Below are 144,179 nucleotides of genomic sequence, written 5' to 3'. Positions count from 1 at the left end.
ATTTCACTGTTTATTTCATTTATTTCACTAATTATTTCAAAGTCATTCAGTTCACCAGTATTATAAATGAAAATAAATCTATCACTTGATTTGTGAGCATTTTTAGCAGCTTCTTGCACCCCTTTCCGCCATCTTTAAGTCTCTTTATTAACTCTTATGACCAGTTTACAGTTCATTAATAAATAAAATATGAATCATATTAAAACACAATCATATAAATCAAAAATGTTCTATTCGACATATTATATATAGCAGTGTATTCATTGTTCCACTGTCTAAACATACTTTTTTTCTAAGTACATTGGCTTGCTTGGGATTATGGGATTTATGTGAGCCATAAATAAAAGTATAATTTTTTATTTTAGGTGCCCCAAGAAGTCCTAACGGTCTTGTCACAGAGCATGGCGGAAGTGCATTTAACCAGGAAGTTCACGCCTCTTTCCTTATCGTGACGCGAAAATTTGTCCAGAGCTCGTTTCGAACCTGGATCTCCTGCTTATAAAGCAAGCGCTCTAACCACTGCGCCACGGCCGCCAAATAATTCCGAAAAATTCAGATAACTTTGCAAAATCGCTATAGAGTTTTCGACTACTTTTTTTTCTAAAATATTTAAAAGATTTAATTGTTTGACAAAACCCTTATTAATGTCTCAATTTTTAAGTTTTCAAGTCAATTTTTCACAGAAAACTTTTCACCAAAACAGGGCGTATTACATATACACACAGAGTGTGTGTTTTATGTGTTTTACAGCTTTTTATACCAATCGAGATTTGTATAGCAGATCAGTGAGAGAAAATTTGTTAAAAGTTTGATTGGCTTTTTATAACTCATTTGAGGAAACAAAAACTGAGGTGGGAAGTTCAACTTGTATTGAAGAAATCTCAATTAAATTAATTTAAACAATAGCTTTGAAGTTCAAGGGCTTAACTACTTCAGCTTTAATTTTTAATTTGAAATCTGAATCAAATTTTTCTAGATAACAATGCCAACAACCCTCCTTTTTCATCCCCTCCCACACTCACACACATACTTTTTTGTAAAGGACTTTTATTCTTTAGTTTGAAAATTTCTAGATAGAGAGGACTTTTTTTTGAAATTAACGATTGTGCCTCTTTATTTTGTAACCCGTGTCGTCGGCCTTGGATAACCTAACCACCAAGATTTGATTGAGACCACAACTACCTGTTTCAACTTTTCTTTCTCGTTTAAACAAAGTTTAAACAAGACTGCAGCAGTTTTACCCTCAATATTTTTCTCGTTAGCAGCAGCAGGTTGTATTCTCAATATTTTTTTCGTTAGCAGCAGCAGGTTGTATTCTTAATATTATTCTCGTTAGCAGCAGCAGGTTGTATTCTCAATATTATTCTCGTTAGCAGCAGCAGGTTGTATTCTCAATATTATTCTCGTTAGCAGCAGCAGGTGGTTTTCTCAATATTTTTCCTAAATTCTGTTATCCTGTTTCTTGACTAACTATATTGTTTTGCGGAGAAGCCTTTGTACATCTTTGTAATCCCGTGAACGTTTTAGAGTAAACAATCTAAAAGAGGAAACTTGAATTATTCATTTAATGATGCAGTTTAATTTATATGCGCTATATATATATTTTGCATAAATCATCATAATTCTTAAAGCAAGAGTAAGCAAACGTGCATGGCAGACTAGGTCAGGTTTTTTTTAGCATACTTGATAGAAATGGTCTATACTAAGATACTTTGTACTCAGATGTTGAAATTCCAATAGAATTATTTCTCGGAAACTATAGAAACAAACAAAATAAAAGGTTTTTCACGTATAAATATGTCAGAAGCTTGTTCACCAATAAGATCTTTATACTTTTAGGGCAATTAATTTTTCCAATAATTTCAGATATAAAAAAAGGAAGAAGTAGCTTCCCTATTGAAGCAAACAAACCACTAAACTTTCTTTTTTCAACATCTTCGCTTCCAACAAGGCTGCAAGCAACCACTATTAGAGTTGGAATTACTGGAAGAGAAAAGATGAAGTTTATAGAGCAAGATAACCATACACAGACAACTTAAAAGATTGCAAGTTATATGAATCAAGAAAACAAGATGAAGGAAGCAAATTCCAAAGAACTAATGTTCGAGAAATAAAACTAAAAAAATAAGAATTTTTGGAGCACTTAGAAATAGTCATTGTAAAAGAATGACACTTAAATGAATAACGAGTAACATGAAAATGAATTTTAGTAGATGGCACAAGAGATGCTAGCTCATTAGAGCAGTGCCCATTATAGTATTTATAGAAAAGAGAAAGAGAAGCAACATTACAACAATGCGATAATGGTTGGAGGTTGGCATTTGTACATTGCAAAATGCGTTTTTGAACCTTGTCCAAAAGAGAAAGGGCATCATTCGAAGATCCGCTCCAGATATGGCAACAGAATTCTATACAAGACCAGATTTGAGATTTATAAAGATAAAGAATAGAATCCTGAGAAAGAAAGTGTCGAGCACGATAAAGAGATGCAACTTTAGCCGATGCTAATTTTGCAATGGATTTGATATATGGTTTCCAAGAAAGATCAGAAGTAAGAGTTAGTCCTATAAGATTAAGGGTAGATGGTTCGTCGAGTACATCACCATTCATAAATATAGGAAGATCTAAATTATTGCGATAACGATTGGCTAAAAAATATAGGGTTTTATTTAAGTTCACCAGCCACTGTGAGTCCTATGCTGTAGCAGAAGTGAGATTCTTTTCAAGTTCGAATGCCTCCTCCAAGCTATCAGAGAGTGTTGGCTTCTTATCAATACAAGAATAAATGGTAGTATCATCAACGAACAATGCCATCTTAGATGTGAGAATATCTGGAAGATCATTAATGTAAATTAAAAAGAGCATATAATCTTAAAGATGTTACCAGATACACCGTAAGAAGAAAGCTTAAAAAGCTTTAGAAATGTCAAGAGCGATAGCCATAACCTCTCCACCTCTATCTAATGTACGATAAAACCTATCGGGTATTACTGTTAGCAAATAGGCTGTAGAACGAGAAGATTGAAATCCATATTGATGATCAGAAAGTAAGTTATTAGATTTAAGATAAGAGGTTAAATGTTTTTTAATTAAAGATTCAAAAACCTTGCTTATGATAGGAAGAAGACTAATGCGAAGGTATTTAGACAAGTCAGATCGCTCTCCAGAATTTTTGAAAATAGGGATAACAGATGCCGCTTTCCAGCATGCCGTAAAACAAGACTCCGATAAGCACTTGTTAAATAGTTTTGAAAGTAAAAATGATAGCTCGGGAGAACATTTTTGCAAGACTACAACAGGTGTGATGTCTGGACCACAAGCTGTAGAAGAGTGTAAGAAGGAAATCGCTTTAGATACAGAAGCTGGAGTAATACGAATGTCAAGCAATAGATTAATCTGTTTGTCGGCAATATCAGGTAGATCGCAACTAGTGGAATTAAGAGATAATATTGATGAAAAGTTCTATGCAAATAGTTCAGCTTAAGGTGAGGTGAAAAAATCTAAACCATACAAGAGAGGGGGAATAACAAACTTGCCCTTACTATTGATACTGTTAAAGATTCTCCAGAAGTCACGAGAGCCTAATTTTTGAGATAAAATACGAGATTTCATAACCTGAGCATAGCGGGCTTTGGCGTTAGACAAAACCTTTTACAATGGTCTCTAGCAATAGTAAACAGATGTCTGTTTTCTGGAGAATTGTATTGTTGGTAGGTATGGAAGTAATGGTTTCGATTGGAAACTGCAGCAGCTCAATACGAGGTAAACCAAGGAGAAGAGTAAGGCTTGACTTGGAATCGTTGAAAGGGATTAAAAGATTCCAAGCCATCCTTAAGCCAGAAGTTATGTAAAAATTACATTTATCAGCAGGAAGACGATAGATTTCTACCCAAGGGCCGTCATGAAGAAAATCACGGAGAGGGTCCTAGTCAGTTTTAAGGTAGTTGTAAGAGGTACAATGAAAGGGGGATTCAAATGATAAAGAAGAATGAAATAATAGTTTTAGAGAGATCGAACCGCGATTGAAGCACCTAAAGGTGAATGTGGAGAAACTGAGTACTGACTAGAATCAGAAACAAGACATACGCTGAGTAGAGAAGGTAAATGATTCGGGTTGTCTGGAAAGGTAGTTAAAAAGTTGACTATATAAGTTAGAGATTGAGAAAGACAAAAGTTGTGGACCTTAACGCCTGCAGAGTCAATGATACTAGAGCCAAGCCATTCAGTGTGGTGAGCATTAAAGTCATCAACAACAACGATTTTGGCTGATGGATAAAGAAAGAGAGCTTGGTCAATTTGATCAGAAATAAAATCGAAAAGAGTGAGATGAAGGAGAGCAATATTGAACAAAAAGAAAGACGATAGAGTGAAGTGGTGCTAAACGAAAGCACATGAAAAAATAGTTTGTGGGTTCAAATCTAGTTTCATGACAAATGGGTGAATTCTTACGAATGTAAATGCCCAGGCCAAGCATGTGACTATTGGAGTCTTTATGAATTAATGGAAGATAACCATCAACACTAAGATCACAAGATGAGACAGCTGAACTCAAATTAGTCTCACAAAGAGCAAGTAGGTCTGGTGAACTTTGCAAGAGATAAGACTCAACAGAAGAAAAGTTATTTTGAAGACCACGAATATTAGTGAATGATAGTTTTAGAGAACTTGGTGATGACGATGGTTTTTTGTCTTTTATAGTTTTTGGTACTTTAGTCATTTGTTAAAGAACTTGACTCAAAGCATAGATTGTACTCTGTACACTTTTTAATAGTTAAGCAATTGCCTCATTACAATTAATAAACCCTAAGCTGTAACAAAGGGCTCCAAATGTGGCCTTGATAATGCACCTTAAAAGTAAAAACAGGGACACCATCCATGCGCAACATGGCACTGTTAATACTTTGATATTTTTCAGCTGTTGATGGAATCAGCCTCTTTAAGAGCTCCACAGAGTTCGGGAAACCTGACTACAAGGCCAAACTATGGCCAAACCATATTCTATCATAACATGTGTCAGACAATTTCAAGAAAAAGAATTATTTTCACAAGTAAAAGAAGATGATATTCGTCTTTGGTGGTTTGATGCAGGACGGAGTCCCCATTACTTTTGTACTTTATCACATGAACTAATGAGTTTTTATCTTTCTTTCCATCCACACCAGTTACTTAGCAACTCCTGTCTTCACAAAATACTTTAGTTGTTATCTAAGAAACTTTATTCTTAATTGCCATAATTACTATTCTATAGTCAATTAATGCAGCTGCCCTTATTGCAGCTGTAGTAGCATCAATAGCCACATATCTTATTACAGCCTTGACTAAATTAGTTAAATATGTGTATTAATAATATATACCAACACATTCAGCTGTATAAAAACCATAGTTTTTCATTTACCCTTATAAAATCCCTATTACTTAACATTTAAAAAATTGTAAAAAAAATCTTTGTCAAGTATAAATTATCAGTAAATGGCAGATCGCACAGATCATACTACGTATCAAGTTTTTTTCCTAGCCAGCCTATTGTTGGCTAATTGTTTTTAGAACAACACCTTTTGAAATATTCTGTATATTTTATTTTTCAATAGTTTTTCTTTTATCAGAAGAAGACTTGAGACTATACCAAAGATTTTGCGAGTCATTATTGACTTGAAACAGAGTCACTTTTCTGTTCATCAAATAATTTTTGTAACCGCATTGAATAACCTGTTTGTAAGTTGGTAGATCGCTCGTGGGCAAATTAAAAAGTTTCCTCTATTAACACGAGTTTCGTTCAAAGTCTTCGCAGGTCTTCCAAGAGCTTTTGAGCTCATGTTGATATTACGATATGAATTTATTATATAATTAAAAAATAAAGCGAGAAGATCTTCTTCGATTTGAATTACTGACGTAAAATATGATTAGGAGGTTTTAACATGATTTAAACATGGTATAAACAATTAATGTTATGAGTCCACATGAAAACACGTTATAATCAGCTGATAAAGTTATCAATCCAAATAGAAGTACAAACATGTCATGTTTAAATAAACATTTAACAATGTGTCCAATTAAAAATATGTTACAAACTATTAATTCTACCCAACAACCAAGAGCCGTATGTTTGACAAAAGAACACAGTGAATGTATAATATGCAACAAATTATAAGCTAATTTGTTTTTGAGTTTTTCTATCCACTTAAGGTGGTTTTTATAAAATTTAAGAAGTTACTTTTTTATTCATCAAGTTTTAGTTTAAAAAAGGGTAGTTTTTTGGAAGTTTTTTACACAGAACGCGAAAAAAACTTCCAAAATTCATCGATGATCAAGTAGAGTCCTATATTTTGTATAATTACCCCCGAAAATGGGATTTACTAGAAACGCAACCACTCGTACTTTTTTTACAATTTACTGAGTAAAAGGCCAATTTACTATCCAATTTCGAACAAATGCACTCGCCTAGATACGGGTATCTAGTACATAAGCTCTTTTTTTTCTCTTTAAACAAAACCCCGTTTCTACCAAAAGTAATGCTTCACAACAACTCTATTTTAAAAGTTCAGGCACTTGGAACACACTTTATAAATAAAAGCCTGAAAATTTCAAGCAGTTATCATTATAAATTAAAAAATCATGGTGTTTTTTGTGCTGTAATTTTCTTGAAAAACAACACTCTGGAAGATCAAAAAATAAAAATAAAAATTATTTTTAAAACCATGGTTTTCCTTTGAAATAACTTTTTTCTCCCTTTTTATGCAAATCTTTATTCAATAAACTCTCCTTCAAGTCTTTAGATTTTCTCTTATCTAACTTTATCTAGCTTTTGTCTTGTCTAACTTTAACTAAGTTTTGGACGCTGCGCCTGGTTATTTTTGCAGAAATAACGCTTGAGCAGTCACCATTTTGCATTCCAAGTTTTTAAATTGTTTTTTCAGCAAGTCGAAAGTGAATCCTTTGAATAGAAAAGTAACACTGCTTACATAACTATAGAACTGACATTTCATATTTGACTAATTCTACAAAGGCTTGTTTGCAACATTTCAGTCAGTTAATATTACTCAAGTGCATAGAAACACAGAATACTAATGAGCCAAATCAAATTTTTACACATTTCAGTCAGCAGATTTTTAGTTTTAAGGACCATAGGTAAATTAATCCTTTCTTTTTGTCTGTTAAGTTTACTTTTTTATATTATTATTTTATTCTTAGACAAACGTGCCTTCGCTACAAATGATATGACCGCTTGATGGAATGAAGCTCCATTCCCAATGTTGCTTTCAAATTAAAAACTTAAAAAATTTTTAATGCTGTTAATTTTTGCCAATTTTACCAGTGCCTACCAAACAAAACGTTCCATTACAAGAGAAACATTGAGATGGAAAAATAGTAAAATCAAAGTAACCTATATTGCAGCAGAGAAAACAAGCATAGCAACCGTAGAATAATTATTTATGTTTTTCATCAGCAAATTTAAAACCTTATGTTGTTTATAACATACCAAACAACTCTCTTTTACAATCGAAATCAGCTAAAAAAATGGAAGACCGGAAACCGTTGGTAATGAAGCTGGAATATTTTTTTCATGCTCATGACCAAAAAGTAGCACTCTCGGTAAATAACTATCTATTCCATCTCACATTTAAGGACTAAGCATCAGCAACCTGATATTTTTTTCCCATAACACCACATCTGTCCTTCAGCCCATGCATCAAGACGAAATGAGTTCTTACAGCTCATTATCGTTGCAAAGTTTTTGTTATAGGAACTAAGTTGATATAGGAACTAAATTGGCAAATAAGATTCCTACTACGGAAAAAACTTTTAATGATTTCATAGAGCCTATAAATAATTCACTTTTTATAGATAATTTATATTCTGACATATCTTTTGATGAGTTTGAGAGAGCTTACAAATCTCTCAAAAGAAACAAAGCTACGGGTGCAAACGAAATAAATGGCAACATAGTCATAGATTGCTTTGAAAATTTAAAATGTATTGTTTATAAAGTCTTCAAAGCATCTATACACCAACCTGTATTCCCCGTCCAATTAAAAATAGCTAAAGTTACTCCAATTTACAAAGACGAAAAAAAATCAAATATTAGTAATTATCGCCCATCTCAGTATTTCAACCTTCTCGAAAATTTCAGAAAGAATTATATACAATAGAACATACAATTACCTTAACCTAAATAAACTTCTATATAAAAATTAATTCGGTTTTAAAAAAAGTTGTTTAACCAAACAAGCCATTACACAGTTCATTCGTGAAATCTCCAATTCATTCGGTAGATCACAATATACACTAGGTATTTTCATTGACCTATCAAAAGCATTCGACTGAAAATTGTTCATTTTCAAAGATCTTTTAACCCATAAGGCTATAAACAAATATACGAAATAATATTTTATTTATTGTGCCCTTTTGTCAAACAAAGTTTAAACAATTTTGCATATGAGCACTATCGAGCATCGTATTTATGGGACAAAATTGTTGTTCCAAATTTTTATTTGTCAATTTTGTTTTACTGTTTTTAAAACTAAATTAAAAAGTTATATTATTTCTACTGGCAGTATGTATAAATATTTTTGAAAAATAAAATTATTTTCACTCTGGATAACTTGTAAAATTATTTCAGTTTTTGTTTATTCTACATTGTTAATAGTTATTATTTCAATTGTATTTTTATTTTATTATATATACACATTTGATATATTTTATATGGTTCTGGCGACAAGATTTTTTGGATCTTCTTTCAGATACGAAGTTTATATACTGCTATACTGCTATATTACGATTAATAGTTGTAAACTAAAAAAAAATAAAAAAGTTGTATGTATGTGTATCAAGACCATTGGTATTAACGATTCTCTGCAAAAAGTTTATCATTCAAGCAATGAATAATCTTATTTATTCTTGGAATTCAGTATAAAAAAAAAACTATTATCAATTGTTTAAAAAAATCTGGTATCAGTATAACAATCCATTTTGTTTTGTTCAAATATTTGACAGAAAAGCTTGAACGTTTACGCGACTTAAATCCTAGTGCCGTTTAAGGAGAACTGCTAGCAGAATCTTACATTGGTTTATATTACGATATAGTAACCACCTGTTTGCCAGCTACTGATACTGAATGATTAAAAAAGATAGTATTACTCATTCAGAAGTCTGGTCAAAAAAGTGACGCCATTTATTAAATATAATAGGACTAATAAATGTGGTAGTGGTGTGGTGGAAGATCCCCACCGTGTCCCTGGTAGCAACGCACTTAACTTGTTTCTCCACGCAGCAGCCTTGTTTGTCAAGGTTCATGTTTCGGAGTTAAGAGTGGGTTGTAGCCTCCTCGACTGTAGTGGCCTTCATGACCTTGGGAAGGTGAATTGAAAATTAAAAAAATAAATAACAAGCAAATAAACATTTATAACAACATGAAAAAGTGAATTTATAAAAGTCGTATTATCCAGGTATCAAAATGGTAATTACATATAACAAAATAGGCAATGATTTTAATAATAACTGTAATTTTTTATATTAAAAAAATCAAACTTTTTTAAGGAAAAAATTTTTTTATTTAAATGAAAATCAGTAAACTTAACCACTAGGCTAAATATGAACTTTAGACTTAAATATTTTATACAGTTTTTTCAGTTAAAAAAATGTTATTACTAAACGATTATGCCTCTTTTTTAATCATTTTTTAATGAAGAACCAGCTCAGTTTTAGATTGCGAGGGCCTTATAGTTGTTTTGTTTTGTTCACTGTTTCAACAGAAACTAGTGTTTAATAAAATTTAATAAAACCCGAATTGAGATATGATAAGCACTTTTTAAGCTATACTCTAAAACTTTAATACGAATCATATGTCAAAACAACGCTGTTGTGATTGGCTGAATCATTGAGCAAAACATTTCCTCTAATAACGATTATAATAAAAAACAAGTTAACTTTGATACCCCAAAGTACTTATATAGAAGGCTACAGTGCGAAAGAAAATGGTTTTAGAATCTACTATAGTATGGTAATTACAAGCTTTTTTGTTAGGATCTCTTATCGACTCGTTTATTTTAATTTTAATTTTACATTATTTTAAGTACAGAAGTTTATAGTGCAAAAAAAGGTCTTTTTTTTTATCCATTTATTCAACCAAAAATTGAAAAATTACAAAAATTGCTTTTATAATTTTACAAAGTTAGGTTAGGTGCCACTCATATAGTTAAAAAATAGACATTGGAGTGAAAATCTTAGAATTTACTATGGTATGGTAATAAATAGCATTTTAATAAGGATCAATTTTTTTATTTTAATTAACGTTGCATAAAGATAATGTTCTAAAAATTATTTACTTTGATTGCCTGACGGGAAAGTTTTATATATATATATATATATATATATATATATATATATATATATATATATATATAATATATATATATATATATATATATATATATATATATATATATATATATATATATATATATATATATATATATATATATATATATATATATATATATATATATATATATTAGTAGAAAATCACTTAACAAAAATTTTTTTCATTTTACACTGTGTTTCATCAACAAAGATTCATCAGAAATTTTTTTCATCAACTAATTGCTCTGTTCTTTTAAGAGCATTGAGCACTCTATTTTGTAGAATACATTTTAAAGTTGTTTAAATATATATATATATATATATATATATATATATATATATATATATATATATATATATATATATATATATTGATCTACTATAGTATGGTAATTATGGATATTGATCATATTTTAACATTCTTGAAAATTATTGAAAACTAACAGCCTTCAAACCAACTCAAAAAAATTTGGTGTTATTTTAGGTAAAGTATTTAAAGATTTTCAAATAAAGTTATCTTCCACATCTAACAACTTGAACCTAAAGTGGTCAAATACTGCATCGAAAACAAAAACATCTTTACTAACAGAGTTGCTAAGCTATGGAATACTCTTTCCTATTTAGTAATATCAGTCACTATGTTAAATAAATTCAAGAAAAAGTAAAAAGGAACAATCTATCGCAAATACTACAGCAGAGATCAGCCTCAAAAGACATGGCATATTCTTTTTGAAGAGAAAAGCTTAACATTTTTCTAAGTTTTAAAAATTATTCTAGTAATTATTTTGCTTGTTATTTTTAGCTGGATTATATCTAATAAAAACTTATATATTTGTTTATTATTAACATAAAATATAAAATGTATAAAATGAGACTTGATTGAATGAGCAGCACCCATTATAATATTTATAGAAAAGAGAAAGAGAAGCAATATTACCACAATGTGACAATGGTTGAAGGTTGGCTTTAAGTGTACCTTGCCTAAAAGAAAAAAGGCATCATTCAAAAATCGATACCAGAAATGGCAACAGTATTCCATACAATATATACATACTTTGTTAAAAGGAATCTATTCCATAAAGACAAGTTATGTTCATATCTTAGATAAACCTTAGAAAATAAGTTTGATTTTTTTGAACTGCTAATACCATTAACCCACCTAAACAAATTATTTTTCAAGATATTAAGTTAAACGTTTTTTTTAATGCCACTTTTTTTTTTGGAATGCAATCTTTGACTTTCACAGATTGCTACTACTACTACTACTACTACTACTACTACTACTACTACTACTACTACTACTACTACTACTACTACTACTACTATTACTATTACTATTACTATTACTCATATTGTTACATATTGTTACATAGGCAAAAAATATTTGATATATTTTAGTATGCTTGTTGTATTGTTATTCAGTTCGTGCTGATTTAATGCAGTTCAAACATTAGGCATTAGGTATTCAGTTATATGTTTCCTTTAGCCAAAAGTTTCAAAAGAAGTTATAAAGAGTTATAAAATTATTGTTTATAATTTTATAATAAATTTATAATGAGCTTACAAATTTACAACTAAGTTTATAATAAACTGATTATTTAAAAATAGAATAAAATCAGATAATATTAAAAAAATCAAGTTAACCTTTTTAATCATAATTATCTAGCTACATAAGACAAATCTCTTCATTCTTTTAATAAAGCATTAATAAACAAAGCGTGAAAAATCAAATTGAAAAAATAAAAAAACAATAATATAATTTGTCATGTAGCAAACATAAATAGTCATTTAATTTAGACTTTCATAGATTTATTTGATACATTTTGTTCAGGTAAAAAAACTACAGCAACAATTAGTAATTTGATGTAGCTCTATGTTTGCTCTAAATTTTCGCTGACCAATTTAAAAAAGTATGTTTATTTCTTTTAATATAAAAAAATAAAAAGTTAATTGACAAATGTGATAACAACAACAAAAATTGCAGTTTGTATTTAGCTAAACAATAGGGCATGTTAACTTTTCTTTAAACTTTTTTATAATAATTTGATGATGTCACAAATCACATTAGGCTTATTAATTGTAGTTAATTTGATGATGTCACAAATCATATTAGGCTTATTAATTGTAGTTAATTTAATGATGTCACAAATCACATTAGGCTTATTAATTCATTGCTAGGGCTTAGAATATAATAAAAAAAATATACAACATTTTTGTAATAATAATATCAAATGAGAGTTCCATGCTTTTACTATTTCACACTTAAAAAGTTAGTGCTGGTAATAACTTGTCAATAGGGCAAATACAAATCATGAAAAGTTAATTTTTCAGTAATATTATTGCTAATATAATAAAGTATAATTAAGTAAATACTTTTTCACAGCACTCTGTGATAAGTTAGGTCTTTTTGAAGCACCTTGATTACTAAAATATAAAAAACTAAAAGAATTTTATTTTAATATATTTGTTAGTATTGTTAGTATTTAATTTAACAACTTAATTTTTTTTTTCTAAGTAAGTTAGGAATTAAGTTGCTAATTTTATTTTAATATATTTGTTAGTATTGTTAGTATTTAATTTAACAACTTAAATTTTTTTTCTAAGTAAGTTAGGAATTAAGTTGCTAAATCAATAAATAAATATATATATATATATATATATATATATATATATATATATATATATATATATATATATATATATATATATATATACATATATATATATATATATATACATATATACACATACACATACATACATATACATACATACATACATACATACAGGTAGGTGTCGTAATACTGGTTGTCGGTTTACGAGTTTAACAGCAATTAGCTAAATTTGGATCAAATTTCTTACCAGTAAATTTTTGTAATTTACTGGTAATTCAGGTTTTTTTGATGTGTAAAGATTGCTTAAATTTGTAATAGCTGGTTGCTTTTATATAATAAAGAACATGCTATTATAGAAGTTATATAAATTATTTATATACACTTTCTTGTTATAATATTAAGCTTACAACCTGTTAAGTTTGCTGTTGAAGCACTCTGCACTGAAAAGATTAATTTTTATGTAGCCGATCTAACATTAAAATTTATGCTAGATGAATTAAGTTACCAAAACACTTTTTTAAGCATTGCACTAAAAAAAGAATTAATAAGATAAAAGAGTGATGTTTTCTGACGTTTTACGCTATATAACAGACCTTAACATGGCTCTTTCTGTTAAAGAAAATTACACGACAATGGTATTTTAATATTTACTATATCAGGGCTTGTGATTAAGAAAATCGTCAAGCGTGTTATATCGCCCTCGTAAAATTAGAATAAGTTTTCATCGAGCGTGATTATGTGCGCTCGAGATAATGTCGGCGAGCGCGATCATGAAAATTGCTGAAGGCAATGCTCATAAAAAGCTTTTTATTTTTTATATCTTTTTTTTATTTGTTACATAATTCTTTCGTCAAAAAATGTTTGAATTAGTATCACACTCATGAAACTACTTCAATGAAGTAGATTTTTATACTTTCAAACTTCTTGAATATTGTAAGATCGCGATTTTATTTTTAACTATTTATGTTATAAAAAAATATCAAACAAAATCAAACAAAATATAAAACAAAAACACAACTTCTTATTGATTTAGTATTGAAGTATAATTTAGTGACTTAGTTTTGCTTCGTTGTTTTGATATATGTATTTTTAAATGTTACGCTGTAAACTTAAGCGTTATTTTATACACTCATTATAAGCTGAACGAACGTTGTTTATCGCGCCTAGAACGTTTGAAAATACTGTTTACAGGCGCGTTTTACGAGCGCGCTTGCTTCATCACAAGCCCTGCTATATAATAAAGCTGCTGTTGTTAAAAGTATTGCTGCCATAGTAGAAAGCATCTTATACACTAATGCAGAATCTAGAGATATAACTCCGAGACACTTAAATGATAAATCGGGTTCAGATTTGAATAACAACCTCATTACTGTTAAACAAAATGCTGGTTTTTCTATGATAGGAAAAACTTTATCTTATTAAAAAATAAACAAACAAGAATCAAGAAATACTGTCTTAGAAGAAAGTAGTAATAAAGATCTGAAAGAAGTTATAAAAAAGGAGTTTGAGTAGTTTCTACAAGAAAATATATGTGGGAAGTTTATTCAAATAGTTTTTGATTATTTAATGACCATTCGTCCAACAAGTGTTGGACTTAAAAGAGTATTCTCGGGTGCTGAACTAATTTGTATGAAAATTAGATCTTGGTTAGGATACAAGACATTGGATAATTTAGGCTTTTTACAAAGTTTCTTTTTGAAAAATGCTATTTAATAAAAATGTTATTACATTGTTATATTTGTATTAATCTATAGATATTATTATATTTACTGGTATTTTACTGATATACAGGTATAAAGTCGGTAAATTTACAAATCCTATTTACAGGAGTATTTTTGTACTTTCAGAGAAAGCACATGCCAATAAATACTCCATTAGTTTTTTCACTTGAATTGAGCTCTTGATTTAAAAAAATAGGTGTTTTTTTACAACAAAGTATTGACAAAATAAAAGAATAGTTTACAAATAGTTAAAAAAAACCTTTTGTTTTTAAGATGTTGTAATTATTAAGATCTTATCTGTTACAGGAGCCTGAAAACTAATAATATTTTGAAAATATTTCAAAGTACTGTGTTGTAATTAAATTTACTTCTTAACTGCATTAAAAATCATTTAAACTGATATAACAAAAGTTATTGATAAAATCTAAAATTTGTTATTTGAAAAGGATTATAATTCCTTATAATTTATTTCTTAAAGCAATCTTATAGTTAACATAATCTTTTGTGTGTTTATCACAGTTTATTTATTTTAATTTTTATGTATTTAATGTAGTAGTTTTAATTAAGGGTATAAACAATTTATAGATCAGTTTTCAATAAGATATTTGTAAACGTAATTTATGTTTATAAATGTTTTTTATTAAAAGAACTTTACATAATATTGAATTTATATGAAACACATTTTAAATACATTTATGAAAATATTCTCTTAAACAAAAACACTTTTCCTTTTTATAAAAAACATTTAAAAAAAAAGTTTTTAACTTGCTTTCGCATTTTATAATCTACTTATATTCTAACTAACTTTAAAAATATAGTTTATTATTTAAGGCTTTTCTTTTTATAGCATTTTTGAATTTAAAAAAATAATAATAATAAAACTAGGACTGCTGATAAAAATCAGTAGTTGCCCTTTCGGGCAGCTTTATTGCATTAACAGAATATTTTTAATTACCCTTCACAAAAAAATGAGTGAACACCTCTGATATATATATATATATATATATATATATATATATATATATATATATATATATATATATATACGCACAGTGTGTTAAGAAAACCAGAAATTTTGCACAAGATAAAAATTAGTGTAACTTGCCCAATTTAAATTGGATATTCTTTTTTCTTCTTTTTTTTTTTTTAACAAAAAGCAGTATAAGACCAAGAATAAATATCAAGTGTTCATGCTATTGGTCAATATATTTGTCATGATCCTTTCATGTCCATAAGAAATATAACAATGAAATTACTCTTGAGTCCTACATATACATATATGTATGTATGTATGTATATATATGTATTTATTTATGTATGTATATATGTGTATATATATGTATTTATATATATATATATACACTGCCGCTCACGGAAGTTAGGACAAAAAATATTTTTTCAAAAGAACAATTTAAAATGTAATTATGTTATAAAATTATTTACTTATATTAGTAAAATTTATGTTTATATAAAAATAAATCAAGTTAAATAAAATTTGTATCAAAAAATTTTTAAATTAAGTTATTTTAATGTAAATATATTAAAATAACTAACATTTAAAATAACATAAATTGTACTCACAAGTAAAAGTCTTATCATTTTAAATAAATAAACAGAGAACACAGAAACATATTAAAGGTCACATATGAACCTGTATTTTACATTATCAACTCAAATCTTTTAAGTTTGTCATTTAACAAGTATTTCTATTGTTTACTGTGTTTTTGCAGATATTTTGTGTTAGTGTTTTAAAAATTTCAAGTGCAGAAGTTCAAAGGTAAAATTAAAAATTATTTTTTTAGTGTAAATTCAAAATATTGAAAAAAATATGCCTAAAGGTAAGCCAATAAGTGTTGAAAAAAGGACAGCAATACTCACTTTGCTTCAAGAAGGCTATACAGTTAGAAAAATAGCTGAAAAATTAAATCTGAGTAAATCAACAGTTAGCTATACGATTCGTCGATATCGAGAATCTGGAAGTTTGGAAGACAGAAATCGTCCAGGTCCTTCTCGCATAACAACAAAAACTGATGACTGACGTATAAAAATCATCAGTAAGCGTAATCGAATGTTAACTGCTCCACAAATAAAAGCTATTTTCAACTGTGATAGAGAAAAAAAGTTTCTGTCAGTACAATCAAACGAAGATTGCAAAAAGCTAATTTGCATGGTCGTGTTGCTATCCGAAAACCATATCTACGAAAAGTTAATCGACACAAGAGATTCTGTTGGGCACAGCTCCACATTAATTGGACGATGGATGAATGGAAACAAGTACTCTGGACCGATGAGTCAAAATTTGAAGTTTTCGGAAATAAGCGAAGAGTTTACGTTAGAAGATCTGCTGAAGAAAAAAAACTCAATGTCTGGTTCCAACAGTAAAACATGGTGAAGGCTCTGTGATAGTTTGGGGTTGTTTCTCTCTGGATGGAGTGGGATATTTGCATAAAATCGATGGTATAATGAGAGCAGAACATTATAGAGATATCCTGGAAACAAGTGCAATCCCTTCGGGACTTCGATTAATCAGAGATAATTTTATTCTGATGCATGATAATGACCCTAAACATACTGCATTATTATGTAGAAATTATTTAGAATCAAAAAAAGCTGAAAATGTATTACGTGTAATGACCTGGCCTCCCCAAAGCCCAGACCTCAACCCCATTGAGTTACTATGGGATGAACTGGATAGAAAAATTAGAACTGTATGTCCAACATCAAAATCTCATTTATGGAACATTATAGAACAGGAATATAATAATATTTAAAAAGAAACAATTAGAAAATTAATTGAAAGAATGCTGAGAACAGTTAAAGCAGTTATTAAATCAAAGGGTGGTTTTTTTGACAAAAAAAAAATTTAATTATTATAATGGTTTTTGTACATTTTTATTACATAAAACTGACTAATAATATATTTTATATTGAAAATGTATAAAGAATATATATTATAATAAAAAATATAATATTTTTATTAATATAAATTAAAAATTCTATAATGTAATTATATATTAATTTTGAAAAAATCTCCACTGTCCTAACTTCTGTGAACGGCAGTGTATATATATACATATATATGTATGTATATATATATATATATATATATATATATATATATATATATATATATATATATATATATATATATATATATATATATATATATATATATGCACTTCACTTTGCCTGCCTAAACCCATATGGTTTAGGTGGGGGGAAAAAAAAATACTAATAATGAAAAAAACTTATCGTTGCTTTAACATAAATCCTTAGTTGATATAGCAGCAATTCTCCCTATATCAGCCTGTTCTCCTTATATCAGTCAATGTATGTACTGAAGCCCTCAGCAGCTCTGTATTTCAGTATGTTGTCAGAGTGTCAACCTAAGTATAGTCTTATAAAATATTTCCCAAAATAAACACAATATTTAAATGTTAAATAGAACTGTTACTATAAAACTGTTTTTAGTCTTTAGAATGATATTTTTTTGTAAAATTGTTAAGTACATAGGATTGAGTTATCACATATACACTCTTGTGAAAATTTTAGATGCCTATTTTGCATAAGTGTTTTGTTAAAACAGCATTTAATTTCCTGCTGCAATGCACAGTTAGTGGTGAGGTTGTTGACCTTAACCTATGACTTCAAATAACTTTATAAAAAGAAATCTAATAATATTAAATCACTCAATATAGGGGGCCAATTCTAATCATCAAAACAAGTGCATGTCAAAGAAATTTCCCATGCAATATTTAAATCATTTCAGGAGCTCTGTGACAATTAGCACCGTTTTATTAAAGCTACAAATTGCCACATCAATATCATCCAGTTTTGACAGGAAGAACTGTATTATTTATGTTGCAAGCGCCAGCAATTGTCACTCCTTGACTATCCTCATTGTAGGAACCCTAAACACAATATTTTTGGCGGTTAATGAAGCCATTAGTTTAAAAATATGCTTTATCCCATAGGATGATTTTGCTCTATAAATCGGGATCCGCTTGATTAGGTTGGTTTGACAAGGTTCTAACTGTGTTTTTTTAGTAGAATAGCAAATAAATCTTTTTTTATTTATTTTTTTATTGTCTAGATAAAAATATTTATATGATTATTTTTTATTTATGTATTTTATATATAACAAATACATAAACAATACATAAGACATAAACAAATAAAATAACAATAGTATAAATAATTTTAATTGAACAAACTTTTTTTCTAAATTCTCCTAATATAAAAAATTTCAGTTAGAACCTTGTCAAACCAATGCGGCAACTTGTTAATGTTCAACAGTCCATTTAACAAACTTTTTTTGTTGTGCATGGTCATTAGACTAGTTATTGCATCAATTAAATTTTGTAAGCCTGGAGACAAATCTTTTGTGAAAATATACTATAGATCATTTATAGATCATTTTTATATGCAATTCTTGTCCATGGCACTAAGTTAATAATGTAGGATTTTCACCAACACTCCTTTCACAAGCTCTGCTCCGTTGCGTTAAAGACAAAGTTGATAGTCCTTGGCCTTGCCTTAAAGCCAAAAATAAAGGCCTTGGCCTTAAAACTGTTGACTTTGGTCTTGAGCATTTTGGCCTTGAGCGTTTTGGCCTTGGCCTTCTGCCTTTTCTTATTAATTTCAGAACTTTCGCGTTTGCATTTAAAAAATTTAAATGCAGTTAATTTTGTTTACCAGAGTTATTTTCGTTTACTTGAAAGCTTTAGAACCTATAATAGTGTTTTATGTCATGGTTTAACTTGCCGTTTTTGACTAGCCATTTTAAAACAACAGTCATTTCAGAATTTAAAAAAGATTTAAACACATGAATTTTTCTTAAAATTAAAAACAGAATTTTAAAGGTTTTTTGAAAATAGTTTTTATTATATTTAAATTATAATTTATTTATACTGTTTTTATTCAACTTATCTAAGTTATCTGTTTAAAACAGTTGTTAGTAATGTATTTTTTAAAGTTTTTTTTTAATAATTTTATTTATAAAATCCAACTTTGTATTGATAAGCAATAGTTTAATTATCCTTCTTTGATAGTTAGGTCACTGAACTATCAATCATTTGCTCAAGGACAATTACAGAAACCACTTTAACATCAACTAAAAATAGTGTTACACCTCAGATTTAAAAGTTCTTTACCAAAAAAAAAGCCTTTTTGCAAATTATTAAAAAAATCTTGTTTTACAAACAAAATAGTTTTGTCTAACTATCTTGAATGAATAAATCACTAGAATTTAATCAGAAAGTTTTTGTTAAAAAAAAATGTACACAATGAAACAATATTCAAAAATTAGAAATATATATTTGACAAGTATTTCTTTGTCCCTGCAACTTCAGCTCCTGTCAAGCATATCTTTTTTCAGAGTGGGTTGATAATGCACCCTCATAGAGCTTGTATGTCTAATTCATTGCTTGAAACTTTGATGTTTTTTAAATGTAAGTAAAACTTATAGGCTATATAGTGATAGTTAGTGCTTTTGACATATAGGCAATTCCATTTTTAACTTATGTTACCTGCGCAACAACTTTATTAAATATTTGCCTATTTAAACTGTATATTAAACTTTTAGCCATTTTGAATGAAAGCTGTTAGTCTAAAAAGTTTTGAGTCTGGCTAAAAGAGGGCGAACTTATTACTGAAAATGCCATTTAACTTACGTTACACAGAAAACAAGGTAAAAAAATTGCTTTAAGTTTTAGGTCAGATTTCTGCGAATCAGTAAAACAGAATGTATTAGAAACTTTCACAAGATGTTGAGAATTTTATACCAATTTGAAAAATATATAAAAATTTATCAGAGGTGACTGGCTAAGGAAAATAAACTGGTTTTTTTGATACTATGTATTTAACTTATATTACCGAGCCATTTTTTATATCTATTATTAAGAATTAGTGTTATGTAACAAAAGAATTGCAAAATTAATGAACTCATTCATTACAAATAATTAACAAAGGAAATTTTAAAAAACTGGAGGCACCCTTCCTAAGTGATTTTTCATAACATTTATAAAAGTTATCAAATCGAAAACAACTTTTCCGCAAGACCAAGAGCAACATATAAAATTATTTTAGTATTACAACTTTATTAATACTTATTTGAGACATTTGAATAAGAAAATCTTTGATTTGTCGAAGTTTTTACTTACACATCTTTCATTTATGCGTATCGCCTTATTTTCATTAGGTTGAGTTTTTAAAATGCTGCAAAGTATTTACATTTAAATAATTTAAAATTTTTTTGATCTAAAAACTGCTATCACCGTTTAGGAGGGAGATTCAGGTATATGATCGTTTAGAAGGGGGTTTAGGTATATGTGATCGTTTGTGACAGGAGGGAAAGGGTTAGGAATTGACAAATATAAGGTGACATGCTTTATGGATGACCCCCCTTAATTGCATTTACAATTTACATTTTAAACAAATCGTAAATGCAATTTTGCATTTACAATTTGTTTTACGAAAACAAAAATAAAAAAGGTTTTAACTGATTTTTTTTATATTAGGAGAATAGCAAATAAATCTTTTTTATTTTTTTTTTAATGTCTGAATAAAAATATTTATATAGTTCTTATTTTTTTTTAATTTATGTATATTTATATGTCAACCAAAATAAGAATACATAAACATGTAAAAAAACAATAATATAAATAATTTAATTAACATTAAAAAAAAAAAAAGAAGATTTTTTTCTAAATTCTCCTAGTATTAAAAGTTATATCAAAATATCAAAATTATTTAACAAGTGCTTACCAGAGTCTGTTTTTCTTCCTGTCGGAAAGCGGCATCTGTTATTTCTATTTTCAATAATTCTGGAGAGTGATCTGACTTGTCTAACTACCATCCCATTAGTCTTCTTACTATCATAAGCAAGGTTTTTGAGCCTTTATTTAACTAACACCTAATATTTCAGCTTGAATTTAATAACTTCCTTTCTGATCATCAATATTGTTTTCAATCTTCTTGTTCTACTGCTGATTTGTTAACAATAATAACCAATAGGTTTTAGCATACATTAGATCGATGTGGTTTAAGGCTATCACACTCAATATTTCTAAAGCCTTTGATAAAGTTTGGTATGCTGGTCTTCTCCACAAGCTCTCTTCTTGTGGTGTATCAGGTAACATCTTTAACATTATTGATTTCTTCCTTACTAATTGTAGTATAAAAATGTCTTTAATGGACAGCATTCTTCTACATTTTCTGTGACTTACATTAACTGTAACTTCATGGGTTCCTCAAGGTTCTATCCTTGGCCCTATACTTTTATTAATTTACATTATTGATCTCCCAGAAATTATAGTATCATATGAACAATGCCACATATAAAGTGGCATTGTTCATATGATACTACCTTTTTTTCCTATCTTGATAAGGAGCCGACACTCTCTGATTGCTTGAAGAAAATTTATAGAGATAAAGAGTTCTATTTTCTATATATCTTTAATCCATCCTTGTATATAATGTTGTTATTAAATCTGGAGTGGATCTTTGAATGATGCCCTTTTTCTTTTACACAAGGTACAAAAACGCATTGTAAACATAGTAGGACATAATTTTGCAGCCAACCTTTAACCATTGTCACATTGTCGAAATGTTGCTACTCTTTCTCTTTTCTATAAATACTATAATGGGTATTAAAAAAAAGACAACATATAATAGTCTAAAGGCTATAAAGTTTTTAAAGTGCAAACCAAAATTTTTTCCTTTTTGTTTTTCAATTAAAAAATGAGTCTTTAAAAATATACTTGGAGTTTGCATTCAATATTTATCAAGAATTACACTGAACACCTAATACGTATTGTTAGAACAGATTTAAATGTTTTAAATAAATTAAATGATTAAAGATGTTGTTTGAAGACTTAAAAATGTTATTTTAGTTAATCTAATTTTATTGGTACATTTATACATGTTAAAATTCATCATTAAAGTTTAATTTATCATTAAAGTGTGCTTTGATATCTTGAAGGAAGTTAGCTATATCTAGGCAAATTAAGTTGTTCTGAATTTTGTAACATGTAACTTAGTCTTATTGGATAATGAATTTGAGGTAGTTTCAAATCATATAATCTAGGCTTTTTAAAATACAAAAAATTGTATAGATTTACAATTTTTTGTGTAAAATGTCTTGGCACTTTTTCCAACTTTATTAAATAATTCAATAGGATATGGTAACAAATAAAGAGCAAATAACATCTATTAGTTTCAATTGACCTATTAAAAATAATTTACTCAGAAATAAAAATTGACTTGTTAGTTGGTTATTAAAACTTATTTTAATTTTTTTTTAAATTTTTTATGCAACAGTTCTGCCATATGTTATATAAATAATACATGCCAGTTATTTTTTTAAATTAATTCCTTGCGTTAATTAATTTAATTGTTTTATTTTATTATAGTGTTGATAACAGTGAATATATGAGAAATGGTGATTTTATGCCTACACGTATTCAAGCTCAACAAGATGCTGTTAGTTTAGTATGCCATGCTAAAACGAGGCAAAATCCTGAAAATAATGTTGCACTTATGACTTCTGCTAGGTATACATATTTTCCATGCATTTATAACATAGGAAATCATTATCAATTCCTTAGTTCCCATTTATTTTAACATTTTTACCTAAAAAAATTATTAAAAGTAACTTTTTTTACCTAATGCAAAAAATTATTTTGAGGTATTTTTTTAAGCTGCTTTTTTCATTTTATTGCAATTAGTTCAAAACTCACAAAAATACTAATCTATATACCAATAGAAAATAATCAAGTTAAATAATCTGTAAGGTTATTTGTATTTCAACAAGTTTAAATAAAATTTTTATTGAACGTAATCTCTTTGATACTTACATTATTATTTGTAATGGTGAATTTTCCACTTACTTACTAAGTATAATGACTTCCTAAGAGCCGATGTTAAATAGCTAAGTTGCAAATAGAAAAAAACCTTATAACCTTTTTTCTAATTGTTAACAAGTGTCTCTTTTTGTAGAGCTATTTCCAAAAATTCTCTTTAAAAAATATTTATAACATAAGTTCATAAAATTTTATTTTTTATAAGCTTGTATTTTGTTTGCGTTATAAAAGTAAAGTTAAAACCTTGAAAAAATACAAAAATGTTTCACTTATTTTTTGTTTAGTAAATAATAATTTATGTAAACAAACTATCTATTGTTTGGTCAATAAAATCAATAAAAAAAATTACCACAGGATGGTGGCAGGTGAAGCTAGAAATTACCAGGAATAATCAAGAGATACTCTAAAACCCCAAATTAATTGTGGGTAAGATATTCTTGTTAATCTTGGGTGTTAGTCTTTTTAGTATAAGTATCACAATAAAGATAACGAGTCCTGATCAGCAAAACAGTTTGACACCAGAAAGGGTATCCAGTTGTAAAAAATTGTTTAACTTATTTCATATTTAAATGAGTAAAAAGGGCATTATGGAAAACTGTCCAAATCACATAAGAAATGCATCAATATTATTTATTACACTTACAATTATTAGTGGTGTACTGAGTATAGATAATTATTAAGGGTAACAATTTTTTACTGTTACTCTTAACAATTATCTATACTTAGATAATTGTTAATAGTAAGTATAGATAGCATAATTTAATTGCTGCATTTTTATATTTTTAATTTTTGTTTTTAGCACAAATAGTTGTTGGTTTTTATAAGTGCATTTACAAATAACTTTCAATCTTTGAACTTTTTAATAACAGTAAAAAAAAAAGTTACTTTTTTTGACTTGTTTTTTGTCATCTTTCAAAAATATGATCAATTATAACTGGCTATTTTAAAAATTTGATTTTAGTTTAAAAAAGTTGGACAGGAGATTCCTTTTTTTAAAAGGATCTATTTTTATTATTAACTTCTTTTTTTTTCCTTTCTGTTTCACTGTTTAATTTTATCAAATTTGTATCAATGTACAAAGTTTTTTAACTTAAATATATATTTTTAAAGTTTGGAAGTTCTTGTGACATTAACAACTGACGTAAACAGGGTCTTATCAAAACTCCATCAAGTAAATCCATCTGGTAAAGCACAGTTTTCAACAGGGATCAAAATTGCACATGTATGAGATTTCAATAAAATAATAATAATATTAAGATATAATAATAATATGTAATATAAATAATAATAATATTTTATCTGACATGTTACCTACAAAGAAATTTCTTTTTAATATTATGTTGTTGTTCTTGCTGTTTACAACTTTATCATGAAATTTTAGCTTGCATTAAAACATCGACAAGGCAAAAATCATAGAATGAGAATAATCGCATTTGTTGGGAGTCCAATTGATAGTTCAGATAAAGATGTAAGTTTTTATATTGTTACAATTTGATTTTTTAATTTACTTTTTATTTGTATTTCTTAACTGTTTTTTGTTTTTGTTTTGTTTTTATTTGGTGGAGGTTTTTAAGTTTTGTTATTTATTTTTTGCTGATTGTTTTAAAAAATTCTACAATTCCAATGTTTCAGCTAGTTCGTCTCGCAAAGAAACTTAAAAAGGAAAAAGTAAATGTTGATGTGATTGCGTTGGGAGAAGATGTATGTTCTTTGTTTGGAAAATCCTCAGTTTTTTAATAATTTTTTACTCTTTTATTTTTTTAATTGCTAAACTCACGTTGATCTGTTGCAAAGTTAATAGTGTATAGTTACAAGAAGCTATTTGTTATAATAAATGCAAAAAATTACAAATTATGATATTTAAAGATTATTGGTCAGTTTTATTAAAAATGAATAATCTTTCTCACACATAGCTGTACATAAGGGCAATTCCACCAAGCAAAATTTTTTGAAAGCAAAAATTGGCATTGGTGTAGAAGATTTTATGTAAACCAAGTGCAATTTAACAAAATATAAAACTTATGCATTAGCATTAAAATTTGGTAGCGGTATAGCGATAGAGGGCTTGCTTCATAAACAAAAAAATTTGAATTTGGTCTCCACTACTTGGTAGTACTGTGCTTATTTCTGTATAGCAATTTTATACGTCCGTTTGTTGTACGGTTCTTGTTTTTGAGTTAAAGAGTTAAGAGAGGTAACCACAATAAAACTTCAACTGTAATAGCCCTCTCGGCTCTCGGCTAAACTCTTCAACTGTAATAGCCCTCTCGGCCTTGGTGAAGTAAATAGCATTAAGAGCAGAGAAAAAAATTAAAACATAAATATTATATATTTAAAATATTATGCATAATATTAGTTTATAAAGCATGTTGCCAAAATTAATTATTTTCCAGGTAATGATGCTATTATTATACAATGTATTGCATTGCAGTTTTCTAGATTTTTAAAAGTTGATCATTATTATCTTTTTGGTTTATTTATTTTTAATTGAAATAGTTTTCTTTAGTGGGTAAGGAGGATTATTGTGCAGTTATTGGTTGTAACAACAAACTTGGATATAAAGAAAAGTTTTTTTTTTGAAAAATCATGCATAGAAGACCTTTTGGGTAATCCCAAAAAAATTAGGAAAGATACAAAGCATCTTTCCTTATTCTTTCAAACTGGGAAAGTAACATATCTAAAAATAAACTTTAAAAAGTATTTAACTTGTTTTCTCTTAAAAAAAAAAAAAAATCTTCATAAGATCTAAACCACTAAAAACTCAGTCTTCTCTTTTTCCTAGGGCCAAGATTAAACTTTAATCTGACATATTTGTGTACTAAATTTAATTGTGTACATAATCAAATTTAATCTTTGTGATTGGTTTGGTTTTTATCTTTTTTGATTCAAAATAATTTTTTTTATTTTCTCATTTAGCTTCCTAATTTTTTAAATATCTACTAAAGTAATTTGCCTGAAGCTTTGTCTCTTTTCTTTTTCTCATAATCACGAAAGTTTCTAGAAAATTTTCCTGTTAATTATAGACAATAAGTAATTTTAATATTATTTTAAAATGTGGCAATTATTACCAATTATAATTATAATATAAAAATTGCACATTTTAGAATATATTTTTTATTTTAAAACTACACATCATGAAGTATTTTTATTAAAACAAACTTGTGTTTCTTTTGTAAAAAGTTTGGTAAAATTGTTTGGTAAATTTGAAAACTGTTGGTGAAATTGAACTTAATTTTTGTTAAAAAAAAGTTTTTAGTTTGGTTACTCAGTTATTTCAACTTGCTTGTCCACATTTTAGTTATACTGTGCATGATTTATAGAGAATATTGTTTATTATAGTTTATGTTTATTTGAATTGGTTTTTAGTCGGCTTCATTTGATAAACTTTCTCAGTTTGTTGATACATTAAATGGAAAAGAAGGAACATCGTATGTTATATTTTTATATTTCTTTGTTGTAAACTTGGCTAATTTTTTGTTTTGTTTATGTTATTTATTTTTTACAGAAGTCATTTAGTTGTGATTCCTCCTGGACCAAGTCTATCTGATGCTTTGAGAACTTCAGCAGTTTTGCAAGGAGAAGATGGTTATATGCCATCTGGAGATTTCTCTTCAGGAGGATTTGATGTTGATGCAAATCTTGATCCAGAGTTGGCTTTAGTAACAATTTTTTTTATTTTTTATTTTTTCATACACTTAACAGTTAACAGTAAAAAACACTTAACAGTAAAAATAACAACTTTATAGTAACAGTAATATAAGAAATATTTTACCAAACAATGTTATTAGAAACAATTTACCGAACAGTTTTGTTTGAAACATTTTAATTAAAAATCTGGCAAAAATCTGATTAAAGCATATATTATTATTTGAATTTTTTTTTGTTTCTCAAATTTTTTTAAGTCATGGCTATGAAAATCTTTGTCTAATTTTTCGGCTCTTTTTCTTTTCTTTTTTTTTTTAGTTAAACCTTTATTTATTTTAAACTTTAGGTCTTTTTTAAATCTTTAATAGGAAATGGTATCAACAATACTGTTTTTTTGTGCTTGTTTTGAGGAAGAAGGAAATACACTAAAATATTAAGTATTGTAATAAGTATTGTGAATAAACTTATAAAATTGTATAAAACATAAGGTAATCAGGTGATAACATAAGGTAATCAGGTGATAAAATAAGGTGAAAACATAAGGTAATCAGGTGAAAACATAAGGTAATCAGGTGAAAATATAAGGTAATCAGGTGAAAACTTAAGGTGATCAGATGGTGTATAGTATTTATGTAAAGTATGTGGACAAAATAGTTGGCATATCTTTTTAGAGATAATCTAACTAGTTTCTAATCCATTTCGTTTTTCTAGAATGATTATTTTGTTATCAAGTTTAATTTATCCTGACAACCATAATTTGTTGATAGGCCCTTCGTGTCTCAATGGAAGAGCAAAGAGCACGTCAAGAGGAAGAAAGTAAATCATCATCTAATGAAGTGGCAACCGGTGCATCTTCTTCCAAGGAAGATTCATTATTAATGAATGCTATGTTTTCCAGGGGGGTAGGTTAATTTTTTTAGCTTTTTGTAAATGCGATGTAATAAGTATTGATAAGTTGTATATAATATTTTTTAATTTATTTTGCAAGAGCGATCAACCAGTTGACTTTAATGCTATGACAGAAGAAGAGCAAATAGCTATGGCTATACAAATGTCAATGAGTGATGCTAATTCTTCAGTCGAACCATCTGAGACACCAATATTAATGGATGTTGAGGTAGTTCAGGGTTTTTTTGTTATCCTGTGTATATGTATATATATATATATATATATATATATATATATATATATATATATATATATATATATATATATATATATATATATATATATATATATATATACATATCGTGTGTGTGTGTATAGTTAGTGGATATTTAGCTAAGCCAATGATGTCATACTGAAGTAGTATGAACATACATCAACTGACTATCTAGGTAGAACTTGCAAGGGAAACAGGTTGTTGTCAAGGTTAAAATAGTTTAAAAAGTTAACGTTGAGGGGTAATATACAGTATGTGACAAAATTGTTACCATGCTTGAACAAAGAAACATTTAATTTTTTTTTTTAAATAGGAAAGCTGCAAAGAAAAATGAAATTTTATTTTTATTATTTAAGACCTAGCTAACTGAAAATATTGCCTTTTAAATTTAGAGGATATTCATGCGTAATGGTGATAATTTTGTTGCAAATGAAAGCAATTGACGAAAATTGTCCACAATTAATTATGCATACAACATAAATTAATAACCTATTATTAATATGATTGAGTCAACTTTCCAAAGATTTTTAATGATTAAACAAAGTTTTAAGGTTTTAGAAAATTTTTACACACTGAAACCAAAGAACAATCGCTCATGTAATTGGTTCTGGAGAATCTAAAACTGCAAAATAAAGCGTGTATATGAAATAAATGTGAAAGTAGAAAAACAACTAAAAAAATGTACTCCTCTATTTTTATTTTAAACCAAGTAATAATTTTAATACAATAATATAAGAAGATCAAACATTAAAAAAAAAATTAATAATTCCTATGGGAATCTAATCAAATTTCGAGCTTTTGCCTTAGTGTTTTTTGTTTTTTTCATTTTTCTTTTAATAATAGCCCAGTACTTATCAATAACTTTCAATTCTGGGCAGTTTGGAGGATTTTCTGTTTTAGGCACAAATTTCACATTATTCTTTTTATACTTTTCCATAGCTAGTTTACAATAATGAATTGAAGCTAAATCAGGCCAGAACACAGGTCTGTTATTGTGTGACTTAATGATAGGTAAAAGGCGTTTTTGTAAACATTCTTTAACATATATTTGACCAGAAAGTGTGGACTGAGATATATAAGGTGCTGATTTTTTGCCACAACTGCATTTAGCTTGCCAAATCAAAGCTTTTTTAGCGAACTTGTCATGTTTTGTGTATTTAAATTTCTTATCTGCTTATCTTCTATATTTGGCAATATAATAAACAGCACCAGGAATTTGTTGATGATCTTACTTAACATAAGTTTCATCGTCTTCAATAATACAGAAATTTTTAGAAATAAAATTGTCATACAACTTGACACATGCCACAACATTTTAAGCTTATTTAGTAACTGTCTGCCACATGTTCTAGCACTTTTTTTGTTGAGTTTCAGAACGGTTGGGCACTTTTTGTGCTTTGAAAGAATGAAAACCATTTGTTTCTAACTTTTGCAACAAAACTATGAGAAAATCCATATATTTTTGCGGGTTTCCTTAGTGAAAGGCTTGGGTTATTCTTAAAACTCTTAACCAGTTTTCTAACTAGTTTTATATCTTTAAAACCTTCCTTTCTTCCACCACCAGATTTGCGTTTGATCGATTTTGTTTGAGAAAAACGGTGAATAACACGACTAACGGTGCATGGATGTATTTGCAATGATTTTGCTATCGAATTGTAGCTACTATTAGGATTTTGTAAATATTTGTGCATAATTTTTTCTCTTATGTCTTCTTCTTTTGTCATTTTTAAAACTAATTTTAAGTTAAATCCAAAAACTAACATATTTTTTTGAAACCGCAACACGTTGTAAACAAAATACAAAACAATTAAAAAGATTTTAATACAACCACTGAAAAAAAATGACGTGCTTATTCCTTCATATTTATTTGTACACGCTTTATGTTACAAATTTAATGAATAGCTGCTATGGGACTTATGTTTCAGTTCAGATAGTCAATCGGTTGCTCAAAAAAATTGGTTTTTGATCCAGAAAGAAGATCAAGAAGCCATTGTTGGTTTATTGTCACTGCCAATCTCATTTAAATTATGCTAAACTTCATGCAAACAAGACTTTTGATGACTTTTGTGACTCTGGATTTGGACAGATAAAAGTAAAATTAACATGTTTGGGTCAGATGGTATAAGATATACTTGGAGAAAGCCTAATTCACCATTAAGTGCTTAAAATTTTATTCCAACCGTTAAATATAGTGAAGGAAAACTCTTGTTTTAGGGATGTTTCTGTGCTTGTGGAGTTGATGAATTAATGAAAATTAATGAAATGAATGCTGGTGACTAAATCAACACATCCTTAAGGTCGGATATTACAAGTGGTAAAAAACTACTGCATCTGTCTAATAACTTCTTTGGAGTAGTTCAAGATCATCTGTACACTTTTGTCCGAGATCATCTGTATTTTTCTTTTACTCTAATAACATCTGTCCAATATCATTTGAAAATTCAACAACCCCTAACAATATCTTTAGAAAGATGTAACTACATCTGGTAATTTTACTCCAAGTCCAATAGCATCTGGAGGAATTTTCTCCAGATGTAGTTACATCTGAAAAAATTTCTATATGTAATAACATCTGGTTAAAATAATACATTCTTAGTTAATATTTTTTTCCATAGTTATATCTGAAAAAGTTTCTATATGTTATAACATCTGGTTAAAATAATGTACTATTAGTTAATTTATCTTAAAAATAACTTTATCTTAAAATCTACAGATATAGTTGCACAAATGTTATTGCACTTTGATGATTTAAAAGATGTAACTACATCTGTAATATTCATTTAATTTTTGCACAGCTGTCATTAAACATCAATGAAATTTCAGATGTTGGACAGATGTTATTATACCTCATTATATTTACAGATGTTGTTACCCTGACCCTTTCAAGTCACTTCAAAAATAAGGCAGAACTGTACGCAACATGATGTTCATGCAAGATTATCACTCCAACCATAAGGTGATAAGATCATGATAAGATCATTAAATTCCTTCATGAGAAAAAAATGAAAGTCGTTAACTAGCCAGCACAAAGCCCTGATCCTAACCCACTCTAAAATTTTTGGGCAATAGTTAAACAATGGGTCTACATTTTCCTCACTCCACCTAAGAATAAGGATGAACTTAGAACTCATGTACAAGAGGTTTGGTACTCAATAACACCCAAGGAATGCTGAAAATTGGTTGCAAGTATTCCTAAAAAAATTCAATCTGTATTTAAATCTAAGGGAGGACTCACTTGATATTAATTTACTACAATAACTTATTTGTTTTCATTCGTGACAAAATTATCACCATTAGCTTTTCACAAAAAAGTTCAATATCCTCTAAATTTAATGAAAATATTTTCAGTTAGCAAGGTCTTAAATATAATTAATAAAACTAAAATTTCATTTTTCTTCGCAGCTTTTCTATTTAAAAAATATAATGCTTCTTTGTTCAAACATGGTGACAATTTTGTCTTTTGGCACCTGTCTTTTTAATCTTTATGGTTGGTTTTCAAACTCCAGGGGAATCTTTTTTAAGGCTGGGCAACAGATATATAAAATTCTTTAATAAATCATAAATTGTTTTTTAAAGTGTTTTTCATATTTTTCCTAAGGATTCAGTTTTTAAAATATTTTTAAAATCAGTTTTAAAAAATTTCTATTTTCTTTAGTGATTTTTTATACAGGTTTATCCTGTTATCCTTATAAATTTAAATTTATATTTTTTCCAGGCGATGTAAAATGAATCTAAATAATTATATATTGCTCATATTGTTTTTGCGGTCTAGGCTGTATGTCTGTGTGTATTATTTTTGCAGTCTAGACTAGTCTCTCCAGTCCAGACTGTATGCGAAACTTTAGTGCAGGCTGATAAACATAGCTTAAAAATTTTTTTGAGTTTTTCTAAATATGTTTAACATCTAGACTGACAACCCAGATTCTATGGAGCAAGACTACAGCGCAGTAATGAACGATCCTGCCTTTCTTCAACATCTCGTTGGCAGCCTTCCGGGTGTTGATCCAAATAGTGAAGCTATTCAAAACGCTCTCCACGCTCTTACTAGTGGTTCAGAGGCTAAAAAAGATAACGAATCGAAAGACGAAAAGAAAAAAGAAAAGTAACGATTTCAAATATTCACTTTGTAAATTTAAACAAAGTTTTTTAAAAGCATTTTACTTATGTTTCAGAGTATGCTTGTATTAATTTAACATATACATTTTTTTTCTAATATTGTAATGTAAATACATTACCCATCTTGGTTTTTTTCTCCTAAGAATTATATTATCTAACATTGTTCACCTAAATACATGTTTTGACTTTTTCTTTTGAAAATTATATCTTTTTTTAAAAAAATAATAATAAGCGTCACCGAAAAAAAAAAAGTTTTCTTACTCAAAAAATACTTTTAGGGGTCTAATACTACAGGGTAAAGGATGGTATTGATATAATTTTAAAAATCATTTATTTTTGTTACTGGAAAAAATCAACTTTCTCATATTGTTAATTACAGTAGGCTCCCTCTTTTTTTTTCTTCACGCATTTTTTTTAATTGCAAGTCAGTTTAAATCCTCCGTAGATGTACGTATCGTTCCTGAAGCTAAATAAATAAATTAGTACTAACTGCTCTATGCTCTGCAGCCTTAAGGGTTTGCTTTCTTAAGCAAAGGCTAGGAGAAACAAACTCCGATTTAAAAATCCCTTGCCTTGGAGCTGTTTGTTGAGTAAAGGCTAGAGATGATGTCGCGATAAAAATACTCTTAGACGGATATTAACGGCATCCATCTACTTGTAAACAAATAATTGTGTTAACCAGTCTCGAATCCCTTCCTCATCTATTAGGCCAGCGTAGACTAACCTGTATTACATCGTTTCCTGCCAAGAATGATGAATGCTGAATCTTCTTGACTCTATTCATAGATTTTTACTTGTGCCTACTTTTTATACAAATGGTTCTGAGACCGGCTGGTAGTAAGTTTTTTGGAACTCTTTGTTAGCTCTCAGAGAGACTAATTCTTCAAAAGCTGAAAAATATCAGAGTTTTGACAGTGTCATGTTGCGCGTGAATGGTAACCCTGTTCAAGCCTTTGGTGTGGGTTATCGAGACCATATAAGGAGTCCTAAGTTACGATTTTGTGTTAATAAACGGGACTGAGACAACTGCATAACTCATTGCTTGGTATGACAAGCTCTATCTTTGAAAAAGTCAAGTTTTCTTTAAACTTAAATGATTCTTAAAGTTAACAGAAACAATAAACTTAAAAATCATCCCCACTGCCTGTCTGTTTCAATATATCTTTGACTAATATTCATCTGCGAAGTGACTATCCATCAGTTGAATCTTATTTCTTGCAAAGTGCACCAGACTTGTTTGCTGTTAATGAGACTTAAATTCAGCTGTTCTCTTTTTTAGCCACAGTATTAAATGGTACTATCATTTAATTTGCATAGACTCTAACTGCCACATGCTTGGCTCGGGCGTATACTTACGCGTCAATTCACCAATTTGTCGAGAAATCAAGTTTGAATTCCTTAATCATTCTTTTATATGCTTCCGCATAGTACCGCTTTACTCTATCAACTTTCGCTTAGTTTTTTATTGTTTTCCTTTTTCCCTGTACTTTTTGTCTTTCAAATTTGTTGTTATTGGTGACCTGGATGTTCATCACACTGAATGGCTTGGCTCTAACACCACTGACCCTGCTGGAACTAAAATCAATAACTTTTGCATTTCTCAATCTCTTACTCAGATACTTAACCAAAAACCACGTGACTTGGGTTTAAATCCAAAATATTACATCTACTTTTTCTAGTATTCAAATTACAGAAATAAAACTACAGAACGTTATACAGTTTATATATCATTATATTGTTACGTATTAAATAAGAATGTTCTGCAAAAAATTGTAATGATTGGGGTAGGGAGTTTAGTCACGTGACCATGGAAGTATGAAGAGGAATGTCATTTAATTGAGATTCTCGAAAACTTGCTCGAGAATTTGCATTAAAAAGTAAAACCATTGGTAAAGCAGAATTTTTGAGCATGTTCTATCATGTTTTTTGAATAGCTTTATTACAAATTATCTTGAAAAAAATATTGCTCTTTTGCAAGATACAGTTGGAATATAAAATTTGTGTGAGCCAGAAAGTGCAGAAAATGTTTTGAAAGTATATAAAACAAGAATACTTTTTTATGAAATGAGAAAAAAAAGAAGGTACTGTATTGAAATAAAAATAATATTCATTAAATTTATTCGTAATTAAAATTAATACATAAAATTTGCTTTTAAATTTTGTACAGAATAGGAGGATAAAGTTTAATAAAGAGGATGAAGTTTTTGTAATTAAAATTGACTTACTTTTAAATTTTATGAATTGATTTGACTTATTTTGAAATTTTGAAATTTATTTATAGAATCAAACATTGCTTGAATTACGCAATGCGATTCCTAAGCAAGTTATAGACCCTGAATTTATAGATACTGGTGTTAACTTACTATCAATTGAACTAAGCAAGAAATTTAAAAAGTCTTCGATCCTATCGCGCTGCATTAAAACCACGACTCCGAAAAATATTCGTGACCGTTTCAAATTTTGTAAAGCACATAAAAATTGGACCGTGGCAATGTGGCGACGTGTCATTTTCTTAGACGAATCACAGGTGAAACAATTTGCCCTGCAATTATGATTTGGGGAACAATTACTGTCTGAGGTCAAGCGGGAATCCATCTCATGCCGCCAGGTGAAACTATCAAAGCTGTTAATTAATAGCAAATAATAAAGGAAAATGTTTCTCTCAAGCTCAAGAAATCGCAACTGTGACATCTTTATGCATGACGGCGCGCCATGTCATCAGACAAAGATCGTCAAGACATGGTTTTAAGAAAATTCCATCAATGTTCTTGCTCCGTGGCCTGGCTCGTCACCGGATTTAAACCCGATTGAAAATTGCTGGGTAAAATTGAAAGCAGATGTGGCAAAAGCAAACTCGACGTCGGCGACAACTATGAAGGAAGCTATACTGGAGGCGTGGTCCCAAAAAATAACGCCTAATTACTGTGACTCTCTTGTTGCCTCTATGCCTCGAAGAATAGAAGCTGTCCTCAAAGCCGGAGAAAAACATTCGAGGTACTAGAAACTCTTTTCTGATGTGAACTACTTTTTGGTTTCTTCGAAAGTGTGTCATTCGCTTAAGTTAATGTTGTTTGTTGCGTTTAATTCAATCATATTATCATTAAATTGAAGTGATATTACGTTTCTGTCTAAAAACCTTAGTGGTCGGATCTTTTTGTCCAGCACTGTATTAGGAGTATGACCTTTTAATTCAAAATCAAAATTTAATTTTATATGATGCAGATTGTCATTGCTAGAATTTAGATTGCTATTTTTATGTTTTGTTTGGTATTTTAAATTTTAAACTGTTACTAAATAAGCTTAAAATGTTGCGAAAGCTAAAAGTTGAAAAAAAAAAGAATTGGGCTTTATTATAAAATACCTCCGCCCTGCTCTAAACTATATATTATTGAATTGGTAACTACTTCTATATTCAAAATTAAACAAAAAATATTTTGAATCACACAATAAGTATCCTGAAACTATTTGGCAACATTTGTGATAAGCTGGCTTATTTATTAGCAATATTCTAATGTAGAGCAAACTTAAAAATGCCATATTATCAATAGCTTTTCTAGGTCTAAGTTTTTTTACTCACATCTAAAGCTGCATTTCATCTCATTTTGGATCTTTCTTATATAATTTTTCACCATCTTTGTTTACATTAAACATTAATAATCAAATTAAATTATAAAAATAAAAATTTCTTTGGATTTATTACTAATATTGCTTTTCTAAATAAGGAAAATATTACTTTAGATTAATAATAAAATCATCTACTTGTAAACAGCATCACGAAATGGTAGTAATATAGTCAATTATATAAATAACTTGTTGTCCACCACTCTGTTTGTCCACCACTGTTGTCACCAATCGGTACAATTATGCCTGAAGTCTTGTATCTCAGCTAAAAAAAAAATTTTTCAAAAATTTTTTTTAATAAAATATTTTAAATTATTTTTATTTATTATTATAAAAAAAATTATTTTTAGAAATACCAAAATACATTAAAATTACTTAAACGCACCAATAAGTTAGCGAAAAATAAAATTTGCGTATTTTCTTAAGCGATACATCAATAAAAGATTCATCTTGAGCTATTGCTAAATTGCCGCATTTATAAAAAGTTTATATTATTCAGAGCGTATTTTTTATCCTCTTTTTGAATCTGGTTTTAGAAAATATCTGGAATTAAACTTTTTGAATAGTATTAATTTAATTAAAATGACTTTTGTGGTCCACTGCTCTGATATGCCCCGCTCTACCCTATTTCGATTTAAAAAAATGACAGGTAAAAATGAATAACAATAATGTTTTCTTACAATATCTAGAGTAAGAATATATTTTGCTTTTTATCCAAACTATTTTTATTCGCAAAATATTCTTGAAATAATTGAGGTGATGCTGTACTTTAGTTTACCTAAAAACCTAATTATTTCAAACAAAAAGTTTTCTTTCTTTAGGACTTTTTTATTTTTATTTTATGAAGAGCTTATCAATTATATAATTTAAAACTTTTTTTCTTTTTTTGATTGCGAACATTATCTACATATTTAAAAAGGAAATCAACCGCTAAAGTTTTTAGTTTTTACGGAAAATTACTTCGCCATTTTTTTAAAAAGCTAATTTAATGCGCATGCTCACAATAAAATCATATGCGTGAATCACCGTGATTAGTAAACGCAGTCAAAACTATGTGCCGATTTCTGCGTTAAACTATTTTTTTATGTGGAAAAAATTTGTGCACGTAAATGGTTTTTATTTGTATAAAAATATAGATATAGAATAACTAGGCTGATGTATCTAGCTTTAGTTGTTGTATAGGTTTTTTTATTAACTACATTTAAAAGAAGGTTTACTGAAAAAAAATTTTTTAAGTTTTATAGTAACACAATAACAATAAATTTTCCAGTAAAATTATTACAATAAATGAGCCACATAAAAGAAAGTAATATTTACACTGGATGGTTCACTCTCATATAGTATTGCTAAAACAAGGAGAGCGACCATGAAAATCAAAAAACATATACATAACAAAAAATAAAAATTACACTTTCAAGATTAAATATTAAAACCAAGATAAAATATTAAATAATTTCAAGATTACATATCTGAAAAACAAAAACATCGGATAATCAAAATAAAAAGAAAAAAGAAAGAAAATAAATAAAAAATAATAAAAAAGATATACTTCAACATAACAACCAATAAAATTGTTGACTCATAAAAATTCTTGATTTATAAAATAGGATTTGAGTTTGCTTTTTAATTCGGGTTTTTTAACTCGTAAAAAGGACAATCACTAAACTTAGTTTGAAGGTAATTCCAGTCATTTATTGCTGAGTGCATAAAGAAAGGTTTGCAATAGAATTTAGTATTATACGATGGAACGAATAATCCACCTCTGTGTAAGATCCTTGTCAATTTAGTATATTACTTACTGATAAGTAATTACTATTTACTTAATGATAAGTAATTATTATTGTTATTATTATTATTATTATTATTATGATTAGCCTGTTTACAGCTATTTAAAATCAGTGTAAACAATAGTACATAACACTTCATGTATTTATTACATTATTCATGTAAAAAAATCCTTTTTCTTTTAAAAGCTTCACGATTTGATTCTTGAATCCCTTCATGTCAAGATTTAAATTAATTTGGCAATTTGTTGTACAATTTTATTCCATTGCATTGCAATAGACTTTAGTCCGCTTTTCTTGTTCTGGTTTTTTAAGTGATAATTATTTGCATTTCTTGTAAAAAAATATTGTACTTTATTGTTTTTATACAAAATCCTTAAAAGACATTCATTTTCTATAGTTAAATAGTATTGTGTGCAAATGTAAATACTTTTATATTAAATTCAATTAAATCATCGGGAAATTTATCAGTAAGTTTTATCATTTTTAAAGTTACACTGTAAATTGCATATATAACATTGTGTATATTATTTAAAAAGAATTTGTATTTTTTGATAAACAAACAACTAAACTGTTATTAAATATTGAAAATTAGAATGTAATTGATTTTAATAATTTTAGGGTACTTAAACTTATTATATTTAGGGTACTTAAATTTGTATATTTATATATTTATGCAAACTTGCTATTTTTGCATTGCTTTTTTATCTTTCTGATACTATCAACTAGTTGAGTTAACTTTGTGGCATTAATGGTTTTTTACAGCAAAGCAGTTGAACATTATAATGTTCATTATAATGTTCAACTGCTTGATAACATCAAGTGATGACCCAAATATCTTGAAACAATCTTTAAGTAATTTGAGTAATAATTTTAAACCTTGTGTATTACATTATGAGGCTATTGAAAGCAAAAAAATAATCAAATATTTTTAACAATCCATCTGATTTTGTAGGTGTTTCTATTCAATGTTGTGTTAGAGAAAAAGTTCTCGTGAAGTATCTTTGAAACGTGCACAAGTAGTACAAATAGATCAAATAAGTGGAAAGCGAACCACATTCTATGTTAAGTATAATAATGAACCTGATGATTTATGATCATTTCTTTTATTAATTGATTTTGAAAAAGGTAATCATATTCTTTGTTGCAAGGATTTTTTTTTATTAAATATAATTTTAGGTTAAGTTTAAACTTAACTTATTTCCTTTTTTGTAAAATCAATAAAATGTGTTCTAATAATCTGTTTTTACTGCATTTAAGTACAGTAATTTTTATCTTTTTCAATGGTATTAATTATATTATATGTGTTTATATGTACCCATTTTGTTTAATTAAAGGGTATTTTTATATTATTTATCAATATTTTTTATCTTTATGGGTTATGCTAACTACATGTTATTATAGATATAAAAAAGATTTAAAATTAAAATATAAAAAGGAAAGAGTCCAGAAATGCAGGACTATCGTTAGGCTAAGTTACTATTACTTTTTCATTAACTGCCTATAAAGTAAAGTAAAGAATCCAGAAATAGGTTAACCTTAGGCAACACGACAGCTTACAGATGGAGTGCAAAGTCCTATGGCTTACCTTCTTGTTGGTGAACTTCGTTAAGTTAGACAAGTGTTAACATCTAACTTATGAAAGAAATAGTCAAAGCATACTTTGTTTAAAGATTTTTGAAGACAAGAAAATTTAGATTACGAAATGAATTGAAATGTCGATTACGAAATGAAATTATGAAATGTATGTCAGTTAGAATTACATTTTTGTATCTTAATGAAGACTTCAGGGAAAAAAAGAGACATGTCACACATTTCCACTTTTGAGATGAATGAAATTTTGTTTTTGAAAATCGTTTGTTCGTTTGTGTGCTTTGGAAGTTGGTTTGTATGTTTTTTTTTGGGTGTTTCTGTAGCATTACATAGGCCTTTTTTGGTTTAGATTTTACTATTTTGCTAACCTTCAGTCTTATGTTTATATAGTAGGGGACATAACTCAATATATATATATATATATATATATATATATATATATATATATATATATATATATATATATATATATATATATATATATATGTATATATATATATATATATATATATATATATATATATATATATATATATATATATATATATATATATATATATACAGTGGTGGGATTCAGCCGATTCTTAAAATTTTTTGAGTTCGGCGAACCGGTTACTAACAAGTTAAAATTTAAAAATAACCGATAAACTTCACTTATTGTAAACAAAAAATTATGCATTTTTTTAAAACAAATTAATGTACTGAACTATTTTAGTAATGTAACGAAAAGGTCTGATCTGATATTATTGTTATTTGTTACGTAAGTTTATGATAATCCGCTTTATTTAAATACAGTCTACATTATATTTAATAAATTCAATCAGTTTCGTGTATTTTTAGCTGATATTAGTAACAAACCATTATTTTTGTTAGACAATATATGTGTTTTTGCATTGAAAAGGAAGTTATAAAACAAAAGTTGAAGAGTTAATTGTTTCTGAAGCATTTAAAAATACTCTTTTTGTTAATAATCAAAAATTTTTTGCAATTCCTCGGCAAAAGCTTTTAGAGAACATTGTGGTTCACATGGAGAAAAGATTAATGGATTGTGATCATTTAAAAACGAGCTATCACGGTCAAAATAATTTGGAGTTTATTAAAGTTTTTGAACTGAGTTATTGGGATCTTTCTGAAGGTCTTGTTCTTTGGCCAGCAGGCGAAGAACAATTGCATTCATTTTATAAAATATTTAAATATGCAGTTGATAAAAATTATTAGTAATTATTACTAATTGTCTATAATAATATTTATAATATTATTATAGACAATTAGTCTAACTGGTCTACCTCTGAAGGACTGGAATTCCGTTCCCGTTGTGAAGAAATGATTGCAAACGAACCACTCTGCTGATGATCCTCGCGTGAAGACAATTAAAACTACTAAAGATAATGAAAATCTACAGGCGTTATTTAAAATATACTGGCGTTTATTTTTGTTAATGTGCAATGTTCAATAGTTAATTATTATTAAATTTCTCTTAATGCAAAATGTCTTTCACTTGAATAAAACTGTCTTTGATTTTTTTAGTCATCATACCTAACCGCTCCTTAAGTTTTTTGAATTCCACCACTTTATATATATATATATATATATATATATATATATATATATATATATATATATATATATATATATATATATATATATCTATATATATATATAAATATAAATATATAAATATATAAATATATATATATATATATATATATATATATATATATATATATATATATATATATATATATATATAAAAAGATATATTAACGAAGAAAAAAAAACTTTTTCTATGGTACTTTAAGTTTATTTAGTTCATTTTTTTTTTTTTTTGAATAATTTTGTTTCAAATAACATTTTAAATATTGAAACATTTAATAACTCATTGTTTAAAACGTTAAAAATCTTCAAAAATTTTAAAAACATACTTTACTGCTAATTGATTAGTTAATGGTGCGTGTTTGCAAAACACCAAAAAAATTATAATGGTAAATTGCTAAAATAATATAGATTCATAATCTTATTTTATAATAACTATTATTATTTTATAATCTTATCTGTGAACGAATTTTGGAAAAAATTTGTTATTGCAGATTAATTTTACGCACAAAAAAAAAAAAAATAATAATAATAATTTTCGTGCAAAAAAATTACCCCAATAGTTTAAGAAAATATTTCTTCAAAGGTCCAAGTATTGAAAATATTAAAACATCCATATCTTTGGAACTAAATAAGCTAAAGATGTGGTTGAAGCCATTTTGAAAATTAATTATCTTAGGGAACGCAATTTATTTAAAATAAACAAAACTTATGTTGGCTATAAAAGTAGCCTAAATACCCTGATTGGAGCCTAGGAACAAAAATACTCCATAAGGTTCATTACCAAGCCCGAATGCGATGGCAATCAGTTAATAAAATATTTAAATTTACTACCTAAATAATTTACCGACGAGTTTCAAGTCTCATTTATTTATCTTTTAGTGTTCGAAAGAAATGAACAAGGGAAGTTTTCACCCTCATCAAAATTAGGGGTTGTAAATTTTACATTTTAAAGATAGATGAAATTTAAAACGTTTGTGTAAATTGGAATTTACTAGAATACAGTAAATTAAATTATTTTATTAACTTGTTGTTCGCACATTTGAGCTAGGGGCGATAAAACTGTTGAAGTATTTTTGTTCCTAGACTCCAATCACCTAATTTTTTGCAAAAAATTCTTATTTCACATAAGCATGAACATGCTTAAATTTGGAGTTTTTACTGTGTGGAATTGTCATCTAAAACGTCAAAGATCCTGAAGATACAAATTAAAGATGCAGAAATGACATTTTATCATCTTGCATAACTAGAAAACAATTATTTCAGTGACAAAAGGTGCGGCTACATCTTTTACTTAATCTTTTCAGCAATAAATACTTAGACTACTTTGTAAAAAACAACTATCCAGCTCCAATAATTTTTATATTTTGACCCTACTTCCACAACTAAACTCGATTTTCTTTTTAAAACAATCTAAAAAAAATTAAACTAGTAAAAAATCTAAAACTAGTCTCATAAACCTTTCCATAAATGTCGCGGAAAATATTAAAAGTAATTCAATATAAATTGGTCGGAACATTACTCATAAAATTTTTCTTGAATCCTCACTTTTGGCCATAAATTTCAACTTTTTACTAGGCATCCCAATTAGAGATTTAAATTTGAGTTTTTTTTACGCAACAAAAGCAATTTATAAATGTTTTCAGAATCATTCAGAAAAGATTCATTTAATGAAAACCTTGATAACTAAACTTCTATAAGAATGAACAAAATATTCATTTTACGATAGTTTCGTCAATAAAGAATGAATTAAAAACGAATGAAATATATATTTTTTTATAACAGACATTAGTTTTGTGTATCACTAAGCCAAAATATTCATTTTATGATAGTTTCGTCAATAAAGCTATCACGAAATTTCTAATAAAAACTAGCCTTTAGTTTCTTTTTTGGGTAGCGTTTTAATGTTTAATTTTAATGACATAATATAAATATCAACATTACATTGTTTTTACGTTAACCGGCATCAACTTAAATCTCATGAGACCGAGAAATCTTTGATATTTCAAAAAGCAATGTTTTAGCGATCTCTCGACTCTAAAAATTAAAAAAAGACTTTTACTATTTTAAAAAAATACTTAAAACCAAAAAAATAGTACAAATTCTTACTTCTGGATAGTCAACAGCTTTTCTTGCATATGTACTAGCATCTTCATATCTTCCAGCGCGAAGGTGATATCGAGCAACAAAAATACATGCGTGGGATGCATCTGCAGTGGTAGCATTCTAAACCAATATATCCAAATACGTTTACTTTTTTAAGATTTTTTAAACTAACAAGTGTTTGCAAATTTTAAGTTAATTAAAAAAACATTCATCGATTTAGCTGAAGCCAACTCCACAGTTCACAAAAAGTAGAAATAGGCCTTACTACAAATTACCCCCTGAAATTTCAACACAGATAATCACTATAAGGCTTGAGGAGATGCCTAGAAGTTTTTGGAAAAGTGAAAACTCATCACATTTTAAGATATTTATCTTTTTAAAAATGTTCATGTACATAAACTGGGCCTAAAAGTAAAAAAAATACTGAAAGACTATGTATGTGTATAAAAATTTCAAATTGTTTAAATATTAGATTGTTTTTATCATTGGAAAGAGGATAAGTATACCAGTATATAACACAGTATTTCAAAGGTGAAAAATTATCAAAAACGAACAATTCCTTAAAAAGTTATGACGTTTGTTGAAAACTGTCATAACTTTTTAAATTCTTATCGAAATGCGAATAACTTGGTATCAAAAGAAAGGTGTAAGTGTGGACTACATATTTATATTATACTCTAACTACTGAAGGTATCCGGGGGGATTGAAGGGACACCAAACCACTAGCTTAACCGTAAAAAACACTTTTTTTAAAAAAGTGTTTTTTTGAAAAAATTAGTAACTTTTGTAAATATATAATAAACTTTGTTGCAGACCATTAACGTATACGAGAGTGTTATGTTAGAGTAGGAGGTGGCTTAACACACCCTAATACCAAAAATTGCTTGTTTTTATATATGAGAGAATGGGAGTATATATACATATATATATATTTTGGACTAGAGTGGAGGCTTATAAGGTGCACAAACCCTTCTTTTGTATACAAGATCTTTTTTAAGTTTAAGGGTGGCACACGGCCCCAAAACACTTCTTTTTTTTTTTTATTACCCATTTTTGACATTTTTCGACCCCGTGTGTGTCACCCTTAAACAATATTGAATAAAATTTTTTTTTCTATAATAACTCCCACAATGACTAATATAAAAATAAAATTAAGCACTATAACTGTATTTTTTTTTCTCAACGCTGCAAAACTTATAGAAAAGTCAAAAAGCAGACAAAAAAAAAAAAAGATTTTCCCTATTTCATGGTTTTAGGCAACTTTTTTTGGTGATTGAGATAGATAAATTGCAGACACGGAGCAAACTTCAAACTTAGGTATGTTTATACTTATATCAAATTAGTAAAATGGTAAAACGCTAAAATATTATTAAATGAAATTTGAAATCTGTCGATGAATATAAATTTAGTTTAGAATAAAAATAGCATTTAACTCAGTAACTTATTGCCCTAACATTTGGGGCTGGGGGCACAAATTTTGGGGTTTTGGTAGTTCCCAGGCTCCGATCACATAGATTTTCTCAATCACCAAATAAAGCTTTGATACGACTGCTTCCATCATTGGAAAGCTAAGGAGTTGTAACGAGAATGGTGTATAAGCTGGGGCGACCACTACTGCTCCTTGCCTGTTGATGTCATATTTTGGAAAGACATATTACCCACTTTGATATGATATATCCAGTTAGTAAAATATCTGGTCCAGAGAACCAGCTCTTAAAACAACTAAAATCTGTCTGGAATGATCTTGAAAAGATGCAATTCCATTAATGAGGATTCAAACTCAAACAGAAACTTGGATAAATAACATCTTGAAGCTGAACAATTCTACAGAGATGTAATAGATAATAGGTTCCTGGTCTATTGCATTATGCAAGATGCATGACAAAAGCATTGTATTGCCTTAAAATGTATTTACTATTGGAAACAATTCCAAATTTATCAGAAGAAAATATATAGAAGAGATTCATGATACCACTATGTTTGTCGGCATCTTTTACACTCAGTGGTTTCTTAGAGCAGTATCGCCAACTGCTGCCCCACAAGTTAAAAATAATAATTATAAATAAGAAAACAGTGTAAAAAATAATTAGTTAATTGTTTGACTGATGACCTAATCTAATATTGTTAAAATATTGCATAGGATATGAAAGCTCTGTTGCAGATGATGAAGTTCATGGATACAAATCTTCTTGGATCTACTTCAGTATTAAAATCATTTGACAGACACAGCTGGTACCTTGATCCTGCATTAGTTGTGCTTTGCAGATAAATGTTCTCAAAACAGAGAATGCCAAAGCATTTAACAATATACTTCTTGCCAAACCAAATGTGTGTCCACTTAAACGTGTTATGGTCGATAAAGAGCTTTTTCACTTTCTAAACTTTGCACAAGATCAGCATCCATTCTTTAGTTCTCCAGTAATTTAGCAATCATGGGTCATCTTTGATAAGATGTCCAATCTTATCAAAGATGAGCCAAGATTGCTAAACTACGGAATGGAAAGGGGTGATTTGCAGTGGCTTAAGTTCCCTTCACAGTTCTGGAAGTTCAACAATTTTTATCTTGAGTTTGAATCTGCTATTAAATCCTATGATGTGGTCAATGACTTGTCCGAGAGGGCCATTAAACTAGTTAAAAAACTGATTGGAAAATTAAACAAAGAAAAAAAGAGACAGGATTTGCACTTGCTTAACTATGTTTACAAAAGAAATAAACAAGAGGCAAAGAAAAAAGATTTAACATCGAATGTATTAGGTCTAGGAATTAATTCATGCGCTTTTTAATTGAAAATTGAAGGTTTATTTCAAAAACTAAATGAATGAATACATTAATGAAAATAGTGTCCATCGCTAGTCACTACTTTTGCCCATCTTTCCGGCAATTTATGAATTCCGTGTCGAAAAAATGATATTTTCTGAAGAAGTGAAGCGCTGTCCAATCAAATCGTTATTTATGCAATCGAACAAGTAGTAGTCAGAAGGAGCAATGTCCGGAGAATACGGCGGGTGGAGTAACACTTCCCATGCGACATTTTCCAAATAGTTTTGACAGGTTTTGCGACATGTGGTCGAGCATTATCATGCTGAAAAATGAGTTTATCATATCTGTTACCCCAATCTGGTCATTTTATGACCAGAGCTTGCTTCAAATGCATTAATTGTCGTCGACAACATTCTCCATTAATAGTTTCACCAGGTGTCAGAAGCTCATGGTACACCACACCTTTCATATCCCACCATATACACAGCATAACCTTTGCACAGTGAATATTCCGTTTGGGTTGTGATGGACCTGGTTCACCTGGCTTTACCCAGGTTTTTTTTCGTTTAGGATTCTTGTAATAAATCCATTTCTCATCACCAGTAACGATTCGATGCAAAAATCCCTTTCTTTTCTGTCTTTCAAGCAGCAACTCACAAATGGTCTTTCTTCTTTCCACGTCTCTGTCTTTCAATTCATGTGGAACCCAATGAGACATTTTTTGAATCATACCCATGGCTTTGAGGCGTCTGGAAACTGTTGATTGTTCAACTCCTAACAATTTTGCAAGGTCCTCTTGCGTTTGACAAGAATCCTGATCGAGCAATGCTGCCAATTCTGCATCTTCAAATTTTTTCGGCTGTCCTGGTCGCTCTTGGTCTTCCAAACAAAAATCACCACTTTTAAACCGTGCAAACCACTTCTGACACGTTCGCTCAGCTAGAGCATGGTCACCATAAACTTCAACCAAACTACGATGATTTTCGGTAGCACTTTCTTCATGTTAAAGTAATGAAGAAGAATCCCCCGCAAAAACACTTTATCAGGAACAAAAATCGACATTATCAGTTAAATTAAAAATAGTGTTGTTTACGCTTAAATCAAATGATTTATAATGAAAATGTTGCGCAACAACAGTGATCTTCGCACGTGGCTAAACGAAACGCTGAGACAATAAGCTAGCTTCGTAATCCCTTGTCAAACCGCACAAACTAATTCCTAGACCAAAGAACAAAAAATATTTTAAAATGTTGAGTGTTAATAATTTAAAGTCTAATATGATGTTGATTTTATTTTTATTTCTTCCCCTTCCTCCTCCCGCAGCTCGAAAGAAAGGTATATAAATAGAGAAGAGCTAATCCACCTTCCTCTAGATTCAACTCTAAGTTTAACATCGAAAATAATATAATATATTATAATAGCTTATTTATAATTCCATTTAACTGGCTAGATTTTGTAATGAAAAATACCATAGAAATACAGGGGTTGCGGCAGCTTTTTTTGGTGATTAAGATAGATAGCTTTCAGATATAGAGCAATCTTTAATTTTGGGTATGTTTATACTTATTTTAAATGAGAATACTTTGTAAAAAATCGCAGTGAGTGGAGCCTGGGAACTACCAAAACTCCAAAACTTGTGCCACCAGCTCCAAATGAGGGCAATAAGTTACTAAATTTTATACAATTGTTATTTCAAACTAAATTTATATTATCGAGAGATTTCAAATTTCATCTAATAATATTTTAGTGTTCAAAATTATGACAATGTAAAGTCTTTAACCCCCTCATTTTAGGGAGGGTGGAAACTTTACATAGTTATAATTTTCGAATTGATGAAATTTGAAATCTGTTGATGAATATAAATTTAGTTTAGAATAGCAATAGTATAAATCTCGGTAACTTATTTCCCTCATATTTGGGGCTGGGGGCACAAGTTTTGGGGTTTTTGTAGTTCCCAGGCTCCAAACACTGCAATTTTTTTTGAAGCATCCTAATTTGATATAAGTATTAACATACCCAAGTTTGAAGTTTGCTCTATGTCTTCAAGTTATCTTAATCACCAAAAATAGTTGCCACAATCCATGAAATAGGGAAAATCATTTTTTTTTTGTCTACTTCTTGACTTTTCTATAAGTTTTGCAGCGTTGAGAAAAAAAAAATCTCTCACAATGACCAATATAAAAAATTTTTTTTTATATTAGTCATTGTGAGAGTTTATATAGAAAAAAAATTAAATTCAATATTGTTTAAGGGTGGCACACATGGGGTCAAAAAATATCAAAAAATGGTAAAAAAAAAAAAAGAAGTACTTGGGGCCGTGTGCCAACCTTAAACTTTTTTTAAAATTAAAAAAAAAAATCTTATATATAAAACAAAGGTTTGCGCACCTTATAAGCTTCCACTCTAGTCCAAAAAAAATTTTGACCTAAATCTGAACCACCCTAATATATATATATAAATATATATATATATATATATATATATATATATATATATATATATATATATATATATATATATATATATATATATATATATATATATATATATTCTACCCTAATGGACTAATGTCCAAACTGCAAGGTATATATTTTCAAGAAAAAAGCATGGTAAATAAATGATAAATATACCAAAAATTGTTCAGGAAAAGTAGACCACAGTTAGTTTAGGCCCAATTGTAATCAATAGAAACTGCAATAATTGTACAATTCGTGAAAAAGGCGAGGATAAATACTTTCACAAAATCAAAAGCCCAGCTGATTCAAAGAACTTAAAAGTTTGCTCCAAATGTTTTATGCAGATAAGTAATAGAAAGTTCACGCAATCACTGCTCATGTTACTGAAATGATTTCAGTACAGCAAAAGAAAAAATACAGCAAAAGAATTGTTTCCAGTTTTATTGCCAATATAATATTTCAACAACCTTTCTGAGATGTTAACATTTTTTTAACTGTATGTGCCAATCAGTTTAAAAATAGATTTTGTTGGTATTTGATTTAATAAAATACATATTTTGATTTACATTTATGAATTATATAAAATAAAAAATAAAAAAGCAAGATTTTGGTTTACAAAAGCGAATAATATAAATGATTGGATTTTATGTATTTAATATAATATAGGATTGACCAAAATTGCCAAATTATGATCACACTAAATATTCTATGAAGATTCTAAGACCACTTTTTTTATTTCAGTTTTAAATTTTGTAAGAGTAAAAGCATGCCTAGAATTTTGATAGGGAAACTATTTTGTGCCTCAAAACCCATCAAATCAACTGTACTGTTCACATAGGGAATACATCATTTTAAGTACTCTAAAAAAGATAAATATCTCAAAATGTGAAAACTTCTAGGCAACTCCCAGGGCCTTACACTGACAATCCGTGGTGAAACTTCAGGGCTATTTTGTAGTAGGCCAATTTCTACTTTTTGTGAACTGTGACCCTCTTTGCCTTTAGCTAAAAAATTTTTTTTTTTTTTTTGTTGATTTTTTTTTCAAAAAATTCAAGTAAAAATTATTAATTTTTATTTTACTGTTGTATTCCTTGAAATTTGCTTCATTTTTAACCTTCAAGTGGGCGTGCTGACATAAAATTTGCGGCAAAATTTTTGTTTTTTTAATAAAATGTTTGTACACGTGCATTTTTAAAAATAATTAGTACCTATTCCTAGAACAATGTTGCATAGGTACGCATATGCAACAAGTTGCATAGTTACGCATTATTTGCTTTTGTAAAACATCATTTGCTCTACACCAAGTCATATGTGAATGGATGTGCTAGGAATAAAGTTTACGGCGTGGGACTACTAGTGTAATTTTATTTATATTTACCAGTTTTTTATTTACCTTTTCATATTGTGAATCAAAAAGGTATGTATATATATAATGTATTAAATATTAATTAGTTAATTAATAAATTTATCGATGGATATTATTTTGAAATTTTTCTTGCAGATAAGTCAAAATGTAACATAATAAAACGCATCTTACAAAAGCAGAACTTGAAAATATTGTTCGGCGTATGTTTGAAGAAGATGAAAGTGATGATGAAAATGTGGAAAATGATACTGAGTTTAGTGAATAAAATACAGATATGAATGATTTTGACAGTTTTCGGAACAAAGAATTTCAGATAACATAAGTGAACAAAATGAAGAAAACACTCTTTGTGAGAACTTTTATGTTGCAAAAAATAAGACAACCAAATGGTATAAATTTGAAAATAAAAATGTTTCAAAAATAAAAAAAAATAAACATAGTAAAAGAAGCCATTGGCCTACAGCAATGTACCATAGATATCAGTAATGAATAAGATGCTTTTTTGAAAATTATTGATATCAATTTGATGGATGAAATTATAACATTTACTAATATATACATTGCTCAACTAAGAACTAACCATACATATTATAGACAATGAGACTGTAAAGAAACAACAAGAAGCAAATTTTTGGCTTATTTGGGTCTTCTGTACATGATTGGTATCAAAAAGTCTCATCATGCAAATGTGAAAGAAATTTGGGCAACAGACAGAACTGGAATAGAAATTTGTAGAGCAGTAATGAGTTACAAGATTTTTTTTATTTTTGACACGCTCTCTGAGGTTTGACGATAAAACCACAAGAGGAGAAAGGCGAAAAGTAGATAAATTGGCTGCCATTCATACATTTCTTGATGCATTTGTACACAATAGTAAGACATGCTTCAAATTAGGTGAATCTTAACCATTGATGAAATGTTCCATCCAATTAAAGGTCGCTGCAGTTAGATTCAATATAATTCCTAGCAAACCAGCAAAATATGGGATTAAAATGTATGTACTATGTGATGCTAAAATATTTTATACTTTTAATTTGGAAACTTATTGTGGAAAACAGCCAGATGGTCCATATGCTTTGTCAAATGCTCCTTTTGATATAGTGAAACGATTAATTGAACCAATTGAAAATTCTGATAGAAATTTGACCACAGACAATTATTATACAAGTATTCCTCTTGCTGACTATTTACTAAAGAAAAAAATTACACTGATTAGAACCTTGAAGTAGAATAAATGTGAAATTCCACCAGAATTTCTTCCTCATAAAAGTAAAGAAGTTCAGACCAGTTTGGTTTCCAAAAAGACAAATTGATCACTTCATACGTGCCTTGAAAAAAATGCTGCGGTTATATTATTGTCAAAATTACATAAAAAAGATTTACAACTAAAAAACACTAGTTATTATAGATTATAATGCTGCGAAAGGTGGTGTTGACAAAATGTGCTTGACATTTTCTGTTTCCAGAATAACTAGGCAATGACCTTGTGTAGTTTTTATTAAATAAATTCACCAATTTTATATGCATTTGATAACCAATCAGATAAAAAAATACACAGAAGGTTATTTTTGAAAAATTTGGCAAATCTGACATTTCGAGCGAGCCTTCTGAACTTACCATTAGATGTGCAGATATTTTTGAAAACAAATTATGGAGTGTCTACAGAGAGTTCGAGAAGAACAACAGCCTCACACGAAACATGTCGTTCTTGCACACGAGACAGGAAAAAGACTTCAGCATCAATGAAATGAAAATGCCATAATTGTCAGACATTTACATGTAAGCATCATTTCCAAAAGAAAAATGTATGTGTTGATTGTGCGAATATAAATAGTGATTTCAATTCTGACTAAAAAAAACATTGTTTTTTCTTGTGTTTTCTTTTTATAAATAGTTTTTTTTATTTATTTATAGTTTTGCAAATAAAATACTTTACTAAACTCATTGAAGTATTGCTTTTTCTTTAATTACTAATAGTTATGCAATTTTATGTCAGTGTAAAATAGTGAAAATTTGCTGTAAGCTGTATGACATTTATGTATAAAATTTATGGGGCGCGCCCATTCATGTTAAAATAAAATGGGCGCCTGCTCGAAGGTTAAAAACTGTTTTATATCATTGATTTACTACACATACACAATATGTTAAAATTAAGGTATTTTTAAAACAAAACAAAAGCACAATAAAAATTGTTATTTTAACTAATTAAATATTAATAAAACTAGAGAATTGATATAAGGTAAACTAATAGTATTATGTAAATAGAAACACTTAGAAATTGTAACTTGAGAAAAAAAAAATTTTTATTTGTTTTTTAATGTGCCATCTAGATTAGAAATTGATTGGTCTGGACTAGAGATTGATTTAATATCTTTGTAACTTGAAATGAGTGGAGTTGGTCATATATTTTTAAGATCAGTATCCTGTTCAACAATATTCTAGAGCTTTTTTTTTTAATAATAATTCACAATAAATCTTATCTGAAAGGATAAAAAAAAATGTCTTTGGAATTATATAGATTACAATTAGAAAAAATGTAAAAAATTAAATAAATAAAAGAAATTCAATTCAATCCGAAATAAAGCCAAAAGTTACAAAATCTATAGAATGTCTGTTATGCATGAGTAAAGGTAACATTTATGGAACTTTTGTTTAATCTGTTCACATTTTATTATTGTTATTATTAAATTTAAGTTTAAAAAATGATAACAATCAGCACTATCTGATTTTATTCTTTACCAAAATTTGCAAAAAAGAAATTACCAAGTTATATACTTACAGCGCAAATGTTGTTAAATGTGCAGTTAAATGTGTTGTTAAACACGAAACTGTCTAAAACGAGACTGAGAAAATATGATTTAATTCTCAACAAAGCAACTAGAATGGTTAAAGTAGGAAAAAGTTCTGGAAGTAAACTTTTTACTTGTAAAAATTGTAAGAAGTTTATGCATTTAATTGAATTAAAAATATCATTCAACTACATGTGATATTTTACATTTCATGTGATCTAAAAATGGCTAGAATCATTTGTGGAATAAAGTCCCATTCAAGCTACTGTTATTGCTGTTGATGCAACTTTGATTGCAACACTCTATCAGAGTGTGGAACTCTAAGATCTTTTAGCACATTCGATAAAAGATTGGTAACATTTGTATCTAATGACTTAAATTTAAACTTTGGTAAATATTTTGCAAATGCAATGCATTCATTGTTTATCAATATGGAGTGGTCAGTATTCTTTTTGAACATTATTTTACCAATGGAACTCCATCTTCTTCTAGGAATTGATAATCATCTTTTTAATAAACTTTCAGACTTTTCCCTTTTCAGAACATCTTCCCTATTTTTTATAATACTGGTCATGCCAAAGGTCTATGGTCACACCAAAGGTCTGTGGTCAAACCAAAGGTATATGCTGTTTTCTATATAAAGTATTTTATCATTTATTACTTAAAGCATCAATCTGCATTAGGAATTTTTAGTGAAAAAGCAATGAAAGATTGCATCTCATCTCATCACTTCATTCATCACATCTCAATTCATCAATTCGTTCGTTAGGTATGGTAAAAGTGATTCACTGACCGTTCAGAAAATAGAAAAACGACTTTTTATTTGGGTGGTTGGTATGGTACAACAGCTAGCAAATGTAACAAATAAAATAGTAGTTATTGAATGAAAGTATATGCTGGAATAACAATCTAAAATTATTGATCTGAATCTCTAAAAATACTTTTTATATTTTGTTTCTAATAACCCTTTCCTAAGAATCTGTTTATTTATGGCTATATAGTTTGAATATGAATATATTAATAATAATTTAAAAATACTTGCAAGGTACTAGAAAAATAATAATATGTAAACATCGAACAGACACTGGTAGACACCAAATAGACATTGATAGTCATCAAATAAACATAGTTGAGTATGTGATTGTTTGAGTGCTTTTAGTATTTTATATATTTATTTTGAGTTTTGAAATATTTTGACTTTGACTATCGGGTCGATACGGAAAATTCCGGTCAACTTTAAATTGAGATTTCTCTAAAACCATAAATGCTTTTTATTTCTTTTATTTTTTTAAATTAAATGTTACTTCTATATCTTTAATTGCGTTGATAAAATTTTGTTTACAAATCAATGATTTGCAAAATGTTTCAGAAACAAATTGAGGTGCGTAAAAAAGTTGTGAATTTTTTTTTGCAAAAATCCACCAACTTCATATCGCTTGATTCCTAAACATACAAATGTCCCAAAATCTATAGTCATAGATATTATAAATAAGTTTAAGACTAACCAAAGCTTTGAAAGAAAACCTGAAAATGGAAGAAAGAAAACTTTCCATAAATCCAAAAAGGTAAAGTCGATTCTCAGTTCAATAGCAAGAAATTTGAACCAGTCAGAGCAAGATCTAGCAAGAAAATTCAAGACTTCGTGCTCTTATATCAAAATGGTACTTAAAAATACTAGAGTTAGCATGGAAGCATTTAATAAGAAAAATACATCTAAGAGAAGCTTAAATGGTGAAATTAAAGGAATTTGACGTCGAAAAAATTTGGTTAAAATTATGGGGGATATGAGCATAATTGTATGAGCATAATTGAAGTATGAGCATAATTGAAGACGACAAGTATGAGCATAATTGAAGACGACAAAACATATTGCAAGGCAGATTTTTCACACTTTCCTGGTCAACAATTTTACTATGAGAATAAAGATAAACCTGTCAATAATCAATTTAAATATTCAACGAGAAAAATTTGCATCCAAGTTCCTTGTGTGGCAAACAATTTGTAACTGTGGTATGCAGCCCTCTGGTTTTGTCACTTAGAAGACCTTGTCTGCCGATCTCTACATTAAAGTATGCCTCCAAAAAAAACTTTTGCTATTTATGAAAAAACACAAATACTGATGTCCCTTTTGGCCAGATCTTGCCGCTTCTCACTATTATAAAAAAGTTCTACAGTGGTAGAAAGATAAAAATGTGAAAATTTTATTAAAGATGTGAATCCTTTAAATCATCCTAAAGGGTGCAAGATTGAAGATTTTTGGACAATAGTGTAATACTCCATTTATGCTCTGTCAATAATGAATAAAAAAATAACTTTTAATGTGTTTATTTCCATATTTCTAATTCCTGATTTGCAATAGATCTATTCTTCATTTTAATAGTTTCCTTAAGTAGATTAATTTTCTTCTTTTTAAGTAGATTAATTTTCTTCTTCTTAAGTAGATTAACTTTCTTTTTTTGTGCAACTAATAGTTGCACAAAAAAATAAACTTAATCTATAAAAAATAATAACTTTTTGTGTGCAACAGATCTTACTGTTTTTGTTACTTTTTTTTCCAGTGATTGCAATAGCGACCAATATTATTTAAAAATAAATCCAGTCAAATATGGCTTCCTTAAAAAAAATTTCAGGAGGTAAATATTCTATAACTTATTATTATTTTTTTAATACTCTTGAAATAAATAAATTTTTTTTATAACTATTGAAAAAAATCTTCTTTGAAAACACATGCTTCCTATAAAAAATAAATTAAACCTTCTGAACTTGATCAAAATTCAGAAAAACCTACTCCAAATAGAAAGAAATTATATAAATTATATATTGCATAATTTATATGATATCTAAACTTCTACAAAAATACTTTTTTAGGTTGTTTTACTTTTAAAAAATGTAATGAACTTATCACAGAGCACTACAGTATAGTGTTCAATGAGACTTGACTTCCTCACTGTTGCTTTTCGGCTAGAGAATCAAATCACAGACCTTTCAATTCTGAAGTCAGCACTATAACAACAGGGTTGCTACTATAATTCTAGAATAAAATTCCCTGATTTTTTCAATACAATTTTGCTTATTTTCCCCTGGTATTTGTATCATTTAGACTCGAAAACTTAGCATTAAAACTTCAACATTAACCCCCAGACATGCTATTTTTACCCCACAGCAATATGATTTATACTTTAAACTTGACATGCTTTGCACTTGGTTGACTTTTTATCTGTGCTATTTACCAGCCATTTTTTTTAACAATGGATCACTCAACCATTCTTTATTGAAATAAGTTGCCATTTAAAAATTTTAAATTCTTATTTATTCTAAAAAAAGAGAATGAAAATACTATATGGTTTTAAGAAAACTCTTTACATGTTGCAGCTAAATTTCACATTTTTACATTAAAATCTATCTTGCAGCTAGTTCTACATAAAAAAATCTGAAAAATCATTTACTTATCTTACCCTTGTATATTACTACTGCAAGCAGCTAATATAAAGCTACTTACCACATGATTATCCATTTTATCGATATAAAGAGAGTATAGCTTAGCTGCTTCTATGTTTTGTCCACTACTTTCATGTAACCTAGAAAAAATTTGAACAAAACTTCTATGACAGAACACAAAACCTAATATTTAATAAAAAAAAAAAAAAAAAAGTTTTATTCTTAAAATTCAAATAAAAATTTTGTGCACAGTAAGTTAACAAATATTTCAAATGTTGATTTGATAAATTTGACTTACTTTGCAAGTTTAATAGTAGCTTGACCTTCAGAATCGCCGAGTCGAACAGCTTTTAAATAACACTTAATAATAATAATAATAACATCAATAATAACAATAGCAACAATAATAAAAACAGTAATAATAAATAACACAATATTATTATTTATAACAATTATAATAATAGTAGCAAAAAAAAAATTATAATAATGATAATAATATGTGTTTGAAATAAATAAAAAGTATCAAATCATGAAAAAGATCAAAAAAATTATCCAAAAATAATTTAAAAAAAAATTATAGTAAGTTTTGTAAACAGGAAGTTCCATTAATATGTAAAATTGATTTTCAAAAGAATTCTTTAGATAAAAAAAATTTGAAAATTTAGTAAAATTTAAACTTTTTAAATGTAAATATAACTTGGCCAAATGATTTTAATAAATTCTAAACATTTATTTTTAATATATTTTAGATAATTTGCATTTTAGATGATTTTTTTATTTTTTTTCCTTTTGTTTATTTGATTTTGATTTTTTTAATTTTATTGAGAAATAAAAAAAGCCTATAAGAATGTGTATATAACTTTTTTAGGCCTTTTTCATTTCTCAATAATATATATATATATATATATATATATATATATATATATATATATATATATATATATATATATATATATATATATATATATATATATATATATAGGGCTCAAAATTAGCACCGGAAATTGTCCAGCAGACTGGTTATTTTATAAAATTTTAATGTAATAGTTATTTTAATGCTTATAGAAACCAGTACTTTTATTACACTTCAAAATTTGAGTTGTTATGTCATGCTTGTTTTCGCGCTAAAAATTCTCACTATCAAAAGTGTTTCTAAAGTTGATCCTAGAAAAAGTTTGTAAAGATTTATAAAAAAATACTAATTTTATATAAATGTAATTACGTAAAATATTCTTTGATAATTGAAATAAAATGGGTTTATTGTAAACATAATTAATTTGTTACTTTATTTAATAAAGTAATAAGTAAACTTAATAATTTATGTATTTAATATATTTACATTGTAATTTATGTATTTAAAAATTTTATATTTTTATTATACATTTTTATTATATATTTAATTATGTATTTAATAATTACACAACTCATGCATTTAAAATATTTACACATCAATTCATATATTTAATAATTTACAAAGCATTTCGCATTGTATAGTAATTTTTAAAAAATGTAATATAAATATTTTCCTTTTGAAATTTTAGGTGTTTGAGCTTATTGTTAGATAATTTATCTTACAAATTGTGTGGTCAAGTTTTAAAAACAAAACATTTTATGCATCAGGATGGCGTTCGACCCACTTCTTTAATTTTTATTGGACAGGTCTGGCAAACTTGAGTCTTTATCGGACAAATTGTCTGGTAAAAAAAAGTTTGCTATTTCGAGTCCTGTATATATATATATATATATATATATATATATATATATATATATATATATATATATATATATATATATACAGTGTCTCAAAAAATTATCCGACCAAACACTTTTTTAAATATTTTTCCTAAAAAAAGTGCTGTATTTTCGTAAATTTAGACTTTTTTGGTAAACTCAAGATTAATAAAAATAAAAGAACATGTTTTTAAATAGATTTTCTTTATTTCAATGTAAAATATGAATCACAAAGTTTTCAGTCTTTAAATAAATGAACTTAGGTCGTTTTTTTATTGTCAAAAAAATATTAGACCAAACGCATTATTTTTTCCATAATAAATTATTATATAACAAAACAATTATTTTAATACTTTGTTGGGCCTCCCTTTGCTTGGATTACAGCTTCTAGACGTCTAGGCATTGATTCGACTAAAGATTTTGTTTCTTCTGATTGAATCTTTTCCCAGGCTTCTTCAATTGCCACTTTGAGGTTTTCTTTTTTAAAAAATGACCGATCTCCAATTTTTCGGTCTACAATTTCCCACAAATGTTCAATGGGATTAAGGTCCGGTGATTGTGCAGGCCATTCCAAGACCTCAACATTATTTTCAGCAAACCACTCCTTTATTTTAGTGGCACAATGCTTGGGATCGTTATCTTGCTGAAATGTAAAATCAGATCCTAGCCGAAGTTTTCGAGCAGATGACTTCAAATTTTGCTTTAATATGTTTCTGTATTGCACCTGATCCATTATAGTATCAATAAATTGGAGTTTTCCAACACCCTTCCAAGCCATTGAACCCCATACAATCACGTTACCGCCACCATACTTGACAGTTCCTCTCACGCAGCTTAATTTGTAGGCTTCTCCGGCTTTTCTCCAAACTTTTTGGGCTCCATCAGATGACTTTAAGTTGAATTTCGATTCGTCGCTCCACAGCTTCTTTTTCCAGAAACTTAACGGCATGTTTTTGAACTTCTTAGCAAACTCCAATCTTCTTTTCATGTGTTTCTTATTCAAATATGGTTTATTACGCACAAGTCGTCCTTGAAATCCCTGGTCTCGGATACGATTTCTGATTGTCTAATGGGATAATTTGATTCCATAATTCACTTCAGCTTGCTCAGCCAGTTTTCGAGCAGAAATGAAGCGATTTTTCTTGACTTGTATAATTAAGTTTCTACCAAAACTCATATTAAAGCAAAATCTGAAGTCATCTGCTCGAAAACTTCGGCTAGGATCTGATTTTACATTTCAGCAAGATAACGATCCCAAGCATTGTGCCACTAAAATAAAGGAGTGGTTTGCTGAAAATAATGTTGAGGTCTTGGAATGGCCTGCACAATCACCGGACCTTAATCCCATTGAACATTTGTGGGAAATTGTAGACCGAAAAATTGGAGATCGGTCATTTTCCAAAAAAGAAAACCTCAAAGTGGCAATTGAAGAAGCCTGGGAAAAGATTCAATCAGAAGAAACAAAATCTTTAGTCGAATCAATGCCTAGACGTCTAGAAGCTGTAATCCAAGCAAAGGGAGGCCCAACAAAGTATTAAAATAATTGTTTTGTTATATAATAATTTATTATGGAACAAATAATGCGTTTGGTCGATTATTTTTTTGACAATAAAAAAACGACCTAAGTTCATTTATTTAAAGACTGAAAACTTTGTGATTCATATTTTACATTGAAATAAAGAAAATCTATTTAAAAACATGTTCTTTTATTTTTATTAATCTTGAGTTTACCAAAAAAGTCTAAATTTACGAAAATACAGCACTTTTTTTAGGAAAAATATTTAAAAAAGTGTTTGGTCGGATAATTTTTTGAGACACTGTATATATATATATATATATATATTTATATATATATATATATATACACATATCAACCTTCAGAATTAAGGAAAATGACCTCAAGCTGTTAGAGGTTGGGAAAAAAACTTAACACAAAGGGATTACCATAAAACATTGAAATGAGGTCGGCGATTTTTTGCTGATCTTAAACACTTTTAGGTTGGCAGTTAGTATGTATGTATTTATGTATGTATGTATGTATGTATGTATGTATGTATGTATGTATCTTTATATATATATATATATATATATATATATATATATATATATATATATATATATATATATATATATATATATATATATATATATTATATATATATGTATGTATGTATGTATGTATGTATGTATGTATGTATGTATGTATGTATGAATGTATGTATGTATGTATGTATGTATGTATGTATGTATGTATGTATGTATGTATGTATGTATGTATGTATGTATGTATGGATGCATGTATGTATGTATATATATATATATATATATAATTAGTAAAAAACACTTATCTAACTTTTATCTTCGACTTGGAGTTTCACCATTGTGAAATTTTCGACATTGGAGTTTCACAATGGTGAAACTCCAAGTCGAAGATAAAAGTTAGATAAGTGTTTTTTACTAATTAATTATTGCTCTGTTCTTTAAGAACATTGAGCACTCTATTTGTAAAATACACTAACATAATTTACATATATATATATATATATATATATATATATATATATATATATATATATATATATATATATATATATATATATATATATATATATATATATATATATATATATATACATATATATATAAAATATAATACAATTAAAAATACACATAAACTGTAAAATAGTCAATAAAATAAACTAGTAGAATAAAACAATAGTAAAAATTATTGATTAAGAAATGATAATTTAAATGCAGAGTCCTAAAAGTACTCTGGTTTCCAGGAGCTTAAAAAGTGCACAGCCTGAAAATTTGGGGTCATAATACCAACAAAGCATTCCATTAAAATCTTTTTGACTCATGATTCTTGATATGTTTAGTTGCAAAAATACGGTGAAATCAAAATCCAAAGAAGATATTAGAGTTTAATGGCTACAACTAATTTTGCGGTCCCGTGGGGACCATTATTTTTTAATTTTTCTAAAAAATATTATATTTTCTCTCTTTAAATGATTGTAAAAAGGAAGCTAAATATATAGAATGTTTTAAAGATTAAAATTCACTCTTAATTTATAGAGCTCATCTCTTGGCTCAACACATCTCTAGCGCTTATTCGTCCATAAACCATAAACAAAAATTGGAAACAGTAAAACGGAGAACAAAATTTCAAAAATTCCCACGTTTGCAAAAGGTCACAATGAGTGCAGGAAATCTGTCTGCTTTATTTGTATGAAAAAAGCTGACCATTTATTTGTATGAAAAAAGCTGACCGAAATGATAGAGTCCTACAAGAAAAAGATTTTAAAAGGTTTTTTTAAAAAATGACAACTTTAACGATGACAGAGTTCCAATAGGAATTTGCATGGCTTGTCGTTTCAAGATAAATCAATTAGGTGACAAAAAACCAGTGAAAAACCTGCCAAAACTTTTCAATTTTGAATCAATTTAAGTTACAACTTTGACTCAACAGACAAGTACTTGAAACTGCCTAATTTGCCAAATTGGCAAATTAAGCAGTTTAAGAAAATATTGCAAAAGCAAAAACAAGAAGAAGCAAGCAATCATCAAGCGCAAACAAGAGAGCAACCTTGTACAAGTTGCCTTTCAGTAGTTGCCCGCGGTCTAACTCATCATTATACTCAAGGAACTCGTCATCAAAACCGCAGAGCATTAGCAATGGCAGATCTTAATGGAGCTAAGCAGATAGCGTCATCAGTGATTTTCTCTTAAGATTTAATACCAAGAGAAACAATTCGAATTAGTCAACTCGATGGCTCAAGATTGGCTGTGAGATTAGCTAAAACACAAAAACAATTTTGAGAATAATTGTAAAATCACATTAGTTAATGGTTAATAATTTCTAGGTTCCTCATCAGCATCTCAGCAACTCTTTCAAACACCTTTAAGCACTCAAAAAACAAATTGCCATTCAACAAAATACAGGACTTTCAAACACAGGCATGAGGAAACTTGGATCTGCTCTCAACCAAATCAGCCCTACTCGACTGGTTGAGGCAAATTTTCAACAATAGCTTGCAGACTATGGAAAAACTTTACAAGAAAATTTTACAGTGAGCACCATAAAGTTACACAAAATACTCCAGAAACATATGAAAATGTTAAAATTTTCTTTGATCTTATCCAAGTAGAAAAAGGCCAAAGACAATTGATTGGCTTGCTTCACTTCATATTCCTCTTTAGCTTTACCATGGAGGTGGCACTAAAATGGCAAGGACTCCATAAAGTGGTTGAGGAAAGTAGACGGATTGAAAAACTTAGCTGAGTCTAAGAATGCAAAACAAGCATTGGATTTTTGCAACTGTTTGGCATTGTTCAAGGATGTTGTTTCTGCTCGCTTTGGCTGTGTCTTAGATCTGGAATATGACATTAAAAATTCAAGACAAGTTACTTAAAGTTGCAAATTTCACTTACACCAAAAGCTCATGCAATCTTTTTCCATGTGCTACAATTCATCAAAAAGAACCATATGACACATGGGCTCTTCAGTAAACAGGCAACTGAGACAATGCACTTTTACTTCAAAGAGAGATATAAGCGTGAAAGTTCTTGCCCAGATTACCCCAACAAATTTTTGAACTGTATTTTGGAATACAACAGGAAAAAAGTTTAAAGAAAAAAAAGTTTGTAAATAAGCAAAAAAAGTTTGTAAATCAATACGAATATTAAAAATTCTTTTGAATTTTGAATATGAAGTTAAGAATATTAAAATTTTATTTTATGTTTAAAGAATTTTTTAATCTGTTCTTATTTTGTTAGAAATAAATTTTTGTAATTTGGAGCATTTTTTTATATAAAATACTTATTTAAAAAAAAACCTTTTCCTAGGACTTATAATGTTGTTTTTAAAAAGTGAATATCTCTTTAAGATTTTAATTCTAGATTTTAAAATTAAGCATTTTGAGATTGGCTTAACATGTGCTTTCTACGGTTCAAAAGGTTTTGATGGAAAGTGTTTTTGGTATTATGACCCAAAATTTACAGGGTGTGAGTGTTGAATTATTTGCAATAACTTCATGAGATTTAATGACAAGAAACTTATAGCTTTTTGGCCCAGAGTCCTGGAGTCCTTGCCGCCATTATACATAAAGGATTCAGCTTTAAAATTTGGTTGTTTCTCTAACCTAAAATTCTTAATTTTTTTTCACAAATGTAGTCCATAAGCCTTTACATTTTTGGAGCTTCTGGATATCAAAAACCAGGAAGAAATTATAATTTAATGACTTTCAAATTTGGAGTTATTTTTAGGACTTCGCATCCCTGGTAAAATTAAACCCATTATTAGGTGAAGAGTTAGGTATATCAGGAAGCCATCAAAAGTTCAGATGTATCTAGATAATGCCTAAAAAAATCAGTAAAAAGGTGCATCTTTAAAAATTAAAAGAAAACTGAGATAAAGAGATAGACCCTTTCACACCTGCTTGATCATCTTTTTATCTAAAGATAAAGAGATGATCAAGCAGGTGTGAAAAAAATAGTGCAATCAAACAAGTGTATGTTATGAAACAAGTGTCATTATTCTGAATCTTTACATAAAAACTCAATCTTTGCTTACCAAAGTAAGCAAAGATTGAGTTTTTAATACAGCATATATAAAAATGATATGCTGCATTATAAAAAAATAAAAGATTAACAATATGAAGTACAAGGTGAGCACCATTATGTAAAGTCATGAAGGTGTAAAGGCACATGTAAAATTGGGTATTTAACAAAACAAACAAAAAAGCTTCAGTAAAGAAAAGCAAGTGTACTATATTACAACGTAAATCTATGTGATGTCTTGGTTAGGAGGATGTGCTATTGCAGGCTACTATATGACCACGCTAATAATATTTTGTTTTGACTTTCAAAAATGCGCTGAATGAAAAAGATTTTTAATTATACATTAAATGATATAAAAAGTTTAATCTTTATTAATGTTTTTATATTAGCAAAACATTTTAAAAAAAAAGGAAAATTTTTTCAATAAACAGTAAAAAAACAATTCATTAAAAAATTGCTCATAAAGCAAAAGAAATTAATATGCACACTTTTTTTTGCATACTTAGAGATAATTAGAACCATCACCCTTTTAATTTATTTTGATAGAAAAAACTGGTTTTGATATCTTCCTACTTTAAGAAAGAAAATTGTCTCTTTACTGTGTTAGATGTGCAGATTTACCTAATTGACTACTTAAACACATAAAATTGTAGTGTTAGCATTTGTAGCTTGGTTGTTAGATGAAATGTTCTCTGAGCGGTAAGGTAATAGATGTCAAAAGTTCTAGTTTTTTACTTGGATAAAAAAACAGTTGTTTTTATCTAGCTGATTTTTCAAAATACTATAACATAATAACAAAAATTCAAAGCAAAACCGTTTAAACAAGACTTTTAATTGTTAAAAAAGTTTTCAAATTGTTACTATATTATACATACAAAATCCTTAAATAAAGGATCCACAAAGGAATAAAGGATCCTCAAGAGGAAACTCAATTTACCTACTGTTAGTAGTACAGATATTTAGTACAGATGTTTGTTCATAATGATATATGTGGTGTTTTTACATTTGATTATTTCATATTACTTTTTATATTTGCTAACAGCAAATTAATAATAAAATTATATTTAATTGTAGTTTTTTTAAATGTAATTTTTATATTTGCGTTATTTCTTTGAGAAAATATTGAGGTTTTCAAATACATTTCCTTTATAAACTTTTGTGCATTATAGTTGCGCTTATTTAGAGTACCCGCTAAAAAAGTATTGGTCATTACAATCGGTATAAAAAGTTTATAAATACGTTTATTTTTCTGCAAAACAAATATTATAAGTAGCTCAATGGTTAAGTACACTGCCCTCAGTGTCAACATTTTTAAATTTTCGTGGTTTAAATCCACCAAGATTAGTTTACGCAAAATACAGAACAAAATAATTTTAGCAAAAAAAAGACTTAATTTTTAGAAACTTTTAAAAATATATTTTTATTATAGATATTATCTTTAATTAACTATCTTTATTATACATATATTGTACACAATTGTTTCATGTACGACCCAAAAATTAAACTTAACTAACTGACGATTACACCTATAGAAGTTTGTACGTAATGCAATACAAATGGAATTTTTACCATAAATGTAAATGACATATTGTCATCAATTTACAGTAATTACAATATGTCATCAATTTATAGTAATTACAATAAAATAATAAAATAAATTAAAATTTTACAGTTACAAATATTGTCATCAATTTACAGTTAAAATAAAATCGTAAAATAACAAAATAAATTAAAATTTTACAAATTAAAACAAACTTCTTATACTTCCTAATATAAAAGTGCAGAGTTAATGGCTACCACGAGTTTTTGTGTCAAACACGCATGAATGAGTACTAGCAGCATTAGGTTTAATATTAAAATATTCTAAGATAAAATCTAAAGATCACTAATTTTTTATAAAAAAATATTAATAATATGTATACATTTTTTATACATATAATCATGTATTTGTTATGATGAATATTAATCTTAAAAAAACCCGCTTGTCTCTGTAACAAATTTTGAATAAGAATTTGAAGTTTATTATTGCAAACATAATTAAAAACATTATTTAAATCTTAGCGTTTTAGTTTTTTAAGTTTTGCTTTATTTGAGCCATATTATTATTTTGTATTTTTATTAAAGTTTTTTTATTTACTCTTTTATTACGATTTATAATTTTTACTCTTTTCACTCGCTTTTTTTTTTTTTTAAATACATAATTTTTTTTAAGCATTTTTTAAAAGCTTTTTAAGCGCATTTTTAAAATGTTGAAATTTTCAAAACAGTTAATATGTTTTGAAAATTTCAACATTTTAAAAACGCGCTAAAAAAACTTGAAAAAAAAAAACAAAAACTTAAAAAAATTCTATAAAAAAAGCTGTGGCCAATTCCTCAAAACAAACTATTATTAGCATGGTCATATAGTGACAAGTGATCGCACGCCTACCTGATTAAGACTATATGTGATACCTTAATGATAATAAAATTATAATACAAATATTTGTCATAAACAAAAATTTTATTTCTAAGACCTTTCTTGCATTGCTTTGCTTTTCAATATTTTGATAAGTATCACCCAAAGCTATTAACATGCGAGTGTCATTTGGTCTAAATAAAATAAAATTTATTTGTATTTAACTGTATCCCAGAACTTTTATAAATATAGAACAAATACGTATAAACCATTCCTTAAAAATTATAACAAATAAGTAAACATTTAAAACCTATTATTTTAAACTTTTGGAAGAATTTTATAAACAACACCTTCCACTGTCAATAACATTTTTTGTAGTTTAAACTTCAAACAACAAATAAACTTTAGGCCGAGTGAATAAAAAAATGGCAATTGCTTTTACTCAGTAATTGGTCAGCTTTACATGAAAATAAAATAGCAAATTTGGTTAAATTTTAATTCACTTAAAGCTGAGCAATTACTCAGCATTTTTTGAGTAAATTGTTTAACTTTAAATTAACGTTAAATTGTTTACGTGAATAAAATTTGGTGGATTTTGCACACATTTTTATTTACGTAGAGCTGAACAATTACACTAAAAATGCTGAGTAAAAAATACATCCTATAGTTTATTACTAAATAAACAGGTTTCTTCTAAACAATAGCTATAATAAAATATGCATAAAAATAGAACCTGTCACTTACAAAAGTCAGAACTCTCTTCAATCCTCTCTTAACTATTCAACATATATTCAAATAAAACTTGATTTCTTGCCTGCTGAAAAATGACAATGTGGTTCCAGTTTAAAAAAACTTTAGAGATCATTCTAACCAATCTAACTATTGTGCTATTGGTTTTCCTACTTTTATTTGCTAGGTTTTTGACTTATTAATTAAGAAACTTCTAATATCTAAACTAATTTTAAACAATTTACTCTCTGACAATCAATAAAGATTTTGATTGGTTCTTTTTACCTCCTGAACCATAAGATAAAAAAAAAAGTGAGGTTAGGACTATTACTCTAAGACTTTTAATGTCTAACATGCTTTTAATAATGTCTAACATGCTTTTAATAAAGTCTGACATGCTGGTCGCTTCTATAAGCTCATGCATATAGCATATCTGAGAAATTTTATAAAAATAGTAGAATCATTCTAGCCTAATAACAGTATTCAAGTTATACTAAATGGTCACCATTAACAACAACCTTTAGGGTATCTTAAGATTCCTCTCTTAATCTTCTACTGTTTCCTGATAATCTTCTTAATAATCTCATCTCTTTTTGATGATAACAAAACTAGTCTTGATAGTTGTTTTTTTTCAATCAAGTTAAAATCATTTTTTTTTTATTGCTTAGGGACCATGATGCAGTCTCTCTTCTGTGACAGATTGGGGCTTGCAGTGACTGGTAAATTTAAACACAAAACTTATTAATTTACTGTATTTATTCATACCATGAATACATAACTGTAAAGACTCATGTCATTCCATATTTATAGCGATGTTTCTCTTTATTTTTTTGGACCAATTAGTTAAAATTATTTTTATAGTAAAGAAGTAATCTTTAGTTAGAATTATATATAACATAATATGCGTATTTTAAAACATTGAAAACAATATAGACCTTAGTCTTTGCGCTTCACGAAAGTAGTATAATGAGTGTTTTGATAATTTGAGTAACTCGTATGCTTGTCCCAAGCCATACCAAGCACGATAGTCACGACAATTTACATCTAAGATATAATTTATGGCAATTTTCAGTTAAACAAAGATTTTTAATTAATAAAACAATTAAAAAAAAAACATTTATAGTAATTTTATTAAAAACACAATGGTTTTTTAGTGTAGTTTTTCCTTCATTATTAACAAGTTTTTTTAATAAAAATATATTAAATAAAAATAGATTACATTAGTCTAATGCAATCTAATAAAAATAGTATAAAATACAAATAAAAACAATAATAAATAAATCATTATATCTAGTGATAGAATGAAATAAGAAATTTTGAAACTAAAATAAACTGAAATTTCAGGTATACTAGTTCAATACTGAAATGAAACTGACATTTATCAAAACTAAAACCAAAATTTTGGCAAAAAAACAAAATCTAAAAATGCAATTTTATATGTTGTTTATTTAGATTTGTTTTTTTTTTGTTTTTTTGACAACTTCCTTCCATCTTATATAATAATAAAATAATAGTCATAAATAAATGATAAGAAAAACAAAATTACTCATAGAAAAATCTATAAAAATAACTAAAAGGTTTCATCTACAAAATATTATTCTTGTTCACTTTCTATTTAAACTATTTAAACCAAAGTTGTTTTCTCAAAACAAAACGTTATCAGTGCAAGATGAAAATATACATACAAAAGGGTGGCCAAAATAATTTTTTTAATACCTACGCAAAATTATTATTATTTTGAAAAATTCATATAGTAAAGTATGTATGTTCAAAATTTCACATAATTTTGATCAACAGTTTCATAGAAACTTTAGATGCTCGTAATATTTTTTCCACGAGGGAGAGGGTTTAGTTACAACTCCAAAATATTGCCTCAAATTAGGGATGCTATACCAAAACTTAATCTAAAATAATCTAAAATTAGAAATACTCACAGCTAAAATAAAATAAACAGGTCACAATAAGTATTATTTTATTATTTTAAAAACAATACAAAAACACACCAAAAAATTCACCCCCTTGCCCAAATGCGAGAATAATAAGTTACTAAAAATTTTAATTTCCTATTCAATTCTAAATTCAAATTTACCATCATGTTCCAAATTTCATTTAATGATCTTTTAGGGCTTGAACGTTTTTGAACACATAAAAGTTTTTATTCTCATCAAAATAAGGCAGCCGTAACTTTTACATGGTAATGTTAAAATGCTTTAAGATATTAAAAAGAAATTTAAAACCTGTTGTTAAATTGGAATTTAGTAGAACATAGTGAATTAAAATATTTTACTAACTGTCCTTGCATTTGGGAAAGCAGAGGTAAATCTGTTGGAGTATTTTTGTTCCCAGGCTCCAATCACTTTATTTTTTTGCAAAATATTCTCATTTTACAAAAGCATGAATATACTTAAACTTGGAATTTTGACAATTTCCAAAATTGTCATATCTAAAACTTCAAAAAGCCTGAAACTGTCAGTTATTAAAGATGACAAAAAGTCATTTTACAAAGACCTTGTATCACTTTAAAAAATATTATTTCAAAAAAGTGCCAAAAGCTGCGACTACATCTTTCATTAAATTTTTGTAGAGCTTTTTTAGCATCATCATTTAACATTAATAAATGCTGGAACCACACTGTAAACAATTGTATATCAGTTTTTCCACTAAATTTAAAATAGTATATTATTTTTCAATATTTTTTATACTTTTCAATATTTTTTATACTTTTCACAACTACAATCAAATTTTATTAAAAACCTGAAATATCTAAATATAGTATCATAGAACTTTCTATAAATAAATATATATCAGGCTTGGCCAGGCTTTCTATAAATGTATATATGCCATTCAAGAGAAATGTTATATATAATAAAATTTCTTTTGAATGACACTTTTGTCCGTAGGTTTTAACTTTGTACGAAAATATCTCATTATTGAAACTTGGAAAATCTTTTATATTTTAACATTTTTTATTGAATGCTTTTGAATCCACCATATAAAAAATCAAATAAAAAAATAAATAAATAAAAAACTTCAATTTTGGCCACCCTATATCTCACTGTGCAATAGCTTGATTTTTTGCGGTTTTGATATTTTTAAGAAGCATTTTTAAGAAGAAGATGGACACGCACTATTTACTAACGAAAAAATTAACAATGGGTCTAAAATTTCATTTATAAATGGTAAACTATTTCATAGAAATTTCAAATAAAAATAAAACTATTTCATAGAAATTTAAAATAAAAATAAAAGTATTTCATAGAAATTTAAAATAAAAATAAAAATATTTCATTGAAATTTAAAATAAAAATAAAAATAATTCATAGAAATTGTCAAAAATAAAACTGGTAATAATAAAATCATAAATTTTTTTTGCTTTTCAGTATGTTTTAAAACCATCAAAATTTTGCTTTTTACCAAGTTTATAAAAAGTACCAAAACCAAAATTTTGGTATTTAACTGATTGGAGGTGCTGATATTATACATAAATTATTAAAAATTTCTTTGGTAAACATTACTTTCACTAAGTTTATTTAATTTCTTGTTTATTAACAATACTTAATAATTAAAATTTCATTTGTTTTGCTTTGTTTTTTATCATTATGTGTTACATTTTTTCTGTTATACTGCAAAATCTTTTAACAAATCAAATTTAAAAAACAAACAGTTATATACCTGTTGCATGTCTGTATGCTTCAATAGCAGCTGATGTATTTTTTAACTCAATATACTCATGGCCAAGAAGTGTCCATGCGGCAACATACTCTGGATTCAAACGCAATGATTGTTTAAAATAGAGAACTGCTTTATCATGATCGCCTCGCAAACTGTAGTAATTACCTGCAATAACAATTAAAAATAAAAAATAATAAAATTGACCAAAGGTAACAAAAAAAAATAAAAGTAAAAAAAAAAAAAAAAATGAAAAAGTAACAAACAAAAAAAAAAAAAACATTAAATAAGCCTACTGTTTAAAACTCACCAACGACACCACATGTTTCTGCTCGATATTTATCCACTTCACAAGCACGATGGGCCAGATAACTAAGTTCCACTCGATCATCCTAACGCAGTAAGTTTTTTTAAATAAATTTATGCAATATTTTTCATAACATATCAAGGAGTTATTTAAATAAATTAAACATAAGAAAAAAGTAATAATCAAATACAATAAATCAAACAGTATATAAAATAAAAGTACTTAAAATACAATTGAAAATAGTAAGAAAACTTACATCTATTCTAATCTATTTTCTAATATTCTAATCTATTTCAAATCACAATGGTTGTGATTTGAAATAGATAAGAATATTTTTATTTCAATGTGATTAATTTTATCGAATGACAAAAAAAAAAGAAAAGAAAAAAAAAAGAATTATGTCTGCTATAAATACGAATGGCTGGAAATAAATCTTACATTACCATGCTGTATGCTTGTAAATCGCTATATAAAATGTCATTAATGACATTTTACGTAGGGTATGTTGGCAAGTATTTTACGCAGAGTATGTTGGCAAGTATTTTACGTAGGGCATGTTGGCAAGTATTTTATGTAGGGTATGTTGGCAAGTATTTTACGTAGGGTATGTTGGAAAGTATAGGTTTCAAGTAAAGGTTGCAAAAATAAAATTAGAACATTAATATAATTTCCCATTAAAACAAATCAAATTATTTATAAGTGCAAGTTGCAATCACTGTTTTTTTATTAAAACAATATGCAGTAATAACAAAGAAAGTTTAACTCACATGGATGTAAAGAATGTTGGAATAAGTATCAATATGATCTAACATATAAGGATCCATTGTTTGCAAACATTTAAAATGTTCTACAGATGCTTCAAAGTCTAAAGAAAAAATTTAGTCAAAAAATTTGTGTAAATACTAACAAACAGAAAAAAACTATATTTGATACAAGCTGAACTTTAAAATCATTTAATACTAAAAACTTAGTTTTTATACCTTTTTTTAAAAGGTATAAAAAGTAAATAAAAAAGCAAATAAATTTCTTAGTGAATAAATACATTCTTTTTAAAAAAATTTCATCAGCAATTTTTAATAAAATTTAAAATGATTGTAGTTTTTATTATACTCTCTTAAATTTCTTGAAATCATAATTTTCATTAAACTTACTGCAACCCCTTTTTCTTTTTAAATTATGGTTTAGTTATATAGGCAACTTTTCCTAGCAGAAAAGAGTTACATTCACTTACTGGAGTTATTATTGTAATAAAGAGATTTTTTCATAAAACATCGATTTTCTTTGAATACTTTGAAACCATTTTCTAACTACTAGTGATAATTTAAACAGTTTTTATTTATAACTTTTAATACGCTATCCTTAACATTCATCTGCACCACCTTTTTTTACATATCAGCATTATTTATTTTATTTTATTAAAAATATTTCTGCATCACTTTTTATTTAATTAATTAATTAAACACATTTTTATTTGCAGAAATAAAAATGAAGTAGAAAATAAAAAATGATCATAAAGAGGAGAGTGAGGCACCATGACACATAAGGCACCATAAAACAAAGCAATAATACAGCGATATAAAAGTATTGTGACAAATCTTTTTGAGTCGTAATTAGTTACTACTAGACATATTGTTTAATGTATAATTCAAACCAGAACATGTCAATAATATTGCGCAAGGTTCAAATTTGTGTTTTTTCTGTTGCAAAGCAATTTATTAATTTTTAGAGTTGTTGCGTTTTACAATGTTTTATTCACTGTATTCTTCGGAAAGTGCATCTATTGTGTAAACTATATTTCATGAGCTCCAGTGTGGCAAAGCTATTTAATAAAATAATTTTTTCAAAAACAAAAATTGTTTGTATTTTAAACGATTAATGTATCGTTTTGTAAATTACTCGATAGTCAAGCATACTATAATTAATTACGGGGAGGAAATATTGACCTTTATACTATAATGTTTCACCTAACTTGGTGCCATATTCGGTTGACCATTTAATAAAGTTTATGTAATAAAAGTAAATATTATGTTATTCAGTATTTATGCATGCAGTATGATGATGTACTTATATGTGATATCAAATCATATGACCATGGATTGAATTTTTATACATTGTAAAGCCTCTTAGATACTTATTAAATATTATTAGATTAGAATAAGGCTATGAAAGAGAAACTAGTAAAGGAACCTTTTCGAGTAATTCAATGGAGGTAGCTGTTGATTTAGTTTTAACAGGAGGGTGTTCATTAAGAAATGCTGCAGAAAAAATGAATCTTAATCACAACACCTTTTGCAGGTAATTTATGCTAATGTATTCTGCACCAATAAATTTATGCTAATGTATTTTGCACCAATAAGTATTTGTCCTACTTAGTAAATGAAACTTGTATAAGTTTGTGACTAAAAGCGAATTCTGTGTATATGTTAAAAGAAAAAAAGGAATAAAAGAAAGAGAAATCATTACTATGAAACCCAATTTTTCTACAAGAATTTGAAGAACTGAAGAGCAAGAAAATCTTTTGAAGCAGTATATATTACCTGCTCTCAAACGTGATATGGACAGTCTGTTGTAAATTTAAGATCTATTACTTTTAATATGGCTATAATAAATAATATAAAAGTTCCTAGTAATTGGATTAAAGAGAAGAAAGCTGAAATATCATGAATGCGCTTATTTTTAAAGCGGCTTATCTTTAAGCATTGGAATGCCAGTAGGATGCTCTTTATCAAGAATGACATCTTCCAATAATTACAATATACAAAAGCTTTATATTAATTTGGGTACATTTTAATTAATAGAATTAAAATTTGGAAATGGATTTTGCATTTTAAATCTTGATGAAACAGCCACCACCACTCTACAAAAATGTAATTTTATATTAAAAACATTCTCATCAAAGGAACATCCATCTTTACTTTTATTTGATAATGACGAGAGCCACTTATCTAACTTCTTGTGTTAACATCGAATATGAAAAAAGTTTTACACAAACATTCCAAGTGGATTTAGGAACATTCCAAGTGGATTTAGGAAAAGTGGAATATTTCCTAAATCCACTTTGATATTTTTCTTTTGACAAGAGTGTATTTTCAGAAGCAGATTTTTTATGTAATGTTGTTACTGATAGAAACACTTCAAATACATGTCAAACAAACACTGGAAAAACACTGAATACCAAAAATTTATTATTCTCACCAGAAAACCTTTTTGTCAGTTCTGATCCAAGTACAAGTCAAGCCAATGATTCTGAAATTATTAACTTTGTAAGCCTTTCTCAGTTTAATGGATTTCCAAAGGCCCCTGAAAGAAAAAGAAAAGAAAACCTCGTGGGAAAACTAGTATTATAATAGCAACAGATACTCCAACAAAAACTGTGAAGTAAAAGAAAAGAAAAGGAAGATTTAGAAACAACTGTTAAAAAAAAATTAAGCTCTTGTCTCTGAAAGTGATTTATTAAGTGATAAACATGATTCCTATTTTTAATTCTAAAAAATTATTGAGTCTTAAGAAAAAATTGTTTCTTAAAACTCTAAGTTTTTTATATAAATTTTTTGTGTTGTTTTCCGACATTAAAAAAATTTTTTATTATCCTGTTTCATGGTGCCCCATAGACTGTTTCAAGGTGCCCCATTGGTGAGGCACCTTGATACAAAATTCGAATTTTACTTAATAAGTTTTTACAAGTTTGACCTCTTATATTTTGTTAATTTAAGAACTTAATTTTGAAGGTATAATGTTATAATAGTAGTATGTTAAAAAACTAATATATTATGTGTATAAACAGTAAGTCAAACACAATTTTTCTAGGTGTAGTTATGCGTGTGTGTATATGCATTAGTGTTTGTGTGTGTCTATATATATATATATATATATATATATATATATATATATATATATATATATATATATATATATATAATATATATATATATATACATATATATATATATATATATATATATATATATATATATATATATGTATATATATATATATATATACACATATGTATATATATATATATATATATATATATATATATATATATATATATATATATATATATATATATATATATATATATATATACACATTTATATGTGTATATATACATGTGTGTGTGTCTGTGAGTGTAAACTTTTTTTTGCAACAGACTAATAAATTTTCAATCTTATATAAAAAAGTTATATAATACCTGTGTTTGTAATTACATTCAATATTGTGTTAATTAAATTTGTTGAAAGTATTGATATTCATCTTTAAACTTGTATTTTGTTTTTTAGCATTTCATAGCTTTACTATAGCACATTTATAAAAAAATAATTTGATACAAGACACTATGCAAATTATATTGAGTGCCAATTTTCAAATGTTATGGTAGTTACAATAGTGGTTTAACATACAAAAAACTATCAGATATTTACTAGGTGCAAGTTGCCACTTTATATAACAAGGTTAAAAAACTTAATCTGAAAACACATGGAAAATCCATAGTTTTTACAAATATGCAAAAAATTAAAAGTTATACAACATGTTTTGCTACGCCAATCATGTCTAATCTCTGGTCAAATGGTTATGTTCATAAGGATACCTATGGATAAAAATAACCGGAAAGTGGACCACCTAAGGTACAGTATGTGAAAGTGAACCTAATGTACAGTATAATCAAAGTCAGGACGGTTTGATTCCATTTACTTTTTTGACTGGTTTATTATTTTTTTTTGTCAAATTGCAATATCTTAAGTTTCTATTAGTTATAAACTAAGCAATCTTTAAAGATAATATCAAAAATAATATCTTTAACTGTTAACTCTACTCATTTATTGCGACCACTTATTGCGACCATATATTGTGATGTTGTATTTTATGGAGGAAATACTTGATCAATCAGAATCTCTTGTTCAAAAAAAGCACAAACAATTACAAAAATTAAATCTCATCGTTATTAACTTTACTTATAAACATTATATTCGTCAGATCAAAAAGTAATCAGTGATTTCATAGCTTTGTTTTAAAAAGTATGGTGTTTAACCATTATATGTAAGTATTATCCTCAATTGTTTGCCAGATGATGATAAAAACTGTTAAAAACAATGTTAGCCAAGAAGTAGTTAGTGTACTTTAACAATTGTGTCGTGTTGATGTCAAGAAAAAAAAAAACTTAATTGGAAAAAAAATAATACATTTAACCATAAAAAAGTATTTCTTCAAAAGATTTTCTGGCAAAATTTAAAGATGTTCCACTTGTATTGTCTTCTGTAAGTAAAACTGATATGAGACTCTTTTTATGCTGGCAAAATTTAAAGATGTTCCACTTGTATTGTCTTCTGTAAGTAAAACTGATATGAGACTCTTTTTATGCTGGCAAAATTTAAAGATGTTCCACTTGTATTGTCTTCTGTAAGTAAAACTGATGTAAATGAGACTCTTTTTATGCTAATCCTCTTAAAACATACTCATTAAAAAAAAAAAAACACAAATGGGTGTTTGTTATGAAATAATATTATATTATTTTAGTAATAATAAAGGTGAAACTAGACTGTTGTTTTTGTTAAGTTTTAAAACAAAACAATGTGTTATTAAATTGGGTAACTTTGAACCTATTTAAAGTTACCTCATTTGTGGGGTAACTTTAAATGACTAATTAAGTTTATATTATACAGATTCCTTTCATTTCAATATTTTTTTGAATTTGAATTATGTAAGAGTCAATCTATATGCATTTTATTAAATTTTAACCATTGTCAATATTAAAGAAAGAAGATGTAAAAATATATAAAAACGTTCAAAATAGGTTTCTTGTACAAATCTAATTTTAGGCAAATGTCGAAAAACATTTGTGAATGTCATTTCTGTTTAAACAAATACCTCTTAAATTATAAAGTGCAGTAGCAATCTGTGATTTGATATATGTACTGTTCTCAAATCCTTCTAAGCTAATCTTTTGGTAGCGTGAGAGTGCTTCTTCATTCATATGTAACTCCATTTCCGCATAAGCATAAAAAAATTCACACATCCAATGCTTCGGCAGCTTAAGGTCTTTAAGCTAGAAAAAATTATTTTAAAAAGCAATAGCAATAATTAAAAAACACAATTAATAAATTAAAAAATGATAATAATAATAATAAAAATTGCAAATTATTTAACAATTATTATTAATATAATTTTATCAAATTAAATATAAATATAATAATTAAAATAAAATATAAATGTAAACAATATAATGAATAGAAAAACAAACATTTTATTTCGCAAATGATTGTATAAAAACATTTTTATAGGAAACCTATAAACATAATAATTAAGTAATTACTATCTGTCTATCTTCACAAAGGTCAGCAAGCTCTTGCCAAGCACACCACAGCATAGGCTGCATTTGAACAGCACATTCAAAGCTCTCTGATGCTTCTTTGAAAAGAGATATTCTTTTCAAAACTACTCCATTTCTAGTGACATCAATTTAGTTCTAAAAAAGCTATTGCAACAACATCTACATAAAAATTCATAACCATAATAAACATAAACCACACAATTCTATATACTTACAAGTAGAAGCCAAAAGCATCTAAACTGTCTTCATGTTTTTTTAAATCATTTTTGAGCAACACAAGATCTTCAAAGTCATCTTCATCAACAGACTTTTCATCTTAAAAAAATAGACATAGCTTTATTAAAATAAATGAACAAACCATTATATTAAAGCAAGGTATACTTAACTTATACTTTTTGAGTTTACTTAGCTTATTTACACCACTTTTTATTGAGAAAAGTAGTGTTTAAATCAATGCAATACTGCTTGGCGAAGAAAATCAATGCAATACCACTTGGCAAAGAAAATCAATGCAATACCACTTGGCAAAGAAAATCAATGCAATACCGCTTCGTGAAGAAAACAATTATATAAACTAGTCAGAGAATTTGCTAAAAATCTATCAAAAAGCTGGATAAACATTTCAATGAATTTATGAGTATACAATTTATGAAGAACTATTAAAAATTATTCTTAAAATTTGTTCAAATGATATTATAAAACCAAAATAAAAAATAATAAGGACATACTAGTTAAAGCAGCATAACATTACACAAACATGTTTGCTACAACATTTTGCTAACATCTTAGTCACAGCAGTGCACCAAATGACATGTTATTTATAGAAAAATTTATAAGGTAAAAACAGATAAATCCAATCTAAATCCAGCTAAATAAGTGATATTTTATTTTTAAACCAAAGATGGTTTAACTATAAAAACATTTATGTTTTAATTAATACTAACAAACAACCCTTCTATACTTTTACCCATAGTTTTCTTTAATTGATTGCACTGTTATTGAAAATAAATTTAGTTTTGTTAAGCCACCATTTTGTTCCAATCAAGGTAACTGGTTTCCTTAATTGAAACAGCTTGCTTCTTTTAAAAAAATACTTGGTAAAATCAACAGAAATTAATTTAAAATTATTTGTATCTTTACAGTGACAATTTAGTTTTCTTTAATTGATTGCACTGTTATTGAAAATAAATTTAGTTTTGTTAAGCCACCATTTTGTTCCAATCAAGGTAACTGGTTTCCTTAATTGAAACAGCTTGCTTCTTTTAAAAAAATACTTGGTAAAATCAACAGAAATTAATTTAAAATTATTTGTATCTTTACAGTGACAATTTAAACATTTAATTTCAAAATTTATCATAAGATTAAAATTGCCCAGCCATAATGAAGTTCTACAAATAATATATTGTGCAAAAGCTTCAGCTATTAAGACGCTCTTTTACTTCATAAATTAAAAATCACTAAATTAAGTTTTATTTTTATGTTTTGTGATTGTAACAAACTATTTTTAAACTTGCGCTTTCAAACTGTAATTGTAACAAATTATTTTTAAATTTGTGCTTTCAACAATTTCTTCGATTGTATCACTGATTAGTTAAGAAAAACTTTATAGTTCCAATTAAGAAAACTTTATAGTTCCAATCAAGAAAACTTTATAGTTCCAACCAAAAAAACTTTATAGTTCCAATAAAAAAAACTTATAGTTCCAATCAAAAAAACTTTATAGTTCCGATCAAAAAAACTTTAAAGTTCCAATCAAAAAAACTTTATAGTTCTGATCAAGAAAACTTTATAGTTACGACCAAGAAAACTTTTGGACTATCTTGTTATACCACTGCAACAGGGCTCAATTTAACGATAAGACATCGAACATTGTCCGGCTAAAACCTAAGACTGTCCGATCAATTTACAAAGTAATTGGACATATTGACCAACAGGAATTAAATTCTACAAAATAAAGCTTGGACAGGAATGGCGTGCCATCGAGTGCTATTGCTGACCGCGCAAATGATTTTTTTGGTTACAATTTGACCACAACTGTTTAGATGTTTTGATGATTTAAACGCTTTAGATATGCGCTGAAAAAAAGAAACGTTAAGCTAAACATAAACTAGGAAAAAAAAAAGAAAAAACTAAAAGAATAAACAAAACAATTCCTTACAAAAAATAATATAAATTAGCTTTAAAATAAAACTAAAAAAACTCGAAGTTAAAATTACTTTTTGTTACATTTTTAATTGCTTTTGAAAAAAATTACTTTAAAACTTATCTTTTTAAAAATTATAGTTACGCAAAACGCTTTTACAAGTTACTTCTATTGATTGTTTAATAAATGAACAAATTTATTTTAATTGAAAAATGAAATTAAATTATTGAAAAGAAAAACAAAAATTTTTTTTAGTTGCATAAACATTTCTTTCAAAAAGTTGCAAAAAAAAATTGTTTAAAAAAATAATGTAATCTTTTTAATATTGTAATTTTTAATCATTTCATTCTTTAATTAGTAAGTCAAGTTAAAAAAAAATTAAGTTTAAATAACTCTTTATAAAAATAGAAAAAAAAATAATAATAATAAAGCAATTAAATCATGGAAACACTTAATTTAACTTATTCATAATTTAAACTAACTTAAAAAAATAATCTTTTAAAAGATTTTTAGAAAGACATGGAAAAATAGTTTCAAGCATTTAAATTTATCATAAAATAATACATACCTACTAAAAAAAAAAACTAAATTTAAAATTTAGTTTACGCATAATGCTTTATTTTAAACAATCATTATAATTAATTTTTAATTTTATTTAAAGCCTTTGCGTAAAATAAAAACTTTAAAAAAGATCAATAATTAAAAGTTATTCTTAACATAACAATGTTTTTATTGTGTTTAAATTGTTAGAACATCAAAACAGCCATTGTAAAGTTGTAAAAAAAAAAAAAAAAATTAGCGTTGTCAGTTACAGCTTAAAAATTTAAGTCTATCTCAAAAAAACATACAATATTAAATGGAAACTATTTTATTAAAAAACAAAAATCTGCGATGAAATATTCTAAATAATAAGGAAAGAAACTACAATTTCACTAGACTAATGTTAAATAAACTGAATAACATGACAAAGATTTTGATTGCATGACTCGGTTTCGTAAAACCATAAAAATTATATTTTAAAATTTGACCTGACGCTGTCCGACCCAATGTTTTGATAACTTGCTAACATTACTTTATACTAACAAAGATATAAAAAAAGTAAAGTTTTTAAAGAAGCCGTGATCTTAAAAAAAGATTGAGAATAGTGAGTGTATTGGACAATGTTTTTCAAAGAATAAGATAGTTTAGGTATGTTGAGCAATAAGGATGTAGATTTAAGTATCAGCATGTAGAGAGGTAGCAGCTTCAGGAAAAATTTAAAAATTAAAGTAAGAATTACTCCAAATTAAAGACAACCAAGCAAGAGTATATATATATATATATATATATATATATATATATATATATATATATATATATATATATATATATACATATATATGTATATATATATATATATATATATTTATATATATATATATAAGTATATATATATATATAAATATACAGTGTGCAAAATTTAGTTTTTTTGGCCATGGCAAACAAATGCCAAGGACCTGACTCCATGAATGGAATTGAATGAAAAATGGTTTTTATAGCACAATATTGTATTTGGTTTTAGAAATGATTATTGTAATTTTTTTATTAGAATATTGCCCTCCTTTCAATAAATTATTTAATAACTTTTTTTACCAACTCTTTAAATGAGTATATGACTTATGCATATGGCCATGTATGTATATTACCAACTCTTTAAATGTATATTACCAAATGTATATTATATATATTACCAACTCTTTAAATGAGTATATGACTTGAGTATATGACTTTAAAGTTAAAAAGAAAAATGAGGTACCCATCTGCAAATTGCGATAAGTCGCACCATGCAGATTGCAAATGCCAAGTTCATAAAGATATAAAAGATATGAAAAAATATATAAATTTAATTATAATGAAAAAAAAAAAAAAAATTTATTATTATTACTCTTATTTTGCTCTTTGTTTGGAAAACTGAAAAGTTAGCATAAAATTAAACAAACAAATGTGTTTGTGCAGTCGTGGACAAGCGTGCGATCGCACTCCAATCATGACCACGCAAGTAATTGTTTTTTTTGAAAGCTTGACCACAGTTTTTTAGATAATTAAAAATGCGCTGAAAAAAACAAATGGGAAAAAAATTATAAACAAGATAAACTATATAAAAAAGAAAGAAATCTTAACGAAAAAAAAATTAAAAACTATCGCTCTAAAAAATTAACTAATGTGAGAAACTAAAACTCCAATAAAAACTTATTCTTAATTATACTTTGCAATTACGTTAAGGTTGAATAACTTGTTGCGTTGGTTTGACAAGTTTCTAACTGATTTTTTTTAGGAGAATAGCAAATAAATCTTTTTTTCTTTTTTTTTAAAAGTCTGAATAAAAATATTTATATGATTATTTTTTATTTATTCGTGTATTTTTATATATTAATCAAAAAAAGAATACATAAACAAATAAAAAAATAATATAAATAATTTTAATTAACATTAGAAAAATTAAAAGATTTCTTTTAAATTCTCCTAATACAAAAAATTTCAGTTAACAACCTTTTCAAACCAACGCGACGAACTACAAAACTTCGATTTTTTTTTATATTCTTATAATATTAGCTTAACTCTTTTAAATAAAAAAAAACTTTCATCTAATTATCGTTTAATAAAAAACTAACTTTATTTAAATTATCAAAAAGTATTTTTATAAAAAGTTTATTGAAACGCATTCGTTGTTGTTGTTTATAAAATAAAAAAAAACAGAATACAAACTGTTTAAAAAAAAAAATTTGTCATTAAAAAAAAAACTTTTGAAATAAAAGTTTTATTTAATATTCTATGATACTTATTTAATAGCATTTTAAAACTTTATTTAAAAGCGTTTAAGTGTAAAGAAACTTTATCAGAAAGTTTACATAGCATAACAAAAAAAATAACTTTGTTATGTTTTTGACTATTAAATTTATGGATTCATCAAAAAGTTTATTAAAAAAATCATTTTCATTGTTGCTTATAAAGTTAATTTTTTTGATGTTTTAAAAACATTTATAGTCATCAAAAAAAAAATACTTTTTAACAATATAATATCTTTAATTTAATAATTTAAATAAATGTCTTTTATAGCATACAAACTTTAAAAGTAATTTCTCACTTTATTACCTTATACTTTATTTAGCGCATTTTGTAAACATTTTCAAAAATCAAGAAAGCTGTGGTTAAGTTGTCGCAAAAAAAATAATAAATATATGGTCAGGAATAGAGTACAATCGCACGCCTTTCCCGTCCACGACTGGTGTTTGTGTATATTTATTACAACACCCAAATCTACAAAAAATATATTAAGTGTACAAGTTTGTATATATATATTATTAAGTATATAAGTGTGTATATATATGTGTGTAAACTTAAAATATTATATAAATTTACAAAAATAATACAAATATAAATAAAAATACCTAAAACATCAACCATCTTGTATCTTTTTTGCTTTTCAAACTCCTTTAAACAAAAAATTTCAAATTAAAAAAAAAATTTATTATTTTTAAAATGCCATTTCACTATATGTATCAATGTTTCCTGCTATGTCTTTTTTATAAATGTTAGCAATATTAAAAATGTTGGCAATACTAATAATATAAATGTTTTTATAATAGCAAATTGCTTTTAAAAAAGTGAAGACTGATATAGGGTGACTTTTAATACGTGAGCTTACTTTAAACATTCCTACTTCAATTTGTTTTATGCACCATAAAGAAAAAAACAGTGCGTTTTTCCTATGCGTTTGTTTTGACAAATGACAATGGATACTTGAACTAATTGACAGATAATATTATTCACTAAATATACCTCAAGACTAATGTTTAAAATAACCTTCACAGTACTTAGTCTGCAGTTTGGATACTGATCATTATAGACCACTGATTCAAGGGTCAGGCACAATGCCGAATTTTTTTAAACATTTTAAAAACTAAAAGAAAATCTTTTATAATGTTTATAACAACTCAATGATTTAATTATTTCTTTTGTTCATCTTACATAAAAAGTTTTGCTTCAAATATTTTAAACTTTGCAAACTACGCATAGCATGAAGTGGTTATAAAAAAATATTGACTTTTTTAATTATTAAATAATCCATGTAGCGTTAGTTTTATTAGAATCTTATTAAAATAAAACATAAGGAGATAAAAAAAATGTTTCCTTATTAAACAATCATTTATAGTATGTTGTTACTTTATATAAAAGAATGTCGCTTAATTTTATAAAAAAAATTAAAAAAGAGCGAAGCTTAAAAATTATTCATTTTAAACATTGTTTATTTTTTTTAGTTTATTTTTTTTTTCGTTAAGAATTCTTTACTTTTTTTAGTTAAGCTTATACTGCTGATTTAGGTGAGTAGTGTGACATCATACTGAAATAGCCTGCTGCCGGGGGCTTAAGTACATATATCGACTGAAAAATAGCCTGACTCGCAGCGGAGTGCTGCTACATCGACTGAGTGACCAAATACCACCTCGTATGTATGGTGTAGTGAAGGCATATAAGCCTGAACAATCTTACCCAATGCGAATTGTAGTATCTACAATAGGCACACCAAACTACGGAATCTCAAATTAGTTAGTAAAACTAATACAACCAATATTAAATGAAAACCCAACTCGATTAAAAAATTCGCAACAACTTGTAAAAAAAGCAAAATCGTGGGACATATCCAGTGACAAAATTCAGGTATCATTGGACGTTATAAACTTATACCCATCAATTCCTCTTAAAGAAGCGACTGAAGTACTCATAAGTTTATTGGAGGTGAGTGATAATTTTAAAAAAGCGACAAAATTAAATATGAAAGAAATAAAAATTCTGATAGAACTATGTTTATACCGACCATACTTTTTATGGAACAATGAAATATATGAACTTGAAAATTCAGGTCCAATAGGTCTTTCATTTATGGTAGTTTTAGCTGAACCTTTTCTTCAACATCTTGAAAAAAGAGCAATACAGCGCTGAAAAACAACCCATTTATTGATTTAAAGTCATTTTATAGATATGTAGATGACAGTCATGCTAGAGTCTCTAACATTACCCAGGCTGATCAATTTAAGACAATACTTAATCAACAGCATCCAAAAATACAATACATTATCGAATTTGAAAATGACAAAAAAAACACTAAATTTTCTAGAGATATGCATAATAAATATTAAAAATAGTAAATATGAACTTAAAATACGCAGAAAAATACAATTACTAACATTCAAGTTAAGGCAACATCAAACCATGATCCACAAATTTTAAATAGAATATTCAAGGGTTTTGTACATAGAGCATTTTATGTATGCAGTCAAAAACATATAGAAAATGAACTGAAATTCCTTATTCAAGTATTTGTCGAAAATGGCTACAAACAGTCTAATCTCATAAAAATCATAAAAGAAATAAAACGAAAGAACAAAAAATCAATAGTGACTACAAAAAACATTGAAAACATCACCAGTACATATCCAATGATTTCATTACCTAGGGTACCAATATTGTCTCCCAAATTACGTAAGGTGTTTAGGAAGGCAGGATATAAAACGGTCTTTAAATCAAACCTGAACCTAGAAGCAATATTAACATCAAGAAATAAATCCAAACTACAAATGAACAGCCACCCAGGAGTCTACCTTATTAAATTTCATTATAGCAAAAAGTATATAGGTGAAACAAAAATGCAAATAAAAACAGGCATGCAACAACACAAAAACAGGACAATAGGAAATAAAACAGAATGATCTGCATTAGCTACACACATGAGACATTGTGCACAACAAATTAACTGGGACAGTTGCAGAACTCTAAAAATGATGCTAAAAAGTTTGATAGGAAAGTTTATGAGGCATTTTAAATGCAGTACCACCAAAGCGCCCCTTAACAAAATGGTATCAATTTAGATGAGGGACAATATGTGTCAACAAAATTTTGGACACTATTTATGGTGCACTTACATCAGAAAAAGATGAAACCATCCCATTGACATAAAATAGAAATGCCGTTTTAAAAATAAGATAAAATTAAAAAAAAAAAGTTTTAGGGCTGAAGATGCTGGTCACAATAATCCAGCGAAAATTTCTTTTAAAAAATAAATTTGGTATCGCGAAAAACTTGTGTTAATTGATGTTTATAAAATAATAATTTACATACTCTCATACATGATGTCTACATTCAAAAAAATATACATATATATACACACACACACACACACACACAAAGGTTTTACCATAAAACATAGAAATGAGGTTGACAATTTTTTGTCAACTTCAAACACTTTTAGGTCAGCATTACTGAATGCCAACCCTAATTCTGAGGGCTGCATTAATAAAGGAGCTGCAAGGGCTTCAGTACATATAATGACTGAGGGTTTGGGGTTGCGCAGGTATTATTAAGATAAGAAAGAACTTAAAATAAAATCTTGTTTATTTTCATTATTCTTTGTTTTTTCTTCTTTTTTTGATCAAGTTAAAGTGCCCATTTTAAGAATGAAGATGCACAAAAATATTAGGAAACTGCATCCTTATATAGATATAGTAGAATACACATATATAAACCTAATTTTTTTTAAAAAAAATTGATTATATAAAAAACTTGATTAAACAAAAAAGTTTTTTTTATCTATCACAATCCATTCTGACCTGATTTTTTTTTTTATATACTTTACCTTCCTAAAGCTGAAAGGACTACTATAGTGGTAAACAAAAGCCACTACTTTATTTTGGTTGCAACTCTTTCTTAATTTTTTTAAACTCTGAAACATAAACCTTGACAAACAAGGCCTATGGAGAAACAATTTGAGTGTGATAATACCAGCAACATGGTGGAGATCAAACTTGGAACTTCTTGCTTATGAAGTAAGTGCATTACCACTACACCACTACCGCAATATACTTATATACAACTGATATACTCATAAGAATCAATCTAGTATTTTTATAAAAATCTTGTGTTATCCTAATATTTATTTACTAAATCTTTTTATTTTATAATTATAGTTACTTTAAAATTATTTTAACATAAATCAACAGCAAGTTAGAGCATCAACAACAACTAAAAATCTTACATACCATATACCGAGAGTAGTAGTATAAAAAAATAGCTGGCTGACTTGTACAACTTTTTAAATGATTTGCAGCTCTAGAAAACTCTTTGCATTCAAAACATGCTTTCCCATATAAATATTTATCATACTCTGTCAGCAAAACTTGATTTTCTGTAAACATAAATGAACAGTCCAATGGCTCTTCTACAAGCAAAACCGAGGCAAGCTCAGAAGACCTATAATACATATTCATGTTAGATTGGGTAAATGTTTATCATAAATTCTATAATTTTAGTAATCTTTCAAAAGAATTTCATTTTAAAGAAATTCAAGCAATCCTACCACTTCATGTTTTGTGTTAGACATCGCAAAGAACACTCATATGCATTACAAAGAAGACTTTTCTTCATAGTGGCTAGTGTTGGAAACATTCTTTTCAATTTTGAACTTTATATTACTAAAAAAAAATTTAATTAAAAAATAACAGTAAAATATAAGCATAGCAACATAGCAAGTGTTGAAACTAATGGTGCTACAGTTATAACTTAAAACTAGGAATAATTGTAAACTAGTTAGCTATACAAATTTTAATCACTTATGTTTTAATATCAAATAATTGGTATATACTATTTATATAAAAATAACTTGAAATCACTAAAATACCCCAAATATTTAATTTAAATAAAGTTTTGAAAGAGAGAGAAAAGATCTTAGGTTGTAAAGGTTGTATAAAATAATATTTAACAAACATTGTAAAAATTAAAAATTAACTTAATCAAGCAATAACTTGTGAATAATTAAATATTTTTTGAAATTGTGTCTCAGAGTTAAGAGTATCTTAGATCATGTTTTGTAGCTTGATTGCATACTAAAACTGTTTTAAACTCATATGCTGTCTTTGGTTGGAGAATTAAAACATTTAGCATCTTCTAATGAGCATACATAAGATCTCATCTGGAGTATTGATAAGTAACTTGGAAACTCTTTTCAATAAAAAAATATATACAATCTTGAAACTGTTTAAAATTGAGCACTACATATATCCTTTGTGCTTGATCAACTCAAGTCAAAGACTGTTAGCCTGCTTTCTAAAATAATAATTTCGAGTATTGAAAATTTACTTTTGGTAAATACGAGAAGTGAAAATAAAGATCAATATAGTGTTGGAAAGATATATCTTTTTATATATCTTTTCTAAGCCTGTGTTGGTAACTTTTTTAATAACAGAGATACAATTGAATCAGATGGCAGAGTGAAAAAGGCATAAAAGGGCAAAAGTAAGGCGAGCCAAGACCACATTAAACATAAAAAAATATTCTCCAACTTTAACAGTACAAAGTACATTATTTAGAAATTAAGAAAATTTATAGAAAAGTTATATACATGTATCTAGAGTATTAGGCTGAATGACAGTAAAAAATGGGCAAAGAGCTCCAGAAATAAATTTTCTGCAAAGAACAAAAAAAGATGATAATTAGAAGGATGTATGGTGTAAATCCAAACAATAAGAATAGTAGAAAAAAACTTAGATTTGGAATAAACTTAGCTAGATTGGGAAACACATTTGTATCTAATTGGATGCATCTATTAGAAACACTTACTATTAGAAACACAATTAAAAACCATTGGCTATGAGAAAACTAAATATTAGGTATCGCCGTATAAAGGGTTTTAATAAAAGAAAAAGGTTGAAGTAATCTTGTATATTGAAGAAACAAAATTGCAACTTAAAAACGCTACAAAAAAAATAATTAATTATAACTATCACATTGCACATTATGCATCGTAATTGTCATAATTATATATATACATATATATATATATATATATATATATATATATATATATATATATATATATATATATATATATATATATATATATATATATATATATATATATATATGTAAATTATGTTAGTGTATTTTACAAATAGAGTGCTCAATGTTCTTAAAGAACAGAGCAATAATTAATTAGTAAAAAACACTTATCTAACTTTTATCTTCGACTTGGAGTTTCACCATTGCTGGATCATCAGGAAGAGTTCCTGATGATCCAGCAATGGTGAAACTCCAAGTCGAAGATAAAAGTTAGATAAGTGTTTTTTACTAATTAATTATATATATATATATATATATATATATATATATATATATATATATATATATATATATATATATATATATATTATATATATATATATATATATATATATTAGTAGTAGAAAATCACTTAACAAAAATTTTTTCCATTTAACACTGTGTTTCATCAACAAAGATTCATCAGAAATGGATGATCAAATTAATAAAACTTCAATTTATACCAAAATTAAATTACAGGAAGTTGCAAATGTCTTAACTACTGTAAATTTTCACACATTTGTGGAATTTGCTGACGTTATTATAAAAAGAATTCTTTAGAAATGATTACTTATGCTATTTTTTTTAAATGTTTTTTTAAAAAGGGTAGTTAATGTAAATATTATTTGAACTCATTTATTTTTATAGTTTTTTAGGAGAAACTTATTTTCGTGCCTACATTTAGAAATTAATTCCGATCTTTTGTTTAATAAGCATTCTTGATTTGCATGTGTAATTATTTCAAATTTTTCTTGTAGGCATAGTATGCATTTTTTGGAAATATTGTTATATGCAGGCGCTGTTTTAAGGATAGACCAATTCAGTATAAAATCATCAATATTTTTTTCTTTTAATTCCCATATATATTTTGACAGCATGGTGTCTTTTGAATACTTTTTATTCTTGAAAGATTGCTTATGATTGGCAAAACGTTTTTTCCATTCACCCTCTGTTATGCCAATATATTGTTTATCAGGTACATTCTTAGAGGAAACAACACATTTATATACCACATTTTTTGATAAACAACTTCCACTCATTGGACAATTGATTTTTTGTTTACAATTACAATTTTCTGTAGTTTTTTCATTTAGGATTTCTTTTTTGTTTAACAAAGCCTTATTGTGACCTTTTATAACTCTTTCCATATTTTTTGTGCAACTGTAGCTAACTTTAATTGTATTTCGATTAAAAATTTTATGTAGTTTATTAGATCGCGGGAAATGCTTATCAACCAATTTTAAAAACACTTTTCCTATGTTAGTAGAAACATTTTTGCTATATGGGGGGTTGAACCAAATTACATTTCTAGTTCTATTTCGTTTTTTTGTATTCTTTTTTTCAGGGTCAAATTTTAGTTCAAAATTTTCAAAACCACTTCTTTTTAGGGCATCTTCAAATATTCGTTTAGAGGAATTGAATACATTTTCATTTGAGGAGTTTTGATTTAGTCTGTAATTAATTGAAATCGGGATTTGTTTTAGAACTTGGGGTGGATGGTTAGAGTTAATGTTAATATATAATAGTTCATTGTTTGGTTTTTTGAAAGGCTTATATGAATTTTCAGAGAGGTTAAATGTGACATCAAGAAAATTCACAATTTTTAAATTTATGTTTATTTCGATTTGAAAGCCAATATTTTTAAAAATTTTTATAATATCTTTTCTAATTTTGTCGAGCTGTGGACCAGATTTTCTACGCATTACTATTAAACCATCGTCGCGATAAAGGCCTAAATCTTTTATATTGATTATTTTACTTAACAAATCTAAAATATATAGTCCAACAAATTCACAAATTTCTGCTCCGTCATAACTGCTCATTGTTACATCAAAGCAGTCATGTATGTTTTTCTTTTTCCAAGTTTCCTTATTAAAATAAAGTAAGGTTTTTCTACAATGTTTTATTATACGGATTGTGTCATCAGGAATAGCTGTGTGGCTTTTTGCAAATTCAATAGTCTTATCTAAAATATCTGCGGTTATTGAGGGGTAAAAATCATTAATGTCAAATTGAATAAATGTGCAGTCATTTTTATTTTCGATTATGGAGAACCAATTTATAACATCAGTGGTATTTTTCCACTGTTGCAAATTTAATTTATTTCTAAGAATATTATTAATTTTGTCCAATTTAATTTTGCTTATATGTCCAATCTCACTTTTTGAGGGAACCAATAACCTACAAGGAAGTTTGTTTTGAAAATTTGGTTTATGGTCTTTTAGTGTTACGAAGGCTTGGGCAGGGGCAGTTGATTCGATTCTATTATCAAGGTTTATTTTTTTAGCAATACTTTGCGCTTCTAAATTAATTGCCTTTTCCAAATTTTTAGGGGCTTTTTCATAAGAACTAGTAATATTGTCGCGTAAAATGCGTAGAAAATCTGGTCCACAGCTCGACAAAATTAGAAAAGATATTATAAAAATTTTTAAAAATATTGGCTTTCAAATCGAAATAAACATAAATTTAAAAATTGTGAATTTTCTTGATGTCACATTTAACCTCTCTGAAAATTCATATAAGCCTTTCAAAAAACCAAACAATGAAATATTATATATTAACATTAACTCTAACCATCCACCCCAAGTTCTAAAACAAATCCCGATTTCAATTAATAACAGACTAAATCAAAACTCCTCAAATGAAAATTTATTCAATTCCTCTAAATAAATATTTAAAGATGCACTTAAAAAAAGGTTTTGAAAATTTTTGACAAAAAATTGATCCTGAAAAAATGAATGCTAAAAAGCAAAATAGAATTAGATATGTAATTTAGTTCAACCCCCCATATAGCAAAAAAGTTTCCATCAACATAGGAAAAGTGTTTTCAAAATTGGTTGATAAGCATTTCCTCTTCTCTAATAAATTACATAAAATTTTTAATTGAAATACAATTAAAGTTAGCTACAGTTGTAAAAATAATATGGAAAGGGTTATAAAAGGTCACAATAAGGCTTTATTAAACAAAAATGAAATCCTAAATAAAAAAACTACAGAAATATGTAATTGTAAACAAAAAGCAAATGTCCAATGAGTGGAAGTTGTTTATCAAAAAACGTGGTATATAAATGTGTTGTTTCCTCTAAGAATGTACCTGTTAATCGGCATAACAGAGAATGAATGGAATAAACGTTTTGCCAATCATAAGCAATCTTTTAAAATAAAAAGTATTCAAAAGACACCATGCTCTCAAAATATGTATGGGAATTAAAAGATAAAAATATTTATGATTTTATACTGAATAGCTGTATCATTAAAACAGCGCATGCATATAACAATATTTCCAAAAAATGTATACTTACCTACAAGAAAAATTTTAAACAAATACACATGCAAACCAAAAATGTTTATTAAAGAAAAAATCGAAACTGATTTCTAAATGAAGACACGAAAACAAGGTTCTCCTAATAAAACTATAAAAATAAATGAGCTCAAATAATAGTTACATTAACTACCCTTTTTAAAAAAACATTTAAAAAAAATAGCATAAGTAATCATTTCTAAAGAATTCTTTTTATAATAGTGTCAGCAAATTCCACAAATGTGTGAAAATTTACAGTAGTTAAGACATTTGCAACTTCCTGTAATTTAATTTTGGTATAAATTGAAGTTTTATTAATTTGATCATCCATTTCTGATGAATCTTTGTTGATGAAACACAGTGTTAAATGGAAAAAATTTTTGTTAAGTGATTTTCTACTACTAATATAATTGCTCTGTTCTTTTAAGAACATTGAGCACTCTATTGTGTAGAATACTTTTTAAAGTTGTTTAAATATATATATATATATATATATATATATATATATATATATATATATATATATATATATATATATATATATATACATATATATATATATATATATATATATATACATATATATATATATATATATATATATATATATATATATATATATATATATATATATATATATATATATATATATATATATATATATTAACAAGGTTATAACTATTAACTTTTGCGACAAGGTTTTTTTTATATTCAGGCACTCGGAATCATAAATTGTAATGCTAGTAGAAACTACCTCTACAGCTGCATGACAACCAATAGGGTAATTGTGCATTTCAAGCACTCCTTAAATTTGCTAAAAAACAAGATTTATATAAAATCGGAATTATTAAAAACCATACTCTAATCCTGATCCTGATAAGAGTTATTTTATTAAAAGCTGTTTTTTAACCATAACTTTAATTATTTAGGCTTAGGTTGAGCTTTAGGTTTGGGTATAGTTTTCAATAAAACTTGTTTTGTTGATGAAATATAAGAGATGAGGAGTTGTTCCCGGGAATTTGTACCCGGGAATTCCCGGGAAAAATAAAAAATCGAATTTCCGAAATCCCGGGATTTTTTTTTTTCGGTACCCATGGATCAATAACTTTGATAAGATGAAAACACGGCCCCCACAAGGAGAGGGGGGGTATGGCGGACCGCGGCCCGGTGGTAGTAACCGGAAAAATACTAAATCCGAGTAAAATATTATTGTTTTAAATTAAAAATAAATGTGAAAAGAAAAGAAAAACTTTTGAACCAAAAACATTGTCTAAAATTAAAAACTAGAAAACAACCAGACATTTCAACAATTCAGGTAAGAGCAATTCCACGACCATCACAGCGTGACAACCGCCTTTTTTTTGTCTTAAGCCTTTAATATTTTAACATTAAAATAGCTATAAAAAGAATTTGTTTTGCTATTTAGTATGCTCATAATAGGTGCTACAAAAAACAAAAATTTGGGTAGATATATTAGCCTCTCATTCATGCAAGAAAATATGAAACGTCACAGCGTGACCAAAACATTCTCATTGTTTTTTAGTTTTTAGATCTTCACAGCGATTCAGCTAATATAGATGAACTGAATTATTAACTTGGCATTAAACAAAAAGTTTAGACATTACTCTTACAAGTTTTATAACTAAATTACATTTTTTTAAATTAAATTTCAAACAGGCGCAGCTTTAATTAAGTAATGGTAAACGTCATAGCGCGATCAGGCCCATTTGGGTAATTATAAACCAGATTAATGGGCTGTTTTTAATAAATTTAAAACTTAGTAGATAGGTATTAGACAAATATACAATTACATCTTCATAAAAATAGTTCTTACATAGTAATCTTCAGAACACGCCCATACTATATCAGTGTATAAATAGCGTCCATATTATATTGCTGTCATATATACAACGTTTTAAAGTTTTTCGGTGATTTTATCTGAAGACGTAAGTTGTTTCACTAAATACGTGGCACTTGAATAAGGTGGTATTTCTATTTTCCCAATATTGTTTTGAATTAGGTGCACTGCAAATATTCCTGGTTTTGCTAGTGCTTTTGTAAATAACTCATCAATTTTAAATTTTTTTATTGTACTTATAATATCTTCCATAGAAACAAAATAGACATTGAAATTAGTCTCATTTTAAACAGCTTCATTAAAAGTTAAACACAGTAAGCTTCTTGTGCCAATGTGCTGACTGCACTTCATCTTGCCACAAAGTTGAAAAATTTTCAGCAAAATCTACTTGAAGAACGGCTATGTCTGGATTACTTTGAAGTTAGACCTTATGATCACGATATGTCTTTGATTGTTTGTTTATTAAAATAATGCCAAAGAAATGAAGGTAAAGATTTTGAAAAGGTGCTGTAAAGATCATCAACTCTTCCCTTTTTTTCAATTTTTTTATTGTATTCTTTTCCATTACCATCTGCAACTTTTTCCCATTGGTACGATGTAATGCATTTATTCTTTTCAATTTCATTCAAAACATATAGGTTATGAAACTTTACAGCATCTTTGCTTGTTGTACACATATTATTATAACAAATGTCTTTTTCACTATCACATACAATGCTAAGAGGAAATTCATGTGAATACAATGGAAAATTTGTTTTCACTGTTTCTTTCTTGTTCTTTAATCTCACCAAAATGGTGTCTCTTTTACCAGGTGCTTGACGAGATATATCATCACGCTGGTAAAAATTAAGAACCAATTTTTTCTGGGCTATGGATTTCATTCATTTTTGTTAAAATTTTTGTACAACTTTAGTCCTCTTTCTAGCTGATATTGGTAGAGCTGACTCGGCTCTCTTAACAGCTTTTCTAAGAGTGCTCGCAGATTTGGAACGGGGTGATACAACAGCTACAGATTTTAATTCTGCTATTTTTTGTCTGCTCTTTCTCTTTCGTTACCTTTCTTTTTCTCACTGAGCCTCCAATTTAGCAAGTCTTCTTTCTTTTTTCCTTTTTGATTCTTCTTCTTTAACTACTTTTATGCAAAAATTTTTTAACTGTCTTTCACGATATTTCTTTTGACGTTCATTAGTAAGAGGCATAATATACCCTTGAAAGATTAGAAAAAAGCAACATAGTAGTTATGGAGATGCACGTACGTACAAAAAAAGCAACATAGTAGTTATGGAGATGCACGTACTACATCTAGGGCTCAATGGAGTTATAACAATCTCTTAGAAAGGCTCTCTGTATCCCATAGGAGAGCCTCAAGGATAGCTGAGCATTTATCCTCCAAATGTTGCCTATGCAAAACATTTTTCTTAATTTTTTTTATTACAAAATAATAAATATTTACAAAAGTTTTTACTATCTCTGCATAATAAATACGCATGTTTACAATAAGTTTACAAATCGTTCAGCTTTATATATTTTTCCATTTATAAATATTTTTATGATACACTTTTATATTATAAGAAAGCAAAAGAAAAAAACAAGCTTATTTACATTAGATTTACTTCGATCTATTCTAAAATATTCTTTAGTCGTGTTTTTATATATATACATTTTTTAATTTTTGTTTGTTTTTTGTGTTTTTATTTTTTTTTTGTGTTTTTTAATTTTTAATTTTTTTTTTATTTTTAATTTTATATTTTTTTCTGTTTTTTTTTTTTTTTTTAATTTTTGAGCCTTTGTGCGGAAAGAAATCGAGAATATGGAAAAAGGTTGATAATGAAGTTGGTAAAGATTAATAAAGTATATTTAGTAAAGAAAGATTTTATTAATTAATACTAAAAAATACAGGACTTTTACACAAATCATCACGTTACGAAATCTACAGAAAGAAATGCAAATAATAAAATATATATCATAAACTAAAGGCTGGCAGTGATTGTCTAATTATATATAACAATATTTTTGTTGTAAAAAAATATATGTTTAAAGGACACGGGAACACTCAACTAAACATTTAGTTCTTTCTACGAGCCAGTGTATTAGTTTAGCTCATATTTTTAGTTTCAGGTTCCCGTTCTCTATTTGACAAAAAACGTTTTTAATACAAAAAAGTTGACAGAAAATGTCCGTGGTATTTCTACGGACATGATAATTATATTTTAAAGTAATAATATTCCTGATGTTTCTGGTAATTATCCTGATCACTGCCGTTGGGTCAATACTTGAATTGTTAAACATATGGTGGCATCTGCTGTTCCATATTTCACTCATAATGGTTTGAGTGACTGTCAACAGCAGCTGCGAGATAGGGTTTTTCTCCGATAAATTCGCAGTTTTTCGAGAATACGGAATTTATTGGAGAAAAGTTGTTTTGGGATGTCAAGGAGTTATATACATGTTTAAAGTATTCCCATATTGTAACAGAGAGAGGACAGTAAGCAAAGATATGTAGATTGTCCTCAATTTTTCCGCAAGTTTTACATTTGTTGTTTTTAACGATCTGTTGCCTTGTGCTTTTGGCAAGCAAGGCAGCAGAAGGTAAGCTGTTATGGAGAAATCGAAAGAGGATGTTTTGCGTCGGTCCGTATGCGTGGGAGGTAAAATTTCTTTTCCAAATTTGGGTCCACGGCATTGTTGTTTTTGTTGAACTGTTCCAGAAAAGTTCTGCTGGCACGACTGTCTTTTTGTTTTTTGCCACTTCTAAGTAAAAATTTTTTGTTGATTTTAGGGGGATGTTAAAGAGGGACCCGTATTTATCTAAGATTTCAATTGTAGTTTTGTAGTACTGAGACATTTTGTTGTCCCAGTGTTTTGGAAACGTGTTTTGCCTTAAAAAATTCCAGCTTTCGTTTAGCTTAGTAAATTTAACAAGTGAACTTGCCACCCAATACTTTGAAAAGTATTAAGAATCGTGAGTTTTGTCCTCGTCGCGTTCTTTTATTTGAAAGAACGTTTTGAGGCGGATCGCAAGACTTTGCTCCTTCGGTGATAAAATTCCGAGACCCCCGCTTTTGACGGGTAAGAAAAGTGTCTCTCGTTTGACCGGGTTGAAATTGGTCTTTTGCCACAGATTTTCGAAAATGGCTAGATGCAAACGCTCTATTACCCAATCGGGAGTGGGCAAAACGTTTGCTAGAAACCACACTTTTGATATTGCTAGCGTATTTATCAGATTAGTCTTTCCCTTAAGTGACAAAGTACGCAGTCCCAGAAACTTGAGCTTTTTCTCTATTTTGTTAAGAGCTACTTGCCAGTTGAAATTGGTAGTATTGCTCAGTCTGGTGTAAAAAGTAACACCTAAAATTTTGAAACCGGTGTCATTGTTCCACTCTATGTTGTCCAATTCTGTGAAAATTTCGGGATCAAAACCCTCAAGAGCAAGACCCTTGGTTTTTGAGGCGTTGATCACTGAACCACTTGCTTTTTCGAATAATTTTAGGTTTTCAAAGAAATAGCGGACACATTTTACGTCCTTAGCAATAAAGTTCGAATCGTCTTCATAATCGTTTCAGAGGTTTCCGTGTTCCCAGCAGAGGAAAACCCTCTATTCTGCTATCCGCTCTGATCACCAAAGCCAAAGCTTCAGCAACAAAAACGTTCAGCAAAAGAGAGAGAGGGTCTCCCTGTCTAACTCCCTTTACGTAAGAAAGGAGGTAGACAGGAAGCCGCAATTCAGAACAGTTGCCGAAACTTCTGAATACAAGGTGTTAATGAAAGATACAAAATTTTCTCCGAGATAGAATTTTTGGAGAATCTGCAGCAGAAACGTGCGATCGACTTTGTCAAACGCCTTTTCTTGATCTATTGTCGAAATGAAACTAGGTAGTTTTTTAAATTCTGCGTAATCTATTAGATCACGTACTAGATGTAAATTTTAAAAAATGTTTCTACCTGGAATTCCGCAAGTTTGAGTTGGTTCTATAATTTTCCCCATTACTTTTGCAAGTCTTAGGGCCAGCGCTTTTGTGATTATTTTGTAATCAGCGCCGATTAAAGATATAGGCCTCCAATTTTTGCATTTAGTAAGATTTCCTTGTTTGGGAATAAGTGAAATTATTGATTTTATCATAGAGCGGCTGGTGTTTTTTTCTAAGAAAAGAATTTCGTAAGCAAGTTCTTCAAAATCTTTTTCTAAAACGTGCCAAAAAGTTTTGTAAAATTTAGCTGGAAATCCGTCATAGCCCGGAGATTTTCCGTTTTCAAATTTAAAAAGGGCCTCTTTTAGTTCCGCGCCGGTTAGGCGGGTGTTTAAAAATACGTTTTCATCATCACTCAAACGTTTAGTGATGTTGATAGTGATAGTGATGTTGTTTAGACAAGACACGGTTTTGGCTGTCTTTGCATAAATTTGTTTTGGTGTAAATGTTTTTATAATACGTTGATAGGGAGTTGAGTATTTCGCCAGGTTCACTCGTCAATGTGCCGTCATTCTTGCGAATTTCGGTAATTGACTTGTTCCGCTGTCGAGTTTTTTCCAAATTATACAAAAATTTTGAAGGTTTTTTTCCTTCTTCGATTAGTTTTTGTTTCGTGCGAATAAACGCTCCGGGAAACTGGAGCAAGAAAAGAGCATCGCGTTTTTCTTTGATGTTATCTAAATTCAGGTTAGCGTTTTGTCGCTCCCGTCGGATTTCGTTTTCAATCCTTTTCATTTGTTTTTTGTTTTTCGCACTTTCCTGTACCGATATGTGTTGTAATTCAGCCCTTACAAAAAGTCGTCCCACCATTTTAAAATGGACTTGTAGGACCGTTTTTTTGTTTGCCAATCTTGAATTAAGAGTTCAATTTTTTGCCTATGCACCTCTATTTCCAAAAGAGAACAATTTAATTTCCAGTAACCTGGTCCTCTCCTAAATTTACTAAAATTGACAGTTGTTGACACGAACTCGTGGTCGGAAAAAGGGTTGGTGAGAATTTTGGTGCGTGTTGTTTTTTTGGCGACTTTATCAGGGCAGTAGATTCTGTCGGAAGACCCCGAGTTTAGAAGTACCTTAAGTGTGATATTTAGCGTTGTGTCAAGAGGCAGGCTTTCGACCGTGTTGAAGTCCCCGGCCATCAGGACGGGTAGTCCTGTGTCCTGCGAGAATTCGCCAAGGTCGCCAAAAAAATGGCGCCTTTCTCTTGGCACATTGGGTGCGTAAATATTCCCCACCTGCATTTCGTGTTCGTCAATTTTTATCATGGCGTTTAATATTCTACCGTTAGCGTCCCTTTTTAGTTCGGTTAACGAAATGTTGGATTTAGAGAGAATCGCCACCCCGAAACAACTGTGGCTCGGACCAGAGTTCCAAAAAGGAAAATAAAAGTCTGATTCGAGAACAAAGCTAAAAAAAGAGAACTGAAACGAAAAAAATAAGAAGAAATAAAAATCTTACGATTTCTTTTCCGCACATAGTTGGCTTTCATAATCTTCATCGATTACAAGAGAATCCGTTTCGTCGTCGAAACACGTCCCATCTTTTTGTTTCGAAAACAAAAATTCTTCCAAACACACGGGTTCTTTTTTCTCTGTAGTATTTGTTAGTTTCTTTGGTGTTTTTCTTGTCGTTCGTTTTCTTGTCGGCTGGGTGGTCTTTCGTTTTTGAGTTTTTGAAAGCTGTTCCTTTTCACTAGGCTTTTCTTTATCAATTTCCATGTCGACACTAATGTCAACACTGTCACTGTTAACCTCGGATCTGAGGGTACAATGGTTGGGTTTGATGATTTTGAAGTTGTGGATTCGGGCTGGCCTTGATGTTTATACCTTAGAGTGAGTCCATCAACGTTTTGATATCGAGGTAGAGGGTTTTGGGTAGGATTCTACCAGTTCCTGATAACGATAATCACATTTCCAGTGAAGATATCCTCACCGTGCGCCTTACATTTCTGCAAATAAAAGGAGTCGAAATCCCTTCTTCCTACAGCTAGTGCTTGCCAAGCAGGACGATTGCGCTTTGACAACCATTCTTTAGCGTGCCAATCGGGATATTCTGAACTAGCACGTGGACCTTTCGAACGAACTTCTGTTGAAAGGTTAAAACACAACCTTTGACTTCAATTTCAGTGTCGAGAAAAGATGACAATGAGGAAATGTTAACAACTGCAAATTCGAAAAGTTTGTTGGCGTAGTGCCTCGTCACACCCCAAACATTTCCGAGTAACTTTTTACAAGCCAAGGCAGAAAGAAAATCGTTTATACTACAATTTAAATCACCGTACCGGCACACTAAGACGTTTGAGTTATCGATTTCAGCTTTCGAACCAAATATTCCAAGGTTGCTTCTCGTCAGCACAGATGCATTGCCAGATGACAGAGCGCCAGCATAACTTTTAGCCATATTAAAAATCTTTAATAATAATTGGAAACTAGTATAAAAGGTACGGATTTTTATGAAGCATACCTTATTAACACAAATAGAACTGTTAGTTTTTTGTGTTTTTTCCCATTTGCAAAACATACCTATATTTTAATGTCTTTATAGGAAACGTTAACACAATAATCTGGGTCATTAAAGTTGATAAAAACTCAATTGTGGTTTCAGTTTAGCAGTTTTAAATTTTGTTAAGAAATTGTCACGCCGTGACATAAAACTATTAGTACCCTAATTGTCACAGCGTGACAATAGTGGTAATAACTTTTGATTAAAATAAATGGTTTTCTGAATTCGTCTGGCAATAAGTATGTTTTTATCATAAGTTGCAATGATTAGTGCAGCTAAAAACCTGATTGCAATGAGCAGGACAGTTTTTGAATTTTTAGAAGGTTCAATTGAACTTGGGCGATTAAAAATGAATTATTTTATCGCAAAAACGCCTATTTTTACCTTCTGTTTCAGCCCATATAATTTTTTATGATAGCGGCATCCTATAACAAGCTATATATTTTCTAAAAGAGGAGAAGTAGAGCTTCCTACTGATATATAGTATTATGTATATTAGCTTAGTTTAATTTTTTCATTTTTTGTGAGACGGTCGTAACCTTCTCGTTTTTTTACTTATTCCATATATATTACCGTTTTTTACGCTAATTTCTTTGAGCGATTCCTGAAGCTAAACTCATCTTCGTTATGAAATATAAGTTATTAGTCGTTGACGTTAACAAGTAGCTTAACATTTTTAACATATTTGCACTTAAGAGCGCTATGGTCTTAAAACTATTATGCGAACCGTTGTGTAAACTAATTCCAGCATTTTTCTCATAAATTAGTTTTTTCTTCGTTAATGGATTGGTTAGCATAATTTGATCCATTATCTTTCAGGTTAATCATTTTACATTATTTGAACTTTGTAATTAAATCAATAAACTAAAAAAGGAAAATAATTTATTCTGAAATTATTTGTGTTCAGACTTATATATCATTTGAAAATATTATGATTCTGATGTTCTAAAACTAAACTTTTACTTCCTTAAAAGATAAATTTGTTGTTCATGATTTAAATAATGTCTCGAAAGGAAAATTATTTTTTTAGATTGTCAAGTTATTCAAACACCCTGTGTAACTCAAATTAAAAACATAAATCTGGAGCTCAAAAGAGAAAATTTAAAAATGAGATAAGATCAAAAGAATCTCTTGATAGTCAATCAATAACCAAATTTTTCCGATTTTTATGGAAACGTAGATTCTTCTAATGGTAAAATTGAGGATTGGAGAGAGCATAACTGTAGCATTGATATCTGAGCTGAAGATCATTTTAAAGTAGTTTTAACAGGTGAAAATTCAGACAAAAGAAATGCACATGGATCCATCTGCTTCTGATGGACAAGACACAAGAGATAAGTCTAATGATGATGTGGCAGAAAAAGAATTGAATGCAGATAATACTTCTGATTCTAATGTAATTAAAAACGCTGAAATAACTTTTGATGACCCTGGTATATGACCCAAATTGATTTTAAATGGACAGCGCCAAAGTATAGTAACATCTTACAGCTTTGGGGAAGTTAGGCAGATATATGAAAAATTATCGAAATATCTAAAATGAAGAAAGTTTTATGAATCTTTATTGTTTACAAAAATAAAAAATGAGCGAACACGAGATCATTTTCCAAGAGAGTGGTTAGCATGGAGTTTAACTAAAGAAAAACTTTACTACTTACGATGCCGTCTTTTTTATAATCAAAATAACTACAATTTGAGCAGTTTAGCCTGTGAAGGATTTTTCCCAAAAAAAAACACCATGGAAAAAATTGCGTAATATTTTGCCCAATTATGAAATTAGTGATGAACATCGAAAACAATATTTGGCCTGGAAAGTACTTTTGGAGTCAACAAAAGGAAATGGAATAGACAAACAATAACAGCTCCAAATATAATGTGAGATAAATAAGTTGAAAGTAATCCTGAAACGGGTTATAGATGTCACACTATTTTTATCATCTAGAGGTTTAGCATTTCAAGGAGAGAACACAACAATTGGGGATGTTTATAATGGCAATTTCTTAAGGATCTTAGAATTAACTGAAAATTATGATGAAGTGACACAGCAACATCTCGCCAAAGTAAAACAAAGTCAGTTAGAATCAAAAATTATAAAGGGAAAACCACATTGTTTGTCTTGGTACTCTCAAAATGTTTTCATCAAAAAGTTTTTTAACTTTTCTTTGAACTATTCTTGATCAAAGCAAAGATGCAATCTTTTATGGGTTGATAATTGATGCAACTTTATTTCGTACATCGAACAAAATGTTCTTATTTTAAGGTATGCATCTCAAAATATGGACACTAAGGTATTTGAAGTAAACGAGCGTTTCATAAAGTTTATGAGCTTTGACGGGAAAACAGGAGAAAAAATAACAGAAGAAGTACTTGCGACTCCAGAAAGACACAACATGCCATTTCAAGATTGTCGTTTACAAGGTTATGAAAACGTTCAAATATGTGTGGTAAAACAAATGGTGTTAAGGCCCGCATCTTATAAAAAAACCAATCTGCCTTATGTTCTCCATGTGGAGCCAATTCATTAAACCGTCTGCGAGTCAACGCAGCAAAATTAAATTCTGATGTAACAACCTTTTTTGGAAGCATAGAAAGCTTCTATTGCTTGTTCTCTCATAGTCCTGCTCGATGAGATGTGTTAAAAAACACATACCGTTATCGCTTCAAAGTCTTTCAAAAACAAGGTGGAGTGAAAGAATTCAAGCCATTTGATCAACCGTCAAACACCATCCTGGCGTACTCGCTGTGTTAGATGTTTTCCTCCAGGAAAATGTTTTAGAACTAACACCTTCAGCACAAAACATTGCTAAAGGCTTGAAAAAATACTTGACAACTTATAAAGGTCTACTTATGACTAATTTTTGGCACAAAATACTACCAACTATCGACTATAAGATCGTTGTCATACAAAGCAAAAGAATATCCCTTAAGGTTGAAACAGCCCTTATCCAAGATTTAGTGAAGGAGATAACTCACATACGTGACTCGTAGGAAAGTATTGTTCAAGAGGTAAAAGTTGTTGCAGAAGTTATTGAAATACAAGCTTAATTTGCTACAAAAAAAATCCTTTTACTGAACCAGATAAAGATTTCAAAACTTTTATAGTTTACCCAGTGCTGGATTTTATAATTAACATGAATTTCGAATTAACCATTTTAAATTTTTAGATATATGAGGATGTAGACCTAAATTTAAAAGCAGCCAAACTTGTAAATGCATACAAGAAAGATCTGTCAGAAGACTTAATTAGTAAAATAGTTCATCTGAAAAGTATTTACAAAACAGTTTTTGGTATTGAAAGTTCTCCCCTTCGTCTTCTGATTTCAATTTATGACAAACAACTTCAAGGCATTTTTACCAATATCTGTCTGACAGTTAAACTGTTTTGTACAATTCCAGTAACTGTATCATTAACAGAAAGATATTTAGCAACCTGGCAAACAAATTAAAATCATAGCAAAGATGCACAACCTGTCAATATCGCTTAAATCACCTTGCCACATTATACATTGAAAATGATTTAGCAAAACGAGTTGATTTTAGTGATATCGTTGCAAAGTTTACTTTGGAAAAAACCTGAAAATGTCAGTTAAGATAATATTCATAATTTTTGTATTACCAATGCTATTAAATATATTCTTTTTCAAATAAATTTTAAAAACTTTTCTTTAATTTTATCTTATCATTAAGACAGTCTTTAAGTGTCTTTTACTGTCATGAAGATAGTATTTTTATAGATCGCAATTTTTGGATTTTAGTTCTGACGGAATAAACAGGCCAAGTGCATTAAAAATAGCTTATGGTACACTGTCATTATAATTTCTTTTTTAAAATAACATTTTTAAACGATCTGTGGATAAAAAAACTTTTTTTTACAAATACAAATTTAGTACCGGCTAGAAAACTTTCTTGTTTGGTTAAAAGTAATCAGGTCATTTTAATCTTTTTAATTACAGGAATTAATTAATAACTTCCTTATTTTATCTGTCAAAGAAAAATATTTTTCTTCGCAAAAATATTTTTCTTCGCAAATATTTAGAGGGAAAAAAAAATTTTTTGCAAAGAAAAAATATTTTCGAAAGAATATTTAGAGGGAAAAAAAAATTTTTCCCGTAAAAAAAAAAAGACCCGCAGATGGGCCCAGCATAAGGTCCTGTTTTAGAACCTCTGGGCCATGGGTGGATGTAGTTAAAAATTTAGCAAAAATTCTTAAGCCAATTGTTTTAGGTTCTGAAATGATTTGTAAAAGAGAAGTAACATTATTAACAGTTAATGACACATTAAAATTTATTGTTAAAGAACTTGATGCTCAAGATTGCTATTGCAAAGAATCTTAAGAATGCACTGGTAACTATTCACAATTGAAAAGATGTGTCAAAGAAGAAAAAGCGATCTTGTTGGTTTATTAAGGCTTTGAGACAATCCACAGTCTTTAAAAAGTGCACAGCAAAAAATATAACGCTAACATAACGGTTACATAACGCTAAATGAAAAGTTTGGCGTTATGTTTTCCGTTATATTAGTAATTAATCTGTCTAAAGCGTTATGTTGGCCAAAGTTATTTGTATATTTGTATATAAATGTAATGTGTTTGATTAACCGTTATGTTTACCGTTATGTTGGTTGGAAATATGTCATCACCTTATAATATGACATCATAAAAGTATTTGTAAAAAAAGCGCGAGTTGAAAGTATCTTTGAAAATTGTTTAATTGTTGCACGAGGATTTTTTTATAAGAAATAAGATAAGGTTGATTATTTTTAGCAAAATTCAATGATTTATAAATCATTGAAATATATACCATAATGCATTGATATATATATATATATATATATATATATATATATATATATATATATATATATATATATATATATATATATATATATATATATATATATATATTTATATATTTATATATATATATATATATATATATATATATATATATATATATATATATATATATATATATATATATATATATATATATATATATATATATATATATATATATATATATATATATATATATATATATAAATTAGTAAAAGACACTTATCTAACTTTTTTCTTCAACTTTAAGTTTCACCATTGCTGGATCATCAGGAAGAGAATATAAATCCCTAAATAAAATCATATAATATATGATTTATATATAATATATAATAATATATTATATATAAATCATATATTATATAACTTATATAATATTATTATTTAAGTTAATGTACCTTATTGTTATTTTAATTTTATTTTTTAATTTGATTAGTTAATGTGCCTTATTATTACCACAAAATAATATTTATACAAAACAAGGTTTAATATCATTACTTTCATAATTTATATTGTAACTAGAAAAGAAATAACAAAGAAGAAGATCAAATGGTCAAAGCTGTTCTTGTTAAGTACCTTGGCGAACGAAAAATTGTTATTGCTAATAATAGCAGTATTATTGATTTTTTAAATAATGGTATGCATATTTATTTTTAAAAATTTCAGAAATACACATTTAATAATGTTTATAGATTGTTAAGAATAATATAAAATTTTTACGTAATATTTTGCCTAAGTAAAATTTTTGCAAATGTAGGGGAGATGGGGGCGCATTGATCGCCGGGGCAGTATGATCTTTTGGCTTTTACTCGTTCATTTTTGCCTTACTAGAAGTGAGGTTGCAATTTAATTAACCATTATGCTTCCCTAATTGATTATTCGTAATATTTTTTCATAAGGTTATCAGTGTCAAAAAAAATAAAGAAAATATTGTTTTTCGTCATAAAAAGTGATTTTTTTAAATCGTATAATTCAAATATATTTTTATTTAGATGTCTGTATGGGTTAACAACAATTTTATTTTAAATTTGTAAGTGTTAGGTGTATAATATAATATATAATTTTTATTTGGCTGCAATTTATACAGTAGATATTGCTATCAATATGTTACCTATACCTATTGGGGTACATTGATCTTTGACTATGAGGGGGCCCATTGATCGGAGGATCAAAGTGCCCCATAGAAGACGAAGTGCCCCATGTTTTTGTTTATAAGCAATACAGTTAAACGAATGGAATTGTATTTATAATTTAAAAAAAAACTATATATAAACAAACAATAGCTTTTAGCATTTCATTTTTTAAATCTACTTATGTTATAAGCTAGTAATAATAATACTATTATTTTATAATATCAAAAGAATAATATTTAACATAATAATTAAAAAATATTTAACATAATATTATTATGTTAAATATTAGCATTTATTAAAAACATATGTTTTTATTGATATATTTTTTTACAGATCTTAAAATGGTTAGAAATAGAATTAAAAAACAAATAAAGTTGCTATACCAAGTGAAACAATGAAAGTAGCTGTTAATAAAGTTTTAGAATTTACACAACTGAATGTTGTAGCACGTCAGTTTAACATAGATAGAATGACTTTAAAAAGATATTGTCGTAAAAAGAGGCTTAATCCAAATGAAGCTTTCAAGCCTAACTACAACAATAGACAAGTTTTTACAGCAGAAGATGAAAAAAGTTTATCAAGTTATCGTAGAGACAACCAGAGTTGTCTCTACGAACACCTGAAGCAACGAGCTTCGCTCGATCAACAGCTTTTAACAAACACACTGTAAGAGAGTTTTTTCAAAATCTTAAAACGGTAAGAAATCGATATAAATATAATCCTAACTGTATATATAATGTTGATGAAACTGGTTTAACAACCGTTCAAAAGCCAGTAAAGGTTTTAGCTGGTAGAGGAAGCAAACAATTTGGAAGAATCACATCTGCAGAACGAGGAACATTGGTAACTGCATGTTGTGCCTCTAATGCTATTGAAAATTCCATTCCTCCATTATTTATTTTTCCTAGGGTAAAGTTTCATGATTACATGATTAAGGAAGGACCTCCTGGATGTGTGGGATTTGCAAATCCTTCTGGTTGGATGAACTCAGAAATTTTCATAGAATGGATTAAACATTTTGTTAAATATTCAAACTGTTCTCAGGAATCTCCAGTTTTGTTACTTCTCGACAGTCATGAAAGTCATATTTCTGTTAAAGGCTTGGAGCTTGCAATTCAACACGGAATTACAATGATAAGTTTTCCTCCCCATTGCAGCCATAAATTGCAGCCATTAGATAGAACTGTTTTTGGACCATTGAAAAGGTTTTACAATTCTGCATGTTATAATTGGATGGTTTCAAACCCAAGACCAATGACCATTTATGATATTGTTTCAATAGTTCGAGAACCGTATACAAAAGCTTTCTCACCATCTAATATACAGACAGGATTTAGAGTAGCTGGCATTGAGCCATTCAATTCTGAAATTTTCAAAGATGACGAATATTTACCATCATCAGTTACAGATAGAGCTGCTCCAGATACAGTTACTATCACTCCTGTCAACAACATGGAATCTGAAATGATACCAGCACATGTTAATCACATAGAGTCTGAAATAACTATAGTAAATATTGAAACAAGTATTTTAAACAAAGTGTCAACAAGTGTTGCTTCTATAATCTCACCTGAGGTTTTAAAACCTTACCCAAAAGCATCTGCCAGAAAAAAAAATGTTAAAAGTAGGCAGTTAAAAACAAGGATCTTGACTGATACTCCTGTCAGAAATGAAATTCGTTTGTCAAAAGAAAAGAAAATTTTGAAGCAAACCAAAAATCAACAAAAAGTCCCCACAAATGATAAGAAAGAAACTAAGAGTTACTTGCTTAGGAATAAAAAACAATGTAAACCAAAAGCTGCTTCACAACTTGACTTTCACAAATGATGAAATATTCTTAATCAAAATATTGTACTTTTAACAAGTTTTGTAAACTTTAAAGTTGTATTCTTATTTCAGTCTTTATATTTCAGTTCTTATAAATTTCAAGTTGTTGTAAATTTTTAAACGTATATAAAGCGGGTAGCTTATAGCTGCTGTGATTTATACATTTTTTAATTAAAAATTAGACTAGTGGGTTTAACTGCTATATTTAAAAAATAATTAAAAAATTTAGATGTATTATATGTTATACATATAATACATCTAAATTTTTTTATTTCTATATTACCCTTTGACTAAATTATTTACAAGATTTAGTTATAGAAGTGTTAAACGTTTAGATAATATTACGCATATAAGATCAATGTGCCCCAAGTCGGAGATCATAGTACCCCATAGTTTGGGGTACATTGATCTTTTGAGAGGGTTGTTTAAAAGTTAAAATTATTCATGTTTATCATTTTTTTAAATCAAAATATTTATATATTCCAAAAGCCAGATAGTTCTACATGTGTTTCGTAGTTAATAAGTTTTTACATCTCTTTCAGGTTCTGCGCAATTTTCAAAACACTGCTACGGCGATTAATGCGCCCCCATCTCCCCTATATGCATGCTATTTAATATTTTCATTTTAATTCTTAATCAAGTTTACATAGAGTAACTTTAAAAGCAGACTGCAAAACATTTCAATATAATATATAAAATATATCTTTATTTATACACATATAATATCTTTATTTATACACATATATATATTTTTTTAAAATATAAAGATATAAAATATATCTTTATTTATACACATATATATATTTTTTATTTTATTATGTTTTATTTTAAGTTGCTGCTTTTAAGTGGGGTTGTCAAATTCTGGTGTCAAAGTTACCCCACATTACCTTTTTAATTTTTTAAACTCTTTTTAAATAAATTTGAAATATGCTTAGAGCCTACAAAAGAGACAGATCTGAAGAAAAATTATGTTTTGTTTTTATTTTAGTTTCAAAGAAGTTTGCTAGTACTAGTGGGAACATTTGTGGAATCACATGGAATGGATGTAACGTCGATGAAGATACTTTTCTTGCCATTCTAAATAAGCAAAATCTGGAAGTTGAGGCCTTGTCTTTGCCAGTGTCTAAACTTTATTCAAGCTCTTTCTGCCAAATGTCATCATGCTCACCAGCAGAATATTGTTCAAAGCATTCATCCAATCCTCCACTATTGACTTATGATGAGACACCTACTTCACACCAACAATCTAGTGACCAATCAAATTTAGAGAGCGCAGCCGATGTATCTGAACCAGTATTTATTCAAGAAGCTTTAGCTCAAAAACATGCGTTTTCAGTCAACTATCTTATACATTTCCAGTCAACTATCTTATACTGCTCAAGTGGCTTTCGCCTCTAATCCACTAACAAATGCAATCCAAAAAGTAAGGTTAAATTGTTGTATTTGTGATTTTAAAACATATAGAGCTTATATAATGATATCTCATCTTAAATTACATGGTCAGGCAGGTTCATTAGTATGCGATAATTGTTTTACTAAATTTAAAAGTGTTAGAGGTTTTCAACTTAATTATAAAAACTGTCTCATTCCAATTACTATGATTGAAGATGTTGAAGAAATTGATGACACTGTTGAAGAAATTGATGACACTGTTGAAGAAATTGACATTGAGATTCCAACAGAGAATAGAAAGCTTGGTGCATTAGCTCTACACCTGAGAGGAAAATATTGATGTTCTGAAAATGTAGTCAATATTATTTTTTCAAATTTATAAGATATTTTAACTGATAACACACCAAAAGAAGAGCTATCTACAATTTGCCAGCAATTATCAGCAGAATATTTAAGAAAGCAGTACTTTAAAAATGCTTTCAATGTACCAAAAGTTGAATCTATTTCTGAAAATGGCTTACAGGGATGCTATATTTCATTTAAAGAAATACTTAAGTTTATTTTGATATCCCCTGAATATGATAAGTGTTTAGAAAATTCTTCTGAAATATTGATTTCATTGTTTTCAGATGATTTAGGTATTACCAATCCAATAGGTAAATCAAGAGGAAACCATAAGTTGTGGGTTTTGTATTTTCAGTTGTTAAATGTAGCTGATTATAGCCTCAGTAAAACTTTTTCAATATTTCCCTTATCAATAACTGGTTCTAAATCAGTTAAAAATAAAATCTTCATGAAATCACTTGTACTTGATTTAGTTCAATCTCTAAATGAGCTATCTTTATTTGATTCCTCAACTCTAACCGATACTAAAGGTAAGCGATTCACAGTTAAATTGAAGAACTTCATTGGTGATTCGTTAGCATGTAATGCAATTGCTGGTTTTAAGGAAGGCTTTAACAGGAAGGTTCTTAGGTGTTGTCGAGTTTGTAATTCTACTCGTTCAGATATGCTTATTCACAATAGACATTCTCAGTGTATTGTTCGTGATATAGAAGAACATAAGATAAGAGTCCAAGAACTTGATAATCCACTTCTACCTCCCAAACAACGTCAAAAATGGTCAAAATTGTATGGTGTTCATTCTGCAATCATTTTATCAGAAATTAGAAATTTTGATGTCACAAAACAAGTGCTTTTTGATCCCATGCATGATTTGTTAGAAGGTGCAATACCTTTACAGATAGAACTTTACTTAAATAACGCTGTTTTTCAAGGTTTATTTACACTAGATAGCTTAAATGACTTTGTAAAGTGCTTTCAGTATCCACTGGACAGTGAAAAACCACCTGTAATAGTCGATTTAGTTATTAAGGGCAAATTTGGAAGTGCTCAGGTGCTGTCTTTTTGCCGTGTTTTGCCTGTTTTTTTGAGAACCACTGTGGTTGATCTTCATTTTTCATGCCTAATTAAACTTCTTCATATACTTCAATTATGTCTTTCTCCAATTACAACTGATTATTTATTTTGCTCAGAGGAAAAAATAGCTGCTTATCATACACTTTTTATGGAAATCCAGAAAAATTTATACCTAAGCTTCATTTTCTCATACATTATCCACATCAATCCAGACAATTTGGTCCTCTACGATACCACATGTGCATGGGATTTTAGAGAAAACACCAAGTAATTAAAAATATCAGACATTTTAATTTTAAAAATATGCAATATACAGCCCTAAAGGGAATGATTTTAAACACTGTATCATCTTTTTACAGTTCTACTGGTGAGTTGAATAATGGAGTTCTCTGTGAATTAGATCAAGTAACTTTTAGGAAAAATGTAATATCTCGTATTCAGGTTAATGGTATTAAATATTGTCTTGGGTCATGTTTGTGGTTTAATAGTGGTTTACAATTTCTTGTTTATATAATTAAGGAGATACAAGTCATAGGTGACAAAAAGTTTCTTATTACAACACAGCTCCAGTCTGTTGCATATGATGAGATAAGAGGATTTTTTAGTGGTATTGAAGATATTATTATTCCTTTAACACCTATTTCAACAGAAAATATTCCTTTTCCTTGGCCTGCATTTTACTTTAAAGAGGCTGGTAACATCTATATTGTACCCCCAGCACTTCCATATATTACTTGTAATTAAATAGCTAAATACAGTTAGGAGTCATTCATAAAGTACATATGCACCTGTTTACTGCAAGAATAATATTGTCACAAATTTTTTTAGACTGAGTTTGTAAATGTTATTTTGCTTAATTTTATATATATATATATATATATATATATATATATATATATATATATATATATATATATATATATATATATATATATACATATATATATATATATATATATATATATATATATATATATATATATATATATATATATATATATATATATATATATATTGTTATATTGTTATATATGTTTGTATAGCTTTTTTCTAAATTTTTTTATTATAAAAATAAATTTGCATTTTTTTATTTGAAGATTTTACCGTGTCAGGTTTAATAACGACTTTCTCCTAATATTATGGTATTAATATCTACTTGCATATTGATTTAGATTGATAAAATTCCTTTTATTGGTGACGTTAGACAACAACTCATTAATTGCTTTCCTCCACACATTAAACAATTTGTTAGCAGCAACTCTGTAGTAGAAGATAAGATTGTGGCCAGAGAATTAATGGCTTGTCTGTTATCATTCTGCTTCTCCCATATCCCAACTCATGCTATCATTGAAAATAGAATTCTTCTGCGCAAAATATTTTTTTCAAAGTTAAAGTCGACTTGTCTTGGCTTATATCCTTGTTATGGTCAACGATGGGTAAGTGAAATATTACGTTTAATAATGTATTTGTTAGTCCAATTAGTTCATACTAAAAGTGATAGTATTAATTTTGCATTTAAAGATTTTATTCTTTTTAAGTTCATGTACTTTTTTCATTATGTATTATTAATAAGTAAATTTTAAAAGTTAATATTTTTTAAAGTTTTATCTGACAATTTATGCATTAATGTTTGTTTAGCAAACAGCCTCATGAATTTGCTATTACTTTTTTTTTTATAAACTATAAGATTATATTTTGGTTATGTTAGGATCTGATGTTTAAAAAGTTGCCAAACAATTTTCGACAACGACAGTATACCAAGTGTCACAGCTTAAAGGTGAAAAGGCTTTCACAGGTTTCTGTTTCAAATAACAATAGGAAACTTAAACCTGTTGTGACTGAATTGGTAGCTAATCAAGAACAGCTATTAAACGATGTTGAAGTAAGAAAAATATAATTTATGTATTTAACCAATATTTGTATTATTTAGATATTCTTGTAAATAGTTTTTCTCTTAATTTATTCCGGTTTTTATTAGAGTAGTTTTTATAGCTCTTGTATGTTTAAAATCGACGAGTACTTTTTATTTTAGAATGAATTAAAAAAAAAAAACCTTCACAGCCAACCTTGTCCATTTTAAATAGACAACTATTTAATAATGAGACATTCAGTGTGATGCCAAAGAGAATTGGTTTTGCTCCTACACTAATGCTGGAGGAAGCAATTCGTTTTTATGCTGATTTCAAGGATGCTACAGTCAAGATACAAGCAATGTTGTTTTGGATTTCTCCAGAGTCTGGTAACCACACTGCTAATTTGTTAAAGCTCCAGCAGAAACTTATTTCCAAGAAGACATGTGATAAATTGTTTATGAAAGTGGATGTAAGTTTATAACCTGAATATTAGAATTTATTTTGAATTAAACAACATGCATGTCTATGTTTCCATGAAATAACTTTTCTTCTGTCTCTTTTTTTTTTTGTAACAGTATAATTCTTTCATAAAAATGATATTAAACTGGAATGTATGTGAAAAACTGGAATGTGTACTTTAAAAATTTTCACAATATTTTTTTGCAATATTATTTTACTATTATACTATTATATATATTTTTTAGTGTGAGTCTATTGGAGAATACATAAGAGTGCCAAGTTCTTATGGTCCCCAAGTGATTTTTAATCACAAGGAGTATGGCATAAGGAGTCAACACGGTCTTGAGATGGACACTCAGCCATTAGTCAGCACCAGTGAGATGGTGGTGATTTTAGTTATTGTGTATTATTTATTGGACTTATCATATCCATCTTGTTTTGGGCAGTTGCTTGGTTTTTTTCAAGAGATATGTGGATTTGAACAATTTATTTTCATATCAAAAAAGTGCAATGCACTGTTGAACTCTTTTCGAAGTAATGTAAAGTTTGTTTGAAATATATATACATGATCCTAAACTACATGATACTATATATAATAGGTGTATGCATATGAAACCGCTGTTTTTTCTTTGAATTAGAACGTTTGTTTTGGAGATGTTTTATTTATATTTCTTTGAATGTAATTTCCATTATTTTCTACTACTTTTTGCCAATTTTTTGGTAACTTATGAATTCCATCCCAATAGAATTTCTCAGGTTTAGAAGCTATCCAATCATCGAGCCATTTTTTGACCTCTTCATAATTCGAGAAGTGCTGATCTGCCAAGCCATGTGACATTGATCGGAATAAATAGTAATCTGATGGAGCAAGGTCTGGTGAATACGGCGGGTGGCATAAGACTTCCCATCCGATAGTTTTCAACGCTGTTTGAACAACTTTACAAACATGAGGACGAGCATTGTCATGTTGAAGAATTATTTTATCGTGTCTCTCAGCATATTCGGGTCGTTTTTCTTCTAATGCTTTTCTTAAACGGAATAATTGGAGTCTGTAAAGTGGCCCATCAATTGTTTCTTTAGGTTTTAGCAACTCATAGTATACCACACCAATCTGATCCCACCAAATAGACAGCAAAGCCTTATCTCCATGAATATTCCTCTTTGGTGTTGATTTTACAGGTGCGCCTGGGTCAACATAATGTGTTGTGCGGACTGGATTGTCAAAATAAATCCATTTTTCATCTCCAGTCACTATTCGATGCAAAAAAATTTCCTTTCTTATTTTACCGAGAGCTTGTAAACGTCTTGAAATTGTTGCCTGATCAACATTCAACTCTTCTGCTAATTGTTCTTGGGATTGAGCATCGTCTTCGTCCAATAAACTTTGCAATTCTGAATCTTCAAATTTTTTTGGAGGTTTACCACGTTCCTTGTTGTCAAGATCGAAATCGCCACTTTTAAATCTTCTAAACCAATCTCTGCAAGTTGTTTCAGATAAAGCATGGTCAGAATAAGCTTCTACAAGCAAACGATGACTTTCTGCAGCAGTTTTCTTTAAAATAAAATAGTGAAGTAATACTTCCCGCAAATGCATATTTGAAGGCACAAAGTTGTTCATTTTGAAAGATGTATAAAATTATCTAGATATGAATAAAATCAAATTAAAAACTATGATATTTAAAGCAAATAGAACGTAGTTTCACACACATAATCATCCATACATTAATTTTGTCTTAAAAAGAAAATTAACTTGTCTTATTTTAAACAGCGGTTTCATATGCATACACCTATTAGAATAATTTATAATGATTACAAACTAATACTAATAAAAGTATTTGCAAAGCATTTGACCTGCCATTGGACATTAATTACATTTTATCTTTATAAAGAAAAAAAAATCTTACATAACATTCAAAATGTTTGGATATATAAAGAAATATTCACTCTGTTAAATGTTCAATATCAAGCAGAGTAAATATTTCCGTAGGAACCAGCATTTTGGAGTTTCTTAGAATGAAAAACACTTTTTTCCTCATAAGTATAAAACGCAGTTAATGTCCTTTTCCATAGCAAACTGTTTTATAAAAAAATTGTAACTAGTTGTGCTACAACTAACAATATATATATATATATATATATATATATATATATATATATATATATATATATATATATATATATATATATATATATATATATATATATAAATATATATATATATATATATACAGTGGTGTGAAAAATATTAAGACCACCAAGAAAAAAAGCTTTTTTTTTAGTTTATACCACTTTTTAGATTCTAAAAAAGTTGCAGCACTACTTTATTTTATTATAAACGTGCTGTGGGTGTGGCTGAGTATTGAAATTATTAATTTTAATTTTAATTTATTAACTTTTATTGTAGAGTTATGTGTTTTAGTAAACATTTGGTATATTTTGCCTTGTGAAATGTAAGTTGCAGACAAGTGAATATGTATGGTTCAAACGAACTATAAGTGATTTTTGTTAGATTATTGCTGTTGTTAGTGATACAGTTTAATATTTTTCTGATTTTAAATATGTGATTTTGATTATTTAAGCATTTTTTTTTGTCAGATTATATTATATTTTCAAAATATGGGTAAAGTTGCTGACCCTAGTCCCAGAAAGCGAGGCAAAGTTGAAGCATTATTAAAGTTGGAAACATTTTCACAACGGGAAATTGCCAAGAGATGTGGACTAAGTAAAACAGCAGTTTTTACCATCAAGAAACGATTGGACTTTGGTTTTACATCCTCTCCAAGACGTTCCACTTCAGGACGAAAACCAGTCATGACGCCACGTGCAAGAAGGGTTCTGCTTGCAAACGTTCGAAAAAACAGAAGAATGACCAGCAAGCAGCTCCAGGGTGTGCTGCAGGAGCACCAGATCAATGTCTCAACAAGTTGTGTTCGGAGATGGCTGATACAAGATGGATTTGTAGCACGTCGACCGCGCAAAAAACCGCTCTTGACCAATGCTCAACAAATGCGACGGCTGCAATGGGCCATGGATCACAAAGATTGGACCACAGAACAATGGAGAAAGGTATTTTACCCTTTACCATTTTTTATATAAGAGCTTACAATCATGTACTTTAAGTTGAAGCAAAATGTAACATATTTTTTCATATAATAATGATGTTTAATATCATTACCCACTAGTGCAATTGTTTTATGTATCGAACATTGTAGCAATGGCTATGTTTATTGCATGAATTCAAAATGAATTGAACATGTAACCAGTGATTACAGGATGTTAATCTAATGTAAGCTCAAGGCTTTTACAGTGTGTTTGTATTTTTAGGTTTGCTTTAGTGACGAGTCTATGTTCGAGATACTCGATGATAAATGTCAGTACGTGCGCCGTCGTTCTGGGGAAGAATTTCATCCGCAATGTCTGGTAAAGACCGTCAAGCATCCTACCTCAGTAATGATATGGTCAATGATAAGTTCCCATGGTGTAGGAGCCCTTAGAATTGTTGAAGGCAGAATGAATCAACATCAATACATCAACATATTAGAGAAAAGCCTTCTACCTCAACTTCCAATTCATTTTCCTGATGGTGATTTCATCTTCCAACAAGACGGTGCACCGTGTCATCGGGCACTCTCTGTTACAAACTTTTTGAATCGTAATAATGTTCCTATCCTACCATGGACTGGTAATTCACCTGATATGAACCCGATAGAAAACTTGTGGATGATAGTCAAAAAGAGAATTGCCGACAGAAAACCAACAACAAAAGTCGCATTGATTGAGGCGCTCATAGAGGTTTGGACACATGATCCAGAAATACAAGACATGTGTCCAAGACTGATTGATGGAATGCCTAAGAGGGTTGAAAAACTTATTGCAGCTAGAGGAGCATCCACAAAATACTGAACTATGCCCATTTTATGACATTGTGTGCGTGTCTTTAAAGGAAATATTCAAAAAATTTACTTTTTCAACAATGGTCTTAATAATTTTCACACCACTGTATATATATATATATATATATATATATATATTTATATATATATATATATATATATATATATGTATATATATATATATATATATATATATATATATATATATATATATATATATATATATATATATATATATATATATATATATATATATATATATATATATATATATATATATATATGTAAATTATGTTAGTGTATTTTACAAATAGAGTGCTCAATGTTCTTAAAGAACAGAGCAATAATAAATTAGTAAAAAAAAAGAGAGAGTTTTGTTTTTAGTGAATTGCATGGTCATTATAGAAGAAAAAAAGCATATTTTAAGAATACTGAAATTTCCTTAAACATAACGGATAACATAACGGGTAATTACCCGTTATCTCAGGTTTGCAAACATAACGGATAACATAACGCCAGTTTTCGTGTTTTATAACGGGTAATTACCGTTATGTTCAATGTATAATTCGTATGAAAATAACATAACGGCAGTTACTGTTATGTTATTTTCATACGAATTATACATTGAACATAACGGTAATTACCCGTTATAAAACACGAAAACTGGCGTTATGTTTTTAAAAATTATAACGGGTAATTTTTTTACTGTGTGATATGTATAAAGCGATCGTTAAATTCGGAACGAAGAGCTCAAAAAAAAAATAATAATAATAATTAAACTTAATAATAAAGTATAAAATATATAATACTTAAACTTAATAATAAACGAAATAAAAATGAATCATTATTTCAAATAAATAAGCGAACGTATACGTTAATCGACGACATCAACTTCTGCACAGTGTCTTTGGCAATTTTTTTTCCAACTAATGTCCACTCTCTAATCATATCTTTGGCTTTACTCATTGTTTTGCCACTCATACGCAAATATCCTTTGCCATTTCCCCAAAATTTCTCAATGGGATGGAACTGTGGTCAGTTTAGTGGATTCAAGCTTTTTGGTATGAATTTAAAGTCTCTCGAATTATACCGCTCTACGAACTTCTTAGAATAATGACAAGAAGCAAGATTGGGCCAGAACTAACAGGGAACATTGTGACTCCAATAAAATGGCAAAAGTCTAGCTTACAAGTCTAGCATTCCATGATGTAAAAATCCGAGTTTAATGTTGACGGTGCACAGTGGGGCAGAAATGCTTCAAAACTGGACATTTGACGAAAATGAAAAAAAACGTAATGAAACATTTTTTGGTGGTGATGTATAATAGAGTCTCAGGTCCATCTTATCCACTTGTTTTTTTAGGGTAGGACTGACCTTTAAACTTGTAAAACCCATAATCTAGCTCAATTCTTGTGTTTAAAAAACAACTCGCTTGCGCGAGTTATTAGTACTACTTTGTTTTTAAAGTGTTAAAGCTGAAGTTTGTTAAAAGTTCCAATTTTTTTTTAAGGGATTTTTTAATTTTAGTTTTGCCGCTAACTTTTGGTAATAAAAAATAATTTTAAAGTGCTTAAAGTATACATTAGTGGGTCTTTAAAAAAAGTGCATTTAAAAAATATATATATTTTTTAAATGCGCTCTTTGTTTATGTCCTCACTAAGATAGTTTCAGATTTTTTTTCTTTATGAAATAGCTGATGATAACAGATTGTAAAACTTTTTTGTTGATGTTGCACTTATTGAGCCCTATTGTATGGATTAGTCGAGATTGTCAATTATATCAGTAGAAACCAGGTAACGAAACCAGATCTTGAACTAATGACGTTCTTTTTTTTTGTTAGATTTGTTTTGAGCAAGTTTAAGGTAAATAAAACTTATCGAGTTTTTGAGAAACTCTTTTTGAGTGACTTTTTACATTAAATTTCAATTACTTTAATTTATTTTCGTGAATCGATTGATTTTGTTTTGAGCAAATTTAAGGTAAATAAAACTTATCGAGTTTTTGAGAAACTCTTTTTGAGTGACTTTTTACATTAAATTTCAATTACTTTAATTTATTTTCGTGAATCGATTGGAATACATTTTAATATTATTTATTCGTGCAAGCTTTTGATTTTTTCTTTTTTATATTTTCACCGGTTTTTGAAAAAAACTTTACTTGAATTACTCGAAAATACATTTAAAACATCTGACAATTGTAAAGAAATGTTTAAAAAACTATGGAGTAACTTTTCCTGTCTAAAAGGTGCCTTTAAAATAATTATTTAACTTATTAAATCTAAAACAAACAAAAAATTATTTTTGTCTAGTTTTAAAGCTATTCACATCGCCCCATTGTGCGATGTGACGAAAGCTCGAGAACTCAAACGGCAGCTGCATATTGCTTGCCACAAAAAAAGTTTCTAACCAAATATATCCAATGTTTTATACTTGAACTTGTTGCTAACACGTCCAAGAACAATTGGAGTGTAAAGTTTTGGACTTGGGAGCTATTTGAAGTCACATTTGGTGTACGTTTCGTCATCCAAAGTTATGCATCATTAAATTTTGTAAGTATTCGTCATAAAATTTTCGAGCTCGAATTTTAGCAGTCAGTGATTGCTTATCTGATCGGTTCGGATATTTAATAGCTTGATAAGACTTGAAATTTCTTTACTTTCCTGATGAAAAACTCAAAAACTTTATACCTTTTGGCTCGTTCTCTGTTCGTTAAGCAGGGATTTAGCGTGAATGATCGTCAAATACTAATTGCTGCTTTCTTATCCTTAAAGCCACTCTTTTTTTCAAGATCCTTTTGCTTCTTCGATAGATAGAGAGTACATGTATTGTTTTATGATGATATAGTAGATTATTTAGTGTTAGATAGTGATAACAGTAGTTTTGCTAGATTTAGATGCTTTTGCGATTGAAATTAACGATGCAGAAGGATTTTGTAGATAGTTGTGCAGAATTTTATTCGTTTTTCTAACTGTTTTGATACATTTTAATTAAGAGAAATATTTTAACTTGTTTGTTGAGTTTTTTTAATTATTAGTATCATTACTTAAATCATTTATGCGTCAAGAATTTAATTTGTTTGAAGCAACTAACAAAAGATCACATAATTGAACCTGTCATTTCGAAAAGGACATAAGTCCAAAACTTTTAACAGTTAGTTTATAAGTTTGAATTAAAAACTTTTGTATGATTCATGTTTTTTTTATAAAAAATAAAAAATACGTAAGTTATATACGTTCTTTATTTATTTACTTCTATGTTTAATTTCTTTAACAACCTAGACATTATTTTAATAAAAATCATATTTTTGTTGATTTTGAAAAGTTTTAGTAAATGGACTTGTACCTTTTTCGAAATGACAGGTTCAATTCAGATATGATTTATAATGCATTTTTAACTATTCAACCATCCAGTGTTGAAGCTGCAAGAGCTTTTAGTTCAACAGATTTATTTTTTACAAAGTTTAGAACTAGGTTGTCAGAAAGTCATTTGGATGCACTGGTTATTCTAAAAGTACACTTTAAATCACAAAAACAGTTTTAAGAATAAAGTGAAAAAAAATGTGTTTTTTGTATTTTATTTAAATGCACGTTCCCGGGAACACTATGAATAATTCCCGCTATTCTGGGATAGCAAAAAGTCCGGAAATTCGCAATCTCAACTTACAAGGTGGAGGGGGGGGGGGGGACTGTAATAAAAGTCCCCCACCATTAAGAGTTTATTACTTGATCTTTAAGTTATTTGTATTCATAGTAATGAGTTAAATTGTGTTAAAATTTTAACACATTGACAAACTCTTTTCTTCTGACAGTTGGAAAAAAATGCAATGGCAACAAATCATATTCTAACAAAAACACGACTCTCCATACCCTCTTTTTGAATTGTTATTAACTGTTAGTATAGATATGTTTTTAAAGTTAAAAGATATTTTTTGTGTGTATATATTTTCTCTTTCAATTTGTAACTATTTTTAATCTTTAATAAAAACTTTTTATCTTAGTAAAAATTAATAAAAAGTTGAAATATTTATTTACTTGTAATAGTTTATCTCTATATTAATAACTACTTAAATAGTTGTAAAATTTAAGGAACCAAATATAAATAATAAGTATGTATATAAATCAATATTTAAAAAAAGAATCAATATCAAAATATGCAGATCAAAAAATAAAATATACATACGTTTAATTTTTTGATACCTATGTATCAAAAAATTAAATAAATGTATATTTACATGTTTAGTTTTATTTTTATTTTTTTATTAAACATATGTATATTTATTATACCTATGTATAATAAATATACATATGTTATGTATAATAATAAATATACATATGTTATATATAAATATACTATGTATAATAAATATACATATGTATAATAAATATACCTATGTATAATAAATATACATATGGATAATTCATACAAATTTACAAAGCAAGTTGTCGATACTCATAAAAAATACAGACCTGAAAATGAGTTATGCATGCGTAGTTATTGCCTGCTTTTGGATGGGATTAAAAATCCTCAAGAGATCGTTGATAAGGGAGTACACTAGAAAGAAAAAAAAGACTAAGATATATATTTTTTAATATTATGAAAGATTGATCCTTTAAGTTTTCTTTTTTTTTCAAAAATTTTGACATATTTGTTTTAAGCTTAACTTTGCCTTACTCCACTATATGTATAATAAGACTCCCTAGCAACTTCATAGAAACATATTAATCACTTGTTTTGTAAGTAATTCTTGATTATTTTTTTTTAATAGCAAATTTGAGATGATAGCTATCAAGAAAGAATTGTTCTGTCTTTCCTAGTCTAAACTGCAATGGTAAAAATCACAAACCTTATTTAACACAAACATTTTTGTTGCTTATTTGTTTTTATTTTTTGTCAAGATGTCAAGTAAAAAAAGTTGATCTAGACAAGTTTAATGAAAATGGATGCCATGAATGAATAAAAATTATTTTACTGTTTAGCCTTTATATTATCCATCTTTGTCAGTTGCTTCATCTAGTTCCAGTGCAGAAACTAGTTATTGTCAATAGTATTAAAATTAGATGATTAACAAATTAAAAGTTTTTATTTTGCTTAAGATATAGAAAAGGTATTAGTTGTAGCTTTTTGAACTCATTTAAAACCCATACAAGACTAAATTATACTTATACAAGTCTAAATTATACTTATACAAGGCTAAATTATACTTATACAAGGCTAAATTATTCTTATACAAGGCTAAATTATACTTATACAAGGCTAAATACAAGACTGAACTTGTTCAAACCCATACAGACGCACTGATAGACAACAGAATGCTTACCATACTTCTTGGTTTTTATAAAATGGTACACTTAGTTTTCCATCGTATATATTTCTTGTAGAGTAGGAATGTACTAATATACTTTCTGTGAAGAAGTTCGCTATGGAGAATGGAAAATTTTTATTCAAGAAGTCAAAAGCAAAAATAAGAATAGCAAACTTTACTAACGCTGGAAAGGTTGAAGTTATTTGAAGGACTCCAATTTAAAAGGCACGAAGGTGCGAAAAGTAATGTACGTAATGGTACAAATGATAAAAAAAACCCACGTACGAAGGCGCTTCGTATATGTCATTTATTTTTATTTTGTTTTTTTATATTTCATACAATGCTATTTTACATATATATAAATACAGGGTCAGATTTATATCTATAGGCTTGATTAGGGTTGAAAACTTTCGAAAAATTTTTACGGAAAATATCCGGAAATTTTCAAAAAAATTTTATCGCAATAAAATATGTACTTTTATAAAGTTCATTTATTTGTTTCAAAAATATGCATTTTATCATCGTAGTATTTGAGTATTCTTTGAATATTTAAATTAAAAGTATAAAATAATAAAGACCCTCAAACGAGAAATGCACATTTTTTAGTCAAATTTTAAAATCAAGTTTTAAGAATCGCGCATTTTTTTAAAAAAGTAATGAAATGCTCAAGTTGATATAAGTTACATTTAGGTGTATTACCTTTGTGGAGCAACAAAAAGTAGATGTTTATCGTGTTAGTTTGTCTTTTCAGCTTGTGTATAACATATTTCTAGCTTTAACTTCTCTCAACTACGATGTAATTATTCACAAAATACAAGGAATGGAAATTTTTTAGATTAACTTTAATTATTATTTTATATTGTATTATGTTTTGTAGAGTGTTTTAAAGGAAAAAAAAATTTTATATGTAAAGATTGTATAAAAGATTTTAAAAAAGATATGATTTAGATATAAATAAGATTTTTATGATAATAAGATATAAATAAGATTTTTATGTATAAAAATCGCATTAAAAACCTATTGATAAAAGGCACATATTATAAATGCATTAGCTGTGTTAGATTATTATAATTTATCGATAAATAACAATGGAAAACACATTTTTTTAAATTTTATTTAGGTGCCTCAAGAAGTTCTTACGGTTTTATCACAGAGCACCGCGGATGAGCTTTAAATTGAAAGTTCACTCCTACTTCCTAACTGATGTCGCAAAACTTACACAGAGTTGTGGTTGAATCACAGATCTTTTGTTTCTGAGGCAAGTGCGCAACTACTGCGCCACGGCTGCATTTGATCTCGATGTTCAGTAAATTAATAAAAAATGCTTGGTATATTACTTATAAAACCCACACACACATTTTTTAATATGTGTGTGCAAAAATGTTTCATTACTTTTTCCTTTCATTATTCAATAACGTCGTTAAATCAAGAAAAATAATGTAAACATAATGTAAATATTAAGTATTTTATTATTTATAATTCTTTTTGGTTTCATCAAAATGTTTTACTTTAAGCATTTTTTTTGAAATTCAACATTCCAAGTTCTAGTCGTTTTTGCAGCTTAACCTTTTATTTTAACAATTTTGTACAAGTGACACCTTTCTTACTGACGTTTTCCCAAAATAATTATGTTTGAAAAATATTTTGCGTAAAAGCATTTTATTTTTCCAATGTTTTTTCACGTTTTTTGTATGTAAAAACGTATAAATCCAAGATGACTTATATACAAATAAAGACCTAGAGCAACTACAGATATGTGTATTTAAAAGTATTTATAAAATATTTTAAATATAAAAATATTTTATAAATACTTTTAAAAAAGAAATATAAATTTGTATAACTATGTTTACAATAACCTTTATGTCTTTTAGACATTTTTACACGTTTTCAGCCAAAAAAAACTTAAATAATACTTCAACAAAAATGCTACTTCGTGTTTAAATTTATTTGGACATTTACTGTTCATATAGAATCATATAAATATTCTTGAATTCTTCACCATAAACATTAAATTGTAGATTGATACGTATTAGATAATAAATTTTTTTCAAAACTGTTGCTTAAAAATATATAAACTTTGCCTCGCCAGTTTCTTAACACATAATAAGTGAAATCATTAGTGAGTGAGAATCAAAACAGTTAGATTTATTCTTTATTGAATGTCAGCAAAAACAGTTACAACCATACTATAAACAGATCAGCCGATATAAGCTGATTTATCCAGAGTGTGCAAAACAAATTTTAAAATTTTTTGGGCAATATTTCCTAATTTTTAAACTTGTATTTGTTGCTACTCCTATTGAACATTTTGGAAATGGGCATATAGCTTGCGCTGATCTTTTTACTAGTAACTTTTTTTTTGTGAGTATCAATAACTTAAACATTCTGATAAAATGTTGCTTTTTCGGTTTTTCAATATTTTCAAATTTTTCTGGTAGGTTGTTTTGTGATCCATATTTAAAAATTTGAATGGAATTGTTTACTTGATCAACTTTTTTGTACTTGTTCGCGACATTGTGTATGTTTGTCTTTACCAAAACAATGCCAAACATAACCTAAACAAATTGCAATTGTATTGTATATAAATATGTATATATATATATATATATATATATATATAAATATATACATATATATATATATATATATATATATATATATATATATATATATATATATATATATATATATATATATATATATATATATATATATATATATATATATATATATATATATATATATATATATATATATATATATATATATATATATATATATATATATTAGAAGTGTTGAACACAACTATCAACAAAAACAAAAGTTAGTGGATAAAATGAAAAAATCATATAAAATACATTTATTTTTTAGATATAAAATTGTGATTCAAAACACTCTTGCAATTCTGATAGTGTGTAATTTTTTTTTTGTTAGTGGTTAATATTTACCTGGGTGAGCAATATGTGAACCAACATCACTCAGCTCTCTGAAATATGGTTATAGTTAATTTTTAATAAAAAAAAAACCACTCGAAATATTATTGATCTATTGATCGATTGATCTGTAATCAAGAACGTTTTTTAATAAAGCTTTTTAAACTTTGGTTTTTGCGTGAAAAATCGGGCGTTAAATAATCTCACTCACATTGGCCGGTGACATTTTTTGATTGTCTAGTCATCAGCAAATCGTTTGCCGAAGACTTAATTATGCAATCATTAATTAATTATGCAAACATTAATTAATTATGCAAACATTACTCAATGTAGCACTAGCATTACTAAAACAAAATAACTATTCAACAAAAAAAAGATGTAATTAGATTATTATCAAACGTACAACGCCTCTCAAATTAAAAACAGTTGTTTAACAAACTGAATATAGTAAATGCATGCAAAATAAATATAAATCAACTTATGCTTTCTATTTATAAAATTTATAAAAATTACAATACAAAAAATTTTTAATTTTAGTTATTTAATAAAACTAAGCTCAATTGCTCTAAAATATTCAAGTTACAACAATATTTAACCCAAGACTATATGATTTAGTAAAATTCTTAATAACCATGAGATCACACAATATTTTTGTTTATTTTTGTTAATATTGGGCCAAACCTAGCTGAAATATGACTTTATTCATATTGAAAAACATTAATATATGTTAATATTTTTTGCTACTGTAGAAAGTATAAGAACTTTAACAACTGTTACTTGCTTCTTTATGTATTAAAAATTATATAAAACAATACAATATATCATCTCCTAGTTTATATATTTACCTTTTTTATTATAAGATATTTTTAAATCACGATTTTATGAAAATAGGGCTTGGTGAATATGTTTTTTTCTTGCTCTAACTATTTATTTTAGTGAAAGTATATATGTATATATGTATGTATACATGTATACATGTATATATGTATGTATATACACTACCGTGCAAAAGTCTCCGCTCATGTGTAATTTTTGCAAGGAACAGTAAATGCAATACATTTTAGGATGATTTTAAATATATAAAAAGAATAAAATGTTAATATAAAAAGTTGATGAGGCCAAATCATAATTTTGCATACTTTTTCCTTTTCTTTTTGTTTCAAATAATTTTGTTTACCTTTGTTTTGTTGAGTTCTGCTGCTAAAAACATGGCAGAAATTTTTCTATATGAATAACCTTTTTCACGTAAAATACATATAAAGTTCTTCAGTATTCTTTATTAAATTTAAAACTGCACAAAAGTTTTAACCAAAATATTTTTTGTAAGCTTAGGTTTGACAGTAGCATGATACTTTCCGGCATGGTAAGGATGTTTTCAGTAATTTTAATTAGTTGCTTTTAATAGACTTATGTTTATATTTATACTTGAAAATGGCATTAGTGTGCGCATTTAATGTCTTGAATTTAATAAAGAATTTGAGAAATGGTGAAAGTAAAGAAAGAATATTGTGAAGAACTTCGTGGCAAAATATGTATTTTACGTGAAGAAGGTTATTCATATAGAAAAATTGCTTCCAGGTTAAAAATATCCGAATCAGGTGTGAGATATGCTCTACAACGATTGCATGATATTGGTTCCAACAGTGACAGATCACGTTCTGGAAGACCAAGAGTTACATCACGGCAAGAAGATACGTTTATTGTTGTGTCCAGCAAAAGAAATAGAAAAATTCCAGTCACAATTTTAACAGCAGAACTCAACAAAACAAGGGTAAAGCCAGTATCAACTGATACTGTAAAAAGAAGACTAAGATCAGTCAACTTAATTGGACGCGTTGCTGCACGTAAACCTTTGTTGAGGGCAGTAAATAAGAAGAAAAGATTGGAATGGGCAAAAATGCATAAAAATTGGGGATTAGAAGATTGGAAGAAAGTTCTATGGACAGACGAGAGTAGGTTCGAACTTTTTGGTACCCGACGTCGCGTGCATGTTAGGCGTTTACCTAATGAAAGAGTGCTTCCTCAATGTATACAAAGTACTGTAAAACATGGAGGTGGTAATATTATGCTTTGGGGATGTTTTGGCAATGGGTTAACTGGAGATTTAGTTAAAATCACATCTACCATGGATAAACACATGTACCATAATATTTTGGTTAAGCACGCGATTCCATCTGGTATTCGTATAATTGGGAAAGGATTCATCATGCAGCAGGACAACGATCCAAAACATGCATCTGGATTATGCAAAAATTATTTGAAACTAAAAGAAAGGGGAAAAGTTTGCAAAATTATGACTTGGCCTCCTCAATCACCAGATCTATCACCCATCGAAAAGTTGTGGGATGAACTGGATCGGAAGATCAGAGAAGCAGGTGAAACATCTTTTATTAATCAGCAAATGCTATGGGAACGTTTGCAAAAAGCTTGGAATGAGATAACAGCGGAAACCATGAATAAATTATTAGCCCGAATGCCAAGATTATGTGCTGCTGTTATACGCTCCAAGGGGTCTCATATTGATGAAAATAAAATTTAACATTTACAACTTTGTATATTAACATTTTATTGATTTTATATATTTAAAATCATCCTAAAATATATTGTATTTACTGTCTAATTCATTGTTGAATAAACAATTAAAAATAAACGCAATTTTCTTGCAAACTTTTGTTACTTTATTGAAATATTACAAATGAGCGGAGACTTTTGCACGGTAGTGTATGTGAAAATGTGTATGCATACGAAATGTACTTATTTGAATGTATATGAAAATTGCTTTTATAGTAAAAGACAAAAAAAAAAAAGTAAGGAATGATGATCATCGGTAATAACATGATGATAATCGGTAATCATCAGATGATTATCGGTAATAGCAATCGCAACTTTTGATTTAAATTATTACTTTTAAATAATGAGAAAATTGAGAATTATTTATGATTATTTCTAAATTATTTATGAAATTTCTAGAAAACTATAAATAATTTACGCTTTATTTTGTATGGAAAAAATTTTGTATGGAAAAAGTCTTTAATTACTTATATTATATATAAATTATTTTATTAGAGTAAATTAATTAAAAGTAATAATAATGATTTGTAACTTTAAAAAAATTATGATCCTGATAATAATTTATGCTTCGTTGTTACTTGAAAAAAAAACTATTCATTTAAAATATCAAGAATATTATATTATCTCAAAGTATTCAATCTTGATTATAAATCAACTGTTCATTTTACTTGCTTTGAAATAATTTTTAATTTTGCCAATTATACTTTTAAAATAAATTTGAAGACTGCAATTATTCTTAACCCTTAGAGCGCGACGAGCCACGATCGTGGCTATACCGTCAGAGCGCGAAGAGCCACGATCGTGGCTTTAAAAGTGGTCTTTGAAACTATGACTAAATACAGCAAAATACCGCTGTTCGTTCATTAATAATGGTAGCATTGAATAGAGCACATTTTTTTCTATCTTTTGGTATATTGTCTTTATATATTTGGCATTAAAAATGAGCGACAGTGAAGAAAGTTGTATGGATGTTGAAAGTTGTACCAGCGAAGATTTTTTAAGTTCCAGCGATGACAGTTTGTTTGATGAAGGCACGATAACTTTAATTTAAAAATTGTATACAATATTATTTAATACAAATATATCAACTAGTATGATAATTTGGAGTTTTTATTTTAATTTTTATGTAGACTTCAGTTCTGATGGCGATGTTGATGTAGATGATGTTGATGGTAATGTTTTAGATGATTGGGTATTTGTTCTAGGAGATGACCTTGGTCCTGATGTTGTTTATTTTACTGGTGAATCAGGACCCAAGCACTCAATTTCACCTGAGTCTAAGCCTATTGAATATCTTGACTTGTTTTTTACTCGTGAATTTTTGCAAAATATAGTAAATTTTACTAATAATTATGCTGATACATGGATTCAAAATAATCAACAACATTTGAGGTCCCATCCAACATCAAGAGGTCATGGATGGATTAAACAGGGAAAGACCAATCTTTTAGAGATAAGAGCTTTCCTTGGAGTCGTAATTAACATGGGTCTCATCAAAAAAGCTAACCTTAAACTTTACTGGGATATAAGTCATCCTTGTGCATCAACTCCCTGGTTTGTTACCCACTTCAATCGTGACCGGTTTCAACTATTGCTTAAATTTCTTCATTTTACAGACATCCACGTGCCAAATCAACAACCACTCAATAAAATTTATAAAATTCAGTTTTTAGTGGAACACTTTAACAACAAATTTCTTTATTATTATTATCCACAAAGAGACATTTCTATAGATGAGAGTATGGTTGGCTACAAAGGAAAGACACCACATCTGCGTCAATATATGCCAAACAAACGTCATTCTAGGTTTGGGATTAAGTTATGGTGTGTTTCAGACAGCACCAATGGTTATTTGTGTCAGTTTGAAATTTACAAAGGAGGAAAAGACCCAGATGTAGCAGCCATTGCCTATGGTATGACTTATAGTTTAGTTTTTCGTCTTTTGCGCCAAACTAATTTCCTCCATCAAGGTCATCACTTAGGTATTGACAATTATTACACTTCTCCTCAACTGTTATTAGATCTATATGCTCATCAGACCACTGCAACAGGCACAGTGAGAGTCAATAGGAAAGGCCTACCAGAAATCTGCATCAAATCAAAATTAAAAAACAAGGAGGTTTGCCAATGTAGAAAAGGTCCTTTGTTGTGTGTGGCATACCAAGATGGTAAAAAAAAGCCTATATTACTATCTACTGTTGCCAAAGCAGGTTTTACTGAAATACGTAACAGAAGAGGAAATATAGTTATGAAACCAAATGCTGTTGCCCTTTACAATAAAACCATGGGTGGTGTAGATTTGGGTGATGCACAGCTCTATGTGTACTTGTCTGAGCGTAAAACAATAAAGTGGACAACTAAAGTTGCTTTTTCTCTATTTGGTAGGGCAATTTTAAATAGCTATTTATTGTATAAGCTCAATACAAATGAACATAAGCCAATGTCAAGAATAGATTTTATGATGGCTATAGTGGAAAGTTTAGTCGGAGATTATTTTCCAGTGAAAGTAATTTCTAAAAGACGAACATCAAGAGAGATTGAAATGGCTAGAAGTACAATTGTCTCATACCCACTTCCCCAACATACTGCAAATAACAATCCATTATATGGTCACAATCTTGTGAAAGTTAGTGCAGGAAAAAAAATAAAATGTGTAGCTGGGCACCAAACTCGAGTGCGCACAAGTTGGCAGTGTCAGTTATGTGGTGTTGGACTGTGTCCAGCCTGTTTTTCTAATTATCACATAAAAGCTGTGCATTAAAATCATTAAACTGCTTTTAATCTTATAAACCTACAAAAAAATGAAGTTCAAAAATAGTTGTTTTCTTGTTTGTTTTTTGTTATGTTTTTTGCCGGTTTTTTTTTAGTTGAATTTTTCTGAACGGCGTTTAAATTTTATCGAGCGCTCAAAGGGTTAAGTTACTTTGCTTTTTTTTAAACTTCTTCACAAAAGTTTCCATTGTATTCTCATTATTATTTTTAGCTAAAATGCATTTTTATTAGTTTAACTTATATATATATATATATATATATATATATATATATATATATATATATATATATATATATATATATATATATATATATATATATATATATATATATATATATATATATATATAATATATATATATATATATATATATATATATATATATATATATATATATTAATTTCAATTTCGGTTTTTAAAAATAAGTCAACTTACAAATTATTTATCACTGCAAATTCAAAGAGTTGATTAGAGTAATGCCTTGTTACTCCTCAGACATTTCAGTTTTCTTTCAGTCATTACTCCCGTCATCATCCGTTTTAGTCATTACTCCCTTCATCATCCGTTTTTCAGTCATGACTTTTTTCAGTCATTACTCCCCAGACATTTCAGATAAGGTAAATAAAAAATCGTTTACACTAAAATTTAGGTCGCCGTATCTGCATACCAACACATTTGAGTGGTCACTCGATAAGCTGGGTTTAAAAGTTCCTAGCTGCGTCTTAGCTTGAGTGCTCGAAGGAGCAGAAGAGCAGAAGAAGATAATGCGCTCGAATAACTTTTAGCCATCAAAACGAGTATAACCAAAATACTTCAAATTTTCATTAAAAATTTCAACAAGTCAAAATCATAAGAAAGACAAAAAAATTTCAGTGTGCGTCTTTTTCCTTTTTTAAAGAAATCACTTGATATGAACTGGTATTGTTGTTTATTTAGAGAAAAGAACAGAATTCATAGATATTACAATATGCTTGCATCTTGAATGAACAAATAGGTGTTGTTAATCTCTGAGCTGTTAAGCATGTTCCTTTTTTCTTCTGATTTAAAAGGTATTTCGAAAAGAATGATCAGGAACAAGTTACACTAATATTCGAACTTCACAAACTACTTCTACCAGAAGTAGTTTGTGAAGTTTTCGGGTTCTGAAATAACAATTTTTCGGATTTAATAAAAAAAAAAAAGAAAAAAAACTCAAGTTATTATTAAACAAATGCCAATTAATAATTTTTGTCAAAAAAAACTTTACATGATTGACAATTATTTCATTGTTAAGTTTGCCATAGAGTGCATAATTTGAAAAAAGTTGGAGTATTCTAATTCAATTTCTTTTTACCACGTTTACCAAATATAAAAATAATACAAAAAAAATTTACAGAATTCTATCATTAACCTCATTAATAAATAAAATTTCTGAATGTGATTAAATATTTACACACAGAATTACAATAAATTTTGTTTATGTCCTCATAACATACATACGTTTTATTTAGTTTATGTCCTCATAACGTTATTGTACTAATCAATTTCTGCTTGTTTACTTACATTAATTATTACGCCTGCGCCTTAAGTTAATTAAAAAACCTTTTCTTAATAAGCATAAGTGCTTGGTATCTTTGTTATGTATTTTATTTATTAAACATAAACATTGACATGTAACTTGTTAAATACAGCTTTATCTTAAGTTTAAGGTGTGAGACTCTTATTAATTAATTACAATAATACAAAGAACAATGAGCTCATAATAGACGCGCCCCTTCCCCTCGGTGTTGTCGGCCCTGGACTCCAATGCCAAATCTTCTTATTTATACTTTTTAGAAAAAAAGTGCTTATTTAAAAATTTCAGTACATGTTCCTGATAACCAAATCACGTTAACGGTTTTATTATTATTTTTAACGGAGATCGTTTGGAAATAGCATTATTTGATGATCATCTCGAAACATTTATACTAATCAGTGTTAAAACGGATTTAGTTTCTGATACCCTGTGAAAGACATTATTTTATTTCTCGTAAAAGACTCTTCAGTTTTCTCTAAAATGATACTGTTGTGACACATCCTGCGGTTATTAGTTCGCAGTTTTATTTACAAATTTTTATTGTCATTTGAGATAACTACATTACATTTACATCATTGATGCATAGACATCATGAAATATATAGAGTTAAACCTCAAAACTGAGAAATTAAAAATTGCAAAAATTGTACCAATATATAAAACTGGAGAACCATACTTACTAAACAATTATAGATAATCTTAATTCTTCCTGTATTCTCAAAACTCCTTGAACGAATAAATTATAATAAATTATACAAATATATAACAAACAAACAACATCTTAAATACAAAACAATTAGGCTTTCAAAAGCAACATGCAACCGAACATGTAATCGTAGATCTTGTAAATAGCATCAACTACATATTTTTTAATAAAGAATTCGTTCAAGAAATCTTTATAGATCTATCGAAAGCATTCGATACTGTTGATCATGCTATCCTGCTCAAAAAATTGGAAAGATATGGCGTAAAAAATGTTTCATTACTCTGGTTTAAAAACTTTTTGCGAAACAGACAGCAATGTGTTAGTATTGATGAAAATATCTGTTCAAAAATGCTGAAGATTAAATGTGCCGTTCCCCAAGGTTCCATTCTAGCTTCCTTATTGTTCTTAATATATATTAATGATCTACCAAAAGTTTTAAACAAATTTGAACGACGTAATGTTTGCAAATGATACTAATTTATTTTACTCATCTCAGATTTTTTTAACTCATTAAAGAACTCTTTGAAACAACAAATATTGAACTTGAAAAACTTAATATCTGGCTAAAATCTAATAAACTTTAAACACAGAAAAAACCAATTACATCTTATTCCATCCAAACCAAAAAAAAAAAAAGACCAAATATATTACCATTGCTAAAAATATAGAACACAAAAATATTAAAAGAACCTCAACAACTAAATTTCTAGGTTTACTATTTGACGATTCTGCAAGTTTCCCGCGTTCTTTTAATATTAATGATACCCTGCAGTTATATTTTTTTGTATTCTACAAAATTGTGAGATTTTTATTTTTTTTTCTCTTAACATTATATATTTTATAAACATTGTAAAAAAAAAAAAAGAACCTCTTAAAAATCATTTTCTGCATATAAAATTTAAATATGTTATATTTATTTATATATACTTAAATAAATAATAAAATAAAATAAAAATTTGTTTACTTATTCAAATATATAAATATAATAAAGTATAAAACAGTTTTTATTATTTTTTTTTTTTGGTTTGTTAGTTAATCCCTATTTAATTATATTTTTAGTAAAGCTTCATGGAACGAAAAAATTAATTAATCTTTTTATTTTTTATTTTTATGTTATACGGTTTTTATAAGTTATGTAACTTACGGTAAATATTACGAGGCTAGTGGTAAGACAACTATAGTCATAAGATAACTATAGTCTTCTTTTTGTCCCAGTCATATAAATCTTTTATTCGTGTACTTTTTAATTGTAATGATTTTTAAACGGCGATATAAAAACAAAACAAAAACATTACAATCTTAAAATTAAGTTAAGCAAGTTAAGTAGCAAGTTCAGCAGCAAGTTAAGCAGCAAGTTAAGTAGCAAATTAAGCAGTAAGTAAAGCAGAAAGTTAAGCAGCAAGTTAAGTAGTAAGTAGTAACTTAAAACAAATTTCGAACTTTGATTTATTTGATTATTTCAAACTTTGATTATTTCCGGCTAGGCTGCGGCCATGTTGGTTAAGATGCGTGGGCAAATCCTTTTGGTTGGATGAATTGAGACATTTTTATAGAATGGATAAAACATTTTATGAGATATTCAAGCTTTTCTCAAGAATCTTTCATGTTATTTCTGGATAGTCATAAAAGTCAAACTTCTGTTGTAGCTTTGGATCTTGCAAGTTAGCAAGGAATTACAATGCTAAATTTTCTTCCTCACTGCACCCATAAACTGCAGCCATTGGATAGAACTGTTTTCAAATCGTTGAATAGAATATACAATGTTGTGCGCAACAATTGATGGTCACAAATCCAAGACCTATGACTATTTGCAATGTTGTTTCAATTCGCGAACCATATACAAAAGTTTTCTCACTGTATAATATACAAAGAGGATTTCAAGTAGCTAGCATTGAGTCATTCAATCCAGAAATTTTTGAAGTTGATAAATATTTACCATTATCAGTTACAGATAACGCTATTCCAAACACAGCTAACATCATTCTTTTTAGCAACCTGGAATCTGAAATGACTGAAGCACATGTTGATGGCATGGAGCCTGAAATGACTGCAGCACGTAATAAAACAAGTTTTTTAGACAAATTGTCATTGAGTATTGTTTCATTAATCTTACCTGAAGTTTTGAAACCTTACCTAAAAACATCTGTCTGAAAAAATGTTAAATATTTAAAAAAAGTAAAAGCAATGATCTCGACTGATACTCAGAAAACCAATAATCAGAAATGAAATTCGTTTGTCAGAAGAAAAGAAAACTCTAAACCAAACTAACCAACAAAGGAAATTCATCACTACTTGATTAGGAATAAAAAACAATTTAATATAAAAGCAGCTTCACGACTTGACACTTTGACATATAATAATGACATATAAAATAATCTTGTAAACTTAAATCAAAGTCAGGTGTGAACCATATACTATCTTTGTAAACTTTAAGTAGTGTGTTCTTATTATAAACTTCAAATTTTTAAAAAACTTTATGCATATATAGGTTAGTAGTAATAACGGACTTATTTTCATACATACATGCGAGGTCATTCTTTTAATTAAAATTTATTTAAAAAACTTTATCAGTGATAAGTGATAAGCTTTTTCAATAATTAGGCAGATCGTTTTAGTTTAGTTTTGTAATAAATAACTTTTTATTTCTATATCGGGTTGTTCGCAGTTTACAAATTATGGCAATCAATGCGCCTCCATCTCCCCAATGTCATCGTCTTATACATGCGTCTTCTATTTAGACTCCGTTTTTAAAAACAGGTATTGAGTTATTAAAGGAGTGAAACTCAGAGCAGCCAGACTTTGTCCAGGTTCTTTAAAGTTACTTTATGACGAATAACTAAAAAGACCGATGAAACCATTTAATCTAAGAGACGTGAAAGAAATGATATGGTGAAGTTGCTAATAATATTTACCAGCTTGAATTTATATCTTCCTTAAAAACCTTCTACCAAAAGTACCTGCTGAAAGTGTCCGTGAATATAATAATAATAAAAAATACATTCCAGAAAAAAGCATTCATTTAACAAGAAGAAAAAAAATCTAACGAATAGCGTCATCCCAATTTTGACTAATTTGCCGTTCGACGTCAAACGTATCACTGATGAACTTTAAAACAAGTCTTCACAAATTATATTATATGAATTCAAATTGCTATTTGTAGTTTGCTACAAAAATGGCCTTACACTCAGTAAGCTTTTTGTTCATCCAAGCTAAATATAAATATTTTCTGGGTGTGATTCAGCGAACGAAAAAACTCTTGCTCTTTGATTTTTATTTTCATTAAAAAAATATTGTAAAAAAAGTAATAAAAGTAAAAAGTAGGACTTACAGAACAGATATAAGTATAAAATTGATAGGTATTAAAATATAATTCTTAAATTTACAAACTTATTCTTGTTAATTACAGTTTGAATGTCAATAGTTTTTCCTCTGATTCTTAAGGTCACACACTCTAAAAAAATCTTAATAGTCTTGTCACAAAGAATCTTGTATTAGCTTTTAATGTATTTTTTGCATCTTGGACAAAGAACAAGTTGTACTTTTTGTCTGGTTGGACATCAAACAATCAACCTCATGGTTGCAAAATTAATACTCTAAACACTGCTTCAGGGCTGATAGATTATTTGCTACAAAAATTTGATACGTAAAAGTATCAAAATTAAGACATTAGGATTAACTTGATTTAAAAAACCAAAATAATTTCTGCAAAAGTTGCTGAAAAGTTAAATCTAGAAAATGCTTAAAATCTTAAAATGCTTTAGGTCATTGTTAAACGCAACATAGTGAAAATATATTATTAGGAAAAAAAATGTTTACCCGAAGCAATTTTTACGATTTAATGCAAAAATAGGAGCAAACGTTATTATCAAATAAACTTCAATTAAAGATTTCTCCCCGGGAAAATTTTTTATGAATGACATTTTTTAATTGGTAATTTTTCCATTTGACTGCATGTTGACTTTCAAACTTTGGAAAAACTTGGAGCATCTTAATCCGTAATTTATTTTACCACGTTAATCAAACTTTAAAAAAATATTCGTAAATCTCTATTATAAACATCATTAATAAATAAGATTTTTAAATATTTATGTTTAAATATTTACGCACGACATTACAAAAAGTCATCATCTTATTTAGTTTATGTGTTAGTGACTTTATTGTGGTAAGCAATTTCTGAGCTGTAAATTAGTTAAACTCTTACGGCCTTACTTTGAATTTTACCTTGCTATGATAAGCATAAATGTATTTACTTGGTTTAATATAAACATTGGCATGAGTCTTGTTACATGCAACTGTTTCTTAAGCTTAAGGTATAATCGTTTTTTTGTTAGTTACAATAAAATAATTCAAGTGGTTTTTTTTTTTTTTTTAACTATTTTCAGTCCAAAAAAGAACAATAGCCTCCTATTCAGTGGACACGCCTCGTCTGGGGGACGTCCGTCGGACGTCTCACGGATATTTAGACGTCCGACGGACGCTTACGGACTACCAAGTTTTCTTCTTTGTACTTTTTAGTGAAAATAAAAAAAATTATTTAAAACTCAAGTAGATTTTCCTGATTACTAAATCATATTATGGATTTTGTTTTTATTTTGAACGGAGATTGTTAGAAAATAGCAATTTAATCCTGTTCACTATTGGTGGCTAGTCAATATTTTTAATCACCATAATGAATTTATAAGTCATACAAAAAGAACCAGTTATAAAGAGGAAATGTTTGATTCTCTTTCAAACAGTAAAAAAATTGTTTATAAAGGTATACTAATTAAATATTTTAAGTATTATTGAAAAATATTTTAAAAAGAAACCTATAAGGACTTGCTAGATTCGACAGCTGTTTTGAAAGCTAATGACTTTACCAACCACACGCAGTTCTGGGAGCAAAAATACCGAAGTTACAAATTTCCAGAACTTTTGATAATCCCAGAAATCCGAAGTTGAAAGTTGTAATACCGCAATTTTTTATATATGACTTTAATTGATTATACAAATTGGTTTACAGTTTAAAAATCAAATAATAAAGTAACGGTAAAGTCTAAAAATAAAATACTATTGAAAAATGGAAAAAATGCGGGAAATTTCCTAAGAAAGTAGCTTTGTCATCAAAAGATTTAATAAAAGTACAACATTTACTAATAATACTTTTATTATAGTAGTATTAGTAAGTGCAACCTTTATTATTGATACCCGATTTCACAAATTACATTAACCAAATAAAATTATATTCACCAATCAGAAAATGGAAACTTCTACTAAGATACTTATTTAGTATCGGAAACCAAAAACTAAAAAAAATGTGTCATTTTATTTCTTTCCATTTATGTTTATAAATAAAAAGATATTTTGAGTGAAATTATTTTTAAAATTTTTGTTTGTGTGAGCTATTTTGTGCACAAGCTAGTATTTATTTATGTGCTTAACGTTGATTTGTTTTTGACTTGTAGGTGTAGTGGATCGCTTGTACTTTAATAAAAAAATGTCAGAAACGTCCTTTCGGTGAGTATTTGCTGATAGACTTTATAAGATAATGTTTCAAAGTTTGCACAAAATATGTAACTAGTGTCTGTTTAGACTTTAAACTTGAGTTTACAAATTTTTGTATTCATATTTTTAGTTAATTATTTGACAATTTTTATCCATAAGCTTTATTTAAAAGTATAATCTGAAATATATATATATATATATATATATATATATATATATATATATATATATATATACATACATATATATATATATATATATATATATATATATATATATATATATATATATATATATATATATATATATATATATATATATATATATATATATATATATATATATAATAAATAAAATTACTTTAAATTAAGAACTGAAATTTTTTTAATTGTTAAACTTTTGTTTTTTTGGTCGTAATTTTCTTCAGTTTTAGAATCTAAAAATAACGCTCGTATGTAAAAAAATCTCATTAGTTTTGATTCTAACCCCTGTAAAACTACAAAACCATTTTGCTCTTTTTTGTTCCAATTAGTTTTGATTAACTTTGTAAACACATCAAGAACAAATTTAGAGCATACTTTAAACACATTTAGGGGATTTATACATGTTTATGAAGGTTATTCATATTTAGTGCTTCAACATATATTTGGGTTAAAACAAAACAAAATCATTTTTTATAAGGTTTTATGCACTTTCAACTTAATCACTATTTTCTTACTTTAGATTCTCCAACAAATTTGGGTTCGGAAAAAAATGCTGCATAAAAGTATTTTATTTTTCAAACCATTCTTCAAATTTCTTTTCCAAACTTTTTGCTGCACCAATTATTAATAATTTCATACTTAATAATAATGTAATTTTTTTAATGTTATATAAACATATAACCCATTTAGTTATGAATATAAATTCGGGATGCTTTGGAATACATGTAAATATATCCTGAATATATATATATATATATATATATATATATATATATATATATATATATATATATATATATATATATATATATATATATATATATATATATATATATATATATATATATATATATATATATATATATATATACATATATATATATATATATGTAAATTATGTTAGTGTATTTTACAAATAGAGTGCTCAATGTTCTTAAAGAACAGAGCAATAATTAATTAGTAAAAAACACTTATCTAACTTTTATCTTCGACTCGGAGTTTCACCATCGCTGGATACTCTTCCTGATGATCCAGCGATGGTGAAACTCCGAGTCGAAGATAAAAGTTAGATAAGTGTTTTTTACTAATTATATATATATATATATATATATATATATATATATATATATATATATATATATATATATATATATATATATATATATATAATGTTAGAGTATTCTACAAATAGAATGCTCAATGTTCTTAAAGAACAGAGCAATGTAAATTTGTAAAAAAATTAGATAAGTGTATTTACTAATTTATAACAAAAACTGAAGAAAAACTAATTATCAAAAAAAAAAGAAGTGTAAAAACAGATATTAAAAAATTTTCTATGTTTGTAATTTCATTATATTAGTGATTTATACTTACCTGGATAAGCAATATATAAACCAACATCATCAAGCAACCTCAAATATTGTAATTATTATTAAATGGACCTGCAAAAAAGGACGTTTTTAATAAAGCTTTTTAAACGTTGGATTTTGTGTGAAAACTGATGCGGTAAATAATCTCATGTGTATCGGCCTGTGACGTCTTTTGATTGTCATGTCATAAGCGAATCGTTTGCCGTAGACATTTACTAAACAACGAATAGCAAATGAATGAATTTAAAAAAAAGATAAAAAAAAATTAAAAGGTTTTTAAGTCTTTTTAAGTTTTTAAGTTTTGCTGATTGTGTAACATTTTTTATTTCGATTGCTTTTTGTAACTCTTTTATAAAAGCTTTTAACCAATTTTTCCGGGAATGATATCTCTTAAAATTTGTAAATACTTGTTACATTAATACATTGTTCAGGCAATACCCAAGTAGCCTGTATTGGCGCATTTGCATTAGCTTTGTTAACTGCTTTTAAGATAAAATGCAAGAAATTTAAGTCATACTTCAAACATAAAATGCGAAAAGGCAAAAATAGCTTCAAAGTTAATTTTTAAGGTCTAACTTGAGAAAGTCAGACTTCAAAGTTCAAGTCGAATTTCAATCAAGTTTGCTTCTTGCATTCCACCCTTATTTGCAGCTAAGCCAATCGGATTTTGTTTTAGTTAGCGCAATTACATTAGATTGAACACATTATTTGTTAATGGGCCGTTTACAACAGATATGATTTTTGTCGCACTGGTAGATAAGTTAAAAGCGCATTGCTTGTAAAAAAAATATTGCGGAACACAAGTACTTTTGTACTAGCGTTGTTAAAATAAGATTATTTGTGTAGAGAGCCTCAACCTTTGTTTTTGTTCCCAGACAGGCCTCTTTATCAATAAAATATTAATTTATAAGAATATAAGAAGAATATAAGATATAATAATAAAAATGATAAATTTAAAAGCAACAGGCAATAAAGAGCATCATATTTTAGCAATATGCTTAATTGGTATTATTACATAAGTAGCGTATCTTAAAAACTCAGTTGAAACACATCTTAAAAAGTAACACACCTTAAAAAGTAACACACCTTAAAAAGTAACACACCTTAAAAAGTAACACACCTTAAAAAGTAACACACCTTAAAAAGTAACACATCTTAAAAAGTAACACATCTTAAAAAGTAACACATCTTAAAAAGTAACACGTCTTAAAAAGTAACACATCTTAAAAAAGTAACACATCTTAAAAACTCATTTGTTTTATATAAGTTTTACAAATTAAAGCATGATTTTACAAATTAAAACTTTTACAAAATCGTTTGACTGTCTAGTTCGGAAAACAGGATAGCACTTGCTCATATTAACAAAAATAGAATGAGCGGTGCAAAAATTATTTTTTATTTAGATTTGTATCACGCACTACTACATAAATAATCGTATTTTGACAACCCTTGTACAAAAGTATTTGTGTTCCGAAATATTTTCTTAAAGCCAATACGTTCTTTTTTAAGATGCAAAATTCTTACGATGAAACAAGTAAGAAAGAAGCAGTAGAAACAAAGAGTAGTATTTATTTTCACAGCATTCGAATTTCATTTTTGAGACTGTTTTGTTTTTGTTGTTGTTTAAATACGCAACAGAAACTATGCGTACCTTTTTACGGAGTTATGTCCGCTTGAAATGCTTGGCTTGCTTGCATCAGGATGAATTATTCAGCCTGCTTACCGAGAAAAAAAACAGTTATATCTTTCTTTTCAGAGTTGATCTAATAAGTTAATCATATGCATGCAAAATTAAATGAAGCTTAAATTTAAGTTTATAATTCAGCCCGACAAACGGCCCGCCCACTTTCTATATAAACTTTATAAACTATATAAATTTTCAATATAAACTATATAAGTTCTATGTAAAACTTATAGTTATTATTTTATCTGAAATATGTAACTTTATTAACTCTTAGGGGCTGCTTATATACATTACTTAAAGTTATTCAATCACATTCCACTTAAAAAAAACAATCAGTTATACTGTTTTAAAACATCAAAGGAATCAATGCATTACAAATGAATCAATGCATTGCAAATAAAAGATGAAAATTTAGAAAAATTCGTAAAGCGTTTTTTAAAACTACTACTTATAAATTTTTAGAATAGAATTGCATTAATAAATGCTTAGATAGGTTTTGGTAATACTTTTGCTGGATTTAGAAAAAGGTATTTTATTGCTTCATTTGCATATATCAGTTTGTCGTTAAATCTAGCAAAAATAGTACAGCACAAAAAAAAATCCTGGAGAGATATAACAAGTTCCTTGCAGAAGAAACGTTCTTTAAGAACCTACCAAATCTATAACTAAACGGGGAAGCAAAATATAAAGTTTAAGCAGGTAGAAATTGTCTTAAACTTTGTTGTATGTTTGTCAAAAAGAATCTTCTAATTAAAATCAGTTTTATCAATTTCCTCTAAATATATGTTAACAACTGAAACTTAATCCCATAGTATTCTCAAATGGCACAAGCCAGTAAAAAGTTTGGCATGTTTCTCCCCTATAACATTTTAAAGTTACGTTACGTATTGTAACATAAACGAGATTACGTTACGTGTAAAATGTCCAATATTTTTTCGTAACCGAGACAACATTTTACGTAACCATATGTAACACTGTAAGGTAACGTTACGTGCCAACACGTAATATTTTGACATAATTACACGTAGTCTGTCATTCCTTCTAGTTTATTGTTTTTGAAGAGAGAGAGAGCTATAATGTGATATATGTAAAAAATTCTTGTCAGAGAGATTATAAAGTATAGACAGATATTGCACAGAAAATGCGAACTTCACTTTTTTTTTTCTTTTTCTTTAAAACAATAATTATATACAATTTTATGATTTTACATTATCTCAGGCTATAATAGTTACAATGTTTTACAATATATATGTTTTCCAACAGTTAAAAATATTATTTACATTTACTTAATTACATCTACTTTATATTTGTTTTATAGCATATATAAATATATATATTTTTTTGGTTTTTATTTTTTTTCGATTTTATATTTTTTGTGTTTTTTGATTTTATATTTTTTTGTGTTTTTTATTAGTTTATCCATTGTGCGGATAGATGTCGAGAATAACGCAAGGTTTAAAAAAATTTTTTACATAGATAGAAAATAGTTTTTTAAAGATAGTATTCAATGTTAGTTAAGAATGTTTTGTAAGGAAGGAATATATTAATTAAGAAATTACAGGACCTTTACACAAACACCACTTTACAATTACTACATGTAACACTTATATCTTGAAATTATATATCATAAAGTAATGGCTGGCAGTGTTTTTCTAATCATAAATAACAATAATTTTGTTGTAAAAAAAAGCTTTGCAGAGAAACGGAGGTGTTTTACTAAACATTTATTTTTGAATTTTGAGCCAGTCTATCAATTTAGCTTATATGTTTAGTTTTAACTTCCCGTTCTCTACTTGGCAAAATACATTATTCATACAAAAAAGTTGACAGAAAATGTCCGAAGTGTTTCTACGAACATGATAATTATATTTTAAAGTAATAATATTTCTGATAATCTTAATTATTACCCTGATCATTACCATTGGGTCAGTTTTTATGTTACTAAATATGTGGTGGCATCTACTGTTCCATATTGCACTCATGATGGTTTGAGTGAGTGTCATCAACAGTTGCTATGTAGGGTTTTTCTCCGATAAATTTGCTGTTTCAATCGAGAAAATCGAATTTATAGAAAAATAGAAAAAATTGTTTTGGGATGTCAAGGAATTATATACATGTTTAAAATACTCCCATATTTTAACAGAAGGAGGACAGTAGGCAAAGATATAAAAATTGTGCTTAATTTTACCACAAGTTTTGCATTTGTTATTTTTAACGATCTGTTGCCTTGTGCTTTTGGCTAGCAAGGCGGCAGAAGGTAGACTGTTGTGTAAGAAACGAAAGAGGATATTTTGCATCGGTCCGTATGCGTGGGAAGTAAAGTTTTTTTTTCCAAATTTGGGTCCACGGCATTGTTGTTTTTGTTGAACTGTTCCAGAAAAGTTCTGCTGGCACGACTGTCTTTTTGTTTTTTGCCACTTCTAGGTAAAAATTCTTTGTTGATTTTAGAGGAATGTTAAATAGGGACCCGTTTTTGCCTAATATTTCAATTGTTGTTTTCTAGTACTGAGACGTTCACACATTAACGGTTAAGATATTTATTGGGAAATAAGAAGATAATTACATTATAAGAAAGCTTAACATTTTATATACATTTTTGCTTGTGAGTTCATAAGGACTCGTGAAGTATTACGCTTGTATTATTGACAAAAAAAAACAACGCAATATAACGTAACAAAGTCTTGATAAGAGACGTAGTTAAAGGAGTTAAAAAGAACAGAACAATAATAGTAATTTTCTTTATTACAAAGAAAGAAACGCAGTTTTTGAAAAATTTATCAAATTAAAACTTTGGAATGAGAAACTATATGTTAATGAAGATTTTAGCGAAAGAACCACGGAAATCAGGAAAAAGTTGTTTAAAGAAGCAAAGGAATTAAGAGCCAAAGGTAAATTTGCTAAAGTTATTAACAACAAACTTATTACGCGCGATTTTTAAATGAATTCTTTTATTTATAGTTATTTAAGTTTTAAAAATGGATTCTAATTATCAAAACAATTTTGAATCGCTATCATTTAACCTTTTTCAAACTAACGACTTGGTGCTTGACACTAGTTCAGATCCGGATCTAAACTATTTTAGTGATGTAGGAGCTTTGCGAAACAATTGTTCCTACTTCTATAACAAAGAAATAAAATTCTTTCTCGGGATCATTTAAATGTTATTCATTTTAACATTAGAAGTCTTAAAAAAAACTTTGAAAATTTGTGTACTTTAATAAAGGAAACTTCAAATACATTTAGTATAATTTGCTTAACTGAAACGTGGTGTGAATTTGATGACGCTAAATCTAATTTAAATCTGAATATTCGAGGTTTTAATATGATCCCGTTAGCGCGAAAAGCAAATAAACACGGAGGTGGTGTACTTTTTTATATAACGGAAAATTTGAGGTTTTTTATTAGGC

General features: G+C 27.8%; 3 protein-coding genes across 7 annotated transcripts; 2 read left to right on the top strand and 1 right to left on the bottom strand.

Moving 5' to 3' along the window:
- Positions 1-9,842: 9,842 nt before the first annotated feature.
- LOC136071879 (26S proteasome non-ATPase regulatory subunit 4-like) lies at positions 9,843-32,553 on the top strand. 2 transcript variants are annotated; one of them, XM_065797443.1, is made up of 10 exons: positions 9,843-9,997; positions 23,104-23,244; positions 24,664-24,775; positions 24,935-25,021; positions 25,186-25,254; positions 26,920-26,981; positions 27,059-27,212; positions 27,966-28,100; positions 28,187-28,315; positions 32,269-32,553. In XM_065797443.1, the coding sequence occupies exons 1-10, from the start codon at positions 9,972-9,974 to the stop codon at positions 32,464-32,466; spliced, it is 1,113 nt and encodes a 370-aa protein (XP_065653515.1). In that variant the 5' UTR covers positions 9,843-9,971; the 3' UTR covers positions 32,467-32,553. The 2 variants fall into 2 exon arrangements, with proteins under 2 accessions (XP_065653515.1, XP_065653516.1); XM_065797444.1 differs by lacking the exon at positions 9,843-9,997 and adding an exon at positions 10,736-10,745.
- Positions 32,554-42,816: 10,263 nt separating this feature from the next.
- LOC136071878 (cell division cycle protein 23 homolog) lies at positions 42,817-86,352 on the bottom strand. The gene is made up of 15 exons (XM_065797442.1): positions 86,238-86,352; positions 85,921-86,131; positions 82,276-82,318; positions 76,920-77,019; positions 76,687-76,819; positions 76,242-76,419; positions 71,141-71,238; positions 70,377-70,458; positions 70,070-70,234; positions 67,333-67,441; positions 65,787-65,862; positions 56,282-56,343; positions 56,045-56,123; positions 43,177-43,293; positions 42,817-43,104 (listed from the first exon to the last, which is right to left on the bottom strand). The coding sequence occupies exons 1-15, from the start codon at positions 86,324-86,326 to the stop codon at positions 43,039-43,041; spliced, it is 1,608 nt and encodes a 535-aa protein (XP_065653514.1). The 5' UTR covers positions 86,327-86,352; the 3' UTR covers positions 42,817-43,038.
- An 18,369-nt stretch (positions 86,353-104,721) lies between these two features.
- On the top strand, positions 104,722-113,072 carry LOC136080594 (uncharacterized). 4 transcript variants are annotated; one of them, XM_065797438.1, is made up of 6 exons: positions 104,722-104,854; positions 108,166-108,600; positions 111,161-111,424; positions 111,697-111,870; positions 112,021-112,310; positions 112,546-113,072. In XM_065797438.1, exons 2-5 carry the CDS (start codon positions 108,502-108,504, stop codon positions 112,066-112,068), a joined length of 585 nt encoding a protein of 194 aa, XP_065653510.1. In that variant the 5' UTR covers positions 104,722-104,854; positions 108,166-108,501; the 3' UTR covers positions 112,069-112,310; positions 112,546-113,072. The 4 variants fall into 4 exon arrangements, with proteins under 4 accessions (XP_065653510.1, XP_065653512.1, XP_065653513.1 ...); XM_065797441.1 differs by lacking the exon at positions 108,166-108,600 and having other exon boundaries at positions 104,729-104,854; positions 112,546-113,064; XM_065797439.1 differs by lacking the exon at positions 108,166-108,600 and having other exon boundaries at positions 104,729-104,854; positions 112,546-113,009.
- The last annotated feature ends 31,107 nt before the right edge of the window (positions 113,073-144,179 follow it).

Source organism: Hydra vulgaris, chromosome 05 (assembly GCF_038396675.1).
Source record: "Hydra vulgaris chromosome 05, alternate assembly HydraT2T_AEP".
Lineage (NCBI taxonomy): Eukaryota > Metazoa > Cnidaria > Hydrozoa > Anthoathecata > Hydridae > Hydra > Hydra vulgaris.
This window is presented reverse-complemented; position numbering and strand designations above follow the sequence as displayed.

Excerpts from the sequence above, each read along its gene's own strand:
- LOC136071878 (XM_065797442.1), bottom strand. The coding sequence starts at position 86,326 with ATGTTTCCAACACTAGCCACTATGAAGAAAAGTCTTCTTTGTAATGCA. Across the intron at positions 70,459-71,140 it reads CCAACATTCTTTACATCCAT|GATGATCGAGTGGAACTTAG; the intron begins GTGAGTTAAACT and ends TTACTGCGTTAG. Across the intron at positions 70,235-70,376 it reads AGAAACATGTGGTGTCGTTG|GTAATTACTACAGTTTGCGA; the intron begins GTGAGTTTTAAA and ends TTGTTATTGCAG.
- LOC136071879 (XM_065797443.1), top strand. The coding sequence starts at position 9,972 with ATGGTTTTAGAATCTACTATAGTATG. Across the intron at positions 25,255-26,919 it reads TGATTGCGTTGGGAGAAGAT|TCGGCTTCATTTGATAAACT; the intron begins GTATGTTCTTTG and ends ATTGGTTTTTAG. Across the intron at positions 27,213-27,965 it reads TTGATCCAGAGTTGGCTTTA|GCCCTTCGTGTCTCAATGGA; the intron begins GTAACAATTTTT and ends ATTTGTTGATAG.
- LOC136080594 (XM_065797438.1), top strand. The coding sequence starts at position 108,502 with ATGCGTTTTCAGTCAACTATCTTATACATTTCCAGTCAACTATCTTAT. Across the intron at positions 108,601-111,160 it reads TAACAAATGCAATCCAAAAA|ATTGATAAAATTCCTTTTAT; the intron begins GTAAGGTTAAAT and ends ATATTGATTTAG. Across the intron at positions 111,425-111,696 it reads CTTGTTATGGTCAACGATGG|GATCTGATGTTTAAAAAGTT; the intron begins GTAAGTGAAATA and ends TGGTTATGTTAG.